The 127,018-nt window shown below is 40.8% G+C and overlaps 1 protein-coding gene across 2 annotated transcripts; it reads left to right on the forward strand.

The window, feature by feature from the left end:
• The first annotated feature begins 4,818 nt into the window (after positions 1–4,818).
• On the forward strand, positions 4,819–100,584 carry RDX (radixin). 2 transcript variants are annotated; one of them, XM_086679172.1, is made up of 16 exons: positions 4,819–4,955; positions 21,113–21,182; positions 29,411–29,494; positions 35,548–35,643; positions 36,065–36,339; positions 41,129–41,212; positions 41,415–41,561; positions 45,275–45,371; positions 45,841–46,004; positions 51,963–52,093; positions 63,008–63,168; positions 64,076–64,168; positions 68,583–68,825; positions 69,815–69,975; positions 97,418–97,511; positions 99,955–100,584. In XM_086679172.1, the coding sequence occupies exons 2-15, from the start codon at positions 21,171–21,173 to the stop codon at positions 97,482–97,484; spliced, it is 1,815 nt and encodes a 604-aa protein (XP_086535298.1). In that variant the 5' UTR covers positions 4,819–4,955; positions 21,113–21,170; the 3' UTR covers positions 97,485–97,511; positions 99,955–100,584. The 2 variants fall into 2 exon arrangements, with proteins under 2 accessions (XP_086535298.1, XP_086535299.1); XM_086679173.1 differs by lacking the exons at positions 97,418–97,511; positions 99,955–100,584 and adding an exon at positions 78,026–78,050.
• The last annotated feature ends 26,434 nt before the right edge of the window (positions 100,585–127,018 follow it).

Raw genomic sequence — 127,018 nt, forward strand, 5'->3', positions numbered from 1 at the left:
TTGTTTGTAGGAATTGGGAATAAAGCCAAGGTTATGGATTCCCTCATTAGACTCTTTCCACCCTGTTACTTCTGAAACTTTATTGTTTATCACATACTAAACTGGCTTTTTTATTATACAAGGAGAGAGGATTAAGTAATAACTTTTACCTTGCCTTTGTTGAAGATTAATACACTCATATCTCTGAACACATGAATTATGTACTTATGTAATTTGATCTTAGATAGGGAGAGAATAAAGGCAGGAACAGGCCTGTGGTTTCTTGAATCTTCCTTTAGATTCATTAGCCATCAAACCTCTGTTGACTGTACTGGAATTTTATAGCTTATATCAGCAATTAAGTTTGTATGGCTTACTAGGCACACAAAGCAGATGATAAGATAGTTTTATTTACTTTGTTTTTACTGAAGGCTATCATATTGCTGAACACATTGTGAATATGTACTTAAATATGCAAGGTAGTGGGAATAGTATGAAATATCACAGTTTATAATAGAAAATTCCCTTTTGTATCTCTATGTATAGGTATTTAAAGTAGCTGTGATTTTACATCTGTATAGCTTCTTTTTAATTAAAAATAATTTTTTTAATGTTTATTTATTTTTTGAGGGAGAGAGAGGGAAAGCATGAGCAGCAAAAGGGCAGAGAGAGAGGGAGACATAGGCTCCAGGCTCCGAGCTGTCAGCACAGAGCCCAACGTGGGGCTTGAACTCATGAACCACGAGTTCATGACCTGAGCCAAAGTTGGATGCTCAACCAACTGAGCCACCCAGGCGCCCCACATTTGTATAGCTTTTTAAAAATGGTAAATAAAAAATAAAAAGAGTGTATAAAGTTTTTTCATGGAAAAACATTTCAGTATACAATGATGGTTTACATTATCATCTAATATTTCATATTCAAATCCTTGAGTTGAACAAAACCACATTTTCCAAAGACATAGTTGGAAATCAAAGGCCTGTTTCAGCATGTTACTGATGTTCATCTATTTAATAAGTATTTATTGGATGTCTCATTCACCATAGTTCTTATTTCCAGTTACTGAATATATACTTGTTCTTAGAGTACCCATAGACACTGAAAATCAGCATCTCTGTAAGTTGCCTAATTATCTTTATCTCTGAGTTCTACATCTTTTATACTCCCTGTTTATTTTAGTGGCACCCATTGGGTACTCATTTTCACATCTCCTTTCCTCTTACTCCTCGAAGTCTATCCCCCCTCTTTTTTTTTTTTTTTTTTTTTTTAAGATTCTATTTCCTCTTCTTCATCTTCAAAACCTCCTAGGGTCAGTCCATCATTCTCTAGTGCCTGGGCCTTTATAGCAAAACTGTCTGAGGTGTCCCTGATCTTACGGATCACTCTGTCACTGAACTGCTCTCCTATGTAATCCACATGGCCGCCAGTTACTTTACTGTAACACAGAGAGGATCTCATTATTCCTTTTCTTAATGCCTCGTATGGCTTCCTAGCTCCTTAAGGATGAAGGGCAAATTCTGATCTTCCCAAATGGATCTCAACTTACCTTTCTAAACCTCTAGTTATAAACATCCTTATCTCAACATCAACCCCGTCTTGGTACTCAGTCTTCAAAGTTGATTGCCTTTCCCCACTTCTCTTAGGGAACCTCTACTCACCCCTTCAACCTTCCCTCCTCTGAGAGGCTTTCTCCTTTCTATGCAAAGTTAACTGCCCAGTGTTTCACCTGACACTCTGTGTCTATCCTTATTATAGCTCATATTGCACAACTGTTTGTTTGCCTTTCCCATTACTGAATCTAGAGGGCAGGAGCCTAGACTTAATCAAACTAGCAAGGGGGCTGGAGCTCAGTGTTTGTTCTAGATGGAGAAGAGGTTCCATTTACAAACCATACTTGCAAAAATGGGTTTTCTTCAAGAAGGACTTTTATCTGTGCTACTGAGACAAATGCTTTGTAACTATCATTGGAATCCTAGAATTGAGAATTAGTCAATATGGTGGAGTACAGTAGGATTGTAGCATACAAGAGTTAGTAATAGATTGTAGTAGATTGGTTTTGGTCTTTCTTTTTTATGCATAGTAGGTGCTATATAAAATTTTTTTGTAACTACTGGTAATATCAGAATGGTTTTCTGAAAAAAAAATCTAGTTTCAACAACCGTTTGTGAATTTTCCCCTTGACAGTATAAATGTGGGAATAAAAAAATTTTTTTCCAGTTAAATCTCTCATATTTCATTAAAGATGCCTATATTTGATATAAGGAACAAGGTACAACAATGGTGTGTATAGATGACATTTACAATGAAAATACCTGACGCCTAACTATCTGTCAGCTCAGTTCATTACGGTTTTCCACAGTATAGTCTCACACTTGGGAAGCAGTGGCTTTGCTGCTTTTGTGTAATTGATGACCCACATTGTAGTAGATCTCAATTTAAATAATTATTTTTACACTGTAAAAATAAGACAGAAAATACTGAAGAATAGAATAAAGAAAAATGCCCATAGAAAACCACCCAGCCAACCCTGGATTTCAAACTTTCTCTTTTTTCCTGACCCCTTGTACTTGTGTGTGTGTGTGTGTGTGTGTGTGTGTGTGTGTGTGTGTGTGTGTTTAAACATACATGTAATCATACTGCTTGGATAGTTTCACAACTTGTTCCCTCCCCCTAATACTACCAAAAATTTTTCATGGTGTTAGACACATTATATAAACATTTCAAGTTGTTACCCAAAATGTCACAGAGTATATATAGTTACTTTCAGGATATTTAGTTTCCATGTTTAATTTTTGCATCTTTTAATACTATTGTGATGTAGAGTTTATGAATAAAGGTTTTGCTCTATTCCAGATGATTTCATTCAGAAAGAATCCCAGATATGGGATTACGGGTACAAGAGGATGAACATTTTTATAGGTTGAATCACGGTGCCAAATTGCTTTCTAAATAGGCTGTTTAAATTTACACTCCCACTCACAATGTCTGAGAGTACCCTTTTTATCTCACCAGCCTTGAATGTTATCTTTTACCTAAATATTTACTAATACTATAGCCAACTGAAATGTTACATTTTCTGGTCTGTTTGCTGTTGCCAGAGTTTAGGATAAAATCACAGCTTTGGAGTCCAACATAACTAAGGTTTGGTCATTGCTCTGTCATTTCCTGGCTGTGTTACACTGAACAAATTACTTAACTCCTTTGAGTCTCTTCAGTCACTGATTAAAAAAAAAAAAAAAAAAAAGTCAATGTTAATATTGACCCCAAACACAGGGTTGTTGTAATTGTTAAAAGAGATGCTCATGTAAATGCGTGTTACCCCAGTGCCTGGCACATGACAGACAATAGCGTATTATCCGTTTTCCAGTGCAAAAGTGTGTTACATACTTTTTTTTGATTAGTGTACTATCCAGGAATTTACATAATACTTGGACTATCTTTATGCATGCAACTTGATGTGGGACGCTGAGCAATTACCTGGCTAAACCTTGCACCCGAGGGATAAAGTCAGGGAGTCATCTTCTGGTTAAGTAAAAGCACACACCTGGTTCCCATCCTCGAGGAATTTGCAATCTGAAGATCTTTGAGTTTAACTCTAGGGGCTTGTAATTGTTCAGAAAGGTCGCAGAGGGCAATGGAAGAAACTCACTGAAGCTGGGAGCTTAGTGAACTGAAGCGTGAGCTTAGTGAAAGTGATCTGGGGACAGAGTTCCTGGAAAAAGCTACCGTCTCAGGGAAGGCAAATGCTAAGGCAGGAAGCATATGAAGTATTTGTTCCATAAAAGTTAAGTACACTCTTGAGGTTTTATTATTTGAATGTAAAGTTTGTTCATAAAGGGAAAACTATATAAAGATGGCATGCACGGCAAGCTGGACTGATCTGGTTTTGTGCACTACGGTTCAAGTATACTCAGAGCAAGCGTTACTCTTTGAATCCCAGCAGAAGACGGACAAGGATGGGAGCGTGGACACTGACCACAAGTCTGTCTAGTCCCAGCCACTAATGAAAGTGAGTGGCCTGGAGTCAGACTAGGACCACTTGTCCAACCATCTCTAATTCCAGGATGATTTAGGTTTGGCTACTCTTCGGGGGCCCCACGTCCAACTTTTTTATTCTGGACCGCCTCCTTCCCAGAAATGTCGGTGGTAGTAAACATCGTCGACATCCTTGCGTGGATAAAACTCTGCACTCGCGCCTGGGGCCATATCCATCGAGGTTTTGTTGGAGTTATCCGAAATAGCACGTTTTTCGAGTTGGGTAAAAACTGCCAGAGCAATTTCAACGTTCTCGGTGGCACACATAAATCCCTCTAAGATAGGCCCCTTTCTATCTCCTGGTGGATCCTCCAGCTGAGCAGCCAAGTAACCCGCGCCCGACTCCGTGCTGGCTCCCCCCTCCGGGAAGAAGACTCCCTCCTCAGGAGGGCGATGGAAACGCCCTCGGCGAGTTTTCCGGCACCCGCGGGAGTTTCAAGTTTCCGCTCCCGGGGGTGCGCGGAGCGGGTGGCGGCGGGGGCGCCGCGAGCTTCGGCTCCAACGGCCCGCGTCCCTCCAGCTCAGTCCCGCCGGCAGGGGCTTCCCGCGGGCCTCCGCGGCCGACGCTGGCCCTGGCGCGTCCCCACCCCGCGCCGCGACCCCCGGCGACGCCGCGTGCGGCGGGCGGCGGCGAGCGCGGGGGGCGGGGCGCGGGCGGCCCTCACGGCGGCGGCGGCGGCGGCGTTGGCGCTCGGGCCGCGGCGCGAGGCCGGCCGGCCGGCAGGGGGAGGCGGGGGGCGCGGGGCAGCCCCGCCTTCCCCCCGAGGAGCCGCCGGGCGGCCATATTGCGGAGCTGTCTGCGGTGGTGGCGGCGCCTCTCGTCCCCGGCGGCCCAGCGCTCCCACCGCCGGCTTTCCCTTCCGGCCGCAGCCGCGACGCCCGCCGCCGCCGCGCAGCGCCCCGGCCACGCTCGGGGCGGGAAGGAGCCGCTCGCTCTCGGGGTAAGCCGCTGGCGCCCTCCCTTCCCCCCCCCACCAATCGCTGCTCCCGGGCGGCTCCGGAGACGCTGAGGTGGCGAGAAGTTGCGGGGGCCCGCGCTGCCCGGCGGCCGCTTCGCGAGGGCCTCGCGCGCCTCTGTGTCCGCGCCCCGCGGGCCGCGGCGCCGCCGAGCTCCCGGCCCGGCCCGCCAGGCCGCTCCCGGGGTCGGCGGCAGGCGCTGGGCGCGGTCCGAAGCCCGAGGCGGCCGCCGGGCGTTTCTGGTCGGCGCGGGCGCGCGGTCCGCCCCCGGGGTGGGCCCCGGACCCCCAGACCCCGGGCAGCGGCGGGTTCCCGCCGCCTGGGCGCGGCCCCGGCGCGGCCTGGCTCGTCCCTTCGGGGCGCCCAGAAAATACCGTGAGCCTGGGTAGGATTCTATGTTGCAGTGCGGGATGGGGGGAATTTATTAGAACTTCTCCCCCTCCTTTCTGCCCCTCCCCCCCACCCCCACCGACCTCCAGTTTGAAAGTAAGGGTGTTGAATTACTAGAGAGAGTGCGTTGGCCCTGGCGGCAAAGGGATGTTGTGTCCTGTACGGGGTTCGGGGCGCCGCGCCGCTCCCGGCCCCGGCCCCCGCGAGGCCAGGCCCGCCGTCCCCGGCCGCCGCGCTCTGTGTACCTGCCGCCGCGGCCGCGGGCGGCCTCGGAGCCTCGCAACTTTGTCCGGCCGCGGAGGCGGCAGCCCGGCTTGCGGTCTCGGCCCCGGTGCCCGCTTCCCGTGAACGCGCCTCCGCCTGATTTCCGGGCGAAGTCTGAAAGAGGGGCTCTGCGTTACTGCGGCTTCGGTGAAGCGCATCCCTTCCTATACAGAGAGGTCAGGATTCCTGCACCGTGCCCGCTACTGGGTTCTTTTCTTTTTTCCCCTAACGACATTGAGTGAAGTCCCGTTTCATCAGAGATCAGTTTAAAAATACGGTTGAGGGTTTGTACCAGACTTTTTAATGAGTCCTGTGGCCCTAAGGCTGGCATGGTGCAAATGTAAAAGGGTGAGATAATCAGGGTTTATTTGATGAAGGGGTACGGACATCGACATTGCAATCTATTGTTTACGGAGCGTACAGTGTTTAGAACACTAAATACTCTTTTATATGTCGGACGGAGCTCTGAATGAACAATTGCCCCGTTCATGTGGCAGGGTAAATAAATAATGGCTTAATCCATTTGCCAAAACAGCATTATTAGATTTGAGAGGAGATTAATATTCAGGGCTGCATTGTTTTGTGTGTGTGTGTGTGTGTTTTAATTTTCAGAATCCCATTGCTTACACTAGTGTGCTTTATCTTTCAAACTAATATGACAAAAATGGCAAAAGGTAGAACACCCCTTTTGGAGTTAGTAGTATGTTGTAAAAAGGATCGTCACGGACTTTGGTTCTTTGCTTAATCACTTTTTTTGTGTAGGGAGGAATTTAATAAACAGGTAACATTATTAAAGAATGAATACACATGTATTGGAAATTGTAGCTTTATTTAAATGAGGCAAAATTTAATTGTGGCGTTTAGGAATGTTAAATTCTTGCTCTTGCGGACTTGACGTTGTTTTGTTCACTTCTGTGTCCCTACGCATGGAAGAGAGTGGGTAGGAGAGACTCAGAAATATTTGTAGAATAAATGCAATTAATTTCAGTGTGGGTAAAGTATGTGGGGTCTGTCCTTTTAGACATTGTCATGACTTAAATTGATGATTTTTCCTGTGGTGGTAAGAAATGACAGACTTTGCTTTTCCCTCTCTTGGTGTCAGTAGTCTCAGGGAGGGGAGCAAGGGTTGTTTCTTGTTGATTGCTTCACCATTGCCAACAGCACAATTGGATTTTATTACTCATTTATGTGTTTGGCAGGTTGTTGAAATGAAAGTCTTGGTACGTTTTTATTTTAACTTCTGTTGTCGTTTAATATCCTCTCCATATAGTTTCATAGAGCCTGAAATGTGGAACGATGGTGGGAATCTTTTCATCCATTTTTAACTTAATGCATTTTAACTTAGGCTGCTTAAAAAATGGCAGGTTTTAACCAATATTTCCCAAAGACTAAAGCCAAAAGAAATGTGTTCTGTGAGGATTGTGAAGACTGAGCTGTGCTGGTGGAGCATGCCTGGCAGGGTAGAGCCAGTATGAGTTTATGCGCCTTCTCTCAATCTGGGAACTCAAGGAAGGAACCCTTTCTTGGATAGCTTGGGCCTCCAGCTGACCAAAGGCTAGTGTATACTTCTTAACTACCCTGATGTTACCCTTTTGCTACTGAATTCAGCGGAACTGGGTTGGATTGCTCTCGACTCCACCCTTAGAAGGTTATTTTTAAGCCTCCTAGTGTTGTTACTGATGGCTAAAGTGCTTCTGGGACCTTCACTCAGTCCTGTGGCCAGTGCGTACTCACCTCTTGGGTGATGCAAGTGGCCAGTCTGACCCCGGTGAAGTCCTCAGTTTGTAGCCTCTTTCACAGAATCTTGTCTTTCCTATTCATTTATTTCTCAATATTATTTTCTATTAAACATGTATTTTAAACTTTTATTTTTTAGAGGGCGTGAGTGTGAGTGAGTGGGGGAGGGGGCAGAGGGAGAGAGAGAATCTAAAGCAGGCTCCACACTCAGCTCCAAGCCCTTGACCATCATGACCTGAGCCAAAACCAGGAGTTGGACCCTCAACTGACTGAGCCACCCAGGCGCCCCTTAAACCATTTTTAAAGATGATGAAAGTAATACAGTTTATGACAAACTTAAAAAATTTACATCTTAAAAGATGTAAAAGTAAAGCTCCAAGTTCTCTTCACTCCCCAGAACTACCCAACGTCTTTCCTGTGTTCCTACTCCTGTGTTTCATAGGTATTGCTGTTAGCACTTCCTTCCTTGGATACAGAAAATGCCAAAACTTAGGCAAAGATAAACATAAAAATCCTTTATTTGTGATTTTAAAGTCTATAAAAATAAGGTTATTTTGTAACAAACATTGAAATGGTATTTATTACTGTGTTGAAAAGATTAATGTTTCTCAGACGTTTAAAAAAATTTTTTTAATGTTTATTTTTGAGAGAGACAGAGTGTAAGCAGGGAAGGGGCAGAGAGAGAGAGAGACAGAATTTGGAACCGGCTCCAGGCCCTGAGCTGTCAGCACAGAGCCCCGGGACTGGAACTCAGGACCCATGAGATCATGAGCTAGGCTGAAGTTGGACGCTTAACCGACTGAGCCACCCAGGCGCCCCTAAAATTTTTTTAATGTTTATTTTTGAGAGAGAAGATTTGAAGCAGGCTCCGAGCTGAGAGTGGAGAGCGATGTGTGCTTTTGTGCTTGTGCAAATTTTCTTGCTTAATGATTGAAGATGAAGTTCACTTTTTGTTTTCTCCCTATAGTATGGCATATAATAGTGAAAAATGGTGTCCTTTAAAAAATGTGTGTCTTTGGGGATACCTAGGTGGTGCAGTTGGGTAGGCGTCCGACTCTTGACTTTAACTCAGATCATGGTCTCAAACTTGGTGAGTTTGAGCCCCACACTGGGCTCTGCTCTGACAACGCTGAGCCTACTTGGGATTCTCCCTCTTTCTCTGCTGTTTTCCCCTGCGCACACACACACACTCTCTCTCTCAAAATAATAAGCTTTAAAAAAAATGTGTCTTTGTATTGGGAGCTGTTTGGAAAGGAAATATAGTCCATACGATTTACTTTCCTCATTCCATTTAATACTGAAGTCTAGCTTCAGCTTCGTAGAAGAGAGGGGCTCAGTCAGGTTAGGAGTTGGATAGGGTTTTTTGGGTATTTTTTTCCCCTTTGAGTAGACAGTATGTATAGAGATCCTTGCAAATTTCCTAATTTAAAATAACTTTTATTTAAAAGGTAGATGTTAAAAATTTGTATATGCATAAGTTTTGTATTGTTTTTTCCTACTGTAACATCAGTTACTGTTTAATAGAATTCTAAATTGGATTTTGCAGAAGTTTTATATGTATAAATAAGGTAGCGATTTTTTTTTTAATTTTTTTATTTAGTGTTTTGTTTCAAGCAGTCCAATGCAGATGAATAGAGTGTCCATCCAGTCATGCTGGTTACTTTTCTACGTAGTTTATATACATTTGAAATAAACTGTTTTGACAGGCCAGATCTCTCCTGCTGGCCTGATTTTGTAAAGGAAGTTTTATTGGAACACAGAAATATAATTAGTTTACATAGTGTTTCTGGATACTTTTGAGCTATAATGTCTGAGGCCATATATTTTGCACATCCTGAAGTATTTACTCTCTGGTCATTTACAGAAAAAGTTTCCAACCCCTGATTTAGAGAAAAAAATATCTTGTTGAAAGAATGTCTTAGGTACCGTATGGAAGGAGGTAGCACATTGTTTTGTTTTTTTGCCCCATGATTATAGAATCTATAAAGTTATAGATCTTAGTAATTGGAACAGATCGTTTTTTCCAAGTTGTAGGTAGTCTGTGGGCTTTCAGAACTTTAAATGTTTCTTTCATTTGTGAAAAGTTGTTAACTAAAACTGGCTGCAGTGAAATTGTGAGGTGAACAACCTTCTTTTTCAAGGACTTCTATCACTTAAGATGCTTTGGCCACAATAACAGGAAATTCTCAAACTGGCTTAACTAATGAAGAAAATTAAGAGACTTAAGAATAGCTCACTAATGATATCAAGGACTCACTCTCTTTACAACTTTGTGCCCTGTGGCCTTCCCCCATTGGCTTCGTCCTGAGACTGCGCTCTCCAGCGTTACAGTTTGGCTGCAGCCACCTGCCATCCACACACAGCAGTTCCCAAAGACCTGGGAAGGAACGCCTCTTCCAGCAGCCCCCCAGCAGATGTCTTCTTAGTGTCACTGACCAGGCTTGGGATACATTCCTTATCCAACCCAGTTACTGGCAGGGGGAATGGGATTGCCCCTCATCTATCTAACTCTGCTCCCACTAGATTGTTTTAGTGTCTTGGGTTCTTTCTTAATCCCACCCGCCTGAACTCACACCCAAGATTGATTTAGCATGAATATGTGAGTTCATATCTTCTTGGTTACCAAATTTATTTAAATTATGAAATGAAAAGTGTTGATTCCTGCTAAAACACTTTTGAGGCAGGGTTGACAAAATGTGGTCCATGAGCCAAATCCAGCCTATGGCCTGATTTTGTAAATAAGGTTTCATTTGAACACATCATTTGTGCACATATTATCTATGGCTGCTTTCATGCTGCAAGAGCAGAATAGTTGTAACTATTCTGAGACCATATGGCCTTGCAGAATCTAAGAAGTTTATTTACCTGGCCATGTAGGGAAAAAGTTGGCCAACTTTAAGATAGCATACATACATTTATACTTCTCTGCCAAATACTGTTTGTATCTGGTAAGTAACATACTGACAAAGTCACATTCTAATGGGAATACAAATGTGCTGTATAAAGTGTGTTAAATGTTTAAATGCCCTTGTGTTAATAATATTAACAGGAGTTAATTTTCAGTGCACCAGTGTTCTAAGCAGAGTTTTCTGTGATGTGAGTTGAGTATTTCTTGTTTCCTACTTTATTTTTTTTAATCTTCCTATTGTTTCTGTAATTTAATAACCTTTCAATAAGTTAACAGAGTAGGTATTGTTTGCAACTAAAAGTCCTGGCTAGTACACAGAATGATGTGGGCACATGAGTGCAACAGAGGGACCCTTAGTAAAACGGAGAGAGAATGGGGATACAGGAAATCTCAGCCATGATTAATTGGATCTGGAACCCTTTGGCTTTTACTGACTGTATGGAATGGACTAAACTTTGTTAGCCGTCATCAGGACTTCTGATAATTAAGCCATTTGTAGATCCTAGACTTAGAAAAACTATAAAGTTTTAGTTTGGTTATTAGCAAGGTTGGTGTGTATACTTGAACTCATTACTATCATCTAACCAACAATCAGAATAATTATAGTTACCATTAGAAGTGTCAGACTGTCTGGCCTTTAACTCTGATTTGATCATCAGATTAAACGAGATTGTTAAAAATAATCTCTTGAGTAATGTCTCGACTAGAGACAATAGAGACAACAGAGGTCTAAATTTGGGAGACCTAGTTGGGAGGAGTTTTGTTCTCCCATATTCATGTTTGTTGTCTCTCTTTTATTTTTTTAAATCTTTTTTTTTTTAGGTTTGTTTACTTATTTGAGAGAGAGAGAGAGAGAGAGAGAGAGAGAGAGAGTGGGAGAGAGAATCCCGAGCAGGCTCTTCACTGTCAGCACGGAGCCCGATGCGAGGCTTGAACTCACAAACTGAGATCATGGCCTGAGCCAAAATCGAGAGTCAGACGCTTAACCAACTGAGCCACCCTGGCACCCCTTGCTGTCTCTTGTAGTGTGTTGGCTTATTCGTGTGTTACTTAGCTATTTGATAATGTAAATTAGAGGAAAATATTGCCCTTGACAATAATCAACAGAAAAAGTCAAGTATTACATGTAAACTTAATATGCCAACAAAATCGACAACAAACTTCTGAGGCCCTACTGTGAGCCAGGCACCATTCCAGTTTAAAACAAAAAAAATTTTTTTACATTTATTTATTTTTGAGAGAGAGACAGACAGAGTGTGAGCAGGGGAGGGGCAGAGAGAGAGGGAGACAGAATCCAGAGCAGGCTCCAGGCTCTGAGCTGTCAGTAGAGTCCGATGTGGGGTTCGAAGCCACAAACTTTGAGAGCATGACCTGAGCCAAAGTTGGATGCTCAACTGACTGAGCCACCCGGGCGCTCCCTCCCTTCCAGTGTTTAAAAGGGAGTTTTGAATATTTTGAAATTAGAAGCTTAATGAAAGAACTTCCAGAGAGCCTTAGTGATTGCATGAGAGAATATTGTCCAATTTAAGGAACATAATTATTTTATATTCTGTTTTGAAAATAAGCTACTATAGTGTCCAGTGGTTCAAAACCTGTAAAGCCTAGAATGGTTTGTGAGAAGTCAGGTCATTTTGAGACTTGATTTTTCCTGCTGCATAGGTGACTTAAATGAATCTGTTTGTTTTAACATTTTTAAACATGCATTATGTTACCTTTTGATGTTTTCATAAGTGTAAAATGAAACTGAATTGCATTGAGCTTTCTTAGCTTTTAGCATTTAAAATTAATCATTGCAAATGATACTGTTTTTCTACCCACCTTGGGAACAATATAGATACGGTGTTTCCTTTAAATTTATAGGTTTATTTTTTTAAGCTTATTTTTATTATTTTGAGAGAGAGCAAGTGGTGGGGGGAGAGAGAGAGAAAGGAAGGAAGGAAGGAAGGAAGGAAGGAAGGAAGGAAGGAAGGAAAAGAATGAATGAATGAATGAATGAATGAGTGAGTGAATGAATATCTCAAGGAGGCTCCACACTGTCAGCACAGAGCCCATCTCCAGGCTCAAACCCATGAGTTCATGACCTGAGCTGAAACCAAGAGTTGGATGCTTCACCTGAGCCACCCAGGTGCCCCCAGATTTCTTTTAGAAGAGAATCTAAATTCAGTGTAAAAGTTTGTTTTTAGTATTGTAGTTCTGCTTTATATTTGTTTTAGGTTCTAGAAATTTGGTTTGCATTTATAGTAACATGTAAAAATTGCTCAAAAATGTTGAAGATTTCATTTCCTTGAAAATATCCTTGAACAAAAATCAGTTTCTACCTAAGCAAGTACTTATAAATACCGTATTTGGAACTGTATATCACCCTTATAGGAAATACATTTTCAAGGTGATTATAGCAGTACTAATGTAACTTGTAACATCTTTAGAGATAGTCTTTTGATCTGAAAACAACGGAAGAAAGAGCTTTAGCTTCTTCTAGAAAAGCTCTGCTAATTATTTGAGATGAGCTTCTCTGGCATGATGTCAGAAAAAAGAATAGGAAAACCAGGAGAGCCCAGGACTCGAGTTTAAAAGGACCTCTGACTTGTTGACTAGCCGTATTACTTAGGGCAAGTCACTTATCTGAATCTAAATTCCTTATTAAAAGAATGAGGGATTGTGATACCTTTCTTGGGCAGAGGGAAGAAGGGTAGTTATTATGAAGGTTAGGTGATACAGGTGAAGTGGCTGAAAAGTATTCTACAGGTAATTCCTTCATTCACTCCCCTTGTGCTTGTTTTGTGCCTTATTTCTTTATTTACAAAATGGAGCTGAAATTTTTTTGTCCTCTTTGCTTCACTTGAGGAATGACATGGCATTATATAGCTAAAGGTGAATTAATACTGCCATTAAATTGAGTATTAACATTGAGCTAAAAACATAATAAACATAGTTCTGTGTATATTAGAGCTTTTAAGCTTATGGGTCTGTGAACTTGGATAGGGAAAAAAAAGTTGCATGTTTTTTACACGTTTTCTTGCCATTATTAATGTGGGCACCTAGTAGTATTAGCATTAATACAGACTGTTTCCATTAGAAATTGTAGATATTTTCATAATCCGTCGCTGTTGCAGAGATGTCGAAGTGACATTACTTGGAAGTTTAATCATTAGATCCGCTGGTAGACACTGTTACTTAATTTAAAAACACATGTTACTATATCATAAATTCGTGATTTTTATATTTTGGTGATTGTAGTCCAGTATAGTTGGTCTTTTATGCAATGTTAATGTATCTTATTCAAATACATTTAAAAGTACTTCTATACATTGAAAGCATTTAAAAATGCTTTTCTAGGAAGGGCTTTATAGGCTTCACCAGAGGGGGACCATGCAGGGGAAAAAGAACTTTTTTTTTTTTTTCCAACGTTTATTTATTTTTGGGACAGAGAGAGAGCATGAACCGGGGAGAAGCAGAGAGAGAGGGAGACACAGAATCGGAAACAGAAAAAGAACTTTTTTATTGTAGATGTTGTTATTGTGTTCATCTGACTGCCAGAGTTACCTTATTAATTCAGTTTATACTTTCCTTTGTTATACTGCTTCCTAATCCCCCAGTAAATTGGCAGAGGAATTCTTTTGTAACTTTTTGGTCTGTGGAGAGAAACGGTTGGTTCAGAGATTGCTTCTGTGTTTCAAAAGGCAGGGGAAAAAAATTACAATCAGGCGTGAGGAAAAGGATATCTTAAGAGTAAAATTAGGCAGTGTGACATAAATTATTGAAGGTTTGGTAATAGGCCCAGGATGGACGAGAGTGAACACCTGTTTTACCACCTGACAGGTGGGAAAGAGTCTGTTGTGCCACTGACTTCCTAGAGCTCAAGGTGTTAGGCATGAGGCTGTTTTTCCATTGTGTGAGGTAGAGAGGAGGCTGTTTTAAGGTCCCCCTCAGAGTTAAAGGATAAAGAAGAAAATGCTTTATATGAATGCGTTCTGTAAACATCGTACTTAGAGTTTATAGCCGTACAGTTACTTTTCTGCAGATGGGAAATGTGTATGCTGGCAGCATCTCTTAAAAACTTCTTGTTGAGCATGTCTGTGCCATGATTGTGCAAAGAAGTAGGGTAAGACCTCTTGAAGAAATTTACCAAGGAGGGAGTAACTTTCTTCTCAGTAATTAGATATTTGAGGGTGGATGGGAGAAGAGTTTATTTTTACTATATATCTCTAATGTACAATGGTTTAGGTGATTATGTAATATATATGTATATGTGTGTGTGTATATATATATGTTTTTTTTTTTTTTTTTTTGACAAGAAAGAAAGGAAGACACTGAAAGACAGTAATTTCAAGATGAGTCAGTTAGAGATGGAAACCCAGGACATGTATCTTGGTATCTTAGCTTTTCTTTTCTTTTTTCTTTTCAAAAAAATTTATTTTAATTGTTTATTTTTGAGAGCGAGAGAGACAGTATGAGCCGGGGAGGGGCAGGAAGAGAGGGAGATACAGAATCCAAAGCAGGCTCCAGGCTCTGAGCTGACAGCACAGAGCCCGATAGGGGGCTTCAATTCATGAACCATGAGACCATGACCTGAGCCGAAGTCAGACGCTTAACCAGTTGAGCCACTCAGGTGCCTCAGTATCTTAGCTTTTCATGTGACATTTTATTAAATTGGCCATTCTGGTACTAAGATGTTAGTTTCAGGAGAAAACACACTGATGAAATCATAGAAGAACTAGAAATGTATTACTGAGGTTAAATAGTATTACTGTGATATAAATACTTTTCAGTAATAACTAAATTGGCTAAAAACTTGAGTTTTAGTTATATCTGTACACAGCTTCATCGTAAAAAAATTTAAGGTGGAATTCTTACTTAAGTCACATAAGCTGGTAAACTGATATATGAACGGTTTACTGGAGTACATTTTTTAGGTTCTCCTCTGATTTTTAAAATTAGGAACTTAACAGAAATAAGATCTTGATTATTATTATGTGTTCAGTTCTTTATATCCAGATACCATTTGTAAGGACACCTGTGTTTTTACATGGTTAAAGCAAGTGGCTACATAATCTGCTTTTTCACTTACCCTTATGTAAATGTTGACAGTTTGTCATAATACACAAACACCCCCGTAATAGTCTATCATGTTATCACGTAACATTGTGACTTTAATTAGTGGCTTTTATGACGTGTACTGCTGTGGATGTCTTGCTAGAGGTTACTTTGTTTTGCATTTCTTTACTTCTTTGGCGTATATTCCAAAAGCAGAATTTCCTGTTCGGAAAAGATTTGAGCTTTTGTTATACATTGACAACTTACTTTCCAGAAATATGGAGCCAATTTATGGTGCTACCAGCAATGTTTATCTACCTGTTTAGCAGTACTGCTCATCGGTATTGCCATGTATAATAATTATTTTGCTAGTTTAACGACTATATAATCAAAATGGCCTTTAAGGCCATTTGATTTGTGGTTTTAGTCAGCAGAGTTGTGCATTTGTTTTGTGAAGAGTTTGTAGAGAGTTTGTCATTTAACCATTTACTGAGTGGAGTCTGAGTGATATCTTTATATATTTAATTATTTCTTTCCATAGTAACTTTTTGTTCTGGATATTGCATATTTTTATTCTATTAGCATTTTGCTATTTAGATGTAGGGATTTTAAAGAAAATAATCTGTTTTCATCATAATGTATATATTTTTCTTAGTCATATTTCTCCTCCAAAATTAGAATTTTTTCTAAAGTCTCTTTTTGAGAAAAAATTCACCTACTTAGATTTTATTAAATGTTATGGTGAAGTTAATAGGCCCGACCTAGGTTTATTTACTTAGAGTAATTTTGTTCTTTTGTTTTAAAGAATTTGTTTTTCTTATTATGAAAGCTCTACATTATCTTAGAAGCCTACAGATTTACGTTAATTCACAGGAACTCGCTATTTTGGAGTATGATCATATTGGTCTTTTCATATGATACTGTATGTATGGCTTTATAACCTGCCTTTTTAGTAGTTTGTGGATATTTTGCCATATCATTCAATATTTTTCTGTATCTTTTTTTAAATTAATTAATTTTTTTAATGTTTTTATTTATTTTTGAGACAGAGCATGAGCAGGGGAGGGGCAAAGAGAGAGGGAGACACAGAATCTGAAGCAGGCTCCAGGCTCTGAGCTGTCAGCACAGAGCCCGAGACGGGACTTGAACTCACAGACTGCGAGATCATGACCTGAGCTGAAGTCAGTCGCTCAACTGACTGAGCCACCCAGGCGCCCCTCTGTAACTTTTTTTTAATGTTTATTTATTTTTGAGAGAGAGAGAGAGTGGGGAAGGGGTAGTGAGAGAGGGAGACACAGAATATGAAGAAGGCTCCAGGCTCTGAGCTGTCAGCATGGAGCCCGACGTGGGGCCCAGACTCGTAAATGGTGAGATTACGACGGGAGCTGAAGGTGGACGCTTAACCGACTGAGCCACGCAGGCGCCTCTTTCTGTACCGTTTTGATTGGTTGCAATTGAGGTCTGGCAGAGCCTACAGACGTACATGGTTTGCTTAACTAAGGTCTGAGTATTACATACGCTTTTCTAAATAACACTGTAACTAGAATCTTTGTAGCTCTGCTGTTGTACGTAGTTGTTATTATTTTCTTTGGGTAAATTTCCACAAGTGAAATTATTTAGCACTTTTTTAATATCAAAAAGTGGAAGTCAGGTGGGTATATGGTAGAGCTCTGGACTCTAGGGTAGATGTCAGAAGGCCATTTGACCATTGATTACTTGTGCGACTAAGAGCAAGATATTTTCGTTCAATTGACCTTGTTTATTCAACTAAGGAACCATAATGTGACCTGTCTTGTCTCCTCAGCTTTTTGTTGGTAGAAAATTAATGTATAAGAACATACAACTATGGAGTATTCTTTAAATATTTTTTTTAATGTTTTATTTATTTATTGGGGGCTGGTGGAGAGAGAGAGAGAGAGACAGAGTTTGAGCTGGGGAGGGGCAGAGAGAGAGGGAGACACAGAATGGGAAACAGGTTCTAGGCTTTGAGCTGTCAACACATCCCCTGATGTGGGGATGGAACTCATGAACCACGAGATCATGACCTGAACCAAAGTGGGACATTTAACCGATTGAGCCACCTAGGTGCCCCTATGTAGTATTCTTTAAATACAAGGCGTTGTTGAGTAATCGTTCTATGTTCAGTTGGTAAATAAAGAGGTAGAACCTTATTACTTTTCTTAGATGATTTATAATTTCACTGAAATAAAACAAGGTGGAGACTAACTTGATTTTTAAGAGAGAAACACTGGTCTGAAAACACCCATTTTTAGAAGCTTCCTTTAAAATTCAACTATATCCTTATTTGTGGATGCTTTTGTGAGGCTCCCCCCCCCCCAATTCTCACAGTTCATTCATGTAGATGAATTAGGTTTGTTGCAGATTTTAAAAACTTAGTTAGCTTGTGTAAAAACCTGTTTTTTGTGTGTGTATGTTGGTCTATGATACATTTATTCTTTCATGTCAGTAGAGCTCCTTATTAAACCTAAAACTTTAATGCAGATTTTCTTCTTGAAAGATCCTTTTTATAGAGTATAACTGGAAGTAACTCTAGTATTGAAAACTTGGATTCATTATTTTTTATAGGAAAAGGAAATAAACCTACCTTTATTTTGTTCAAGTATTAGGTTCATGTGTAACTTCAGAGTATCAGCAAACCTACATGCTTGGTGTTTATTTACCTGCCCACCTGGCCCTGTGTTTGTGGACTACTTTTTCTGTAATTTAGGTGCTTTAACTTAGTTTATACAGCCTGGCATATAATTAATGCTCAGTTTCTTTCCCTGGTTTTTCCTTGCTGATGAGAGATTGAACAGAAGGGGCACCACAGCTGTATGGTTTAGTAAATAACATGAGCAGTACGTGTGGAAGCTCTCCTGAGTGTCTCCTGAGTTCTCCAGCATGTGGCTTTGGGGATCTGATATGAATACAATGTCAAGAAGTTAATGTAAAAATTAGTCTAAAACAATTAAAATTCCTAACACTCTGCTAGGAGCAAGCCTGAAATACCTCTGTAGTGATACATACACACAACTCAGGGCTTGCAGGACTCCCGCACTGGGGACTGGGTTAGGGACACGACCTTTCTACACTTGATCCTAGGCAAAAGGCTGAGAACCGATAGGGACATGAGCTTTCTGTCCAAAATTAAAATTGTAAAGAAATAAGCCATAATGAATTGAAAATAGAGTAATTTTATAGTGAGAGAAAATAAACATAGGGATGAACGGAAGATTCAAAATGTTGTAAAATAGCATGGCATTATTAAGATTTTTTTTACAAAGCTGAAAAAGAATTTCTAGGAATAAGAATGTATAATTACTGAAATGCCAAACTATCAAAGACATAAAACATAAAAACAATGGAAGAGAATTAATGATTCGAGGAATGTTGCACACAGAGAGAGAGATGGAAACCACTGAAGTGATGCTTAGAGAAATGATATGGTTTTAAATATAAGGCAAGACGTTTTAAAAATATTCCCCAGAAAAGGAGATTTATATTTATGTTTTTAGGAACTCTGTCACTGCTCTGTTCTTTTTCTTGGGCGTGGAAATATTTTTGAAGACAGGCACATTGACCTGAAATGCCTTTAGTACATGGGAGTTTGGAAAGTTCACAGAGCCCATTTACTAAGTGGTTTAAACATTAAAAAAGAGGTAAATCTAGAATAGATCTGGTTTTTAAAAAAATAATATAGTGGTTACACTGTAGATACTAAAATATTCCAACAGTACAAACAAGAAAATTTCCTAGTCTTTTATATAAATGGATAGTGTAGCTTGGGGTAAAAACTTTAATGGTGGTATTATATACTGATTCAAAAAGTGCCTGTATAATCTGGAAACCTTGCTGTGATGCAAGAAGTTCTGATATAGACTTTCAGGTCTCATTTGTGTGTGGAGTTTAAAGTTGTTCTATGTTCTCTGAAGAGATGAAGTAAACTTTTTCAGTATTTTATAGATCATGTGTTTTTAATATCTATACCAATGTACATACTTGATCATTTTACATATTCAGGTGATAAAAATTGTTTTTAAATATTCTCATTGACAAAAAAGGGGATACTTTATATTTGGAGTTGCCTTATACTTGGGCATATTTAGTTTATGTCCTTAATGTACATACTAGAAAAGAAAAAATACTGGGAGTTACTTAAAGGTTTAATTTTAGGAATTAGAAAATGAGCCACAGAGTAAAGCCAGCTAATGAGAAGAAAAATGATGACGAAAGAGACAGAAATTAACAACAAAAAAAGAGCAATAAGAGAAACAGAAGATTAGCCAAACTGAAAGCTGACCTTCAGACAGCTAAACTGAAGCAAACTTCTGGCAAGAGTAATCAAGCAAAAGGGAAGGTAAAATTTAACAGTATTAAGAATGAAAAGAGGGTCATAACCGCCAATGTAGTACATATAAAGAAGTCCTGAAAGAATACTATAACTTTCTAGAAATGTGTCACCAAGACTTGGAGAAAATCAGATTTTGCTATGGGGTAGAGATTTAAATGTTTTGGTCATGTTATATTTGAGGTAATCTTTAGACTTTGAGCAAGCAAGTTAGGCAAGTTCTAGAGAGACAGATTTGGCAGTTACTAACTTAGAAATGATGTGAAGGGCAGGTCAGTTTTGAGGAGGTTTGAGGACCTGAGATGGTAAGGATCTGAACTCAGACAATAAATAATAGAAGGAAGAAAAGGGGATAGAGAATGAGATAGGTCTGAGGAACATTGAAGATTCATCAAAGTAGGTGACTGTAGGAAGGGAGTGTAAACATTTCCCTAGCTAAGAGTTAAGGAAATGAATTCCATGGTTCAACTGTTAGATAAAAAATATCTCAGGAGGAGGTCCCTTTTAAAGAGAGATTTATTGGCACATGATTGAATAAAATTTAGGGAAATGACTTCAGTGTTTCATTTTTTTCCAATTTGGACAGTTTTCTGCTTCATTAATTATAGCATCTTAAAAAGCTGTAATATAGTTTTAAAACAAAATTATATATTGATGCTAGTATAGTGGATAAATTTTCACAGCAGAGAGATTACCAGCGGAAGCTGATATTTAAGTGATTTATCTAATGTACCTCACTGTTCGTCTTCAAACTGGAATAATCATTTTTTCTGGACTAATGGTTAAGAATGTTAGATCTTCTGGTTGGTTTGTTAGATGTTTTTAAGAACGTTTACCCTAAGACAGTATAGCATGATGGGTTTCTTGGATTAGGATTCACTTTTGCTTTACACGGAGAAGATAGAATTTAACATTGGTCTTAGGGACAACTCTAAACTTCAGTGAAGGCCACCAGCTTACTTGTGAGTAGCATGCAGATTGCTAGTGTGTGGTCTATGACTGTTGAATACACCTTGGGTGAATAAACTACTTGATACAATTTTTTCTACCTGGGTTTTTTAAATTCCAAGAGAAAATAATTTCCTTTAAAAGTTACCTTTTTAGAATTTATATTAATCAGAATTTCCTTTTGTCTTTGGTGTACAGAAAAAAGGTCAGAAAGTGTTTTTGAGTTCATCTCTTTAGAATTTGAATCTGTGTCTCCCCTTGACTATATTCCTTCCTCTACCAGGCTGAGTGTAGAGGTGAACCTGACTCAGACAGAGACAGTATTTGGATCCGTAGCAGTCTTGCTTCCTTGCTTTGTGTTGTCTCTGACTGAATTAAAACTTTGAGTTGGTGATTGGTGTGCTTTATATGATGTTGTTTGAGATGTGTGCTATTTTAAATCACAGTATAAATATTTTTAGAGAATTAGAAAGTAATAGATCTCTTTTGCTTTCTTTTTTCTTTAACTGAAGGTGACAACAGAATTCATAAACGTGAATTTTTAAAGAAGGTGACAAAAAGAGAAGGAAAATGCCGAAACCAGTAAGTGTATTTTTACCGCTGCTGTTACCACTACTTACTTAATAAAATGTCAGTAGCATTCAGTTCCTCTTGGAACAAGGCAAAATATTATGGTAGAGTCATTGGGGAAGAAAAAGCTGCATCATCCAGCTGCTGGTGGTGTCCATCCATCCTGCTGCTGGTGTCTTGTTTTAGATTAATGTGGCTAGAATGAAGTATTATATGAACTAATGAAAAAGAGGTACAGGTAGCACTGTAGTTGAGATTCGTGGGTTCTGGAGCCAGACTTCTTCATTTGTATCCTGGCTCTGCTGCTTACCCTCTGTGACCTTTGTTAGATTACTTCAGACTCCAATTCTTAATATCCTCATATAAAAAATGGAGATGTAATTAGTTACTTAAGAGAACTTGGTGAGAATTATGAGAACTTGGAGCATTCAGTGCTCAGTAAATAGTAACTTCTTATTAAGCAGGAGGAAGTAATGAGAGGTTGGAAGGATCCATGCATTAATTTTCTCATAGTTCTAGCTTTGATGCTAGTGACACCGATGCTGATATTGTATAGTCTTAGATTTTTTAGTTTAAGGGTGTATGTATGATTTTACTTAGTTGTATAATTAATATAGTTTTTGACTAAGATTTATTCCTTTTTTCTTGGGATAAATGTTTTTGCTTCATCTAACAAAATTGAGGTGTTGTCTTTCAATGTTTCTTTTGGCCACCTATCTTTTTAAGAAAGTCATTGGTTATAGCTATTTGAGTTTCCTGGCATGAATCTCTCTTTGGAATTACTTTAAAGACTCAGCAGGTAGGTAACAAAGAGTACATTCGCATTGTTGCAGATGCAGATGACACAGTTGTTTATGTGGAAAATCTTCAGGAATCTAAAAACCAACTACTAGAACTAATAACTTTAGCAAGATTGTTGGACACAGGCTTATATTTTTAAAAATCACTAGCCTTTCTTAATATCCTGGTATAAAATTTGAAAAATGAAATAAAAAAATGTATTTGTAACTCCATCAAAGATAGGAAATACTTTGGAATAAATTTACAGAAACTGTACGAGATCTCTACAGTGAAAACTTGTGGGAAGTTAACGACTTAAATTTGCAGGATAATATTCTGTAATGTTCGTAGATATGTCTAGAAAATACTATTAAGGTGTCATCTGTACCCAATGTAATGGTAGAATGAATGCAATTCCGTCACTTCAATCCAAGGAGGCTTCTTCGGCTGACATTGATTAGCTGATTGTAAAACGTCTGTAGAACTGCCAACATTTATATGGAAGAGCTAAAGCAATTTTTAAAAAGAAAAAAGTTGGAAAACTTACACTTCTGTATCTTAAGACCTAGTCACAAACTACAAAGATAAGATAATATGGTGTTGGTAGATAATGGAATCAATGAAACAAAAATGCAACTACCCATATGCATTCATTAGATTTTTTACAAGACTTTCACACAATTCAATGGGGGAAATAAAATTCTTTCCAACAAATGGTTTGGAACAAAGGGTTATCCATATAGAAGAATATGAATATTGGCCCTTATCTCACAATTTACACACCGAATTAACCCTAAGTGGATCATAGACCTAAATACAAAAGCTCAAACTGTAAAACTGCTAGAAGAAAACATTTTTGTGACCCTGGGGTAGGTAAAGTTTCTTAGATAATATACAGGAAGTTTTAACCATTTATTTTGTATTTTTACTTCTTTTGAAAGTTTGAACCGTTTAAAAAACACATTGGATTTCATCATAATTAAAAACTTTTGTCCTTTGAAAGAGAGCAATGAGAAAATGAGAAGACGAAACAGAACAGGAGAAAGTAATTGAATATACAATTCCTCTAGAACTCCATAAGATAACCCAGTTTTTAAAAAATGAGCAAAAACTTTGAACAGATGCTTTACAAAAGAACACATATTGATAGCTAGCAGACACATGAAAAGATGCTCAATGTCTTTAGTTACAGGGAAACACAAAACTACAGTGAGATAGCACTTTATAGTCACTATAAGGGCTAAAATTAGAGCTTGATAATATCAAGTGTTGGTAAGAATGGGAATCAACTGGAGCTCTAATATTTCTGATAGCAATATGAAAGTTTATAGTTACTTTAGAAAACTGTTACTATAATTGAGTGGAAACATTGATGTATTATTCCTTAGAGTAAGGATTCAAAATTATATGTTCAGGTAGATATAAATTGTATATTAATTTGATTTCTGTGTTTTCCACTGATCTCTTGGCTTACTTTTATACTTAGTAGATACGTAAACTTGGTCAAGTCACACTTCGCAGACCTGTGTTTATACTTTTAAATGTTTGTTTTGAGGGAGAGAGAGAGCTCGCACGTACACAGGTGGGGGAGGGGCAGAGAGAGGGGATCCCAATCTGACCCCTGATTTATATAAACATGGAAATTTACAGCTCTTTTATAACAATTAGCAGGGAAACCCCTGATAAAATGATCAGTATAGAAATGAGTTGCATTTCTACAAAAGCAAAAGCAGAAACAATTATGTTATGGAAAAATATTTCATCAAATCTACGATCTTTTGTTTGAGACTCTTTAAGCTACATGAGTTTCAGTATTTGGAATCTTTTGGATTTTATAAAGGTGAATATATACTTTATTATGTGCCTCTGTCATGTCATGAAGCTTCCCTCAAGACCTGGTGTATCACCTCAAAAACATTAATGTTTTTCTATGTCAGTGTGTGAGTATTCATTTGAAATGGTATAATTAAACTCACCAGCTAGTCACCCATCACTTATGTTAATAAGGTTTTGCTAGAAATTAGCTAATAAACTTGTTTTCAACGCCTTTGGGATTATCAACGGATAGTGGACCTGTATTTATAATAGTGACAAAATCATAGCGATTTATGGGAACGATATCTAACAAATGATTAATATGATTTTTTTTAAGATTTTATTTTTTTAAGTAATCTCTACACCCAGTAGGGGGGAGCTTGAACTTACAACCTTGAGATCAAGAGTCACACATTGTACTGACTGAGCCAGCCAGGTACCCAAATTAATAGAATTTTTAGGGAGAAAATTAGAAACACTTTTTGGAAGATTTTAAAGAAGACTTAAATTAATGCACAGAGAGAACCACAGTCATGGATAGGAAGAGTCAGTATTGAAAAGACGTTATTTCTCACCTCAGGAGACTAATGAATTTAGTGTTGTTCCATTTTAAATCATAGGTATTTTGAAAATTTACGATTTTATGTGAAGTCAGGAACAAGAAAAAAGAACCAAGAATAGCCAAGAAGTCTTGAAGATAATGAGGAGAGACTTTTCCTACCAGATAGCAAGACTTTTGAAAGATGTAGTAATTAAAACAGTGTGGTTTTGACAGAGTAGTACGTCAACCAGTGCAACAGAATAGCGCAAATTCAGACCCCAGACCTGTAGATATTTGATATGTTTCAGTTGTCTTCAGGAAGCAAATTAACTAATCAATATACATCACTTAGATATTTTAAATCCCCATGTCATTATCCTCATGGAGGTTAAAAAATGAAATTGGATCTCTGCCTCAAATCATAAGCAAAAATCATTGAAGACAAGTTATGAAAAACAACTTTAGTATGAAATAGAAGAGTATCTTCAAGACTCCAGAGTAGAGAAAGATTTCTTAAATATGGCCCAAAATAGTGACACCCATAAATACAACATATCTTCAACATTAAAGTTAATATGTTTATTATAAAGGACACTTCAAAATAGAATGACAGACTACAAACTGGGAGAAGATTTTTTTTTTTTTTTTTTGTGATACAAATAATTATCAAGGTATTAGTATTATGTAGGATATGTAAAGATTGGCTACATAGTAGTGAAAAAAAAAAAAAAAAAGACAACCCAGTAGAAAAATAAGCAATAGATGTTAACAGACATCCAAAGATGAGGAGACTGAGTGGTCAGTAAACATAATATATTAGTTTTGTTATTCTTTAACAAATTACCACAAATTTAGTAGCTTAAAGCAGTACCCATTTATTATCTCATATTTGTGTAGGTTAGATATAAGGGATGATAAGATTGGGTAGGTTCTCTGTTCAGGGTCTCCCTAGCCTGAAGTCAAGGTCTATCCCAGCTGCATTCTCCTCTGGAACTCAGGGTCTTCTTTCAAGTGTATTCCTATTGGCAGAATTCATTTCTTGCAAAAATGATCCATCTTTAATTACTGGAGGCTGAAGTTCCCATTTTCCTACTAGCTGTTGGCCAGGGACCACTCTTAGCTCCTAGAGGCTGGTGTCAGGTCCTTGCCCCATGGCCCCTTTAATTCAGCAGTGGAGAACCTCTTTTATGTCAAATTCCTGTCACACTTTGAATTTTTGTGACCTTTGCAACCAGTCAGAAAAAAACACTTTGCTTTTAAAGGACTCCTGTGAATAGCTTAGCTCCACTCACACACAATCCTTCAATTTTGAGGTCAACTACATCTGTAGGTGAGGTCAAGTACATCTAAAAAAATGCCTTCTGCCGTGTAATGTAACATAATCATGAGGGTGACATCAGGGGATGAAGATCATGGGGGCTACCTTAGATTTCTGCACACTATACCTATGAAAATGTTCTCCACCTCTTTTGGAATCAGATCTGCACAGTAAGACCGTATAGAGATACCATTTTATACCCACTGGATTGTCAGATATTTTAAAAATCCAGTAATACCCGTTGTTAGTGAAAATACAGATCAGCAGGACTTCTGTTGTTGGAAGACAGTTCACTTTTTCATGGTAAATTTGACTTCATACTTTATTACCCAGGAGTTCATCGGAGTATTTACTTCTAGAGACACTCAGATATATACATATTAGGAGACACATACAGGAGTGTTCATAACCGTATTCTTGATAACCAAAAAATTAGAAACCATGTCCATTGACGAGAAAGTGGGTAAATTATTTTCTAACAATAATTGTATAGCAATAGAAATGAATGAATTATAACTACTCACAAAAAAAATCAATGAATTTTAGAAATACAAAGGTGAAAAAACATTTGTTTAGACTTTTTTCTTTAATGTTATTTTGAGAGCAAGCGAGAGATCACGGGTTGAAAGGCAAAGAGAGGGAGAGAGCATCCCAAGCAGGCTCTGTGCTGTCAGTATAGAACCTGACAGGAGGCTTGATCTCACAAACCATGAGATCATGACCTGAGCCAAAATTGAGAGTCAGATGCTTAGTTGACCAAGCCATCCAGGTGCCCATAAACTTTTTATTGAAATAGAATATACATAGTGAGAAGAACATAATTGTGTTTAGTTGATGAATTTTCATAAAGTAAAATATACTTCTGTAGCCATTGCCCATATCAAGAAAGAAGACTTTCTTATTCAGTACTGTACAACTTTAACACAGCTAAAAATCAAGAAAAACTGAATATTTTACATAGAGATACCCACATTTGTGGTGAAGCTATTTTGTTTTTAATTTTCTTTTACCTTTATTTAGTTTTGAGAGTGCGTGACTGTGCATGCAGGGGACGGGCAGAGAGAGGGAGACAAGGATCCAAAGCAGGCTCTCCACTGTGAGCCTGGAGCCTGATACAGGGCTCAGATTCATGAACCAACTGTGAGATCATGACCTGAGCTGAAATCAAGAGGCAGCCACTTAACTGAGCCACCCAGGTGCCCCAAAACTATTCTTTTTTTTTTTTTTTAATGTTTGTTTATGTATTTATTTATGAGGGAGAGAGAGCAGGAGCAGGGAAGGGTAGAGAGAGAGAGGGAGATACAGAATCCAAAGCAGGCTCCAGGTTCTGAGCTGTCAGCACAGAGCCCGACGTGGGGCTCTGACCCACAAACCACGAGGTCATGACCTCAGCTGAAGTCAGGTGCTTAACTGACTGGGCTACCCAGGCGCCACCTCAAAAGTATTATTTGAAAAAAAAGAATGACAAGCAAAAAATTCAGTGTATTGCTCACCTGTGGGGGATTGAGGACAGGAAAATTCAGAAGAAATAGATTTGTATCCACAGCATAATATGCCATTTCTTGTTATTAAATTGAGTGGTAGATTTATGGGTAAAGAAAAACTTTTTCATTACTCGGTTTCTGGTGATAGTTGTATAGGTTTTCCACATCAAGCAATTCTGTAGTTCTGTGTACTCATCAGTTGTGGGTTCTGCAGTTGAATTCATTCTGACACCGCCTACCCAGATTAGCACAGACAGTCCAGGTTAAGGGCTCAGTCCCACTAGACTGCTGTCGCTTCCAGACACCAATCCCAAATAGTGGATCTCCATGTTACCCACATTTCTAACTTGGCTACACATTGGAGATTCCCACGGTTCCCTCCTCAGGTACTGTAATTCACTGGAACAGCTTACCGAACTCAGAGAAACACTTACTACTTATTACTGGTTAATACAAAGGATATTATAAGGATACAAATGAAAGATACAGAGGAAGAGGAGGCACTTAGGGCAAAGTCCAGGAAGGTCCAGAGCACGGGAGCTTCTGTTCTTTTAGAGTTGGCAGTCCACCTTTCACTTTGTACGTGGATGCATTCATCAACTTGGAAGCTCTCTGTGAACCCCTCTGTTTAAGGTTTTTTATGAGGTGTCCTTTATGTAGGTACAATTGATCAAATCACGTACAGCCAGTGACGATTAACCCAACTTCCCAGCCTGCTCTCTTTGGAGATTAGGGTAGTGGCTGTAATCACATGCTTGGTTCTTGTGGTTACCAGCCCCCATCATGAAGTGTGTATGGGCCCATCTGGAGTCACTTCATTAGCCTAAACTCAGGTGTGGTTGAAAGGGGCTTGTGAGTAACAAAAAATGCTCCACTCACTTCTGTCATTCAGGAAATTCCAGGGGCTTTAGGAACTCTCTGCCAAGAAACAGAATGAAGACCAAATACATATTCTGTGACAATAGGTTTTATGTTGTTATGCCTCATTGTTTATGTATGCTACATGTATATGTGTATGCATATTTCCTAATAGGCATTATTTTAAAGAAAGGTAGATTGGTAAGGTTTATTTGATTAGAGAACGTATTTCAGATAAAAGCTACATGTGCAGGGGGAATGTAAATGTAAAGGGGAAATAAGTCACATTTAGAGTTCTAATAGTATGAGTTAAAAAGGTACATTTGTACCACATGATGGTAAACTCTAAATGAAGATGATACTCTGGAATTAAAATTCTTTTCTTTTTAAAAAAAATTTTTTTTAACGTTTATTTTTTTTTAATTTGTTTATGTTTGTTTAGTTTTGAGAGCAAGAGAGACAGAGCATGAGTGGGAGAGGGGCAGACAGAGAGGGAGTCACAGAATCCAAAGCAGGCTCCAGGCTCTAGCTGTCAGCACAGAGCCTGATGCGGGGCTCGAACTCACAGACCGCAAGATCATGACCTGAGCCAAAGTCGGCCACCTAACTGACTGAACCACCAGGTGCCCCAACGTTTATTCATTTTTGAGAGGCAGAGAGCATGAGTGGGGAAGGGGCAGGGAGAGAGGGAGGCACAGAATCTGAAGCAGGCTCCAGGCTCTGAGCTGTCAGCACAGAGCCCGACGCGAGGCTCAAACTCACGAATTGCGAGATCATGACCTGAGCTGAAGTCGGACGCTCGACTGACTGAGCCACCCAGGTGCCCCTTAAAATTATTTTCATTAAGGCATATTAAGATTTTGGTGAGATACCCAGTTAGAAAGGTATTTATACAAAAGAGAATTTAGGATAGAGTCTAACAAAGGTCAATCAAAGAATGCTTTTTATAAAGTCAGTATATTTGCAATATGAATAAAACTATCTGAATTTTGTGTTGAAAGAAATACAGGATAGTGAATGACATTCAGAGAATTTGGAGTTATGGCTCAGTTGAAATACCTACTCTGCTGTTTGATATCCCTGTGGGCAAATAATGGGAACTCTTTTAGTTTCTATAGAAATGACTATATTTCCTAGTATTGTTGCAGGGGCTAAATGAGAAGATGGAAAGGTCATGGCCTAGTGCCTACTATATGCCAAGAAGTCAATAAATGTTTTTAAAAGAGGACTTTATAAGTTCTTTTTCAAACAGATTTTAGATTTCCTGTGATTAAAATCAAAGTTGGTTACTTTAATAAAGAAAATACTAGGTACAATTATGGAGTAGCTCTTTATTGCCTGCACATTATGCTTTATTTTATAAATCAGATAGTATTTTCTCATGTTTAATACTTAATAAATATATTCTGTATCCTAGTGATTTTCCCTTCTGTTTTTACTGCAGATCAACGTAAGAGTGACCACCATGGATGCTGAGCTGGAGTTTGCCATTCAGCCTAATACAACTGGCAAGCAGCTTTTTGACCAGGTATCGTTTAACCACATGAAGTATGCAGCTTTTGACAATGTAGAGTGGAATACGTTGCAACTTCTTTGTATGTTTTTCTGTGATTTTACTGGTATTGCAGCAATGTGGCACTTGAAATTTTTCACGGTACCTATTCAAGATATCTGGCACAGTGGTACAGACACTGTTGTTTCTCATTCCTGCATTTGAGAGATAGGACTTTTTAAAATTAATTATTAGGTTGTTTTGTTTTCTTTTTTCTGTTTGTATCTTTTTGTTTGTTTAAATCCAAGTTAGTTAACATACAGTGTAGTAATGGTTTCAGGAGTAGAATTTAGTGATTCATCACTTATATATAACGCCCAGTGCTCATCACAAGTGCCCTCCTGAATACCCATCATCCATTTTACCCATCCCCCACCTCCCTCCCACCATCTACCCTCAGTTTGGTCTCTATGGTTAAGAGTCTCATGCTTTACTTCCCTCTTACTTTCCCCTTCCCCTGTGTTCATCTATTTTGTTTCTTAAATTCCACATGAGTGAAATCATATGGTACTGGTCTTTCTCTGACTGACTTATTTCAGTTAGCACATTACACTCTAGTTCCATCCACTTTGTTGCACATGACAAGATTTTATTCTTTTTGATCGTTGAGTAATATTCCATTATATATATATATATATATGTATATATATATACACACATATATATGTATATATACACACATATATATATATGTATATATATATATATATATATATATATATATATATATACACACATACCCCACATCTTCTATATCCCACATACCCCACATCTTCTATATCCATTCATCAGTCAGTGGACATTGGGCTCTTTCCATACTTTGGCTCTTGTTGATAATGCTGCTATAAACATTGGAGTGCATGTTCCCCTTCAAATCAGTATTTTTGTATCCCTTGGGTAAATACCTAAACATGAAATTGTTGGATCATAGGGTAGTTCTATTTTTAGTTTTTTGAGGAGCCTCTGTACTGTTTTCTAGAGTGGCTGCACCAGTTTGCATTCCCACCAGCAGTGCAAAAGAAATCCTCTTTCTCTGCATCCTCGCCAGCTTTTGTTGTTGCCTGAGTTGTTCATGTCAGCCATTCTGACAGGTGGGAGGTGGTATCTCATTGTGGTTTTGATTTGTATTTCCCTGATGATGAGTATCTTCATCTCTGGATGTTTTCTTTGGAAAAGTGTCTGTTCATATCTTCTGCCCATTTCTTCACAGGATTATTTGTTTTTTGGGTGTTGAGTTTGTAGTTCTTGAACCCTTTATCAGATACGTCATTTGCAAATATCTTCTATTTCGTAGGCTGCCTTTTAGATTTGTTGATTGTTTCCTTCGCTGTGCAGAAGATTTTATCTTGATGAGGTCCCAGTAGTTCATTTTTGCTTTTGTTTCCCTTGCCTCGGGAGACACGTCAGTTAAGAAGTTGCTGTGGCCAAGGTCGGAGAGGTTGCTGCCTGTTTTCTTCTCAAGATTTTGATGGTTTCCTGTCTCACATTTAGGTCTTACATCTACTTTGAGTTTGTTTTTGTGTGTGGTGTAAGAAAGTGGTCCAGATTCATTCTTCTGCATGTTGCTGTCCAGTTTTCCCAACACCATTTAGCAGGTATTTCTTTAACATCTGCTGTCTAAAGCATTGTAATGAGGACAAAAAAAGGATTCAAAGATACTGTGCACAGTGGGGTGGGTGGAGATCCTAGACAGAGGGGATGGCAGGAGCAGAGGCACAGGGAACTATAGGCTATAAGGAGGTACCTAACATCTGTTTGGTGTTGTAACCTCATGATAAGTGAACATGGGTGTCATATTAAGGAATTTGGACTATGGGTCTTCTCTTTGTTTTCTCACTCTTGAGTGCACATTTGAGTCACCAGTGGAGCTTTAAAAAAACAAAAAGCAATGCTTGGAAACCTCCTCCAGAGCTTCTGATGTAATTGTCTGGGGCCTACTGTAAATCATTAGTTAGTTTTTTTGTTTTTTTTTTCTTTAAGCTCTCCAGGTGTGCCCCGCTAGCTCAGTGGGTAGAGCATGAAACTCTTAAGTTCCCCAGGTTTTGCAGTATGATGATGTAACTGATGTTTTATTGAGAAGGGGAGGAAAGAGATTGGTACCCAGAGGCCAAGTGGTTAGGAAGGTGACTTGATTGCAAAAGGGAGAAAGGTGATAACATTTTGCAAGGCATGAGACTCCGGGGTGGATGTTTACGTCAACTTTTACATCTGAGCTGAGCCAGAGAGCAGTAGTCTGTGGTTAGACTTCCTTGAACTTAGAGAACAGAACAGGAGACAGAATTTCTAGTGTACAGCAGTAAGTAACCATGTAGATATTTTGGTTTTATTTTGTAGCATTCTATCACATACCGATCCAAAATATGATATAAAATTCAAAAATTCATGGAAAGTTATTTCTTTTCTTAACAAAGTATACTTAATCTTCCTGATTAGGTAATTGATGATCTTGAAAGCCCTGATAAGGTCTTTCTGTAAGATGAAAGGTTTTTTTGTGAGTGAGCAAATTCTTAAAGCAAAATCATAAGCAGCTACATGCACCATACCTTATACACATTTTACCTTGTGAACTAATATGATATCCTCTTCTCTTGATTCTTCTCGGCTTCCTGTTTGTGAATATATAGCTTATCTTACTTTACTTTAATGAATATGTGAATGGAGAGGTGCCTGGATGGTTCAGTTGGTTAAGCATTCAACTCTTGATTTCAGCTCAGGTCGTGACTCACAGTTTGTGGGATTGAGCCCTGTGTTGTCAGCCCAGAGTCTTTTGGGGATTCTCTCTTTGCCTCTGTCTCTGCTCCTCCCCCATAAAGTAAATAAACAGTTGAAAAATTTTAATGGAGTCGGTATTCATTGTACTTACTTTGTAGCAAGTTGAAATGTCATAGTGCAGTGTTTGTGTTAGTCAAAAACTAATGAGCAAGTGGGCCTTTTTGGTATTGCATATGAGAAATAAAACACTTGTTTTTTATGAAGCAGAGTTGCTTTCATTTGGATAGCAGGGGGAAAGGACACCTCCTTTATTATAGTGCAATACTGTGTAGTATAAGAGTGTGGGCTCTGGAGCCACACTGCCTGCGGTAGAGTCCCAGCTCTAGCTGTTTGATTTGCACAAATTACTTGTTTTGCCTCATTTGTTTCATTTGTACAATGAGGATGGTGATTGCACTCTTCCCTGAGGAGGTCGTTGTGAGTTAAGTGAGAATCCATCCATGGAAAGTACATAGGACAGCATTTGATACACACCCAGTTCATAGTATAAGTGAAGTTCTAGATAAGGAGTATGGTTATCTGTAATGTGCTCCCTAAGCAGTTATTTCTTGGAGTCACTGTTGTTTCCTGACAACTTTTCTTGAGTCCAAATGTTAGGATCTAAAACCAGGCTTTACCTTGAGTATAGTGAGCATATGGAGTGGGTTGGCAGGTAGGTAGGTTTAGGGTCTGACCAGGAGCAGACTAGAGATAGGGGTCCTCTCAAGCAAGGGTCCATAGCAGCCTAAATCCATCTGTAGCAAGGCCTTACTTCTGATCATGATGAGCTTGAGGTCAGCTGCTGTGCATAGGGGGCTCTAATTGAGTGCTTGGGGTCCTTTGGTTTACTGCCTGATTCTTCCCACATTATCCTTCACTTACAGCTTCCGCCTGTGGGATTAGAGTATTCGCACCCCTAAGAAGTGTTCAATATGATCTGTTAGGATGCAAGAAAAAAAAACTAAAATATTTATATTTTTGTCCTTTTTCAAGTTACTTTAAAAATACATGTTTTATAATGTATTACTGTGATTTTTGCCTGTGTATAATTTATAGATAAGTATACATATATTGTAGTTAAGTACCCAAGTATTTTTTTTTTTAAGTTTATGTATTTATTGAGAGTGTGAGGAAGAGCATGCTCAAGAGAGCCAGAGTTGGGGAGGGCAGAGAGGGAGACAGAGAGAATCCCAAGCAGGCTCCTCAGGACTTGAACCCACAAACCATGAGATCATGACCTGAATCGAAGTCGAGAGTCAGACGTTTGACTAAGCCACTCAGACACCACCTTCCTCAAGTATGTTTTTACGTACAAAAGTATGTGTCTGAAAGTTTCTGAGAACCCTTTGAGAAGTACTAGGAAAAGCACTGAAGAGATAGGGCCTCTTAAAGAATTTCACAGCTGAGCCTTCTTGTTCTTCCTGGTGTTTGTTGTGATGGTCTCCAGTTAGTTAAGGTACTGCCCTTTGTGCCCACTGTGGCAGATCCCGCCTTTCCTTAGCAAGCTCATGAATCTGGCAAAGCCTAAAGGCAACAGTTGAGGCAACTACTTTGATACATTGCTCTCCCTTGCTTTTGACCTAAGTAACTTTTCTTACTCTGCTGCTCTGAGCTGGAATATTTTCTTTGGCTCTGATGGGACAACCTGTCTTTTGCCAAAGTTAAATTACTTGGGATCTCCTTTGTGTAGGAGTTTGTTTTGGTTGTTTGGCATTGATCAGTTTTTGCATCAGTGTGAGTCTTTATATCCCATATCATGTAGAAATTTGTTTTTGTTTTTTTGATGATAACTTTTCCTAGCAGAGCTAAATGTTTTTTTCTGATTTTTAATTTTTTTGGTGTGTGTAATTTCAGTGAATTTTTCAAGAGAAGGAAAGTCAACTGAAGGGTTCAGTATGCTATCTTGAAATCCAAAAGCCTGACACATTTTTAGATATGTTTAAAAAAGAATTTTTTTAACATTTACTTACTTTTGAGACAGCGACAGGGTGTGAACAGGGGGGCGGCAGAGAGAGAGAGAGAGGGAGACACAATCTGAAGCAGGATCCAGGCTCTGAGCTGTCAGTACAGAGCCTGACACGGCGCACAAACTCACAAACTGTGAGTGAGATCATGACCTGGACCGAAGTTGGAGTTTAACCGACTGAGCCACCCAGGCACCCCTGTTGTTAGCTATTTTTAAAAAATAAGCCAAGAATATCACTTAAAACTAATGTTGAATATTTCTCTCAAGCTTTTAAAATACTAATAAACTCTCACCTCTCCTAGCTCATTTCCCTCACTTTCATCTTAAAATAGATTTTTTTTAAAAATAAGCTTTTTCCAAGTGTTGGTACATTCTTGGGTGGGTCCTAGCTCACCACTCTATTTACTCTAATACTTTTGAGTACCTTCCATGGGCTACTAATTCTTTATAGGATGACATAATTAAGATGAATAAGACAGTAATCTCTGTCCTTAGTTTTAAAGAATGAAGGAGGGTAAATAGACACACTGCTTCTCATACAGTTACTTATGATTAGATAGAATCAATGTCCCAGTAGCTATAGATACTAGATAAAGTGCTGTGGGAACATTAAGGAACAAGTGATTAATTTTATCTGTATAATAGGACAGCTTCATTCACAGAAGGTGTGTTAGTTGAGCTGGGCCTTGAGGAATAAATTATTCAAAAGGGGGCGAAAGTACAGAAGAAACATTCTAGGCAGAAGAAGAAGCATGAGCAGAGGTGCAGAAGGGTAAAATTTGGGCATGTTCCAAGAATGGTTTCTTGCTCAGTGAAGGAAGAACATAGAATATTTATATTGATGGTGGGTGAAGGGTATAGTAGAAGGGGGCATGAAATCACCAGCTGGATCATCAGGAGGTATGGCTTTTACATGTCCTCAGGGACTCTTATCACCAAAATGATACTATTTGCCTTGCCTACCCAGTTATGTAGTTGTGGAGATAAATTGAAATAGGCAAGTGGGATTATGACAGCTTTGTATCTATTTCCTAGACTTCTTGTGATCTCTTGGGGTCATGATGGGAGATGAGAAAGAAGAAGAGGTATAAAAAAATGGATCACATAAAATGGAAATGACATTATAAACTGTATAAAACCTGAATTTAAATTTTCAGAAATGTTCCTTTAATTAATACATGAAATTTAAGAAAGATCTTTATAACAAAGGAATATACCTATAATACCTCTGTGGTTTTGTTTTTCTTTTGAAATACAGGACCATTTCCTTATACTATGAATGTTGAACTGAAATTGAACTTTTTTTTTTAAGGTGGTGAAAACAGTTGGTTTGCGTGAGGTCTGGTTTTTTGGGCTGCAGTATGTGGACAGCAAAGGTTATTCTACATGGCTTAAACTAAATAAAAAGGTAAAAATATGTATAAAATTCAGCTAGTAATTAAGTTATTTTGAAGTTATGATCATGAATTTGTACTAGGAAAGCGCAGGGTCTGACTGACCTCAGACCTCCTTTTACAATTATCTCTGAGTCGTTAAAGGTGTCATGTCTTTTAATTCAATAAGTTACCATGAGGTTATCATCTTAGAAAAAGGAATGTTCACTTTTCCTGTTTGAAAACTTAACGTGTAGTAAATATTAGGTGTAACTGACTCAGTTTGACTTAAACATAAAGAATAAGCTTCTTATAAGTTTGGAATCTTACTTACACACTAGAGTCTTACTTATGGATTTAGAATCTTATTTATATTTCATATCCTACTTTCTTCTAAAAAAGAATTTGATATGAACTTACCATTTTTGTTGATGATGTTTGAAATTATTGTTCCAGGTGACACAGCAAGATGTTAAAAAAGAGAATCCTTTACAGTTCAAATTTAGAGCTAAATTCTTTCCTGAAGATGTTTCTGAGGAATTAATTCAAGAAATAACCCAGAGACTTTTCTTCCTTCAAGTTAAGGAAGCTATCTTAAATGATGAGATATATTGTCCTCCAGAAACAGCAGTTCTTTTGGCTTCCTATGCTGTTCAGGCCAAGTATGGAGATTATAATAAAGAGATTCATAAACCGGGCTACCTGGCTAATGATAGACTCCTACCCCAGCGGTAAGTGAAACATGTATTTTTAATTTTTTCATTTTTCAGAGAGCAAGTGCATGCGAGCAGGGGTGGGGGGAGGGGTAGAGGGAGAGTGAGAGAATCTTAAGTAGACTCCGTGCTGAGCGGAGCCCTAGACTAGGCATCTGAAAACTGAGTTTCAGACACCTTTTCGGGGTGCCTGGCTGGCTTAATTGGAAGAGCATGTAACTCTTGATCTCGGGGTTGAGTTCGAGCCCCATGTTGGGCATAGAGATTACTTAAATAAATAAACTTAAAGAAACAAAACAGTATTTAAAAAAGTTAAAAACTGGGGTGTCTGGATGGCTCAGTAGGTTAAGTATCTGACTTTGGCTCGGGTTATGATCTCACAGTTCTTGAGATCAAGCCCCACATCAGGATCTCTGCTCTCAGCACAGAGCCCGTTTCAAGATCCTCTGTCTCCCTTTCTCTCTGCCTCTGCCCCACTTGCACTCTCTCTCTCTGAAAATAAACAAACTTTAAAAACAATAGTGAAAAAAATAAAAAGTTAAAAACTTAATTTTAATTCTATAGAGGAAGTAATAGTTTCCTAAGAAGATAAAATAATACATGCTGTTCACCAAAGACTCAGGAATACGAGACACCTCATAATCTGTGGTTATTTAGCTTCAATTATTATTCCAACCCCAGTTCTTGTCTCAAGATTTTTTTTCAAGCATTGAATTAAATAGTTGATTACTAGCACAGTAGAATTTTGTTTCAGATAAGGATTAGTTTTTATTTTTAATTGAGATTGAAGTAATTTTATTTTTGTTGATGTATATTTGGCACACAGTGTTACATTACTTTCAAGTATACAACATAGTGATTCCACAACTCTGTGCCATAATTGAGGTATAATTTGTACTTCGTAAAATGCACAGGAGGTTAAGTTTTAAATCAGGGCCTAAGGTAAATATTATGTATAATCAACATTACCCTTACAGTTTCTTAATTTTTGGTAGAATAGGCATGCTTTATCTCAGGTATTACATAGATCTTTTTTTTCCCCAAGTTTTTTTTAAAGTTTATTTATTTATTTTGAGAGAGAAAGAGAGAGCAAGGGAGGGGCAGAGAGAGAGCATTCCAAGCAAGCTTCGCCTTGTCAGTGCAGAGCCCAGTGTGGGGCTCGAACCCACAAACTGTGAGATTTATGACCTGAGCCGAAGAGTTGGATGCTTAACTAATTGTGCCAACACAGGTGCCCCGATGGTTGTTCTTTTGTTAGATTAGATTGCTGTTTAGTTGAGCGCAAGATGAAGTAATTGGCTTCCATTTAATAGGTGATGTTTTATAATATTTTACACACGGGAATCATATTTAAGCAAAATTTAATTTTTTTATTTTAAATGTATGTGTGCTGTAACCCACTTTGTTTAAAAGGGAGGATGATAGCACGTGCCCTTCAAGATCTGGTCCATAATTTTGAAGGTACAGATAGGTGTTCTTCAGGTTGGTAATGTTTGGAGAACTATTTTAAGCTATCTGAGCTTAAAAGAGTCTTACTCATAAATGAAAATACTGGGCACCTGGGTGGCTCAGTCATTAAACATCTGACTTCTGCTCAGGTAATGATCTCATGTTTCTTGAGTTCGAGTCCCACTTTGGGTGATCTTGAGCCCTGCTTTAGGTGAACATGAGCCCCACTTTGGGTAATACATAAGCCCCGTTGTGGGTGAGCCCCACTTCTCTCTTCTCTAACCTTCCCCCTACCCACCCCTCCTGGGATTCTCTGTCTCTCTGCCCCTGATTCACTGGCACCCCTACCCCAAATAAATAAATAAGTAAATACATACATACATACAGTAAGTTTCCTTTAAAAAAATAAAATCAGAATACTAATTTTTGTATTTAAAATGGAGAAAATACTTTCATAGTGATGAACTTATTTTATGTATGGTATAGTACACTTTTTCTCACTAAGTACCCGAGGGGGGGAATTAGTAATCAGATTATTTGGTAGTCATAAATCAAACACAATTTGATGCCTTTGATGGATGCTATTCTTGTATAGAAAAACCTGGGTAAGCAATCTGTTCTCCCACAGTACAGTTTAGCTCTCTCGTGATGTGGATGATCAGATCCACCAGATAATATCTCTCTCCTTTGAAAAGAACTAGATATACATAAATTTTTATGTGCCACTTTTCTGACTTGGGCATCTAGGTAGTGGGTAATACGGTTTTGCCAAGATATGGGGAGAAGGAATATGTTTTTGGGGAGGAAGATTTCAGTTCTGAATCTACTGAGTTTGAAACATAACCAGTATAACCAAGGGAGACAGTATTCGTTTGTAGGTGTGAATCAGAACAAAGTCTGATACAGTTTTGGGAATAATCAGCAAATAGGTAATTATCCCATGGAATGAAAGAGATGAACTTGACAGTACATCTAGAATGAACAAAAAGCCTAAGACAGATCTTGTTGGAAGTTAATTTTTAAGTATAGGGGAAGTGGCTCCTGTAAGGCATAATTGAGAAAAAAATGCCAGAGTCCAGAATAATAGCAGAGGAATGTTAATCATGGAAGCCAAGGTATAAGGAAGGACTGGTTAGCAGTGTCAAATAGTACTAACAGGTCAAGTATGAGGGAGAACTAATGTGTCTGTTGGTTTAGCAGTAAGGAGATTGGTAGTGACCTTAGTAGAAGCAGCTTCCGTATGGTGTTGGTGATTGCAGCCCGATTGTGGTGGACTAGAGGCAGTAGATGCGAGGTATGCAAACGAAAGGTAGTGAATATGGATAGTTCTTAGAAGTTCGGCTGTGAAAAAGAAAATAAAAAACTAGGAAAGCATGAGTTTATAGACATGTTCTTTAAAAGATGGGAAAGAGCTGATTTACTGTAATTCCTTTATTCTCTCTACAAAGTTTTGAGTACCTGTTCAGTGCTGGTACCGGGCATATAGTGGTGAGCAATATGGATGTGGTGGTCCTTTGCCATCTAAGTATATATGTGTGAGTGTGTGCGCGTGCGCACATGTGGGGGACAATAAATCTGTCCCGTCATAAATGATGAAGTATAGATCCTGGGAAAGTGAAGAGAGAAGTCCCTTAAAAGCCCAGATAGACAGATTTAAAGCCAAGTCAGACAGATTAGCCAGGAAGAAAGACTCCTTTTTCTGGACAGAAGAAAGAGAGGGCGGGAATTTTTGAATACCTGCAGACTCCTACAGATTAATAGCACAAGTGTATTATGCAAAATGCAAACAAATGCTATTTGAAATGCAGGGTATAAAAAACTAGAACATAAATCTTACTGGCATCCAAGTTAACCCATACCTTCAGATTTATTTAATAGCATGATCCCAGCACTTTGCTGCACTGATTAGGCCCTCAAGGCTGATTACATTCCTCTTGGTGAGCAGTGGAGGCAAGGCAGCAAGAGAAAGTATAAAGACAAGAAAAATGTAGAAACTTAATTGCTCTAAGGGAGAAGACAAAACTTCTCTCCCAAAAAGCCAAGGGCTTAAAAGAGGATACATACACAGAGAAAGGAGCAGTGCATTGTAAGAACATAATGGTTTATTTGGGACCTCATTAAGGAATCCATTCTAAATAGTGAGTAACTTGTGCAAAGGATGACGACATTCTGAGATTCCTTTATACCGCCAAGACATTCCTAGGATTCACATAAATTTTTTATGCAGTTGAACGATAATATTTTAACACCACAGCTTTTGCTATTAATAAAGTAGGATCTGAGGATTCACCAATAAAGAAAGATGTATAATTATCATTATCTGACCCAAAGAGAATAGAAGTAAATAATCTGTAGTGTGTAGAGCAGATATATGCATGTAGAATTTGCTGGTTTGGTGTTAAGATATTAGTAGTAGAAAATAGGTTTGCTTATATTAACATAAGGAACACTGGGAGGATTAAAAAGAAACTAATAAAGTTATTTGGAGAGTGTGGGATGGTAAAAAGTATAACTTTTCACTTGTATAATTTTATGTAAAGTATTATCTAAAGAAAATAACAATTAAATTTAGCACCAAGGAAAGTAAATACATAGAGTAAAGGAAGAAATTAAGGCTGGAGAATTCTGATTTTCACTCTGTTCTCTTATTTTTCTGTTAGTAATGAGAAAGTCATTTTCCTTTTTTTTCTTTTGTCCAATAGTGTATTCATTGGAAACATTTCAATTCCCATAAAGTATCTGTGTAACTGTTTTTTAAAAATGTATTATTTAAAATAATTTCAGGATTCTAGAAACTTTTTATCTTGAGATAATTCCAGATTCACAAGCAGTTGTAAAAACTAGAGAGATTCTTTGTATCCTTCTCCCAACGTTTTGGTAACGTCTTGCATATTGGGTACGATATCAACTAAGATACTGATACAGTTCGCCAACCTGATCCAGATTTTATCAGTTTTACCTGCAGTCAGGCATTTGTGTGTGTGTGTGTTCTGTGCAATTTGATCATGTACATAGGTCTTTATGACAGCCACCATCACAGTTAAGGTACTGAATGAGTCTACATTTTTTTTAACTTTTTTTTTTTTATGTTTATTCATTTTTGAGAGATGGAGAGAGCGAGCATGAGTAGGGGAGGGGCACAGAGCGAGGGAGACACAGAATCTGAAGCAGGCTCCAGGCTCAGAGCTGTTAGCACAGAGCCTGATGTGGGCTCAAATCCACAAACCACGATATGACTTGAGCCAAAGTCAGACATTTAACCGACTGAGCCACCCAGGTGCCCTAAGTCTAGACTTTTAAATGAATGTTGATTTTTGAATCGTAGAGGCATTCTCATAGATTTTTTTTTCCCTTACAGTGTTTTGGAACAACACAAGCTGACAAAAGAACAGTGGGAAGAAAGAATACAGAACTGGCATGAAGAACACAGAGGAATGCTGAGGTATTTGGGTGGCTATTTTCTTAGTGTTTTTCCTCAAAGTATTTTTATTTCATAGCATGTATTAATATATCAGATTATCCCCCAAAGATCATTCAACTTATATGAATAAATATAAAGCACTACATTGTAATCCAAAGTATTTTTGTAATTTTTTTGGTATTACCTTTATTTAAGTGTATTACAATAAACTTTATTTTAACAGGGAAGATTCTATGATGGAATACCTCAAGATTGCACAAGATCTAGAAATGTATGGAGTCAACTATTTTGAAATAAAAAATAAAAAGGGAACCGAATTGTGGCTAGGCGTTGATGCTCTGGGTCTGAATATTTATGAGCATGATGACAAGTGAGTAAATTAGTTGCATGGCAAAAACTAGTCATTAATGATCTGTATGGCTTTAATTTTATGCTGTGTCTGTAAAAGTTCTTTTTTGGCTTGATTACTCTTACTGCCTTTTTTTTTTTTTTGCTTGCTTAAATGATTAGTTAGGGCCCCATAGACTTTTGGATATCATGTCTCCATCTTTGCAACATCTTATAGCTTCAGAGTTCTGCTTCTCAGTGTATTTATCAGATGGAGTGATTCACTTCTTTTGCTCTCTAATGAGTTCTGTCCAGTAAATTAATTAAATTTGTTCCCTGTATAGGTGAAGAATAATTCCTTAAATATTATGCTGGGCATATAGGTTGAAATTGAAATTAACATATATAAGATATCAAGAGCAATGAGAATGAAATTAATAGATACATGATTTATTGTATTTTGTAACACCTTTTTTTAGACATTTATAGGAATTGTTTTGAATTTTTTGAACATCAATAAAGTAGAATATCACTATATCAAGTAAGCATAGTAGATAGTGTTGTTATTATTATTATTATTATTTTTTTTTTTTTTTTTTTTGAAATTGACCAGGTAGTAATTTTTATATTGGTATAAAATACATCAGACTCTTAAAATACTTTTAGGAATGATAGCTACAATTGCTTTATATTTTCTTTAATTTATTTGCTGTACCACATAAACATTTAAGTCCATGCCAGTAATGTCTTCCTCTAAGGCATTTCTCTTTATTCTGTCTAGAATTTTAGTTTCATTATTACAAATATCTGATAAAATAAACATTTCTAACAATAAGTCTAAAAGAGAGCATTTTACTAATTTTACTCTAATAATATAGTTTTTACTTATATTACCAAGCAAGTTAAAAGGCTGTATCATTCAGAATAGAATATCTTGAAAGTTTTGAAAAGCAAAATGGATTTACAGACCCAATTTTGTGGCCCAAATCTTTTTTCCCTTTTCTTTCTTTTAAAAATCATTGAATTAGTTTCTACTAGACTACCCATTATAAATATGCTTACAGGTAAAAATGGGGAATATGAAAGAGAAGGGGTTAGCTCAGGATGGGAAGGACTAAGATTTGAGATTGTGGACTAAAGGGATTTTGTTCTTATCTATACTGGTTCACTTTTTTTAATTTTTTTTTAATTTTTTTAATGTTTGTTTATTTCTGAGACACAGAGAGAGCATGAGTTGGGGAGGGGCAGAGAGAGAGAGGGAGACACAGAATCAGAAGCAGGCTCCAGGCTCTCAGCTGTCAGCACAGAGCCTGACGCGGGGCTCAAACTCAAAAACTGTGAGTTCATGACCTAAGCCGAAGTCAGTCGCTCAACTGACTGAGCCACTCAGGCGCCCCATCACTTTTTTTTAAATAGCTAAAATCTGTTGTATTTCCAAAATATTTTTAGAAGTCAAAATAGTGGACAACTTTAAAAGCCTGGTTAGGTTCGTTTAACAGTTCTGCTACTAATTGCCTTTGTGACCCTGGTCAGGTTATTAACTCTTTGAAATTCATGTAACTGCCAGGCTCACCTCACAGGATTGTTGTGAGAATTACATGAGGAAGTTGCTTTAGAATTTTTCAAAATAATGTGTAAACATAGTACAGCCTTACCTAAAAAATACTGTGTTCCTTGTGGTGCCTGGGTGGCTCAGTCACTTAAGCATCTGACTTCAGCTCAGGTTGTAATCTTGCTGTTGGTGGGTTCAAGCCCTGCATCTTGCTCTGTGCTGATAGCTCAGAGCCTGGAGCCTGCTTCTGATTGTCTCTCTCCCTCTCCCTCTCTCCCCCTCTCTCCCCCTCTCTCCCCCTCTCTCCCCCTCTCTCCCCCTCTCTCCCCCTCTCTCCCCCTCTCTCCCCCTCTCTCCCCCTCTCCCCCCCCTCCCCCCCTCTCCCCCCCCCCCACTCCACGCTTGTGTACGTGCGTGTGCTTGCTCTCTCTTTCTCCCTCTCTCTCTCTCTCTCAAAATAAATAATAAATATTAAAAAAATAAGTGTGGGGGCGCCTGGGTGGCTCGGTCAGTTAAGCGTCTGACTTCAGCTCAGGTCATGATCTCGCGGTTTGTGGGTTCAAGGCCCTCATCAGGCTCTGTGCTAACAGGTCAGAGCTTGGAGCCTGCTTTGGATTCTATGTCTCACTCTCTCTCTGCCCCTCCCCTGCTCACGGTCTGTCTCTCTCTGTCTCAAAAATAAAACGTTAAAAAAAATAATAAAAAAAAAACAACTGTGTTCCAGCACCCCCCCCCCTTTTCAAGCAGGTAACTTTGACATTTGAATGACCATTAGAGGGCAGTATAAGTCGTGGATATTGATAAAGTTTTATGCAGAAAAAATTATTTGCTGTGCTTCAGTTCTTAATCTCCTTAAGAATTAAAAGAACTATCAATAGGTAGAAATTCATACTCAGTTCTCAGAAGACTGATTAAAAAGATGTCTTTTGGCCAGCATGGATGTCATAATCATTTTGCACACTTGTTATTGGATAACAGTGACAAATTTGATGGGTAGTTTGAACAGTAAAATATATGAAAAGCAAAAGAAAATTGTTATTCCAGTATGTGTGTGGTGTGGTAAAATGGAGGTAAGTGCTGCATAGGTTTAACGTTGGAATTCCAGCCCTGTCATTGACCCAAACATTGGTGTGTGTGAATGTCTTAACCTTTTTTCTTTGGAGGTAGAATTCACATACCATAAAATGAATCATTTTAAAGATACTGAAAATTAGGGGTGCCTGGTGGCTCAGTCAGTTAAGTGTCCAACTTCGGCTCAGGTCATGATCTCATGGTTTTTGGGTTCGAGCCCCTTGTCGGGCTCTGAGCTGGCAGCACAGAGCCTGGAGGCTGCTTGAGATTCCGTGTCTCCCTCTCTCTGCCCCTCCCCCATGCATCCTCCGTCTCTCTCTCTCTCTCTCTCTCTCTCTCTCTCACACACACACACACACACACACACACACACACACACACACAAATAAACATTAAAAAAATTTAGGGGCGTCTGTGTGGCTCATTCAGTTAAGTGTCCAAGTCTTGGTTTTGCCTCAGGTCATCATCTCACAGCTTGTGAGTTCGAACCTTACATTGGGCTCCGTGCTCACAGTGTGGAGCCTGCTTGGAATTCTCTCTGTCTCCCTCTGTCTCTGCCCCCCCCCCACCGACTTGTGTGTGCTTTCTTTCTCTCCCCCCCCCCTTAAAATAAACTTAAAAAAAAAATTAAAGATACTGAAAATTGTGTTTTTAATGTTATTCACAAATACTCATTTTTAAAGTAAAGAGAGGAAGGAATTAAAAAATTTTCATATTTAGTAACAGGTCTATAAATCACACGAAAAGTTATGAAGACTTCTTTTTTCCCTCTCCTTAAACATTTTTAATAGTTGTAGCAGCTTGATTCTAAATAGAGCTAATACAGAACCCCAGGAAGCTCAGTTCTGCACTCTGGGTTGCTAGTGTTTTCTAGGTAATTTTAAGAAAGCAAGTGTGATGCTTTCAAGGCTCATGACGCATTTATGAAATCCTTTGATAGTTATTCTTTGTTTTATGTGACTTAACTGATCAAGTTTCCCCTTAGAAGATAATGTCAGTAGTATAAGTAAGGTAATGCATTTGAAAGTCTGGCACTCTTAAGACTGGTCATTCAGCTAAATTGGCCCCAAAATGTTAATGAATTTTGCCTTTTGTTTCTTCTTTTAAGTAAAGGAATGCTTTCATTTTTTAAGGTTAACACCTAAAATTGGTTTTCCCTGGAGTGAAATCAGAAATATTTCATTTAATGACAAAAAATTTGTTATAAAGCCAATCGACAAAAAGGCACCTGTAAGTAAAATTCTTTATGTTCTGTATTAACTCTTTTTTAATTTCTGCCACTTTGCTGTGATAATCATTTGAAGAGTGGCATCGTTCATTTATTGACTTGCTCCTGACTCGCTCTTTCCATAGTTTAACTTTCCCAGTGAGAAAATAATGAATGCTAGTAAATATACAAAGTTTTAATCTTTTTTATGACATAAATATTAGGGTTTTATTTTAACTGAGATTCAGCTATAAGGTGGGTGATGTTTGTTAACAATCCTCATTCCTAAGAAGCAGTTAAAACACTTGTTCGCTGCTAGCCTTCCTAGTCCAGTGCAAACATGGCCTAGTCACTTGGAGGTAGGAAGTTTTATGATTTCTGAACTGTGTATAATACGACATTTGAATTCATACCACATATTAAAATTTAGTGCATGTTATTGTGAGAGACACTATCTTCATGAAAATTTTAATTCAGAAACTTTATGTTTAGGATTTTGTTTTTTATGCACCTCGTCTGAGAATCAATAAGCGGATTTTGGCTTTATGTATGGGAAACCATGAACTGTACATGCGGAGAAGGAAGCCTGATACTATTGAAGTGCAGCAGATGAAGGCTCAGGCAAGGGAGGAGAAACATCAGAAGCAGTTGGAAAGGTATGGAATTTAGGTCTGTGATGCGTAATTGAGTAGGTGAGCTAAAATTTAAGAATGCTCAGTTTTTTTAGCATTCTCTGAGCTTACATTTTTGCATTGTTTTCATTGTATTAAAATGGAATGAGTGCTCTCCTTATCCTCTTCCGAAATGAGTGTTTGTACTCTGCGAGTGACAAATCTTTGACACGTTTCTGAGAGGGTAGCTTCCCATGATTTCACAGATGTACTTTTTTTTTGAACATACTTGCTTTTCCCTGACTCACTGGTTTGGGTACCATAGTGGTTTGGAATTTTTCAAGTTTGTTTCCCTTCTGACTTGTATTTCCAAATTTTTCAGGATAAGAATTGCTGAATATTTTGCTTTAAAGCCATATCAGTGACACTGTTGAACTCAAGTGAAAAGTCATTATACAGAGCAACACCAGGACCCCCCGCCAGTGACACTGATGTTATCAACCACCGTTACATAGACTTTTGAAAAAGATACTGTTAAATATCCTAGAGAGTTCCTGAAAGGGATAGATAATGAAAGCCTGTGGACGCTGGAACCAGATGACCAGAGTCAGCAGCATTATTCCCAAATCTCATCCTAGATTGACTTGGATTTTAAAATTAACTTTCATTGAGGAGATCTTTGTAGTATAGAATAATACAGTCGTTTAAGAAATGAGTGGGTCCTAAACAAAACAAAACTGAGGAGCTCTAAACATATATAAACTTACATATTTCAAACATCTTGGAAATAACGCGATTTGAATATAAGAATTAAATAGGTCCTCTGCTAGATAAAATTTTACTAGTTACCGTTTTTAGTGTTTGTGTTTAATGATGTTTTTGTTTTGTTTTTTTCTTAAATGTTCTCTGTAATTTAGATAGCTTTCCTCAGGTTGTCTGCCTTAGAGAAGTCTACTGTGTTGCCAGACGTTTTTTTATGTAGGCATGAAACTTTCCAGTAATTCCTCACCCCATCATTAAAGATACTAACTTGGATTGACTGTGCTCTGTCCCTTTTCACTGCTCTCATGTAGCTTAGGATCACATTGTGGTTTTAGGTTTACATGCTTTTTAAAGTGGTTCTTATTGGGGTGCCTGGGTGGCTCAGTCAGTTAAGTGTCCGACTTCGGCTCAGGTCACGATCTCACGGTCCGTGAGTTTGAGCCCTGCGTCGGGCTCTGGGCTGATGGCTCAGAGCCTGGAGTCTGTTTCCGATTCTGTGTCTCCCTCTCTCTCTGCCCCTCCCCCGTTCATGCTCTGTCTCTCTCTGTCTCAAAAATAAATAAAACATTAAAAAAAAAATTTTTTTTAAAGTGGTTCTTATTGGGGCTTTACTTTCTATATATTCATAGCCATCATAGCCTCTCCATTTCCCTCACAAAGACTAATTTTTTTCCTTCTTCCCTTCCTTCCTTCCTCCCTTCCCTCCTTCTCTCCTTCCCTCCCTCCCTCCCTTCCTCCCTTCTTCCCTCCCTCCCTCCCTTCCTCCCTTCCTTCCTTCCTTCCTCCCTTCTTCCCTCCCTTCCCTCCTTCCCTCCTTCCCTCCCTCCCTCCCTTCCTCCCTTCCTTCCTCCCTTCTTCCCTCCCTCCCTCCCTTCCTCCCTCCCTCCCTTCCCTCCTTCCCTCCCTCCCTCCCTCCCTCCCTTCCTCCCTTCCTTCCTCCCTTCTTCCCTCCCTCCCTTCCCTCCTTCCCTCCCTCCCTCCCTCCCTCCCTTCCTCCCTTCCTCCCTTCCTCCCTTCCTTCCTCCCTTCTTCCCTCCCTCCCTCCCTTCCTCCCTTCCTTCCTCCCTCCCTCCCTCCCTTCCTCCCTTCCTTCCTCCCTTCTTCCCTCCCTCCCTCCCTTCCTCCCTTCCTTCCTCCCTTCTTCCCTCCCTCCCTCCCTTCCTCCCTTCCTTCCTCCCTTCTTCCCTCCCTCCCTCTCTCCTTCCCTTCTTCCCTCCCTCCCTTCCTTCCTTCCTCCCTTCCTCCCTTCTTCCCTCCCTCCCTCCCTCCCTTCCTCCCTCCCTCCCTTCCTTCCTTCCTTCCTTCTTCCCTCCCTCCCTCCCTTCCTCCCTTCCTTCCTTCCCTCCCTCCCTCCTTCCCTCCTTCCCTCCCTCCCTCCTTCCCTCCTTCCCTCCCTCCCTCCTTCCCTCCTTCCCTCCCTCCCTCCCTTCCTTCCTTCCTTCCTCCCTTCTTCCCTCCCTCCCTCCCTTCTTCCCTCCCTCCCTCCCTCCCTTCCCTCCTTCCCTCTTTCCCTCCTTCCCTCCCTCCCTCCCTCCCTCCCTTCCTCCCTTCCTTCCTTCCTTCCTTCCTCCCTTCTTCCCTCCCTCCCTCCCTTCCTCCCTTCCTTCCTTCCTTCTTCCCTTCTTCCCTCCCTCCCTCCCTTCCTCCCTTCCTTCCTTCCTTCCTCCCTTCTTCCCTCCCTCCCTCCCTTCCTTCCTTCCTTCTATGCATTCTCACCCTTACCCGTATCCTCTCTTTGTCACTTCCCATCCCTTCCCTTCCCTTCCAGGCCCATGTCTAAGATCTCCTGTCATGAGTTAAAAAAAAAAAATCACACCTCATACATATCACTCCATAAAATGCCCTCTTTTCTGCTTCCCTGCAATGTTGATACATGATTTCCATTCTTAAATATGTTTGCCTATTTGTCCTTTATTTCTCTCCCATAGAGGAGTGCTGGATGGCTTCTAGTGTATGTAGTGTGATTAATAAGTACCATTTGGTGATCGTACCGTATTTGAGTTACTCTGAAGCCCAGATGGAAGTGGAAGACTTGAAGTTTCCTTTCTCACGCAGTAACCATGCCGTGATTTCTGTCTCAGATAAATTTTACAACCTTTCACTGGCAAACATTTATTACCTCGTACCGTGTAGGAATTTAGTCACCGTTTAATTCATTCGAGTGCTCAGAGGAGGTTTTACGTTACTCTAGCACACAGGGATCTGACAGGTCGTTCAGAAATGGCGTGCCGAGCCTTCATCTAGTCCCTGCTTTCCAGATCAGAGAGAGAAAAATGACAGCCGTACGTGTGGAAGCAGTTGTGGTCAAGCCCTCTGGCAGAGTAGCCAGCAGTAGAGGGGGGAGGGGTCGCTTCGCTAGCGCTGCCTGTGCTGCCGGAGTGGGGAGGGGGCGGCAAGGCAGCCTCTCTCCCGGAAGTGCCATTGTGCGTGGCCGTGTTCTGTCACCTGAACTCCCATAACTGGATTTGTGGCAGTGAAGGCGATGTTCTGTACTGTGGGTTGTTGGGCTCTGCAGTCTGTGCTCAAAGTTCTTTACATCCAGGTTGAATGATAAGTCACTCTGTAATTCCTGAACATTTTTTTGGATGGCTAAAATCGTTACCAGATAAAAAATGGAGACAGTTTAGGGGCATCTGGGTGGCTCAGTCGGTTGAGCGTCTGACTTTTGATTTTGGCTCAGGTCGTGATCTCACAGTTCGTGGGATCGAGCCCCGTGTCGGGCTCCATGTAAACGGCGTGGAGTCTGCTTGGGAATCTCCGTCTCCCTCCCTCTCTGCCCCTCCCTGCTAGTTCTCTCTCTCTCTCTCTCTCTCCCCAAATAAATAAATGTATATATATATTTAAATGGACACAGTTTAGAATCAGATACCTACATACCAGTTGTAGCTTAGCCGTGCGGTATTCTGTGTCATGGCCGGCTGCTTGTGTCACTGTGACCCAGCTTCAGGGTTGCAGAGATTTTTGTGAGAAAGAACGACAGTGGCATACAGACATTTAGCTAAGTCCCTGGCGCTTAATAAGAAGTATAATAATGCTTAATATTATTAATGCATAGTCTGGATGGAAGCTGAATATAAGTTAGCTTTTACCCTTTAAACCTGTACTTGGGTTCATCTGATATTCTTTAAAAGGTAAGGTAGTCTAAAATACTTTATTTTCTGCATGTTAGTGGAGAATTGAGAGTTTATTAATATGTTATATATGCTCTTAAACTAGAACGACTTGGTCAAATTAGGGTTTCCAAACCTAAACTCCGAATAAAAACTTACATTTGTGGCTTTACTTAACCACAGGAGGCTTCATGGGAAAATGCACCTTTACTAAGGCTTGAAAGTTAGAAATAGGCTTAGAGTTAGTTAGAGAGGGGTGCCCTTGAACTTCAGGTTTTGGCCTGATGTACTAGGTCACCATTAGCTGTCTGTCTTACTTCTTGTTGACTTGTTATAACTCTACCCTTTTGCTCCAAAGCTGGAGCCTCTTTCTGTGGCGGGACAGTTAAATATCTAGGAGCTGCAGGAATTTTTAAGTTTAGGTTTATAGAGTAAGGGAAAAAAGCTTCGATGATAAAACTTTGCTAATGACTTTATCAGAGACTGGAAATTGAGATTTTGTGCCTGAAATTCAGAATTGACACCAGATGGCAGTGATGGGTTTTGGGGGGAAATTTAGATGTACTCAGATAAGAATCAGACGTGAAATCATCATTGATTTTTATTTTTATTTTTTTTAATTTTAGAGGGAGGGTGAGTGCTAGCAGGGAAGGGGGCAGATAGAGAGAGGGAGAGACAGGGAGGGAGAGAATCCTAAGCAGGGTCCATATTGAGCCTGGATGCTATCCGGGCTATCCCACAAACCTGAGATCATGACCTAAACTGAAATCAAGTCAGACGCCCAGCCAACCGAGTCACCCAGGTGCCCAAATAATTGATTTTTTTTAACTAAAAAAAGAAAATTATTCCCATTAAAGTAATGGGAATATTGAATATTGATTAAATTTATGAAATAGTATATTTCTGGCCCTCAACATAGAGTCTGACCCCTGGTAAGTTCTTGGTAGATGTTTGATGAGTGAATTTGGCTATATTTAGAAGAAACAGTCTCATTAGGCCCCTGGCAGATGCAGGAGATAAAACTGGCCATTTGGGGGCGCCTGGGTGGCGCAGTCGGTTAAGCGTCCGACTTCAGCCAGGTCACGATCTCGCGGTCCGTGAGTTCGAGCCCCGCGTCAGGCTCTGGGCTGATGGCTCAGAGCCTGGAGCCTGTTTCCGATTCTGTGTCTCCCTCTCTCTCTGCCCCTCCCCCGTTCATGCTCTGTCTCTCTCTGTCCCAAAAATAAATAAAAACGTTGAAAAAAAAATTAAAAAAAAAAAAGAAAAAAAAAACTGGCCATTTATATCAGCTTAAGTTGGTGCTACCTTAGGAATTAAAAATGTGTTAATTCATGTTAATGATTGAACATTCTTGCCTTCCCAGGTTATTTTACTTGAAACAGTTTAAGTAAAATAGCCTTGTGTACTCCTTTTAAGCCTTCTTATTTCTCTCAACAAAAGTGTGCAGTTAACTCCTTTTGTGCTGACCTGTAATGTGTTGTCAGAATTCACCAAGTATGTAAGTGATAATTCTCCTAGCTTCCCCCCACCCCCCATTCAAGTCCACATTAAAAATATGCTTTGTATACAGGGATATATCTGACAGTTTTACTTTCCTAGCACTTCTGTAAATTTTTACCTTGAAAATCTTTCCACAATGGCTAAGTTGTTAATATCTTTTTAAGCAGTCCTGGATGACATTTCCTGTGACCTCACAAAAAGAATGCCTTGTAATCCCGTGCATGTGCATATCACAGGGCAGTCTTGTATTTTCAACTGGATGGTTTTTTGAGATCAGCTGAATATAATGAAGACTCTTAAAATACTTATACTTAGGGGTGCCTGGGTGGGTAATTCCGTTGGGTGTCTGAGTTGGGCTCAGGTCATGATCTCGCAGTCCATGAGTTCAAGCCCTGCATCAGGCCCTGTGCTGACAGCTCAGAGCCTGGAGCCTGCTTCGGAGTCTGTGTCTCCCTCTCTCTCTGCCTCTCCCCCACTCAAGCTCTGTCTCTGTTTCTCTCAAAAATAAATATTAAGACAAAATTTTAAATACTTACACTTAGATTTTTCTTAGTTTACTCACAGTATTTGAGTTTCACTTCAAAATTTCTACATATTAGTATGTAACAAAGCAATTCTAATTCCTCTTAAGGGCACAATTAGAGAATGAGAAGAAGAAAAGGGAGATAGCAGAAAAGGAGAAGGAGAGGATAGAACGTGAGAAGGAGGAGCTAATGGAGCGTCTACGGCAAATAGAAGAACAGACGCTGAAAGCCCAGAAAGGTAGGAGCTTCTGTTCAATGTTGGATTCACAATCGTTCCTCTTTTGTCAGATGTAATATTTCCTTACTCTGTTAAATCTTATTTGTCTTGTAGAATAAGTCCACTTAGTTGTCAGATTAATACATACTGGAATCACATCCGAAACACATTTAACTGAGGCGCATAGAATGTTCCTGTGTTCGTGTGTTCTTTCTTTTTTATTTATTTAAACACGGAGCTGTTTTCATGTGTACCCTTATTAAATGTTGTAAATGAGTGCATATATTAACTTTTCCCCCTTACTGTTCAGGGTTCTGTAAACACACATTTTCACTACTTGCTAGCATTTCAACAAAAGCCATTTTATTCGTTGCTTTATGGATGGATATTTCAGTACTTTAAGGCAGCTAAGTAATTTAAAGTGTTTTAAGCTATTCTATTATAAACTCCTTTGGAACTCCATCTCTAAAGTTCATTTTAGCATATTAAAAAAGTACACAACACATAGAAGTGCTTGTTTTTGGTAACACATTGGGAAGAACTACTTCCTATGCAGAATGTAACCAGAATGCTACAGTGTATAGTAAGGAAAATTGGATTTAGAGAGTGGTTTATATTAAATAAGTCTAGGATATACTACTTAAAAAAATTTTTTTTTTAATGTGTACTTATTTTTGAAAGAGAGAGAAAAAGACACAGAGTATGAGTGGTGAAGGGGCAGAGAGAGAGAGAGAGAGGGAGGGAGACAGAATCTGAAGCAGGCTCCAGGTTCCGAGCTGTCAGCGCAGAGCCTGATGCGGGGCTCGAACCCATGAACTGTGAGATCATGACCTGAACTGAAGTCAGACTCTCACCCAGGTGCCCCTAGGATATACTACTTTCAAACAACAAATAGCAGGAAGAACAGAAGAAAAAGGGTGTTGAGCAAAATAAGATGTTTTTCTTCTCAACCAATAGTATTTAGTGAGGGTTGTAAACATTGGAAATATATACTAATTACTGGAATTAATAGCTGCTTTCCTGACAACTGGTAGAACCAGCTCTTAGTTCTATTTTTTCTAAATTAAATAAGAACATTAAAGTTTATTAAATAATAACCTATTTAAGGTTATTCTCATTCCTTACATCAGGGGAGATGCTCTGGAGCAGTGGGGCGGAGAATTTGCAAATGGGTAACAAAGTCCCAGAGATGGCTGTAAACCCACAAACCGGTTCATCATTCTGATTCCAAGAGGATTGGAAATAATAATTGTAAGAGAAGAAATGGAAAAACCGTAGTAGCCTTACTCTCACTCATTAGAAACCTTACTTCCAAGAGCTAGAAAATGCCTCAGTTCAAAGATCAGAGGTATTAAATATACTTGTTTGCAGGCCACAACGCAAGAGTAGAACCTGTTTTCTCACTTCCAACTTCATACTGTTTGTGCCACTCCAGGTGCCTTTTTTGTTGAATAAAGTGGACACTTAGGAAGTGCCTTTCGGGCTGCCTTCTAGGAATACAGAGAATTAGCCTGCGTGGCTCCAAGTCTTTGTGGTTGGCAGAAATAAGATGCATAGAAATACAGATAAAGGGAGGCCATTTGTGCCTGATGTTGTGGAAGACTGTAAGCAGTGCTTGGAGAGGAAGAATGCTGTCAGCTGGAATGTGTGTTTTTCAAGGAAAAGTTGAAAGAAATTTACCATACTGGCATGACTGTAAAGGAAAGATTGAACGATACCAGTTTTTAATTTACATATATCTCTTTCTGAGAGAATAGCTACTTATCTTTCAATTTCGTTTATTTAGGATGCGTAATAAAAATACTAATGATTTACACACAGAGAACTACTCAAGTCAAGAAACACTAAAGAATATAATAAGGAAGATAGAACCTAAGAAAGAATGTAGAGTGTCCCAATCAAGACAATTTCCAATCCGTCGTCTTAGGGCAAAGGACATCTAATTGTTTCTTGGTTTTGGTTTTTTCCTAATAATAAAGCTTTTCCAGGCTGTCCTAAAATCTTCATGATTGTCTTGTAATTTATGATGAATTCTCACTCAAATGCAGTAACTCTGGCCGTATCTAAGTAATAGTATTTAGTAGATAAACCTAAAATTTTTTTGTTTGAGAAGAAACTTTTTCTATACTTCATTATTACCATTTAATTAAAAAAATTTTTATTACAGTCATTACTTGAAATGTGTTATGAATCATTATACAGAACCATTCTACCATTTACATTTCCACAATTCATCACTGTTAAATTATTTATCTTTTTTTTTTAAGTTTACTTATTTATTTTGAGAGAGACAGAGACAGTGCGAGTGGGGGAGAGAGAGGGAATCCCAAGCAGGCTCTGAGCTGTTAGCACAGAGCCCGACATGGGGCATGAACTCAGAAAACCGTGAGATTATGACTTGAGCTTGAAACCAAGAGTTGGGTGCTTAACCGACTGATCCACCGAGGTGCACCTCGTTACTGTTTTTTATTTTTTTTTTTTTTAATTTTTTTTTCAATGTTTATTTATTTTTGGGACAGAGAGAGACAGAGCATGAACGGGGGAGGGGCAGAGAGAGAGGGAGACACAGAATTGGAAACAGGCTCCAGGCTCCGAGCCATCAGCCCAGAGCCCGACTCGGGGCTCGAACTCACGGACCGCGAGATCGTGACCTGGCTGAAGTCGGACGCTTAACCGACTGCGCCACCCAGGCGCCCCTCGTTACTGTTTTTTAAACCATCTCTGAAGGTACTGCAGACTGTATTTGAGATATAATAGAGCCATATTTGCATTCAGTTACTGCTTCAGCAAATATCAAAGTGAAATCCCACCTTGAAAAGATAAACCATAAAAAAAAAAGTAGAGTGATTTCATTCATTCTGAATATTTATCAAGCACTTAGTGTGTACTAGGCCCTATTGTAGGTGCTGTGGATAGAGTACTGAACAGATAAGGTCTCTGCTGTCATGGAGCTTACATTTTTTGAGGAAAGAAAATAATAAAATTAACATAATAAAGATCATTTTATTTTTTAAGTGTTTGGGAGGAGGTGAGCATGATAGTGTGATAAAAGCAGTTGGGAGCAGGGGCGTTTGTTTTATGTATACATTGTATACAAATAGGTGTCAAGCTTTAATTCTGTCATTGACTTAGAATGTGACCTTCAGAAAGTCATTTTAACTTCTCAATTTCCTTAGGTTTCTAATTTCTAGAATGGAAGGAAATAATCCCTAATTTAATTTTCTGAGACTTTTTTGGCAAGTTTTTTTTTTCATTTTAATTAAAGTGTAGTGTACATGTAGTAATGTGCATGTCTCTTAGATACAAAGCTTAATGAATTGTTACTAAGTGAATTTATTCCTGTGGTTACCCAGAGCAAGGTACAGAACATTACCTCCACTCAGGGAACCTCCCTTATGTCCCTTCCCAGTCTTTTTTTCACCCCAAATGTGACTCTGATGTGTATCTTCATTAGAGTTTAATCTTACTTTTTTGAGAGAGCCCGCATGTGGGTGTGCACACCAACGGGGGGGGGGGGGGGGGGGGGGGGGCGGGTGGAGCAAAGGAAGAGGTGGGGAGAGAATCTTAAGAATCTTAAGAATCTCCATGCTGGGCATGGAGCCTGATGCCGGGCTCAGTCTCATGACTGTGAGATTGTGACCTGAGCTGAAATCAGGAGTTGGACTCTTAACCACTTGAGCCACCCAGGCACCCCTAGTCTTTTAAATTTTTAACAGCTTTGTTGAGATATGATGTAGAATGCCACAAAATTAATGATTTAAAGTATATAGTTTAATGGTTTTTAGTGTATTCAGAGCTGTGCAGCTGACCCCATAATTCTAGAACAGTCACCCCGAAGAGACCCCGTACCCATTAGCAGTCCATCAGATTTCTTTCCCCAGCCTTCCCTCCCCCAGTGCTCATCTACTTTTTTGCTCTGTAGACTTGTGGGTTCTGGTCATTTCATCTGAATGGAAAAGTGCAGAATGTGGTCTTCGGTAACGGTCTTTCATGGAGCATAATGTTTTTGAGGTTCACCCATGTTGTAGCTTGTATCAGGCATTCATTCTTTTTTACAGCTGAATGATAATCATTGTATGGGTATCCTCCGTTTTACTTATTCATTAGTTGGTGAACATTTGGGTTGTTTCCACCATTTGGCTGTTGTGAATATGTTGCTGTGAACATCTGTTTACTGGTTATTGTGTATTCGTATGTTTTCATTTGAGTGTAAAGTTGGGAGTTAGAGTAATGGGTCATGTGTAAGTTCACGTTGAACTTTTTGATGAACTGCCGAACTGGTGTCTAAAACGACTATACCTGTCGCATTCCCGCTGGCAACGTGTGGTTTGTACGATCCATAGCCTCACCAACACTTGCTGATGTCAGTCTTTTGGATTATGGTCATCCTTGTGCACTTGAAGTGCTCCTGTGGTTTTGATTTGCATTTTCTGAATGGCTAATGAAGTTGAGCATCTTTGTATAGGTTTATTGGCCATTTATATATCTTTTTTGGAAAAAGGTATTTTCAAATTTCCCATTTTTCAACTGTGTTGTCTTTTTGTTGTTGAGGTGTTAGAGTTTTTTATATAGCTCAGTACAGATGTCTTATGACCTACCAGGTACAGGATTTGCAGATGATTTCTCCTGTTCTGTGGATTATCTTCATTTTGATGCAGGTGTTCTTTTAAGCCCAATGATTTTAAATTTGGATGAAGTCCAGCTTATATATTTTTCCTTTTTTGCTTGTGCTTTTGGTCTTAGGCTTAAGAATAGTGTTGCCCGTTTTGAATTTTATATAAATTCACGTAGTTGGCTTCTTTTTCTCAAATCTTATGCCTATAGGTGTGGTTTATTCTTTTACGCGGCTGCGTAATATTCTGTTGCATGTGTATCACACAATTTATCCATTCTCCTGGTGGTAGGAGACATTTGAGGCTTTTCCATTTTGGGGCTGTTGTGAAATAAGGCTGCTGTGAACATTCTTAAACATGGCATTTGTGTATGAATTTGGAGGAGGTGTGTGCCCCTGGGAGTGGAATTGCTGGATCAGGATCACTGCCACAGTTTATCAGAGATCCTGCCATCATTTCCCAAAGGGGCTGTATCCGTGTTCGTTCCTTCCAGTGGTGAATGGAAGTTCTTTGGCTCTGCATCTTCATTACTTTAATGACTTGTTATTGTCAGTGCTTCTTTTTGTGTTTTTTGTTTAGTCATGATGGTGAGCATAGTGAGTCCAGGACATTTTCTTGATGACTGATAATTTGATTTGGAGCACTTTTGCAAATGTTTATAGCTATCTGTGAAGTGTGTTTTCATGTCTTTTGCTTAAAAAATTGTTTTTAATTGATCTATACTTCTTTTCATGAATTTTTAAAAGAAAAATCTCTCCATTGTTTACCTTTTTTCTCTCTTAATAGTGTCTTTTTTTTTTTTTTAATTTTTTTTCAACTTTTATTTATTTTTGGGACAGAGAGAGACAGAGCATGAACGGGGGAAGGGCAGAGAGAGAGGGAGACACAGAATCGGAAACAGGCTCCAGGCTCTGAGCCATCAGCCCAGAGCCTGACGCGGGGCTCGAACTCACGGACCGCGAGATCGTGACCTGGCTGAAGTCGGACGCTTAACCGACTGCGCCACCCAGGCGCCCCTCTTAATAGTGTCTTTTAATGAAGAGAGGTTTTTCATTTTAAGTTCCATTTATCACTCTTTTACTTATAGCTGTGAATGTATTATTTTTCACGCTTTACTTTTTTTTTAATTAATTTTTTTAGTGTTCTTATTTATTTTTGAGAGACAGAGCATGAGCAGGGGAGGGGCAGAGAGGGAGACACAGAATCTGAGCAGGTCCAGGCTCCAAGCTGTCAGCACAGAGCCCGACGCGGGGCTTGACCTCACAGAACGCGAGATCATGACCTGAGCTGAAGTCGGACGCTTTATTGACTGAGCCACCCAGGTGCCCCGATACTGCTTTACTTTTCACACGTAGGTTCACATTCCATACATACGTAACCAGTTTTGTAGGAGTCAAGGTTTATTTTCTCCCCAAAGTATTTCCAGTTGACCCAGACCCATTTGCTACAAAGACTGTCCTTTTCCCCATTGGGCTACAGCCATCACCTTTGTCACCAGTCCAGAAGATGGTATGTGTATGGATCTGCTTCTGGACTGTGCTGTTCCACTTACCTGTTTCTCTATTGCCAGTGCCACACTGTTCAGTTACCGGTTGTATCTAGAAAAACTTGAAACTGACATGTCTCAGAGATGAGTAATAGGTGTACAGCCAAGTGCATGCTCATGTACAGTAGGAAGCACGTTGCAAAGACAAGGGCAGCTCCTGGGCTTCCAGATTACTTATATTTTAAACGATCTTTTATGACATTATTTGTTAACGTTAATTGTTAATGGCATTAATTGTTACACATTGCATACTTTTATAAATCATCCTGAAGTTGAGAAAAGGAGAATAATGACTTGGAAACAAGTTACCATAGGGAACCATTTAGTTTATAACAGGACAAACTACAGCTCCAGCAGTTTATTCTCTGCCAGGACTGGACTGCTCGGTGTGAGTTAGCAGTGCCGGTGTTCTGCGTATTTCACAGTGTAGACCCTCTCCTCCTGTGGTGGTGGTGGTGCCAGAGGCACCACTGGGATCCTTCCTCGGTTGGTAGTCTTCTCTCTCTGTTGTATTAACTGTACTTCTCCTTTTTTCCCATGTTCTTTGGCTTCCTTTTCTAGTTATTCATAACCCTCTTCTGAATAGAGCGCGTCTGGAAGGGCAGTTCTGGAGATGGGTAGTCCAAGACAGGAAGATCATGAGCTGTTGGGATGTTTTTGCTGCAGACTTCTGTGGGTTGAGGATGTGATTAACGGTGGCTCCCTAACTCTGATTTATCCTCCAAGCTGGCATTTATTTCTGGCTTTTCTGATGGGTCCTCCCCTGACGTCTACAAGTCTAGGCGTTTCAAATTTTCTTTCCTTAACCTTTACTCTGAGCCACACACAGGAGGAGCTTCACATGCTCTTTTGTAGCTTTACTGGTGGTTTGGTGGTCATAAATATTTTACCTTTTGGGGGGATGGCACTTAATGCATGATTCTGGTGTCTCAAGGTTTTGCCGAAGTAAAATTAGTAGTATATCTGGGTCCCTGTCAAAGATCTCCTGAATTTTAGTTTCTGTTTCTCTGTGGAGGGGCTGTGGATTGTGGACCTAAATGTTGAAGGGAGAATGAAATTTCTAGAAGATAGCAAAGGACAATATTTTCATAATCATAAAGAAAAGATTGATAACGAGCTTGCATAATTGTAGAAGGGACTCTGGCCTTCGCCGTCCCTGCGGAGGATCTGTAAGGTGCCCGCAGCTCTGCTTCTGCATTATTGTCAGTGCTCCTCTGAGCTCGGCATCTTTTTTCGTGCCTTGCGGCTGCTTCATCTCTCCTAAATAAGCAGTATTTATCATACTTATGTCAACATCTTTGTTTGCGGACTCCAATATCTGGATAATCTTTGGGCCTCTACAGTAGTCTGTTTTTCTTTTAGGGGTTTTACGGGCATTGGTGGGGGTCCTTTGGTCCCAGCTTCCTCATGTGCTTGGTAATTTTCGTTGCATGCCCAACACTGAGTATGAAACATTAGGGAGGCTTAGGATGAAGTTATTTTCTTTTAGAGAGGATTCGATTTTCTTTTGACAGGCACACTGTGTGCAGATTGCCTTGGTGGAGTTGAGCGGGATTTCAGACGTTGTTAAGGCTGGCCTTCTCCTGTTGTTGCCCTCACTGCCATATCTCGGGGGTATCTTCTGAAAGACTGCTTATTTTCTAGGGCCCTTGTATCTTAGAGGGCCCTGAACTCCAGCCTTTGACTCCTGGCTGCAAGAGAGTGTCGATCTTTTTGCTCCACTCTTCAGCCTACTACAGCTGGGTTGTTGTTTTTTTTTGCTTCTTTTCCTTGTTTTATACCCCATATGTGTATCTTTTAAGAGTTGGCAAACATCTTGAGGGGAAATAACATGATTATTTATTTCCTTATTTTTGAGAGAGACTGGGGGCTGGGGGGAGGGGAGAGGATGCCAAGTGGGACACCTACTGCCAGTACAGAGCCCAATGTGGTGTTTGAACCCACAAACTGTGAGATCATGACCTGAGCTGAAGCCAAGAGCAGGACATTTAACCAACTGAGCCACCCAGGTGCCCCAATAGCGTGCAGATTTTAGAGCTTACTCTTCTACTCAGGCTCTTGGCCTCTCAAACCTTGGATGCCTTCGTGGCCCCAAAGTTTAAATCTGTATCTGCTAAGTCTGGTTCATTACTACAGGCCTCAGGCTGCTGCATTCCACTCCACCTTTGTTCCACTCTACTGGGAGTATTAAATACCTATGTTTTGTTTGTTTCTTTGTTTTGTTTTTGTTTTTTTGCATACAAAATAAGCAAATACTTAAAACTATATTCTTGTTCCTTCTTTCTTACATAAAATGGAGTATACGGCATACGTCTTGGTGCACCTTGCCGTTTTCAATTAATATACTTTTATTTTTAAATTTTTTTCTCAGTATTTATTTTTAGATCAACAGAGCACAAGTGGGGGAGGGACAGAGAGAGAGGGAGACACAGAATCTGAAGCAGGCTCTAGGCTCTGAGTTGTCAGCACAGAGCCTGATGCAGGGCTCGAACTCATGAAGCCGTGAGATCATGACCTGAGCCAAAACTGAGAGTTGGACGTTTAACCGACTGAGCCACCCAGGCGCCCCTCATCTTCTAAAACAAGCCATATTCTTTGATACCCTCTTCCCATATGCCGGACCTCAAAAATTGTAGGTTTTAGATGTTTATGAACCAGAGAGGCAAAATATTGATACTGTTTACCTTTCTGAGCTAATCCTTCTCTAAAGGTATCCTAATGGGACCCACCGTTTTGGAGGCACGTCTCTTTTATAGAAATAGAAATAACCTAATTTTTGGGTTTGTAAACTTTTCTGTAAAGGGTCAGATAGTACTACCTCAGGCTTTCCACGTCACACAGTCTCTTTTGCGACCATCAGCCCTGCTCTTGCAGAATGAAAGCAGTCCTGTGCTGTATGTAAACATGTGAGGGTGTTGTATACCTTAGTGAATGAGGGTATGGTTCCAGTAAAACTTTATTTATAAAAATAAGAAATTGGGTTAGTGGGCCATAGTTTTCCAATCTCTGTTCTAACTCATTTAACTGGGGAGGGAAGAAAGAAAGCATTTCAAAACCTTCCTTTCTAGGGGTGTGCCTGGGTGGCTCAGTCGGTTGTGTCTGACTCTTGAGTTTGGCTCAGGTCGTGATCCCAAGGTCATGGGATAGAGATCCCCACATTGGCCTCCGAGCTGAGCATCAAGCCTGCTTAAGATTCTCTCTCCCCCACTGCCCCCCTGCCCTTCTTCCCTGTTCCTGCTCTTGCCCTTCCTAAAATTTATTAAAAAAAAAAAAAAAAACCTTCCTTTCTAAAAGAAAGTAGATTTGAAGCTTTCTACTTATTTTCAACATTTAAAATAATTTACACTTTTGTATAATTCTTAATAGATCACAAAACAACCATTGCCTTGTCTACCGTTCTTCAAAATCTTTATTGCAAAAAACTGATAGAAAATAATGAATATTGTAAGTTGTAATTATGAATAGAAAATAATGAATATTGTAATGAATATTGTAAAGTTTAAAATTTAACTTTACAACCTGCACTTAATTTTCTTTCTTCTTTCATAGTACAGAAGGAATTTTTCTGTAGTTATTTGTTTGCTTGTTTAGATGAAAAAGCCGTGAGTTTTGTGGGCTTTATTTTATATAAATATTAGTCAACTAGATGGAAAGAATGATTTTAAGAAAAGTTTGATAGGTTAGTTTGATGTCCCAGTTTTAAAAGGCAGATCCTAAAATGAATAATCCTAGAATTTAGTTGTGGTAACACCCAGTTTTGTATACATTTTATCTTTATAATAGCTGCATACAATTTTTACATTATTTTATTGAAAATTTAAACTTTGACCAGAGTTATTTTTCTTGTTGACCATCTCAAAACTTCCCAAGTCTTAACTGCGATTACCTAAATTAATTCCGACCAAGACCAAAAAAGTTAACAATGGTAAGGAGAAGTGTGTATGTAACAGTTAGCTTTCAGACCTCATGACCTAGATTTTTAGTTTTTCTTCCTTTCTAAAATACACAGAAAGGGAGACATTCTTTGTAGGACATTGCGGTCTCTTAATAGATGGCATTCATTTGTCTTCTGTCACAACATGTCCTTGTTATTAAACAAGAGTTGTTAGAATAATATTTAAAATTAGTACTTTTACACTTAAAAATTTTTGGATTTGTGCTGGTAGTATTTTCCTTTTTCATTCAACACATCAAATAAAAGAGAATTAACTTTATGGTCTGTACACTTAAAGATTAAAATTCATGTTATTTATCTCCAAATATTATTTTGTCTCATGCCCAAAAAATGGGTATGTACCAGTTACTGAGAATTTTTAGTAATTCATATAATTCACATCAGAATTCCTATTTTAAATCAGTAATTACTGTTTTCAGTCTTAATGTTTTGGGTTTACTTATCTGATACTTAGTTTAGATAAGCAGAAAGTTATGTAAGTTTGAAAGTGTATTGTTTTATAGAGTTCTGAAACAGATGGCAAAATATTTAGATCAAAACTTTGGAGATACTAGTTTTTTAAAAATAAAGATGTGCTTCTAGCTTTATGACATAACTTGAATTGCAAAAAGTTTTCATTTCTTCAGGTTTTTTAATTGTGAGTACTAAAGAAAATTACTAGGCTTTTGCCAAGTTAAAATCAAAGTACGTATGTTCATTTCCAGATGTGCTAATTTTTAGAAACTGTACAAATTAGATTCTTTGCCATCATTTCGGCTTCTTTTGATAATGCGAATAATTAGAATTAACCATTGTTTCGTGGGGGGTGTACAATTTGGCAGAACTAGAAGAACAGACTCGAAAAGCTCTAGAACTGGACCAGGAGCGAAAACGAGCGAAGGAAGAAGCAGAAAGGCTTGAAAAGGAGCGCCGAGCTGCTGAAGAGGCCAAGTCCGCTATAGCAAAACAAGCTGCCGACCAGATGAAGAATCAGGAGCAACTGGTCAGGAACCTCAGCTCTTTCTCAGAGAAAAAGGAAAATTTAGACAGAAGCATAGAGCAAACCTTGTACAACTAAGCACATTAGAGATCTTCTGGAAAGCACACCAAAGATATAAGTAGTGTCTAATAGCAAAGTTTGGAAATAAATCTAAACATTTAATTTCTGCCTTAAAACAAATAAACAAAAACTAAAAATAAGACCATAAAAGATAAATGGAGCCTGTTGCTAACAAAAGATTTCTGATTCACTTAAACTTTGCCTAAACCACTGGTGTGTTTTACTTTAGATAAATTGACAGTACGTTCTGATTCCTTCTTATAACCGTGGGCTGTACTTATTGGGGTCTTCATGTTGGTTTGTGTAGTGGACTTAGATATATTAAGTGGGCATGACATTTAAAAGATCCTGGAATTAAATATTGGTTCAGACATTCACTTGCTATGTGTCCTATGGGTCTTTCTGAGCCTCAGATTCTGCCCTTTGAAAACAGAAATAATGTCACCAGATAGGATTGTTGGGGAATCACATGACATTATTTGATAGCATGCTCTTCAAACTATAAAGCATTATATAAATTTTTTCTTTGTAGGCTTTAGCAAATACTTTATTGATCAAAGTTTACAAATAGCTCTGGAGTTACACATTCTGAGTTCCTGCTACTGGAAGACGAATAACTACTTGCCTATAATGAAACCATTTTTACTTTATCTCCTTACTAGTTCATTATACTACAAATAAGATATTTATGATCTTAAATATACCTTTTTAAAAAAAAATTTTTTTTAATGAAAGACCATCAAAGAGGAACATAATACAGCCCAAGCATGTACTTTAAAGCTTTGTTGACATAATATAAATTTTTGAAAATACATATTTTTAGTATTGGTAATTATATTGTGTATTTTAGGCAGCAGAACTTGCTGAATTCACTGCCAAGATTGCACTTCTAGAAGAAGCCAAGAAGAAAAAGGAAGAGGAAGCTACTGAGTGGCAGCACAAGGTGATCGTTGGTTTCTTCCCTCAGTATCATTTGTTGAATATCTACTTTGTACCCAGTAGTATGCTGAGTTTATAGAGATGAATACTGTCACGATTGAGAGGGAGAAAGATACCTGTGTGTATGAATGTGTTTGTATCGTACTAATTACTGATCTGTCGACGCAAGCTCAGTATTTGGGAGCACAGAAGAGGTGATTAATTTCTGTGGGCATGAGGCAGGCTTGGGGAAAACCCTTAGAAGTTTAAGTTGCATCGTGAACTTCAATTTTGGGAGTGGTTAGAGACTGTAGACAGAGGGGCTGAATGAGTACAGGAAGTTTGCAAGCACATGCTGGATTTGAGGGGCAACCAGTAAGCAAGCAGTGCTTTCGAGCATCGGTTCAGAAATCTTGTGAGATGTGGTTGGGACATTAGAGAGGAAATTAAGTTGTGAAGGGCTTTAATTTTAAATCAATGGCAAGATGATAAGGAGTGTCTGTAGACATTTGACTTTGAAGATCTCAAAACAGGATTATAACATGATTAAGTATGGTGTTATAAAAATAATGTGGCCGTCGGTGTGGAAGCTGGCTTGGTCCAAGAGGTGGGATTACTTGAGAGTCAAGAGGAGCAGAGGTTGCTGAGAGACATCTTGGGGTAGACTCAAAAGGGCATGGCAACCAAATCGTGGATATAAAGTGGAATTAGAAGGATGCAGCGACGATGATACATTCTGAGGTACCTAGTATAAGTTCCTAAGTAGATGAAGCCCCTGTTGAAATAGTGCACAAGTGAAAAATCAGAGCTTACTCCACACTTTAAATAAAGGTTAACTTTTAAATGCAACCATAATAATTTTTTTACCCAAAGGCCTTCTACAGTATGTGTGAATGTTTCACCCTTAAATTTTCTTGGTAGCAGTTTAAATTTCACAGGGAAATTTTGATACATTGAAAATTATGTGTATGTGTGTATATATAACTCTCAAATATGATAGAACTCTGTTAACCTGTTACACTCTTTTATTAGAATTTCACAGAGACACATAAACTTCTTTAAAAAAAGAAAGAAAAAACAATAAAAACAACAACAAAAAAAGGGGTGCCTCAGTGGCTCAGTCAGTGAAGTGTCTGACTTCAGCTCAGGTCATGATCTCATAGTTTGTGAGTTCGAGCTCCGCATTGGGCTGTGCGCTCCGCCAGTAAGGAGCTCACTTTGGATCCTCTGTCTCATTCACTCTCTGCCCCTCACCCGCTTGTGCACTCTCTCGCATGCGCACTCTGTGTGTGTGTGTGTGTGTGTGTGTGTGTGTGTGTGTGTGTGTGTCTTTGTCTCTCAGAAATAAACATTTAAAATAAATAAAGGAGCACGAGCACCTGGGTGACTCAGTCGGTTACGCCTCAGACTTCGGCTTAGGTTGTGATCTCAGTTTCATGAGTTTGAGCCCCAAATCGGCCTCTGTGCTGGCCGCTCAGAGCTTGCGTGGGATTCTCTCTCTCTGTCTACACCTTCCCAACTCACACTGTCTCTGTTTCTCTCAAAATAAATAAGCTTTAATAGTATATAAATAAAAATAAATAAAAACGTAAATAAATGAAAATGACACCACAGAGGTAAATCCTCTGAACTATAGATACGAGGAAATGACACAAAAGAAAAACTATATTCCCACAAACCAGGATCACTCTTTTAACACCTTAGTGCAGATCTTTCCACGACCTTTTCCTGTTTGCGTGTGTGCATACATACGCATTTATATGTTTAGAGTGAGGTCGTCCTGCACACACGCTTCCATTTTAGTCACTTTTCATCTCATCTGTATTAGACTGTATTCATAAAAATTTTTTAATTCAGATATAATAGACATATAACATTATATTAGTTTCAGGTGTAAACTTCATTATTTGATACTGTGTGTATGGTGAAATGAGCTAACACCTGTTGCCATACATAGTTAGAGTTTTTCTTCTTGTCCTGAAAACTTTTAAGGTTTACTCTTAGCAACTTTCAAATGTACAGTATTATTAACTGTAGTGTCCATGCTGTTTGTACGTTATATCCCCATGGCTTCTTTATCTTACAGCTGGGAGTTTGTACTTTTTAATCCTCTTCTCCCATTTGCTCACTCCCCACCGTCCCCATCACCCCCAATTTTTGGTAACCAGGAATTTGTTCTCGTTTTTTGTTGGTTTAATTTTTTTCTTTTTTATTTTTTTATTTTTTTATTTTTTTTAATTTTTTTTTCAACGTTTATTTATTTTTGGGACAGAGAGAGACAGAGCATGAATGGGGGAGGGGCAGAGAGAGAGGGAGACACAGAATCGGAAACAGGCTCCAGGCTCCGAGCCATCAGCCCAGAGCCTGACGCGGGGCTCGAACTCCCGGACCGCGAGATCGTGACCTGGCTGAAGTCGGACGCTTAACCGACTGCGCCACCCAGGCGCCCCTTTTTTTTAGATTCCACATATAAATGAGATCATATGGTATTTGTCTTTCTCTGACTTATTTCACTTAGTGTAGTGCCCTCAAGTTCCATCCATGTTGATACAGCAAGATTTTCTTCTTTTTTGTGGCTGAATAGTACTCGTATGTGTGTGTGTACACAACACTTTCCTTACCCATTCATTCATCCATTGATGGGTGTTTAGCTTGCTTCGTATCCTGGCTATTGTAAATAAGGCTGCACTGAACCTGGTGGTATATATATCTTTTTGAGTTAGTGTTTTCGTTTTTGGGGTATGAATACCTACAAGTGGAATTGCTGGATCATATGGTAGTTGTATTTTTAATTTTTTGAAGAAAAGCTTCTTCAAACTTGTGTACCGTTTTCCCTAATAGCTGCACCAACTTACATAGTCACCAATAGTGCACACAGTATCCCTTTTCTCCACATCCTTGACAACACTTGCAATTTCTTCCCTTTTCGATAATAGCCATTTTGAGTGGTGTGAGGTGATAGCTCGTTAGTTACGATTTGCATTTCTGTTACGATTAGTGACGTTGAGTACCGTTTCATGGACCTTGTTGGCCATCTGTATGTCTTCTCTGGAAAAAATGTCTATTCAGATCCTCTCCCCAGTTTGTAATCAGATTGTTTTATAACTACCGAGTTGTATGAATTCTTTATATATTTTGGATATAAGATTTGTCAGTATTTTCTCCCATTCAGTAGGTTGCCGTTTCATTTTTTTTTTGATGGTTTCTTTTGCTCTATAGAAGCTTTTTAATTTGATGTAGTGCCACTTGTTTATTTTTTGCTTTTGCTGTCAAATCCAAAAAATCATTGCCAAGACCATTGTCAAGGAGTTGCTCCCTGTGTTTTCTTCTGGGAGTTTGATGGTTTTAGGTCTTATTTTCAAGTTTGTGATCATTTTGAGTAGATACTGTGTATGCTATAAGATAGTGGCCTAGTTTCATTCTTTTGTGTGTATCTCTCCAGTTTTCCCAGTACCAGTTATTGAAGGGGACTGTCCTTTCCCCATTGGATGTTCTTGGCTGCTTTGCTCCAAATTAATTGATCATATTTGTATGGGTTTATTTCTGGGTTTATATATAGAATATATTTCTATATTCACAGTTGACCCAAAATCTTGTATAGCTGATTTGCCAGGCCAGTGTCCAAATTAGCACCTTGCATTACATAGGTTTGCTCTCAGTCTCTTTTAAAGTAGGACATTCCTTTGTTTGATACTGAATTATTGGAAGGACCTGCAGATTGTCCCTTCTCCTTTGTGTGTCCTTATGGTGCCATTCATTTGTCCTTTTATCATCAATATTTCCTGTATACTGGAAGATAGACCTGAAATCTTGAAGGATTCATCCTAAGAAGTTTTTGGCTACAGTGCCTCATAGGTGAGAGACCTCCATATAATTTATCACCCAAATTAGAACATTTTTTAGAGTGAAAGGTGTTCTTATTAGTAATTACACCAGGACAACAGTGTGAAGCAGGATTTTTCCAGGCACAGCAACACGGTTTACCACCCAAATAATTGCTGATGTTGGATACCTCCTGTTGTGTCATCTCAGAAGACACTTAATATCTAGTTAACCTACCATCAGTGATATTAACTGGTCACTAAACAAGCTGATTCCTCCTTTGACTGGGTTATGTGCTCCCTCTTGTGGCTAAAATGTGATCTCTTGGATGTGACATTCTTTGGCATTAGGCTGATGCCATTTCTCATCAAATATTTGCATAACAGATTTAGCAATATTTGATTATGCTTGCTAGAGTTAACAATTTTATTAGTTTTTACATAAAAACTAGGGCATTCTTGCCCCCTGGCATTCCTTTATAAAAGTAGAGCTTTCATCCGTAAGGCTTATTTTCGTTACCCTGAAAGATAGCTTCTGTTAGGAAAGAGAGATAACTTGATTCTCTTCATTACCAGTTTTCAAATGAAGTTGCTGATAAATTTATTGTTAACGTTCAGGCTTTTGCAGCCCAGGAAGACTTGGAAAAGACCAAAGAAGAGTTAAAAACTGTGATGTCTGCACCCCCTCCACCTCCACCACCGCCAGTCATTCCTCCAACAGAAAATGAACACGATGAGCATGATGAGAATAATGCAGAGGCTAGCGCAGAATTATCAAACGACGGGGTGCTGAACCACAGGAGTGAGGAGGAACGTATAACGGAAACACAAAAAAATGAGCGTGTTAAAAAACAACTCCAGGTATTTCAAATTGACAGTTGTGTGTACATGTATAGTACAGTGAGCATTTTCCCCATTTAATAAAATACAAACTTACTAAAAAGGAACATTCCAGTTTTTTTTAAGCTTTTGCCCTTAGCTGGCCTTGTGATTGGTTTGTGATTGCTTGGCCTGTAGTCACAGTGCTTGATTTCTTCCATTGTAGCAAATGTGTTAGTTTTGGGTAATTAGGCCTTAAGTGGTAAGTTATTTTTTAATTACAGCTTGACTCCACGCTAAAAGGTAGAAAGTGTTTTGATGTTATCTTTAAAAGACAGATGAATTTAGTTTTTCGCCAGTAAAGTATACATTAAAAGCCATATAATTTAATAGATTACCTTTATGACACTACATACTCTGAACTATTTGTTCAGGTTTCATAGTACCAAAAGGTAGGTTTATTAAAAGCCCATAATTAGATCAGAGTAGGAAATCTTAATTTGATTTGACCTTTTTTCCCCGATAAGTTCTCTGATTTTTTTAATTGGCGAAATCTTTAAATATTAATAAAGAAAAGAAAATGAAGTGATAATTGCAATAAATATATTAAGACTTTGGAGAAAGGTTCTCTAATGGCCTAGATTTTAGATCTTAAAATAACATCCTATACTGTCTTCATTGAACCTTTTGTAAGTGATTTCAAAATCTCTATTGTATAGAGAAAGTTAAGGGATTTTGGAATAATCTACAGAGGCGTTGTGGTTGTTGAGTGTAGAAGTGAAAGACAGTGGGTATTTCTCCCTAACTACTACCTCTACTATCACCAAAATAGAGCAAATTTACATACTTCATATTTTTTATTTTTATTTTTTAAATTTATACACTTTAAAGAAATTATGTGACAATGTAAATTCTAATATGCAAAAACGTCAAATTTGTTGTATGTGTATTTTTGTCTTTAAACCTTTTTTATAAGCTTTTTAAACTTTAAGAAGAATATAATAGTCATTGTTTTTATTTTTTAAACATAGGCGCTGAGTTCAGAATTAGCCCAGGCCAGAGATGAAACCAAGAAAACACAAAATGATGTTCTTCACGCTGAGAACGTGAAAGCAGGCCGTGATAAGTACAAGACTCTTCGGCAGATCCGACAGGGCAACACAAAGCAGCGCATCGATGAGTTTGAAGCAATGTGAGAGCTGTTATTTTGCATACATGTTCTTCATAAGCTGAACCACCAACAGAGAAAAGCAGGCCTTTGCAGATGTGATGGAATGCACCCCACCTTGCCAAAGCACTTACACCAGTTGACTGTGGTGGCTAAAAGACATGCTTGAGGGAGCCCTTCTGCATTAAGGCAGTGTGATGTCATGCTTGATTTTCTTTTCCTTTTGGGCCAGGGAATGGAGAACAGTGTTCCATCGCCTCCTTTCACATTTTCAGTTTCCATTTTTTTTTTCTGTTGAAGATTAACACTAATTATCATGTCTGACAAATGTGTATGTGTGATGTAAGCACTTTGTACATTTCAAAGGATGATGGTGACTTAATGAGTGTTTGGGTAGAGCACTCTGTTTTCTTTGGACCCTTCCATAGTTGACCTGTGTGTATTTCCACATTCTGTCTCAGATTTCCTCGGCGTGCCCTTATCATATCTTGCCATGCCGCTAGCCATAATTCTGCCATCGTATAGATCATTGGCAGTGGTCAAAATGAAGGTAGGCGACAGGGTGGACAGTCTTTGATAATTGTGTAGAAGACAGCTATGAATCATGAAAAGGATTAGAATATCTAATAGTGTAGTATGCAGCTGGTGGTTAATGTTTTTAAAATCCCAGTTTGCTTACATTATTGGATATTCAGTATTTGCTTAATTAGTCATCTTTGACAGCTGAATGGATTGGTGTTTCATCACCTGCCATTCTTTGGTTTTCTTTGCCTACCGTTGACAAAGGTGTAGACAGCAGGTGGTAGTACCCTAGGAGAGTTTATTGATGAAACACTACCTGCAAATACTAATTGTCTCCAAAAGATTTAAAAAGTCTGTTCTTTCAAAGATTGATTTAGACAAACAGATGTTTAATTAAAAAAATACGTTTTTTGATCATTGATTATACTCATTCAAAAAGCCGTGGACCTTTCTGGAAGAGCAGCGTATGAAAACATCAGTCCCAGAGAGGGGACAGTAATACTACCTCACTACTACACCTGTGATGACTGGTCGCTCCAACACAGCGGAGTATGTAAGTGTGTTCTCCAACACGCACCAGTACTTCCAGTCATGAAGGAGTATTTCTGAGATTTCCTTTTCCTTCAGAATATCTTAGAGTGCTACTTTTTTTTAACTGCCTTGTCATTGAGCTGAATTGTGGGACTCTGATTTATATGAAAATTGTAAGCTCTTGATGGTATACTATCTTCTTGGAGGGGTGTTCTGTGTCTGAGGGAGTGTGTGTGTGTGCGTGTGTGTGCGCGCGCGCGCAAGAGAGAGAGAGAGATTTTCCCTTGTAGCATATGAATGTCTGTACCTTCATTTCTTGATATAATTGTTACATAATCATTTTAGCAGATTTGGTTTCTAAATCATTGTGCTTATTTTTTTGTTCTCTAACTAAAAATACTTAAATTTGGTTTGTTAATCCTATTTTAGAAATTATAATTTTAGGTTATATTAAGTTCAATTATGTCTTAAGAAGAAGAAATCTTTCCAGTTTGAAAGATGTTCTAATATTCACATGTTCTAACATTTTCTTTATTGTGAAACATCTAGACTTGGAGATAAGGAAAGCCTTGTTTTCTCTGTGTGGTTCAGCTACTTTTCATGTGGTATTATGCACTCAAATTTACATTTATCTATTAAAATTGCCATTTTGTTAAGCATTTTTCATGCACAGTAGATTCAAGTTGTGTCTGAAAATATCTCTTGTGCTTTTTTTGATTTTGCTGACTTGAAAAGGATTAATCTGGGCAGACATATGAGAAGGAAAGGTTGCATTTAATATATTTTTGGACTTTGTAGGACAAGAGATAACTGGTTGATAACCTTGACGTGACTGTTGTGTGGTGGTTGTGCACATGCTTCAAAACACTGTGGAAGAGAGTGTTTCTGCTCGAGCACATTCGCGGGATAGGTGGTGAACTCGTCATGCTCCAAGGCGTGCGTGCTCGCTTTTCCAAAGTAGCAAAGCAGTTGCCATAATAGGTGAAAACTTGGATTTCCACTGGATTTTCATTAATTTTCTACATTTTGAATTGTGTGCACTATCACTGCTGCATCAGTTTGCTATCAGTGTTGAAAAATTACCAGTTATATTTGCTGTTTATAATCTATTTGTAGATTAGGATTAAAATGGATTTAATCCATTTTTAAAGCTGTGTGAATTTTTCTAAACAGGAAACAACTATTTGCAATATGAGTTTTCATAGTGATTAAGCCAGTTATGACTTTTATTATTAGCAGTTGAGAGCACATGCTCATATAGCAATGTAAAAATATATTAATGAGTATTTGGTAAATTCCAGCAGGTTTTACCATTAGCATAATTCTTTGTTGTACATTTAAGCTACAGTTACATCTATAATTTTGGATAACATTCATTGGTTAACAATAAAGTGACAAAAGCTCATGCCTTCAAGGTCCACTGTTGTTATTTAACATGGATTTTTTTGCATATTTCTCAGAATCATAATCTTTATTAGACCCACAAATCATCACATCTTAAAAATGAGAAGTGGATAGGGTAAATTTTCAAAGTCCTCACAGATTTATCTTTCCCCTGAATTGTACCTCTTTTGGTATGGAAGTAATAGTGATTGTTAATTCTCTGAAAAATCATTAAATCGACTCTCTCGATAACAAAATCATTTAGGATTTTTAATTATTGCTTTAATTGTATATTGATAATTTCTGTTTCCTAACGAAGATACAGTTTCATTGCCATTGATCTTGCTATAAAAATGCTAATGTTCTTTAAAGAACTATATATATTCTAAGTGCATTTATTTAAATATGTAATTTTAAAGTGACATTACAGAGCAGTTACCATAAATCTAGAAAGTTATTGTCTCTTAAAAGCTTACTAGTTTTTAACATAAAGATTATTCATCTTAAGTAAGTCATGTATTCCAAAAGGAAAAGCAAGATGACTTCTCAGTTTATAGTAATACTTAGCTGTCACCTTATTTTTGTCTTACCAGTAGGTAGTGATTTCTTTATTCTTATCCGGTCAGAAAAGAGAATTTTATAAGATTCCTTTATATCTAATTAGGGTTTTTCTTCAAGAACTAGAATTCCCACTTACCGAGTTGTCTTAGGCTCTTTTGGAACCCTCACTCCTGATGATCATTGGACAACAATTTCAGTATTAGTGTTAGGATTGAAAATGCCCACTACTTCCTGTCTGAAGTTCGATTACCTTGTTGATTAGTGATATTTTTAGAACTGAAGCAAAAAACTTTTTAGATCCCAAAGCATCCCATTATGTGTATGCACGAGGAAAACAATTTTTAAATTTTAACATCTTAATCTCTAAAGCTTAAAACTTTAAGTAGAAAGAATTAGTGCCTTTATCGTTAATTTACTGAGCTGGTAGCAAACCAAAGTTTAGGTATCCTTAATTAAGGGTAAGGGAAATCGTTCAAATATGGAGCTATACTGGTGGGCCTATTCCATACTCTTAGCATTTTCTTATTCTGTACTTCATTTTGTAATTAGAAGATAATCTCTCAGTTGCTCTTGCGGTTTATCATGTAAAAGGACAGCATTCTAGTACATTTCAAAAGTTCAGTGGATTCTGCAGATGTTTTGATAACTTTATGAAATGTCAAGGCAATCCTCACATTCTATGCTGACTGGTGGCGAGGAAGCCTTGGTTCACAATAGTGTTTCACATATCAGAGCTTATCACATTCCCATCCTTGACTTTTCCAATTAAGTAATCTAAAGTTCCATTTTTTTTCCTAGTGGGCCTACTTCTTAATACGTCCATCTTTCAAGATTTTAAGAGCTGCCATTTTCCTTCTGGAAAAATCATGACTCCTTGCTTTGTTGCCTTAGTATTGTGACTTCCCTGAAACACTGATATGAAGTTATCTGATTTCTGGTTACATATATTGCTTTAGGAGTTCAAGTATCTCTCATTCACTATGGAATTTTAAGGTTAAAAGATAATTGCCCAGTGGCACATCTTTTAAATTCGGGTTTACACCTGGCTCTGGAGTTTTCTAGCTACTAAATGGTTCCAGACTCTTTCTTTACAGAGCTTCATGGAGCCACTATATTAAAAAAAAATTTTTTTTAATGTTTTTATCTATTTTTTGAAGGAGAGAGAGAGAGAGCATGAGCGGGGAAGGAGCAGAGAGAGAGGGAGACCCAGAATTCGAAGCAGGCCCCAGGCTCTGAGCTGTCTGCACAGAGCCCGATGCGGGGCTCGAAGATGCGAGCCGTAAGATCATGACCTGAGCCGAAGTCGGACACCTAACCGACTGAGCCGCCCAGGTGCCCCAAAGCCACTATATTTTTATATGCTGTATTGTAGGATACAGAAGCAAAATGAGAATGACTGTGCCTTTCATTTTGGCCTGTCTTAAAATGTGGAACTTCAGATACTAATATATCGTAGCCCTTAGGTCATTCGCATTAATCTGTTAAAATACTAGATTTCTTTTAAGATGGCAGCTCCACTTGGTTGATTGCTGTAACTTGTATGCCCAGATTCCTCCCGGCTTCCATCACATCAGTTGCTTCCATCCTTGTAATTACTATTTTTGTTACTTTGTTCCAATTGTTCACTTTCATTTCATGATCATTTAAAAAATTAAGATTCACTTTTATATTTATGCATGTCATTTAGTTTGTTCCTAAACGTAGCAATGGTTTCTGTTAATGTCACAAAACCTAAATAGCCAATGTCCATCTTCCTGGTAATACGGCTTCAGAGTCTCGCAGGTTTACGTGATGATCCTTGGAAACATTCCTGTTGACGAAACATGGATTATATGAAATTCTTCTTTTGCTGTGTTTATAACGTATACTGTGATATCCCTTTTAATTTTTTGCAACTTAAAATGTCGTAATTTATGTGTCAGACCTAGAAATGCATGAATGTTTCAGACTTAGAAGACACTACCTCCTCCCTCCCTTTCCTTTGGTTTGTACTGAAAAGTCTGTGTAATTCAAGTCCAGCATTAGACTCCTACATGCCCTCATGCCATTTAGGTAATTGTTTACTTTGAAATTTTAGCTATTTTGGATAAAAGATACAGTTGTATGATGAAAGAAACTACAATGTACAGAAAATCAATAGAAGAAAAGTAGTGAATAAGGCCAAGAATAAGAGCACATGGTGTAGTTTCTCAAGTTTGCTTGTTCTCTGGTAAATTATTAATTTTTATTGCATACATCAAATTTTAAACACTGTATTTAAAGATAGCCTTAAACAAGTGCCTCATTGTGAAAGTTTTCTAACTTTATAGTAAGTAAGATTCATTTTAGACCCTACTGACAAACCGGTCACCTAGAGTCATTAGTAATCTCTGTATTAAACAAAGTTTCATGGAGTTAGCTTTCAGTTGAGTCTTTTTTTTTTTTAATTGTTAAAATACGTACAAAATTTTAACCATTTTCAAATGTACAGTTGAGTGACGTGAAGTAAATTCATGTTGTACAGTTGTCCATCTCCAGAACTTTTTCATCATCCCAAACAACCTGTGCCCTTACAATGCTGATGCCCCATTCTTCTCCCTTCCTGCTCCCTGGTTACCCCCATCCTACCTTTTGTCTCTCTGAATTTGACTACTTCAGGTGACTCTGAACATTTGTCCTTTTTTATTATCTCTTACTTCGCATAGCATGATGTTTTCAAGGCTCATCTGTATTATCATATATATCAGAATTTCACTCTTTTTAGATGTTGGATAATATTCCATTGTTTATATATGCCACATTTTTTTTAATCCATCAGTCAATGGATATTTGGATTATTTCCACATTTTGACTTGTGAACAGGCTGCTGTGTTCATTAGTGTACAAATATCTGTTCAAGTCCCTGTTTTCAGTTCTTTGGGGTGCATATCCAGAAGTAGAATTGCTGAATCATGTGATAATTTTTTGAGGACTCAGTGTACTATCTTGTGGAGCAATTGCACCATTTTACATTCCTACCAGCCGTGCCTAAGGGCCCCAGCTTCTTCATATCCTCACCAGCAATTGTTATTTTGGGGTGTTTTGGGTTTTTTTTTTTTTTTTTGAATAGCCATTCCAATGGGTGAAGTGGTATCTCATTGTGGTTTTGATTTGCATTTCCGTATGATGCATTTCTCTCTGATAATGAACATGTTTTCCATATGCTTATTCACCACATGTATATCTTCTTTGCAGAAGTGTTGATTCGTGTTTTGTCCACTTTTAAATTGAGTTGTTTACTTTTTGTTCTTGAGTTGTAGGAGTTCTTTATTCTGGATATGAATCCCTTATCAGATACCTGAGTTGTAAATAATCCCTTGCCAGATACAAAAGTTTTAACCCATCCTTTGGGTTGTCTTTTCATGCTATGGATAGTATCCTTTGTGGCACAAAAGCTTTTTAATGTTAATGAAGACCATTTGCTTTTTCTTTTGTTTCCTGTGCCTTTAGTCTTGATGTTTTTTAAAGAGAAAAATTTTTTTGATGAGGTGTTACTGTAAAGAGGCAGGGCAGAAGAATTATTATGTTCACTGATGAGGGTCTAGAAAGAGTAGGTTATCCTGACTGGAATAGAAAATGTGATTCATTGTGCGTCGGCTACAGGATAGTAAGCTAGGGTGGCTGGGCCAGAAATTTATGGAGCCCTGAATCCTCTGCTGAGGTAGTTTAGTTTGATTTGAAGACATTGGGTGCTTTGGGGGAAAGCAGTTACTAAGGGAACAATAACTAAACTTTGCTCCAACAGAGAATTTATGCTGCTGTGTCAGGTGTCCTAGGAAGTACAGAGGATAAGGAAAGCTAAGTAGAAGAACTTCACATACAGTAATTAGCCTGAAGAAAGGCTGTGGTCATGGTAAAGAATTCTATTACTATCTGCTGAGAATTTAAAGGAAACACCTAGGTGTAATTTGCTTTCCTATTTGCTATGTGTAGTTGATATTTTTTCTTCTGCTTATTTTCCAAATGACCTCTTTGGGGACAGTTAAGACCTCTGTTTGTTTTTCTTTTATCTGTGACCTTTTGGAGAGAGGTTCTTCATCAGCACAAAAAGAGAACCAGAAATGAAAGACATTCAAGAACAAATGGATTGGATTCTGAGTTCTAATTCCAGGTCGTAGACTCTCTTGGCCTCTGGTTTTTATAAGCCATTTCAGAGTTCTGAACCTGATGGTCTGTTTCAGAGTGTTTCTCTGCAATCTGGTTTAGACACTTAGATTCCAGATGCATTGTCTTCCCTCGAGTGTAATGCCTGACCCAGGGCTAACATCCATGTACTTTGAAACACTAATATTTGTTCATAGTTGAAAACTATTAATGCAGAACGTGCTTATAACCATTGTGTCAATGTCGTTTCTGTCCCTGGTTGGTCCTAATAATGTAAGTGATTGCGAGAAACTTACAGGGTTTTATTTTTTTGTAGTAGGTTTTAAGGGGTTAGAAAAATGGTTCTTTCATATTATGAAGGGGTTCTATTATTTACCCAGACACAACTCCGTGAAGATGATCTCAGAATATACACATGCAGCTATTCATTTGCTGTGACAGCTTCAAACAACTTACTTGGGAGATTTCTGTAGGTTTTTCCAAGTTGAGGTTTGATTATGCTTCATCAGTGTAGCTTTTGCCAAACGTATGACTTGATTCATCTCTTTATGCTCAGATGGTATGTTAGGGGTTTCTTCCTTCTTGTTTTTCTTGTTTTGTCCAATTTTTAGGCCATAAAAGTTTTTGAATGTAGATAAATACAATTTCTTGGTCATTGAAGTTGCAAGTAGGTGGGTCGTTTTCCTAACTTTAAAATCTAATGGCTTACCATTGGTATGTAGGTTAAATGTAGAATTTGCACCTTCTTAATTTGTATGTTTTAAAAGTACTTACAAAAGACATAAAATCTCTTAATGTATGCAAAAGGAAATCGTAATTCAGTGGTCTGTTTACTTTTTAAATAGTATTTGCAAATGTGGTACCATATAGTGTAAACCCTAGAATTAGAACCCAGAACCTAATCATCTGTATGCTTTATATATAGTTTAATATGCTGAGCCATATTACATTCCAGGATATGCTGATGCTTTAAGGATGTTTATAATGAATTCGGGGGACATAGGCTGTATCGAAGACTCTGCATCAAAATGTGTAGAAAATGTATTCACTGGAAAAGTAGTTTTCCATCTTTAGGGGAGATTATCGGCATTCACGTTTTTGGGGTGTTCTCAAGCATTTTGAAGACTGGAAGCAAGTATATCTTCTAAATTACTGGTCTGATGTCTACAGGTAAGAAAATGTTCTCTACCACCTTTATTTGTGAGCCATGATGCTTCAGTTCTTAGACGTTAGGAATTTACAAGGTCTTCAGTTCAAGGGTGTCATGAAAGACATGCCGAATGGGAGACGAGGAGGCGTGGCTTTTTCCACAAAGTGGTAAGACTAATACGGACAGACAGACCTACACATTCACACCCAGGGGTTTGCAGAGGAATTGCTGTTTGCTGTTTGTGCAGAGCGCTGTTAGACTTCAGGGCATGGATGATAACCCTTTGACTCTGTTGTGGAAATTGTAGTTAAGTCACGGAGTTGAGACATAGACCCAAATTAAGATGTATAAAGTAAAGTAAATACCAGAAGAAAAAGTGTGATAAAATGTGCAGGGGTTAGTTAGGATTTAAGTTAGAGGTCACCTAATTAGCTAATTAGGTGCTAATTAGCAAACAAGAAGCATGGCATGGATTTGAGTGATCTGGTCGGGAAGTGTTCTCGTCTTTTGTACAATGACAGCAGCCAGGGAGCATTGAAAGTTAGCAATTCATCACTAGGCAGGCTGGCTAATATTTTACGTTTGTTAGCTTACTTCTCTGCCACTGAGGAGTTGCATATTCCTTAAAGTCAAATGTAAATGGGTCTGATTTTCTTAAAGTTTATTGAGCATAAGCAACCTTAATAATGGTTTACATTAGAATAGCCAGTATTGATACATAATTTAACATTAAAGTTTTCATATAGCTGTTAACTACTGTATTTAACTTGCCATTAAACCTAGTATATTTTTAACTTATAAATTAAATTTTATTTTCAGTTTGTGTCATCTATCAAAAGTCAGTTCCTTCTTTACAAGTTATGCTAAACTGAACGTTAAGTAAAATCACTCATTCTTAACTCTGCTGTTTATATGAAAAAATATTTGCTCATGTAGTGAAGAAATACTTGAGCTTTATGGCGACTAGGAGAGTACAGTGAGGTGATTTGGTCTTTTTCAGCCATTTAGCAGAAGTGTTTTGGCTTATATGAAAAAAAAAAACCAAAAAAACAACCCTCAACTACTGAATCACAAATGTCATCAAGAATAAATAAGAATAAAAAATAGGTATGTAAATGAAAGCTTAAATAAGTAGAGATCAGAAGTATCTCTAAAGGATAGGATTGAAATAAATTTATAGTGGTATGATCAAAGCCCATCATATACAATATTTAAAAAAAATTTTTTTTTAATGTTTATTTCTGAGAGACAGAGCGTGAGCAGGGAAGGGGCAGAGACAGAGACAGAGACACAGAATTCCAAGCAGGCTCCAGGCTCTGAGCTGTCAGCACAGAGGCTGACGCAGGGCTTGAACTCATGAGCCGTGAGATCATGACCTGAGCTGAAGTCAGATGCTTACCCGACTGAGCCCCCCAGGTGCCCCATCATACACAATATTTAAAATCACTCCAATTAAAATAAATATACAGTATAATCAGAGTAGGGAATTTTCAAACTATAGTAAACAAATACAGCAAGGAATATGTTGGACAATATTCTAGTAATAAAGCACTCAAAAAAGATTTATGGTGAGGAATTAAAGCCTAAAGCAAAAAAAAAAAATTGGTATTGAATTTTTTTTTAAATTTATATCCAAGTAAGCATATAGTAGTGCAATGATTTCAGGAGTAGAATCCAGTGATTCATCCCCTACATATAACACCCAGTGCTCATCCCAACAAGTATCCCCCTCAATGCCCCTTGCCAATGTGGGCATCCCTCCACCCACAACCCCTCCAGCAACCCTCAGTTTGTATGTGTGTGTGTGTGTGTGTGTGTGTGTGTGTATATATATACACACACACACACATACACACTTTTGATATAAACAAAAGTGACACACTTTTGAAAAGTGTCATATCTGTGTGTGTGTGTGTGTGTATCTTATGTTTTGTCACCTCCCTGTTTTTATATTATTTTTGCTTCCTTTCCCTTCTGTTCATCTGTTTTGTATCTTAAATTCCACATATGAGTGAAGCCATATGATATTTGTCTAATTTCGCTTAGGATAATACACTCTCGGTCCGTTTACAAAGTTGCAAATGACAAGATTTCATTCTTTTTGATAGCTGAGTAATACTCCATTGTGTGTGTGTGTGTGTGTGTGTGTGTGTGTGTGTGTGTGCGCGCGCGCGCGCACATACATACATACATACATACACACACACATCTTTATCCATCAGTCAATACATTTGGGCTCTTTCTATACTTTGGCTACTGTCAGTAGTGCTGCTATAAGCATGGGGGTGCATGTGCCCCTTGGAAAGAGCACTCCTGAATCCTTTGAATAAATTAGGTATTAGTGCAATTGCTGGATGGTAGGGTAGTTCTATTTTTTTGAGGAACCTCCATGCTGATTTCCATAGTAGCTGCACCAGTTTGCATTCCCACCAGCAGTGCAAAAGTGTTCCTCTTTCTCCACATCCTCGCCAACATCTGTTGTTGCCTGAGTTGTTGATGTTAGCCATTTTGACAGGTGTGAGGTGGTATCTCATTGTGGTTTTGATTTGTATTTCCCTGATGATGAGTGATGTGGAGCATTTTTTCATGTGTCTGTTACCATCTGGATGTCTTCTTTTGAAAAGTGTCTATTTTTGTCTTTTGCTCATTTCTTCATTTATTTTTTGGGTGTGGAGTTTGATAAGTTCTTTATAGATTTGTGCTACTAGCCCTTTATCTCATATGTCATTTGCGAATATCTTCTTCCATTCCATCAGTTGCCTTTTAGTTTTGCTGATTGTTTCCTTCACCATGAAGAAGCTTTTTATCTTGGTAAGGTCCCAGTAGTTCATTTTTGCTTTTGTTTCCCTTGCCTCTGGAGATGTGTTGACTAAGAAGTTGCTGTGGCCAAGGTCAAAGAGGTTTTTGCCTGCTTTCTCCTCTAGGATTTTCATGGCTTCCTGTCTGATGTGTGAGTCTTTTATCCACTTTGAGTTTATTTTTGTGTATGGTGTAAGAAAGTGGTCCAGGTTCATTCTTCTGCATGTCGCTGTTCAGTTTTCCCAGCACCACTTGCTGAAGAGACTGTCTTTATTCCATTGAATATTCCTTCCTGCTTTGTCAAAGATTAGTTGGTCATACGTGTGCGGGTCCATTTGTGGGTTCTCTCTTCTGTTCCATTGATCTGAGTGTCTGTTCTTGTGCCAGTAGCATACTGTCTTGATGATTACAGCTTTGTAATACAGCTTGAAGTCCGGGATTGTCCTGCCTCCTGCTTTGGTTTTCTTTTTCAAGATTGCTGTGGCTATTCAGGGTCTTTTCTTGTTCCATACAAATTTTAGGATTGTTTATTCTAGCTCTGTGAAGAATGCTGGTGTTATTTTGATAAGTATTGCACGGAATATGTAGGTTGTTTTGGGTAATATCAACATTTTAACCATATTCTTCTAATCCATTAGCATGGAATATTATTCCCTTTTTTGTGTGTGTCTTCAATTTCTTTCATAAGCTTTCCATAGTTTTCGGTGTATAGGTTTTTCACCCCTTCGGTTGGGTTTATTCCTAGGTATTTTATGGGTTTTGGTACAATTATAAATGGGATAGATTCCTTGATTTCCCTTTCTGCTGCTGCTTTATTGGTGTGGAGAAATACAACCAATTTCTGTGCATTGATTTCATATCCTGTGACTTTGCTGAATTCATCAATCAGTTCTAGCAGTTTGTTGGTGGACTCTTTTGGGTTTTCGACATAGAGTATCGTGTCATCTGCGCAGAGTGAAAGTTTGACTATGTCCTTGCTGATTTGGATGCCTTTTATTTCTTTGTGTCGTCTGATTGGTGAGGCTAGGACTCCCAGTACTATGTTGAATAACAGTGGTGAGAGTGGACATCCCTGTCATGAAACTTAGCATTGTTTAGTACAAAAAGTTTTTTTTAGCTTAAGTAAATTTTAGGAGATATATTACCTCAAGCATTACAGGTAGCATTTCCTTGTGAAACACTGATTAATTGTGGGTTTTTGTGGTTTTTTTTTTTTTTTTTGAGTTTATATGGTAATAGCTTATGTCATAGCAAAGCATCAGAAAACGGGTTAAGGATTTTTTGGTTATTTTTCTTTGGAGATTCCTTTTTAAGCATTAAAATGATCAAGTTATTGCCAAATTTCCTCCTTTGTAATTAAAAAATAACTTTTCATCTATGCTTAAAGAAAATTGTTTTTATTTATTTTTATTTATGTATTTTTTTAAGTTTATTTATTTTTGACAGAGAGAGTTAGGGAAGGGCAGAGAGAGGGGAGAGAGAGAATCCCAAGTAGGCTCTACACTGTCAGCGCAGAGCCCGACACGGGGCTCAAACTCAAGAATCACGAGATCATGACTTAAGCTGATATCAAGAGTCAGACACTTAACTGATTGAGTCACCCAGCTGCCCCAGAAAATTGTTTTTTTAAAAATCTAGAAAACTAGGTATGAAATTGCAAATTTTTTTTAGGAAAAGTGTGCTTTTCTTTGGCTTCAAATAGTATCAGATGATGTGCTGAAGTTGTGAAATTCTGCAAGTACTTGTAGGCTTTACTTGGCTACTCTGTGGCTAAAGCCTCATTAAAAAAAATAACTCCAGGGGCGCCTGGGTGGCGCAGTCGGTTAAGCGTCCGACTTCAGCCAGGTCACGATCTCGCGGTCCGTGAGTTCGAGCCCCGCATCGGGCTCTGGGCTGATGGCTCAGAGCCTGGAGCCTGTTTCCGATTCTGTGTCTCCCTCTTTCTCTGCCCCTCCCCCGTTCATGCTGTGTCTCTCTCTGTCCCAAAAATAAATAAACGTTGAAAAAAAAAAATTAAAAAAAAAAAAATAACTCCGTTAAATCATCAAAATTCTAAAAGATAAGTGGTACATGAAACATGAAACAAAAGCCAATAGATACAATAGAATAACACTAAAAAATACAAGCCTTCTTTCCCTGTCCTCTGGTCTTCCACTACCCCCAGAGGTGGCTGTGCACCTGTGCCTCCTGCTGGAGAACACCTGTGCACGTACCCACATGCGTATATTATGGGCTTTCTGTTGTCCGTACACATGATTTTGCACTTCTTTCACTGAACGTTGTATTTTGGAAATCCTCACACAGCAGTACAAAAATACCATTGCATTTAATTTATGGATGTTCCTTAACTTCTGATGAATTTTTATGTCTTTACCAATCCTTTGCTGTTACAAACAATACGCCATAGTCTTGTAGAAACACTGCTTGTGTGTGTGTGTGTGTGTGTTTTAAGAGGAGAGGGAAACCACAAGAGGCTTTTTTTTTTCTTTTTGAGAGAGAGAGAGATCAAACAAGTGGGGGAGGGATAGAGAGTGGGACAGAGAGGATCCGAAGCGGGCTTTGCGCTGACAGCAAACAGCCTGATGCAGGGCTCGAGTTCACAGACCGGGAGGTCATGACCTTAGCCGAAGTTGGATGCTCGGCTGACTGAGCCCCCCAGGTGCCACTTTGCTTGTTTTTTCCTAAGAAATTGTGTTACAATCTAGGGGATGAGGTAAGTCTACATATGATTTTTTTTATATTTTAGGTATTCCAAAAATACAGGAAATTTTTTACTTAAATGTTGTGTGTTTTTTACATTTAACAAATTTAAATAGTAACATATGCTTATGGAAGCACCTTTAATAGAAAAACAGACACGTCTCCATCAGTTGGATTTCTGCATATCAAGTTTACTTAAAAGGTGACGTAGTGATAATGTCACTTTTGAGGGCCCAAGTGACAAAGATCTGTCAGTAATTAAAACTTATCTGACTTCTTCAAATTCTGTAATCAGAAAATGTTACTATTGAAGAATCAGTAGGGTGGGGTTTCCTAAATGTACGTTGGTAGTCTTTTGGTTCTTAATTTCTTTCGGTTGCCACCGTTTCTTCAGTGGTTCAAATTTTCGTTTGCCGCTTTGTATTAAAACAGCAACAGTTGGTTGAGTGCCAAACTCTGGGTTTCAGCTTAGGTTATGATCCCAGGGTTGTAGGTCGAGCTCCATGTCAGGCTCCGTCCGTGCTGAGCATGCAGCCTGCTTAAGATTCTCTCTCCCTTCTTCTCCCCTCTCCCCTGCTCACGCTCTCTCTACACAATAAAAAAAAAAAAAAAAAAAAAAAAAAAAAAAAAACAGGAAATGACAAGCTCAGGTCATTGTGAAACAATAATAAGTGCTTTATTTACCACATCACCCCACAAAAATAGCAAAAATATTAACGAAGAAATTTGATTCTGCAAGGGTTTTTGTTTTTGTTTTTGTTTTTAATTTTAAGGGGGTAGATCAACTTAGTGTTTTTCGAACATAACCTCTTTGAAGCTACAACGTAAGTGTAGTCTTTCCTTATTTCAGTGCTACTAATGTGATCTTTCTGAAGTTAAAATGTCCTTTGACTTCACAGCTTTCTCTTTCGATCACATACTGCTCTTATGCCTCTAAATTTGACCTAGTTCTGAAATGATTTTCTTGGGCCACAAATAATTGTGGGGGAGGGCAGGTATAGAGCCTAAATGTGTTTCAAAAGGGTTAATGCTGTTTCATGTTAATCAGAAGAAACATTGATCGTAGTGGTTTGTGGTCTCCCTCTCTCCCCCTTTTCCCTAGATTCACACTAAATTCTAGGCTGATTTCTCAGAAAGGCTCAGAGGTCTACAGTGGTCACCAGTTTCCGTTGCTCTGTATGCTGCCCGTGCCGCGGAGTCCCGGCCCTGCCATCCGATTGTGCGGAGTCCTAGGTGTTCTCCGAGACTGTCAGTAGTCCGATGACCCTGTAGCCCCCTGTTCCTCTTGGTCTTGGGGCACACGGACCCTTTCCCACATTTTCTGGCTTCTTCAGCAGATGTTTTCCTTTTTATGGAAGAAATACTTTCTCTTACAAAGTATTTGGAGAATACTCCTAGAAAGAATTTGGAGAAATACTTTCTCTTAGAAAGTATTGCTCGGGCCTTGTGCTCAGTATGCGGAGATAAAAAGAAACGTGGTCCGTCCTAAGTAAGAGATAGTTACTGTTCACTGCCAGTAGACAAAATCAATAATTAATGTGTGCTTATGCCTGATGGATAACCCCTTCTCAGCCTCCCAGTGTTGGGGTGTCCCCAGGCCCAGCCCTTCCCTGGGTACACCTGGATCTCATAAGGACTCCATCCACTGTTCCTGCCTTAAATACCATCAGTATGCTGAAAACTTAAGTCTTCAGCCAGAACCTCTTCTGAACTTTGGATGCGTGTATCCAACCGTCTACCTGGTGTTTCCACTTTGATACCTAATGAACATCCCAAACTCCCTATGTCACACCAGACTCAGGGTCCCCCTGGACCCTGTACTCGCCCCTGCCTGGCTCCTTCTCTTAATGAAGAGCGAGCCCATTCTTTCAGTGAGTCGGGGCCAAACCTCGACCACGTATCACTCCTTGTTGGCTCATGCCCACATCCAACCCAACCACAAAGTTGTTGGCCCAACATTCAAAATACACCATATACCCAGAACATGACCCCTTTGTGCCTCCTCCACAGCTGTCCCCCGCCTCCACACACCGGGTTTGCCTGGATTATTGCTAGAGCTTTCTAGTGGGGTTTCTTGATTCCTCTCTTGCTATTCTACAGTCTGTTAAGACAGAGGTCTTAAAAAGGTAAGTCGGATCCTCTCACTTCTGCTCAAGATCCTCAAGGCTTTCCATCTCAGGGTAAAAGCCGTAATCTCAGTGGCATCCGGAGCCCAAGCTCTGGTCACTTGTTCTTGGACCTCATCCGCTAATTTCCCCTTCTCTCACTGAATCGAAGTCAGCTGGCTTCCCTCTCATTCTCTAAACCAGCCGGGGCCCAGCTATGCCTTTTCCCCCAGATATTTTTATAATTTACTTCCTGGCCACCTCCAGGGTTTTGCTTAAATGTCCCCTCAGTGTGGCCTTCCATCTACCACTTTAAGTGGGACTTTCCCAGTATTCCCTACCCATTTCTTTCCACCATCTTCCTCTAAGCACTTGCCATCTAACATCTGTAGTTTCTTTGTATGCAGCTCTTCCTCGACCTATGATGGAGTCGCATTCGATAAACCTGTTAGAAGATGAAAATATCCCAAGTGGAAAATGCATTTAATATGCCTGACCTCCCAGCTTCGCCTAGCTGACCTTAGACGGCATGCCCAGAACACTTACATTAGCCCACGGTTGGGCAGCACTAACACAGAGCCTATTTTGTAATTCAGTGTGGACTTTCTCAGTTGTTGACTGAATGCTGCGCCGTCGCGTGGGTACAGAACGGTTGTCAGCCTATTGGTGTTGACCCTCGGGGTCACGTGGCTGACCGGGCACTCTGCCGCCGCCCGGCTTCACCAGAGAGGATCGTACTGCGTGGTGCTGGCCTGCGAAGTACAAATTTCGAAGTGTGGTTTCTACTGAGTGTGTATCACCCTCACGTCCTTGTGAAGTTGTAAGTCAGGGGCCGTCTGTCTTCCGCTGCAGTATAAGCTCCATGAAGGCAGGAGCTTTGGGCAAGGCCATGTGCTCAGTGCCTGGAGTGGTGATTGGCACCTGGGATGCTCCTGTTGTCTGTTAAGCGAATCGGATGGATGGCGTCTGGGAGCTCAGAACGAAGGCTCCTCATCTTGCCGGAGGGTCTCGGGGAAGGCTTCCGGAGGGAGACCACCCCTCAGCCAATCTTTAAGACTTGGTTTTTTTTTATTATTATTCTTTTTTTTTTCAAGTTTAAAAGTTAAAAGTTTTAAGTTTATTTATTTTGAGAGAGAGAGAGGAGTGTGCATGCGTGCATGCAGCGCAGGGCGGAGGTCGGGGCAGGGGGTGGGGGTGGGGTGGGGGAGAGAGAGAAGGAGAATCCCAAGTAGGCTCCATGCTGTCAGCACAGAGCTTGACGTGGGGCTTGAACTCACGAACCATGAGATCATGACCTGAGCCAAAATCAAGAGTCAGATGCTCAACCAACTGAGCCACCCCGGCGCCCCAAGAATGAGTTATTCTCAGGGGGGACAGAGGTAGGAAGACTGTCTGGATAGAAGGGACCACATAGACCAGCACGGGGAGGCTCAGAAGGCCCGGCTGTGGTGGGATTGCCAGTTTATATCTTAAACGCATGAAATGCGAGATTCAGAAGTTGGTGTCATGAAACAGTAGAAAATCGTGAGGGGAATAGTTGCGTCTGTGCCTGTGACGTGTCATTTTGGACAATTTAGGTCTGGAATGCCGACGGGATGTCAGAAGATACCTCCCAAGGGGGAAAGGGTAGGGAGAGACACTGGGTTTGGTCGAGGACCTTGGTGAGGGTCCTGCAGCCCAGGTGCTGCCAGAGCAGAAGAGACAGGATGTCAGGTGCAACCTGGAGAGAGGGCTGCACGTACACCACAGGGCACGGATTTCAGGGATTTGGGCGGCGTGAGTGACCACCAGCGTGGTGGCCTGTCACAGCACTTAAAGCGCACACTGGTTCCGGCAACAAGCAAATAATTGAAAAGAGCCGTTTCTGTGGAATTAGAATAGTTTTTTGTCCCCACTTAACTGTACAGTGTCTTTTGGAAAGTATTCCCACAAACCTGTGCATACAACAGGTATGACAGCCAAAAACAGAAAACAGAGCATTTTCCTCTCCCCCGCCGTGTCCTCTGTCAAGTGCAGGTGTCTGAGGCAGACGCTGGTGTGCACCCTAGCCCCGCACCCCTTCCTGAGCCCATGAGATGAGAGCCAGCCAATGAGCATCTGTGTCCATGTTGACCCTCCAGGGACACCCCGTGTGGCACCTGAATGACCGAAGCTACTGGAATAATTTCATTCGCTCTTAAACATCTGTTCAGCCCTTGGAGTTAGATCTTGAGGGTTCACAGATAATTTTTAAAAACTCATAGTCTAGAGAAGGAAACAGAAGAGTTAAGGGATGGCATGACTATGAGACAAGGACACATACCAGGGTCCAGGGAGCGGCCAGCCTCTTGCTGGCACCTCCAGGCACACAGAGGTCATTGTGATTGTCAGCACTTAGCTCAGGGACAAGTGTCATCCTCCCCCCACCCCCACCGCCCCCCGGCTTCCTCCACTTCCTCATAAGGCTGAGGGAACGCCTCAGTAGACCTCCAGCAGTGGTCTCGTGCTGTTTGTACAGGGGTTCTAGGAAAAATCACAGCTTCGGAGTAATTTCTAACGCTGGAACTGGGGGCATTGGCGGGGTGGGCAGAGGCGGAAGTCTGGGACTAAAGCCAGCTCTGGAGCTGAGTAGGTTAGGAAAGTCTACTTCTAACTGGGGCTGACTCTGGAGACCTCAGGATGGGTGAAAACGGATCTTGTGTATGTGCCAGAGCTGCTAAGGAACTTCCGTTGGGAGGAGTTGTTGCATTTTATTTATTCATCCAAATATTTTAGTACCTAGTACCCACCAGGTACTGTGTACATAGTTGTCACTGAGGATATAATAATAAGACTAGGTCCTTACCCCATTGGTGTTATTTTCTACAGAAGGACATGAAGCACAGAGTAATTGCAAGGTTGTGAATTGCATTCAATTAAATTGTGTGAAATTGCCGGTATCCAAGCATCTTTGACCTATAAAAGCAGCACATTTGTATCAACTTAATGTGATGAAAGGAACACAGGACTGAGTTGGGGAAAATATGGGGGTGGTAATGGGGGCTTGGAAGGTCAGAAAGTCTCCGTACAAGGTGGCACGTAAGTTGCCTCCTGAAACAAGAGAAGCCTGGTTCCCCCTCTTCCTTATTTAAATCTGGATGTGAATGCAAGCGCCAGAGGGACCCCTGAGTGCCCTGGCCCCAAGGCGACTGTGCATAAACAGGAGTCTTGTGCTCTGATGAGCATAGCGGCTTTTCAGATGCAACAGGCCCTCTATTGCTGTACCTTCTGGCTTTCCAAGAAAAGCCAGAAAACAGCTTTTTTAAAAAGGACATTCAAAGAGTAATGCTTGAGACGCTTCAGTTGAAATGTCAAGTTTATGTGAAAAGCTCCTAAAGTCTACATGCCAGCTATTTCAAACATTTTAGGAAATGCTTTGTAAACCCAACGACGTTATCTGCTTGTCCAAAGTGGCCTGCTGGGCATCGATTTACAGACTTCGCTTGAAAGCATTCCAGGTAGAGGGAACAGCATATGCAAAATTAGGAGGCAAGAAAGGGCTTAATTTGTTCAAGAAACAGAAAGGAGGGCCGTACATCTCCAGAGCTGAGCGTCCCCAGAGGACAGAGGTGTGTGAGATGAAGGTGGGAAGGAGCCAGATCACAAGGAGCTCACCAAAGTCCAGGGCCAGAAGCGTGGGGACAGAAGTGTAAATTCAGGGTGAACACAACTCAACAAGCACACGCCCCTGGGGCCACACAGGGTGGCATCCGCTTGGAGGAGAAGGTACTTTTCCTTATCCACACAAGGATGTCCTAAATGCCACAGGTGTCCCTGAAGGTAGGTGCCTTATTCCATTTTACAGTTGAGTAACCTACCCCAAGGCACAGGGGTGGCATAGTTTGCATCTGGGTTTGGTTTTCTTTGAACTGGAAGCCCACCCAGATCCTTTTTACTACAAAACACTAACTACTTTTCCAACCGAGATATGTTTATAGGACAGTGCCCTTTGGCGGATTTTCCTGTCTTGACTAACTCAAAGTGAATGTATCCACTAATTTAAAGGCCAAAGAAGAATGCTTTCTATGTTAAAAAAAAAAGTTTAATGTTTATTTGTTTTTGAGAGAGACAGAACATGAGCAGCGGGAGGGCAGAGACAGAGGCAGACACAGAATCTGAAGCAGGCTGCAGGCTCTGAGCTGTCAGCACAGAGCCCGACTCGGGGCTTGAACTCACAAACCATGAGATCATGACCTGAGACAAAGTCGGATGCTTCACCGACAGGCACCCCAGAATGCTTTCCATATTAAGGTGAATATGGAGTAACAGTAACCTGAAGATCAGACCCCACAAAATTGAAGACCAGACTTCTTTGTTCACCTGTTTTGCACAGGCTGGTTCCACCAGACCGCCGAGAGCTTAGTGCTTCTTTTTCAAAATTAGGTGAATATCACTTAAAGTTGAAATACATGATTTACTTTTGTGGGGGTGAGCAAGCAACCTTTTCCTTTTATTGAGTGTCAAAGCCTTAGAAATCAAAGGGAGGGTTTATGCTCGAGGGATCTCAGACACCCAGAGGAAAATGAATTCGAGAAGTGAAAATGAATATGGATAGAAATAGGCTTTCTCAGCCATGCAGTAGACATTGAATAAAATATTTCAGGAACTCTGCGAGCAGGTCTTTGGTGAAAGGAAGTAAACTCAGTCTGGAAGACAACTCAAGAGCTTGGGCATCAGAGGGAAGAAGGCTCTTGCCTGGAGAGCTGCAGACCCGAGAAGAGAGGAAGGCTGCCACAGTGTGAGGCCTGAGGAAGGACGTCTGCATAGCATTCAAGACGGGCTTACATTGAGGTTAACCACCTGAGTCAGTGTCTGGAGGAGGAGGTTGCTAAATTAGTTTTCAGAACTCAGTGTGATAGAGTGTTTCATTAAAATTCATCAGTCACTTCTTTGTCACTTATTAGAATATTTGAAGAGAGAGAGGAGCATAATTAGTAACATTTTCCAGATGCTCTTTGTGGGTTATTTGATCTACTTTGTAGCTAAAAATGGATCTGATTTAACCATTCTTATGATTCTTAAAGCTATTAGGTTTTTTGCCTGAAGTATTAAGATGAAAATTGTATTAAATTTTTTTTCAATTTATTCATTTTGAGAGAGAGAGGGAGAGAGAGAGGGAGAGAGAGCATGAGTAGGGTAGGGGCAGAGAGAGGGAGAGAGAATTCCAAGCAGGCTGTTAGTGCAGAGCCTGATGTGGGGCTTGAACTCACCAGCTGCATCATGACCCGAAGTGATACCAAGAGTCAGATGCTTAACTAACTGAGCCACCCAGGCACCCTGAACATTGAATTTTTAAAAGCTATCACTATGATTGCCTATAGTTTGCTTTTATGTTGGTAGATTCTAATCATTGGACAGAAGCAGAAGTGGAAAATTCTCTGTCCAGGTCCACGTATTAAATATTTTTGCCTTTGTAGGCCAGATAATGTCTATCACAACTACACAATTCTGCTATTGTAGCACAAAAGGAGCTATAGGTGTGTATAAATGAATGAGCAAGGATGTCTTCCAGTAAAACTTTATGTATGGACCCTGTAATCTGAATTTCATTTAATTTTTTTTATATTATGAAATATTCTTCTTGAAAAAAATTTACATTAAATCATGGCCTCTACAAAAACAGGTGGGGAGCTGGGTTTGGATTTGGTCCATGAGCCATGGTTTGCTGACCCCTGAATTAAAGGGCTGGAAAAACCCGCAGGCCAGTGGTGTGGTTTTCCTGACTGTCTAGAATTTTTTTTTGATCATGGAGGGGTCTCATTTTGCTGAAATGAAAGGTATTGTTTTGTTTTGTTCTATACACGGGAAGCACTTTGAGCAGTGGTTCTCAAACTAGCATCAGAATCACCTGGAGAGTTTGTTTTAAATGCAGATTACAGGGCCTCCTCCCCAGGTTGTTGATTCAATGAGTATATACAGGTTCCATGAACTTGCCTTCTTAACAGAGGAGGCTGAAGTGTTCGGACAGCCCTCGTGAGAAGCCCTGACTTTTCGGTGAGAGTGTCTGTCACCATGGCAATAATGTGAATGCTTCTCTTCACTGTCCTCAGAGTAACTATTGACTTTTCTCCCTAGATGCTTTCTTTGAGACCTTCCAAATTCTAGTGGTTCAAAGACCAAAGATAACTGGAACCAAAATCTATAGCTTTTCTCTCTGTTGTAGTGTGTTTCCTCCATTAATTTCTGATGGTTTTAAACACATAACAACTAGAGAATGTTTTACGACAGTGTTAGGGAAAGAAATGTGCCTAGGGGAAATAAAAAGGAATGTATACATTCTTGTTATCTATATTATTAAATTATTACTAAAACATGTTATGTATTATTATACACTTGACCCTTATACAACATGAGGGCCTGGGATGCCAGCCACCTGCTCAAAAATCTGCATGTAACTTCTTAACTACTCATAGCCTACTGTTAAGTGGAAGCCTTACCAATAACATAAACAGTTGATTAGCACATATTTTGTCTTATATGTATACCTACTGTGTTCTTACAATAAAATTAGCCAGAGAGAAGAAACTGTTAAGAAAACCATAAGCAAGAGAAATACATTCATAGTACTGTACTGTGAATACGTTCACAAAAATCCACATGTAAGTGGATTTATGCGCTTGGGTTCAAACCTGTGTTGTTAAAGGATCTGTGTGTGTGTGTGTGTGTGTATATATATATATATATATATATATATATATATATATATATAATATATATATAAAATAGATACTCATGTATTAGTTTAAAAAATAGTACATCGACGGTAACTTTGACATTCCGAGGCCTTCCCCTATTACATCATACTTCCCTGTGGGTTTTACTGTGTTTGTGTCCACAAGCAATATGATACCTAGTTTATATGATGTCTAGCGTTGCATGCATATGGACTTTAGATAGTTTTCACACACACACACACACACACACACATTTTGACTAATATAGTAGTGGTTCATTCATTCTTGCTGCTGTGAGTACATTCACTTGAATACTCTACCATTTATCCATTCCCCTGATGGTGGACATTTGTCTTCTAATATTTTTTATTTTACAGACAACATAGCCATAGATCTTGTTGGACATGTCTCTAGTGAATGTAAGCAGTAGTATCTCGGTGGCGGAGACCTAGTTGGGAGGCAATTATTCAGTTTATGTAGCCATTAAATTATTTTTCAAAGTAAAGATACATTCACATCTTTACCACGTGATATTACCAGAATTTTTAAACTTCTGCCTGTTTGATAGGTATCTTACTGTGTTTTTAATTTGCATGTTCTTGATTACTAATATAATTGAGAATCTTTTTAAAAAATTTTTTAATGTTTTATTTATTTCTGAGAGACAGTACAAGCGGGGGAGGGGCAGACACACACACACACACATGCGCACACACACACACGCGCACACACACACACGCGCACACACACACACGGACTCGGGAGCAGGCTCCAGCCTCCGAGCTGTCAGCCCAGAGCCTGATGTGGGGCTCAAAATTACAAAGCATGAGATCATGACCTGAGCCGAAGTCGGATGCTTAACCCACTGAGCCACCCAGGTGCCCCTATAATTGAGAATCTTTCTTATATTTATGCGCCTTTCATGTTTCCTCTTCCTTGAAGTGAATTTTTTTTTTTGCTTGTTTTCTATTAGCTTCTTTATCTTGATGTAATTGCTTCACAGAATTTCTTTGTATTTTGGCCCTTAATCTTTTGATACTTAACTGTTTTACAGTTATCTCCTTCCAAATTTTACCTCATCTTTTCACATTTTTATGAGTTTTTGATGGGTATGAATTTAAATTTTATTGTAGCTTAATTTATAAATCTTCCTCCTTGTGGTCTGTGGCAATTTTTGTGCACGCGTCTTGTTTAAGAAATTCTTCTTTTCCTTGAGGTCATGAAGGTATTCCCCTGTATCTTCTCTAAAAGTTTTGAGTTTTTAAATTTTCTTCTAAGCGTTTGGTTATTTTTACACTCGAGTCTTTAATGCAGCTAGAAGTAACTTTGGGTATGGGATGAAGTATGGATCCATTTTTTTTTTTCTATCCGGATGACCGGTATGTTAATACTCCATCCCTCTCCCATTGAGGCATTGCCACTTCTTACCTATATTAAGGATTCACATGTACAGTCTCTGTTCTCTTCCATTGGTCAGTCTGTCTCCCTGTGTCAATAGCATTCTGTGTTAATTATAGTCTTAGTTTTATAATGAGTCTTAATTTCTGATAGAGCTTTCTTTCTTTTTTCTCCACCTTGCTTTAATAATAAACTCCTGACTAGGTTTGGCCCTTTGTTTTTTGGGTTTTTTTTTTTTTGCCTTTTCTACATAATTTTACATAAATTTTACATAAATTCTACATAAATTTTATTATTTTTTTTTTAAGTAATCTCTACCCCCAACATGAGCTTGAACTGAGGACCCTGAGATCAAGAGTCACATATTCAACCGAGCCAGCCAGATATCCTTTCTACTACATAAATATTAGAATTCATTTAAATTGGGGGCATCTAGGTGGCTCCGTTGTTAAGCATCCGACTTTGGCTCATGTCATGATCTCAAAGTTCACGAGTTCAAGCCCTGCATTGGGCTCTGTGCTGTCAGCTCAGAGCCTGGAGCCTGCTTCTGATTCTGTGTCTCCCTCTCTCTCTGCCCCTCCCCATCTCACATTATTTCTCTCTCTCTCAAATAACATAAACATTAGAAAAATTAAAAAAATTCATTTAAATTGTATGCGAGGGGCAGGGGCTCAGTCTGTTGAGCATCTGACTCTTGATTTCCACTCAGGTCATGATTCCAGGGTCATGGGATCGATCCATGGTCAGCGTGAAGCCTGCTTAAGATTCTCTCTCTGTCCCGCCATCTGCCTTCTCCTCTGCTTACACTTTATCTCTCTCTTAAATAAGTAAATAAATAAGGATAAAAGCATTTGTTTGGAAATGTATTAATAATAATTAATTAGATTAATTTGGGAAGAAATTATATCTGTACAATATTAAGCATCCCTAGTCATGAATATATTTCTCCATTTATTGGTATCATCCTTAATTCCTTCCACCAAAATTAAAATTTTTGCTTTCAGGTCCTGTGTATCTTTTGCTGGATTTATTACTAAGCAACTTAATTTTCACTAACTTCTAAAAGTTACATTTTAAAACTCTTTGTGGCTGGTATATAGAAATGAAATTGATTTTTGTTTGCTGACCCTATGTGCAGGGACCTTGCTTATTCTTGTTGTTTCTAATAATCTGTGAAATCTTTTAGGCTTTCTACATAGTCACCTGCAAATAATGGCAGTTCTCAGTCTGTCTTCTCAATCTGTATAACATTTACTTTTCTTACGTTACTGTGTTGACTTAACTGAAAATTTCAGTACCACGTTGGACATCACTGGAATTTCTGATTTAAGAGGAATGCTTCCAACAGCTCTAACATTTGCCACTACATGTTGGCCCTAGGTTTTGGTTCATGCCCTTTATTGAGTTAATGAAACTTCCTTTTGTATACATACGTCTTTTTTGCTAGATTTTCTTTTTTAATAAAGATAAGGCTTAGAATTTATCAAATGCAAATGTACATGGCGATAATACGTTCGTGTACTTTTTTTTTTTTTTTTTTTTTTAACATACTGAATTAGGTAGATTTTCTACTGTAAAACCAAGTTTGCCGTCCGGAGGTAACTTGATCTGATCTATGTCCTAACCCATGACTCGGCGCTCCACAAATCCTGAACTCCCTGTACTGTGGATACCTGCCCCTCTATAGTAGACCCACCCACTTCAAGGGTTGGGTGTTCAACCAAGTTATTTTAATCTCATGGCGCCACCTGGTGGCAAATTTAGAAATTTCTGACTTGATCTCTTTCTTTTAATTTTTTAATTTTATTAAAGCAATTCTTTAAATGTTTATTCTTGAGAGAGAGAGAGAGCGAGCGAGAGAGAGAGAGCGCTTATGAGCGGGGGAGGGGCAGGGAGAGAGGAAGACACAGAATCCGAAGCAGGCTCCAGGCTCTGAGCTGTCAGCGCAGAGCCCCACGCCGGGCTCACACTAACAAACCAGCAGATCATGACCTGACCTGAAGTCAGATGCTTAACCGACTGAGCCACCCAGGTGCCGCTCTTTTGTTACTTTTTAGGGAAATGTATGGGTGGTTTCTTCTGTTATCACTGACACCTGTCATTTGATCTAATTCTGTTTCTTCCTTGTACCTTACATTTATCCCATTTACTCCCCTGTCATTCTTTCACTTCCAAATTTCCTCAATATACTCATGCAAATCATTCTTTTTTTCCTTCCTTTGTTTTCTTCTTTTCCTTCCTTCCAGTCTCTCCTTTCGTTCTTTTATGAGTATAAATCTACCTCAGTTGAGGTTAACCATGGTTAAAGTAGTGCTGGGAACTAAGGGAAAAAATACAGGACGTATCTTTTAATGAAATCTGAGACAATCAAGTACCAGCCCTGCTAACCTTCAGAGTCCTTGAAAACACTTCAAGTTCCCTTTGAAATGTTCTCAGGTTTCAGGTACTCCTTAATCACCTAATTAATCCTGCCCAGTTTAACCTCAAGCTCAAGTATTACAGAAAAATTTTAAGACTTTTAATAAGTTTCATGGTTTCTGTGTTCCTTTATTACTAGCTTTGACAAATAAGGGATTTCTACTGTATTTGACTACAAAGCCTCAGTTTTTCATTGTGGCTTAAACTGCCTGGAAACAACTACCACTGATATCGTGCTGTCCATGGGAAAGAGCTCACCACAGATGCCCTTCCGGTACATAACTGATGTATAAGATAGAGATTGCCAGTAACTACACTTCTACCTGCTTGAACCACAGCATAGAACATACTGTGAGCAGTGTTCTCCCCAGTCCGAGAACTCGGGCGTGGATAAGCTTGGCTGGTTTCGTGATTTCTCTGTAGAATTTACTGTGACTTCATTTTTGGTGTCTCTAAGGGCTATCCCTGAGAATGGAAGGTGAGTCAGCTGCAGGAGACAGACCAGAGGAAGTAGGGCTGGAATCGATCTCTTTAACCTCTGCAGTGCCAACATGGACACAGAAGAGGTTTTTATTTCTCGTTTGTCTTAATCCACCCCGGTCTTCTAGCAGGCAGGCACAGTCTGTTGAGAATTTGCTTCTTCAAAGACATATTGATTTCAAAGGAGGTCTGTGAGTCTGCTTCGTGGCCAAAGGACATTTTAATAGTGCCTAGATTAATCACTAGAGAACCTCAAATCAAATATAAAATCTGATCAGTGTTATTTTAACACTTTGGGATCCATTATTCTCGTGAAACCAATTTATTTGTGTGGAGTTGCTACAACCATTAGAATTCTAGCATCCATTTGAAAGGGAGATGTCACCTGATTCTTATTTCCACATTGTAACAGTGGAGATTCAAGACTGGATTGGAAAAAAGAAAAAAGTTAAAAATTAGGAAGAAGATTGCTTTGGCACTTTGGTTGCCCAGGAGGCCCTGCCCAATCCGGGGTGACAAGGGTGCTTTTGTCATTCGGTACTATTTGACTTCCTTCTGGGTTCTTTTGCTAAGTGCTTCCTAACCCCTGATGTCTCTTTTGAAAGGTGGGGACCCAAACTGTATGCACTGTTCCAGATGCGTTCTTCTCAAAGCAGTATAAAGCAGATGTAACAGGAAGAAGGCTCCCTCCCTCGCTAGGTAAGTACAAATAGCGGCCATGGCCAGGGCCAGCCCACCTTTCCATGACACCTGCCATGCCCGCCCCTTGGCTGGACCCCATAAGACCCAAATCTGTTCACCCACAGCCTGGAACCATTAATCTAGTGGAGTGAATCCCCAAAGGAGGTCACCTGGAGAAACCCCTACCATTATACCATCTAGTTCCACGCCCTGAAGGTTCTGTCTCCCTTGTTTGCATCTCTTGGGCTCTTTGCCAGTCAAGCACATCTTCCTCCAATAGTTTTGACGTTGGATAAGATGAGACTTTGTCCGTAATCTATGTGCGCTGATGGGACAGGCTGCTTTAGACTGTTCTCTTTTGTGATGTGGAGTGAGTATTGCAGCGCAAGCTCACGCAGATGATGCCGTGTGCTGCTGGGAATTCAGAAATACTGAGAAATGAAGGGCTGTCCATATATAATGAATAGAAGAGATCCAGAATCGGTTCATCAGCCAGGTTCGTGTTCTGCAATGATCTCAATTTGGAAACATTTAAAAGTCCTTGACCAACACGGTCACCTTGAAACAGGTTGTTTTAAAATTCTTTAATTTCTTTGGCGGAGACTGTTAAGACCCTTCCCATTTCTTTTTTTTTTTTCTTAATTTTTTTTAACATTTATTTATTTTTGAGAGTGAGAGAGACAGAGCACGAGCGGGGGAGGAGCAGAGAGAGAGGGAGACACAGAATCCGAAGCAGGCTCCAGGCTCCGAGCTGTCAGCACAGAGCCCGACGCGCGGCTCGAACTCACAAACCGTGAGATCATGACCTGGGCCGAAGTCGGACACTCAACCGACTGAGCCACTCAGGCGCCCCTAGATTTTTTTTTAAATGAGATTTTAAAAATGGTCATATAAGTTCGACCCAGGTCCAGAATTTTTAGAAATGATGTGCTTCCTTGGTCTAGGATTTTGGATTGCTTCAAAATGAGTTTAAGGTCGTCCAAGAAGCTCGGACGTTCTGTGATATCACCCAAATGTTTCCAGTGTTTCAACGTCCACTTGAAAGGCTTGTGGCACATGCATCATTGTTTTGAAAGTGGTGTAGGTACTTGTAAATTCATAGAGTCCCAGTTAGTCCTATTCCTGATTCCTGGGATTTGAGCTAAAATCCCAACTTCGCACATGCTCTTACGTCCTGGCGAAAGCCACAGACAGTTCTCTTCGTGGCTACTCCTCTTTAAACCGTTGCTTCCAATGCAGGGACTTACGTAAGTCTTTCCATCTTGTTTGCCGATGGGCAAAAGCCCCCCAAGTTAAGATGTACCTGATGATTTGCGACTGTCCCCTCACCGGTTGTCATCTGTTAACATTTTTGCTTTTTTGAGCAAATCCTTTGAGCGAGTTTAACTGTGTGCGCTTGTCATCAGAAGCAGGAAGAGAAGGTTTCTGCATGAGTCACCGGGAAAGTCAAGATCAAATGACAGAGTTCTGAATTATCCCGAGATGAATTTATTAAAGGATCAAAGGAGTTGGCAATCGCCACATCCTTCAGCTTGAAACGTCACAGAGTTGGCGGCCTTGGAAAAGTGCCGGGGCCTCTGTGGCTGATGTCGTGGACCCAGGAGAAGGGATAGGGACTCGCGAGTGGTCTTCTGGTCCTTCTGCTGCTGTCCTTAGGGCGTCCCAGCAGAAATCTCACGCGGTCTTTGTTTTTGGCCAGCCCATGGCGTTTCGGGGAGGAGGAATCAGAGGTTCACGTACAGTCACAGACAAGTGAGAACTGGCTGGTTTCTTCAGGGACAGAGGCCCCATGGACACAGGTGCCAGGGGGCCAAATTGCCCATCGCTCCCCAAAGCCTCTGGCGGTCTGGGGTGTCCGGACTCCCAGACTTCTTGCTCTCATCCTCCAGGCCTTGTCCTTTGTCTGAGGGGCTAGGTTGACTGTGGCCTGGGAGGCCGGGTGAGACCCTATCTGAAGACCCTCATGCCGGAGCCTCGAGGGGGAGGTGGCCTGAGGTGTGGAAGGCAGAGCTGGTGTAGGGAATGTGAGCTCACCCCTTGGGCACACCTGTCCCCCCCACCCCACCCCCAGCCTGCTCATCTTGCTCTCCTGTGATTCACGTCACGAAGGTGTTCGTACCTGTGACACGAGCGGTCTCAGACCCGCCCCTCGCAGTTCTGGGTCTGAACGTGGCGAGATCCACTCCGTTAGATTCCCTCTGAGATGGGAATAGTAGCGGGGCTGCGGTCGGAGCCACCTGCCTTCTGGTCGTCCCAGAACAGCCTGTATTCACCGCACGGCTTCAGGAGCGCTCCCCCCCCCCCATAATTCAGCAGCACACTCCACCGTGGTTAAGTGTCCCCTACGAAATGTGGGAGGAGGTCCAGGTCCGAGGCCTCACCAGCTCTGCGATGCCAATATGCAGGTGTAGCCCAGTCCTTTCTCTCCTGACTTTCCTGTTCCCTCCCTGTCTTCGTGCAGGTCCCTGGCATCTGACACACGGCGAGCTGTAGGATGAGGACATACCAAGCCGTGCCTGATGTTCTGAATGTGTCTGTCCCCCCCGAACCCTGAACCTCAGCTGGAACCGGATGGACAAGAATTCCCCCCACCAAGGGCTCTTTCGCCGATGGTTCTCTTCACGGCTCAGTTTACTGTTGGTTTTCCCTCGCTCGCTATCCTGTCTCTCTCCAAACCTCTCCTGGTTGCCTTTCCTAGGGACAGACCTTAGGAAGCTGGGCCGGGACTTGGGAATTTGTGCATTGCGCCCTGAGGCCCCAAGCATCCGCCTCGTCCTGTCTTCAAGGCACTGCCCCCCTCAAGAGATGCCTGAAGGCATCGGCTTCTGAGAACCCACTTTTTTTTTTTTTTCTGCATGTCTAGCTTGTAAGGAGGGATATATGGAGAGCATTTCCTAGAATTTTCCACTTTTTCACAAAACGTATGTGACTTATTTTTGGCTTCGAACTGAGAGCAAACGTCGTGGCATACCGCTCCGTTTTACTTGTGCACATCTGTGGAGTCTGGAGAAATCGATGCTACATTCCCTCTCCTGTCTGGGCTGTTTGTATAATTGTATATAAATGTAGCAATAAACATATTCTAACATCAGCCTGGGGCGCCTGATTCTGCGTCCTCGCGGTAGGCAGTGTATAAATAGCGTGTTCTCAAGGAATTGCCCTGCTGACCGACACGACCCGGCTGCCCCGTCCTCATCCTCCGCGATTTCACAGAGCGTCAGTTTGGAGTTGGCCAGTGTTGGGCGAAAGAAGCCTGAGGAGTGTGGGGGCAGAGCTGGGATGTGACGCGGCATTATTAATTCACCAAGGGGCACTATGTCTGACACTCTGGGGTGGCTCAAATGTCCCAGGGCTGAAGCTCAGAGGATTGGGTGACAGTGTGCCTTCTGAGCCATTTTAACAGTGGCTCTGAAGTCCTCCAAGAACAAAATGTGTTACAATCACCCGGCAGGCACCTGCAGCCACAGTTACCTCTTAAAGATTTCCAGAAAAAAAAAAAAAAAGGCAAAATACGCCAACATGATGCTGAATTTTCCACCTGTCCCCGATGTCCTTCAAGGGTAAGGAGTCGAGCCGTTTAAGCAAATGTCCTCCTAACGGGGACAGACCCCTAAGCAAATAACCTTTCGATTTGGCGGGGATCATGCCGTCGGTCTCATGCCAAGGAGGATTTGTTCCCAAACTGGTCTCATAGTTCGCTTGAAACTTTTGGTTATCAGGCATTTTTGCAACTGAAAAGAGAATCACATACTTTGTTGTGGTTTCTCATCAGGTTGCTGTCTCTCAGGCTCCTCCTCGATTGGAAGAGGAAGTTGGCGCACAAGTTTTCCGCCCCCGGGATGTAGTAGAGCTAGAAGTCGGGTGTCCCATGCCAGCGTTTGAAAGACGGCTCCGTAAAAAGTGTGTGTTTCTTCTGAGACGGAGAGAAAGAGAGTGCAAGCGAGCGGGGCAGGGGCAGAGACAGAGGGAGGGAGAGAGAATCCCAAGCAGGCTCCATGCTGTCAGCGCAGAGCTCCGTGCAGGGCTCCAACTCACCCACCGTGAGATCATGACCTGTGCCGAAATCCAGGGTCGGTCACTCAACCGACGGAGCCACCCAGGCGCCCCTCAAGACTGCTTTTTACGTATTAGAGCAGCGTAGACTGGAGGGCCCGAGGAAATCACGTGGTCGAGCCCTTCGAGCCACCGATTCATAACCAGGAAGGTGCCGGGTCTGTGAATTCACCTTCCGGCAACCTTCACCTCAAACTCCCCGCGGTCCTCCCACACAGACATTTTCCACCCACGGTCTAGCCATGGCTGGTGATATGGGGGGACGTTATCTAAAAAGATAGGTGACAAATTATCATTTGCTTCTGGCGACGGTGTCATAACAGATAAGCCCAATTATAGACACGGCCACGTAAGCTTGTTTATGGAGCTGTGGAGGATGGAGAAGTGGTCTTCACCTGTGGTCTTAAACCTGGGCACCGGTCCGTCTCTGCCTCCGACTGGGAGTCAGGGCCTGGATGTTTCTCCCCCACTCTGTGCCTCTGATGGGCCTGCTGGGAGATGAGGTGTCGGGACTGAATGATTTCCGGGATCCTTTCTGTTCTTTGAGTCTCTCCTCCTCTGGCCAAGGGAAGGGAGTAGCCAACCTTCAGTGCAGCCACGAAAGGTCACGAGAGGGCAAAAATGGGCAACGGAGAGGCAGGAGAGTTAGGAAGGTGGCTTACATCCAGAGAGGGACAACTGCATTAAGGCGACGGCAAGTCAAAGCACCGCCTCTCCCACGGGGAGGAAAGAGAGACTCAGCTCTCACTTACCACGTGCCATCGGCTGGGTCCCTTCTCGAGCTGTCTTTTTTTTTTTTTTTAATTTTTTTTTTTAACGTTTTATTTATTTTTGAGACAGGGAGAGACAGAGCATGAACGGGGGAGGGTCAGAGAGAGAGGGGGACACAGAACCAAAAGCGGGCTCCAGGCTCCGAGCTGTCAGCACGGAGCCCGATGCGGGGCTCGAACCCACGAACCGTGAGATCGTGACCTGAGCCGCAGTCACCGGCTTCATTCACTGAGCCACCCAGGCGCCCAGGCACGCCTCATTCTTAGGACCAGACTGTGTCCCCCTGTGCCCTGGGGCTCTCCTGTGCTCCCTTTCCTCGGCCTTCTCCTCCAGCGTTTATATTCGGTACAGCACTGCTTTCCACCGGGGTGATTTTGACCCCCCGCCGCTGCCGCCCCAGGGACTTTGACATGGTGGGGGCACATCTTCCAGTCTTAGGACCTGGGGTCTGTCGGGCACTGGTGTCTCGGGGGCAGGAACCAGATGCCAGCAATCATCCTGCAGGGCGCGGGGCACCTGGCGTCCCCTCCCCCACCCCCCCCCACCCCCGCCGTGTCCGTGTTGGCTGGACTGGGAACCCCACTGCCCACGGCGCCCCTCGTGCGCAGGGGTTGCGCTACTCCCCCCCCCCCCCCACGCCGCGTCTGCGTGGGGAGACGGCACTGAGCACCGTGGCCGCAGCCGGCCTGCGGCCCGAGCCCTGGCCCTCGAGGGGGCCGGCGACCTGCAGGAGCGGGCAGGCCGTGGGGGCGGCGGCCAGGAAGGAGGGGGGCCTGAGCGGCGAGCGCCGGCGCCCCAGCAGCCGCGGGGGAGTGGGGTTCTCGGGGTTCTTCCCCCGGCAGCTCCTCGCCCGCCCACGGGGGCGCCGGTACCCCCCGCGCCTCGCGTGCTTCTGCGGTGCCGTTCGTTCCGGGGCGGTGGCGAGACCGAAGGAGGGGCCGCCAACCTCAGCGGCTGTGAGCCCTTCCTCGCCCCTGGCCTCGCGGCAGGCTGGGCCGCTGGGGCCTGAAACGAGCTCCGCGCGAGGGCCGACTCGATCGCTTTGCGCTGGGTGGCTTCGGGCAACTTGGTTAACCTCCCCGGACGGAAATTTCTAGGAGGGGCCGAGAGTGCAGGGGCCGCGCTAAGACGGAGCACTTGGACCCACATGTGAAGAGCTGACTCTAGGGTGTGTGCTGAGCCCGAGGTGACTAAAAACCTCCGGGAGCAAGAGCCGCCTCTTTCTCTAGGCCGCGGCTGCTGTGGACGGTAAAGCTGACGACCATCCCGGTGCCCTGCTGAGCGCCACCTGAGTGTGTGGTCACCCGGCCCGGGACGTCTGCCTTTCCCTGCCCCGTCAGGATCCTGACTGTGCCTGTTGTCATCTCTGGGGACACCTCCTCATTCGTACATCAGAACACGAGGGCCCCGTCCTAGCCAAGGCCTGAGGTTCTTTGGCCCAGTCGCCTGCGGGCCGTGCGCGTCTTGTCCCCCGAGGATGAGGTGGTGGGGGCTCCAGGAGCGCGTGGCCTTCGACGAGAGTTAGGACCCAGCCCCCCAGTGTGTGCAGGTGTGTGTAGCCGGGACCTCGGCCACCTCTAGGCACGTTTTAAGGTGACGCCTGGAATGTGGCAACAGAGGGACTTGTTGGTTCGTCATGTATGCACTGAGCATCAAATAGATGAAGCCGCTGCCTCCGCGGAGCCTCTGTTCCAGGACAGGGAGACGGGCAATAAACAAGGCACATGTTAAGTCAGACGGTGATAATTGCTCTGGAGAATCGGGGCGCCCGGGGACTATTGACAACGCAATTGCTGGGACACTTATTACTGAAGTGGAGCTCACCTCCCATGTTGTACGTGCTTCTGGGGTGCAATGCAGTGACTCCGCGGTCCTAGACATGATGCGGGTGTAGTTACCATCTGTCAGTATGAAATGTTACAATGTGCCGAAGATGTTCCCTAGGGTGCTTTGCATCGCCCTTACTTTTACAACTGAAAGTATGAACCTCTTCATCCCCCTCACCTATTTGGTTAATCCCATCGTAACACCCCTGGCCTAGCAACTATGGTTTGTTTTCTGTGTTGAGAAGTCGATTTGCCTTGGTTTGTTTTGTTGTTTAGATTCCACACATACGTGTCCTCTTCTGGCATTTGTCTATTTCTGGGTGACCAATTTCACTTAGCCTAATACCCTCTAGGTCCGTGTGTGTTGTGGGAAAAGGCAAGAACATAACCTTCTTCGTGGCTGAGTACTATTCCACGATCCATCTATCACTGCTTTTTAACTATTTATCAGTGATCACAGACTGCTTCCCTAACTGAAATGTAAATAATGATACAGTAAACATAGAATGATACATATATAATTTTTAATTCGTATTTTTGTTATGTTTGGTAAATACACATTAGTAAAGTTACTGCATGATGTAGGATTTCAGTGTTTAATTTTTTGAGGAATCTCCATGCTATTTTCCCTGGTGACTCCACCAGTTGGTGTTCCCACCCCCAGGGCACTGTGGTTCTGGGCCAACACTCATTAATTCTTCCACTGTCGACACTAGCCATTCTGACACCTTGTACTTTTCTATTGCATTTCCCTGCTAATGAGTGATGTCGAGCATCTTTTCATGAGTCTTCTTTGGAAAACTGTGTGTTCAGGCCGTCTGCCCGATTTTCCATCAGACGTTTATTCATTGGTTGGTATTAGTCCTTGATAGAAATTTTGGATATTAGGTCCTCATGGGATGTGTCATTGGCAGACTTCTCCCATTCAGTAGGATGCCTTTTCATTTGATTGGTGACTTCCTTCACTGCGCAAAAGCTTTCTACCTTGGTGTAGTCCCAATTATTTACTTTTGCTTTAGTGTTTATTTTGCCTGAGGCAATATGTCTAGGAAAATGTTGCTGGGCCAGTGTCCAAGAGATCACTGCCTGTGTTTTCTTCTAGGAGTGTTAGGGTTTCAGGTCCGACATTTAGATCTTCAATCCATAGTAGGCTTATTACTGTGCATGATGTGAGAGAGTGGTCCTATTTCCTTTCTTTGCACATAACTGTCCAGTTTTCCAAGCACCATTTATTGAAGAGCCTCTTTCCCCATTGTATGTTCTTGCCCCCTTTATCATAGGGTAATTGACCCTGAGTGTGGGTTTATTTTGGGACTCTGGTTTCTGTTCCCTTGATGTACGTGTCCCTTTTTGCCCCAGTCACATCCTGTTTTGATTACTGTAGCTTTGCAGCAAACCTTGAAATCTGGGACTGTGACATCTCTAGCTTTGTTCTTCTTTCTCAAGGTTGCATTGGCTCTCTGGGGTCTCTTGTGGTTCCACAGGCATTTTAGGATCACTTGTTCTGTAACAAATATTACTGGTGTTTTGATAGGGATGGCTTGGATCTGTAGGTTGCTTTTGGTAGGAGGGATCTTGGAACAATATTCATCCATTCCGTAAGCATGGAATATCTTTGCGTTTGTGTCATCGTCAGTGTCCTTCATCTGTGTTTCCTAGATTGTGGAGTGTAGGTCTTGGACCATCTCGGCTGAGGTGATGCCTAGGTATTTTGTTCTCTTGGTTGCAGTGGACATGAAATTGTTTCATGTGTCTGTCACTTGGTGATTAGTGTATAGAAACGCAAGAGATTTCTGTCTGTGAGTGTTGCATGCTGCCACGTTCTTGAATGCACATCTTCTAATGGTCCTTTCGGAGGAGTCCTCAGGGTTTTCTAGGCAGAGTATCATGTCGTCTGCAAACAGTGGTGGTTTTGCTTCCTCGTCAACAATTTGGATGCCTCTCCTTTCTTCTCCTCGCGGGACTGCTGTGGCTGGGACTTGGAATACACCCCGGGTCAAAGTGGTGAAAACGAAGATTGCCTTCTTGTTCTCTGGTTTTCACCCTCGAGTATGATGTCAGCTGTGTGTTTATCACATGTTCATTTTATGACGCTGAGGTATGTTTGCTCAAAACCCACTTTTTGGAGAGTTTTCACGATCAACTTACATGAGTGTTACCGTTGGTTTTTTGCATCTATTGAGACATTCACCTGATTTTTATCCTTCGTTTTGTTAATGTGGTATATTGTTTAGTTTTTAATATCACCCTTGTGTTTCTCAGAGTAAATTCAAGTTGTTTGTCTTGAATGATGACTTTAATATATTTCTGAACATAGTTCACTGCTATTTTGTGGAGGTTTTTGCATATGTTTATCTGGTTTATTTGCCTATAGTTTCTTTCATTGTAAATGTCTTTGGTGTCGGTCTCCAGGTAATTTTTTTTTGAGAATGTGTTTGGAATCTTTTTTCCCCCTAATTTTGGGAATAGCTTGATAATAGAAAATAATGCTTCTTGAATCTCTCATTGGAATCACTTTTTAATCCATGTGTCTTGGGCTTTTATTTGTTGAGGTCTTTCATTACCTATTCAATTTCATTTTTTTTCTATTCAGATTTTCCTTTTTTTTTTTTTTTTTTTTTGAGAGAAAGAAAGAGAGCAAGTGAGTAGGGGAGGAGCAGAGAGAGAAGAAGGAGAGAGAGAATCCTAAGCAGGCTCTGAGCTGTCAGCGCGGAGCCCGATGTGGGGCTTAAACTCGCAAACTGTGACATCATGACCTGAGCCAAAGTTAAGAGTTGGATGCTTATCCAACTGAGATACCCAAGTGCCCCCCATTTTTTATTTTTTTGAAGATTTTATTTTTGTAATTTGTTTGCTTTTTGTTACTGAATATTTTAGCATACTTTTTTTTTTTTTTTAGTTCTAATGGTTTCTGTGGTGTCATGTATTACTTTTGCTATTTTATTTCTGATTTTACTGATTTTTTTTCCATGAGTCTGGCTTTAGGTTTATCGATTTATTTACCTTTTCAAATAATCAGCTTTGGTTTTATTGATTTTTTTTTTTTCTCAGTCTCTTCCTTCATTTATTTCAACTCTGAGGTTTGTTAGTTTTTCTACTAATGGGATTTCTTTCTTTTTTCTAATTCATTTAGTTGTAATACTAAAAACAATTTCGTGATTGTTTTTTTTTCTTGATGTCTACTTGTATCACTTTAATTTCCCTCTTAGAACTGCTTTTGGTGTGACTGAAATTTTGGGTCATTGTGTTTTCATTTTCATTTGTTTTCATGTGTTTTTTGATTTCTTGATGAATTTATCATTGTCCTTTGGGTTGTTGACTAGGTTGTCATTTGCCCATGATGGTTTTTATTTTTTTCCTTGTAACTGATTACTAGCTTTCATACTTGAGGTTTGAAAAGATGCATGCTAGGATATCTGTCTTGTTACATTTATTGAGACTTGCTTTATGATCTCACATGTGACCTGTATTGGAGAATGTTCCATGTATACTTGAAAACAATGTGTATTCTGTTGTGTTGTCATGGTTAATTCCATCTTATCTAATGGATCATTCAAAGATCCTGTTTTCTTTTTTAAAAAAATTTTAAATGTTTATTCACTTCTGAGAGAGAGAGAGAGAGAGAGAGAGAGAGAGAGAGAGAGGCAGAGTGCAAGCAGGGGAAGGGCAGAAAGGGGAGACACAGAATCCCAAGCAGGCTCTAGGCTGTGAACTGTTAGCACAGAGCCTGACCAAGGGCTCGAACTCACAAACCATGAGATCATGACCTGAGCCAAAGTCAGACATTTAACCAATTGAGCCACCCAGACGCCCCTTGTTTGTTCTTTCTTTCTTTTCTTTCTTCCTTTTCTCTCTTTTCTTTCTTTTCTCTTTCTTTTCTTTCTTTCTTTTTCTCTTTTCTTTTCTTTTCTTTCTTTTCTTTCTTTTCTTTCTTTCTTGTTCATTTAGACACAGGCAGACAGAGCATGAGTGGGGACAGGCAGAGAGCTAGGACACAGAATCTGAAGCAGGATCCAGACTCTGAGCTGTCAGCACAGAGCCCATGTGGGGCTCGAACCCATGAATGGGGAGGTCATGACCTGAGCCGAAGTCAGATGCCCCTACTGTTTTCTTCTTAAAATTTTAATATTTTATTTAATTCAGTGGCCCAAATATTATTTCATTGTATAATCAAGACAAATGTATCAATTAAAAATATTTCCCATGTTCTATTTGAGTCTATTTCTGAACTTTCAAACCCTATTCCATTAACCTATCTGCAGACCCTGTCAAAAGTACCACACTTGTGATACTGTAGATTTATATAGTATCTCCTGAGGTCGGGTAGTGATAATTCTTGCACTATTGGTGCAACCAGAAAACTTTATTAGAGAAGATTAATTACATCTATCCAAATATGCATTTTAATTTCTGCAACCAGAAAACTTTATTAGAGAAGATTAATTACATCTATCCAAATATGCCCTGTGCCAATGTCTCAAATTCACTTTATTTTTTATTTTCTATCTCTAGTTTCATCTAGTGGAATCGTCCAGAATAGCTCATTACAAGTTCTGTCATGAAGCTATAGGACACCATTTACATATTTCAGTAATGAAATTCAAAACATAAGTTGATAACGAATTGCAACAATGATGATAGGCACCAAATTTTAAAACCAATTACTTCTAATTATCAAATGTCCTAGGAAAGGTTAACATGAAACACCAAAGTTAAAGGAAACTCACAAACCACCGTATCTTTCCTCTTGGGAGTTAACTTTTAGAGACAGGCAATGTGGTCACATGTACCTTTAAACACCATTGTGATACTGTCAGTCCAGATTGAAATTGAGTATCATATATGTAAATCTTGAATTTTTAGTGTTTTAAAAAAATTCCAGTGTAGTCAAAAGTGTTTCATTGGTTGCAGGTGTACAATATAGCGATTGAACACCTCCATAACATCACCCCGTGCTCATCAGACAGGTGCACTCTTTAATCCCCATCACCTATTTGCCCAACCCCCCTTCCTCTGGTAACAGTCAGTCTATTCTCTGTAGTTAAGAACCTGTTTCTTGGTTTGTCTTTCTGTTTTTTTCACCTTTGCTCATTCATTTTGCTTTTTAATTTCCACATATGACTGAAATCACATGGTATTTATTCTCTGACTAATTTTGCTTAGCATTGTGCTCCCTAGCTCCATCCAAGATTTCATTCTTTATTATGGCTGAATAATGTTTCATTGTGTGTGTATGTGTGCCCTTTGTATACACACACACACACATACGCACACACATACACACACACACATCTTCCTTATCCATTTGTCTATCAGTGGACACTTGGGCTGCTTCCATAATTTGGCTATTGTAAATAATGCTGCAATAAATATAGAGATGCATAAACATAGGGGTGCATGTATCCCTTTGAATTAGTGTTTTTGTATTTTTTGGGTAAATACCCAGTAGTGTGATTACTGAATCATAGGGTAGTTCTGTTTCTTAAATTATTTTTTATTTATTAAAAACATTTTTTTAATGTTTATTCATTTTTGAGAGACAGAGACAGAGCATGAGCAGGAAAGGGGCAGAGAAAGAGGGAGACACAGCATCTGAAGCAAGCTCCAGGCTCTGAGCTGTCAGCACAGAGCCCGACGTGGGGCTAGAACTCACGAACTGCAAGGTCATGACCTGAGTCGAAGTCAGACGCTCAACTGACTGAGCCACCCAGGCGCCCCTTTAAATTATTTTTTAAGTTTATTTATTTTGAGAGAGAAAGAGTGTGTGAGCAGGGGAGGGGCAGAGAGGGGGGGGAGAGAGAATCTCAAGGAGGCTCCACACTGTCATCATGGAGCCCAGTGCAGGGCTCAGTCTCACCAACCATGAGATCATGATCTGAGCTGAAATCAAGAGTCAGATGCTTAACCACTTGAGCCATCCAGGCACCCCCTAACTTTTTGAGGAAACTCCATACTGTTTTCCAAAATTGCTGTATCAGTTTGCGTTCCCACCAACAGTGCAAGAGGGTTCCTTTTTCCCCACATCCTGCCAACACTTGTTTCTTGTGATTTTGATTTTAGTTGTTCTTCTGGTGTAAGGTGATGCCTCATTGTGGTTTTGATTTGCATTTCTCTGAGGATGAGTGACGTTGAACATCTTTTCATGTGTCTTTTGGCCACCTGGATGTATTCTTTGGAGAAATATTTGTTCATGTCTTCTGCCCATTACAAATTTTTTTCCAGTGTTTATTTATTTTGAGGGAGAGAGAGAGACAGAGCATGAGTGAGGAAGGGGCAGAGAGAGAGGGAGGATATTTGGAAGCAGGCTCCAGGCTCCAAGCTGTCAGCACAGAGCCCAATGCTGGGCTTGAACTCAGGAACAGTGAGATCGTGACCTGAGCCGAAGTTGGACGCTTAACTGACTGAGCCACCCAGGCACCCCTTCTGCCCATTTTAAAATTGGATTATTTGGGGGATTTTTTTTGGTGTTGACTTGTATAAGTTCTTTATATATTTTGGATATTAGCCCTTTATTAGGTAAGTCATTTACACATATCTTCTGCTGTTTCGTAGATTGCCTTTTAATTTTGTTGATTGTTTCCTTTGCAGTACAGAAGCTTTTTATTTTGATATAGTTAAAACAGTTTATTTTTGCTTTTATTTCTCTTGCCTCAGGAGAAATACCTAGAGAACTGTTGCTATGGCTGATGTCAGAGTTGACCGCTCGTGCTCTCTTCGAGGATTTTTATTGTTTCAGGCCTCACATTTAGGTCTGTATTTTGAGTTTATTTTTGTGTATGGTGTAAGAAAGTGGTCCAGTTTAACTCTTTGGCATGTAGTTGTCCAGGTTTCCCCAGCACCATTTATTGAAAAGACTGTCTTTTTCCCATCGGATATACTTTCCTGCTTTGTCAAAGATAAATTGAGCAAATAGTTGTGGGTTTATTTCTGGGTTTTCTATTCCATTCTATTGATCTTTGTGTCTATTTTTGTGCCAGTACCATACTGTTTAAATTCCTAAAGCTTTGTAATATAACAGTCTGGAACTGTGATGCCTCCAGCTTCGCTATTCTTTTTCAAAAGTGCTTTGATTATTCAGGGTCTTTTGTGGTTCCATATACGCTTTAGGATTGTTTGTTCTAGCTCTGTGAAAAATGCTGTCGGTATTTTGATAGGGATTGCATGAAATGTGTAGATTGCTTTGGCTAATACAGATTAACAAAATTTGTTCTTATAATCCATGAGCATGGAATATCTTGCTATTTTTTCTGTGTGTTTCCTTCACTTTCTTTCATCAATGTTTTATAGTTTTCAGAGTGCCAGTCTTTCGCCTCTTGGGTTAAGTTTATTCCTAAGTATGTTATTACTTGCGGTGGAATTGCAAATGGGTTTGTTTTTTAATTCCTCTTTCTGTTGTTTCATTATTACTGTATAGAAATGCAACATATTTCTGCACATTTGCTTTTATATCTTTGGAGCTTCCTAAATGCATTTGTCAGTTCAAGAAGTTCTTCGGTGGAGTCTTGTGGGTTTTCTCTATTTAGTATCATGTCGTCTGCAAAAAGTGGAAGTTTTACTTCTTCCTTACCAGCATGGATGCCCTTTGTTGTCTGACTGCCACGGCCAGGACTTCCAGTACTAGGTTGAATAAAATTGGTGAGAGGAGACATGTTTGTCTTCTTCCTGACCTTGGGGGAGAACTCTATTTCTCTCCCATTGAATAGAGTGTTCGCTGTGGGTTTTTCCTACATGGACTTGATTATCTTGAGGTGTATTCCCTCTAAACCTACTTTGTTGAGGGTTTTTATCAGGAATGGATGTTGTACTTGGTCAAATGCTTTTTCTTCATCTATTGAAATGATCATATGTTTTTTATCCATTTTCCGATTGATGTGATGTATCACATTGATCGCCTTGCAAATATTGAACCATTCTTGGATCCCAGAAATAAATCCCAGTTAATCTTAGTGAATGATTTTTTTAAATGCATTGTTGGATTCAGTTTTCTCGTATTTTTTTGAGGAGTTTTGCATGCATGTTCATCAGAGATCTTGGCCTATAGTTCTCTTTTTTTGTGGTGTCTTTATCTGGTTTTGGTATCAGGGTGATACTGGCCTCATAGAATGAGTTTAGAATTTTTCCTTATATGTAAAACAAATTTTTTTTAATGTTTTTATTTATTTTTGAGACAGAGAGAGACCGCATGAGCAGGGGAGGGGCAGAGAGAGAGGGAGACACAGAATCCGAAGCAGGCTCCAGGCTCTGAGCTGTCAGCACAGAGCCCGACACGGGGCTTGAACTCAGACTGTGAGATCATGACCTGAGCTGAAGTCGGACGCCTAACCAACTGAGCCACCCAGGCGCTCCAATTTCCCTGTATTTTTAAAAATTGAGAAGAACAGGTGTTAAGACTTCTTTGAATGTTTGGTAGAATTAGCCTGTGAAGCTGTCTGGTCCTGGACTGCTTGTTGGGAGCTTTTTGATTCCTGATTAATTCTCCTTGCTGGTAATAAACCTGTTCAAATTCTTTTTTTCCCTGATTCAGGGCTGAGCCACCTGAGTCATCCAGGTGCCCCAGTTTTATTGATTTCTTTCTTTCTTTTTTTTTTAACCGGCTCCTGATTTCAAGGATCTATTCTATCGCTATTTAAGTTTCTATGTTATTGATTTTTGCTCCAATCTTTATTATTTCCTCCTCCTCCTGCTTTTGGGTTTTGTTTGTTGTCCTTCCCCCCCGCCCCCAGTTCCTTTTCAGTGTAAGGTTAGGTTTTTAATTTTTTTTTTTAACGTTTATTTATTTTTTTGGGACAGAGAGAGACAGAGCATGAACGGGGGAGGGGCAGAGAGAGAGGGAGACACAGAATCAGAAACAGGCTCCAGGCTCTGAGCCATCAGCCCAGAGCCCAACGCGGGGCTTGAACTCACGGACCGCAAGATCGTGACCTGGCTGAAGTCGGACGCTTAACCGACTGCGCCACCCAGGCGCTCCAAGGTTAGGTTTTTAAAAAAATTTCTTGCTTCTTGTGTTAGGCTTATATTAACTATTTGCTTCCCTCTTAGAAACACTTTGGCTGCATCTTGAAGCTTTTAGACCATTGTGGTTTTCATTTTTGTTTCCACGTACTTTTTAATTTCTTCTTTGATTTCTTGGTTGACCCATTCATTGCTTAGTAGCATGTCATTTAACCTCCATATATTTGTGGTCTTTCCAGAGTTGTTCCGGTGGTTGCCTTCTAGTTTCATAGCCTTGTGGTAAGAAAAGATGCGGGGGTATGACTTTGATCTTCTTGAATTTGTTCAGGCTTGTTTTGTGGCCTAATACGTGATTTTTTCTGGGAATGTTGCAGAGAGTGCGTATTCTACTGGTTTAGGATGGACTATTCTGAATTTACCTGCTAAGCCCATCTGGTCCAGGGTTTCATTCAAAGCCACTGTTTCTGAGGAGTTGAGATGGCAGAGCTGCACGGAGACCCTGACCTTGTCTTGTCCCTGAAATGCCGATGGATCAGCACTAAACCACTTTGAAAACCTAGGAAACTGACCTGAGGATCAATGCAACAATCTGCATAACTTGAGCCACAAAACTCACCAGAAAGAGAAAAATTTATTTTTATTTTTTTACTTTATTTTTCATAAAAATTTGTTTATTTCATCTTATTCTATAAATTTCTTTTAATTTTTAAGTTCTTTTCTTTTCTCTCCTTTTTTTTCCCTCTGTATCAAATTTCTTTCAAGAAGCAGACTGAAACACACCTAGGATCTAGCTCCCTTTAGCTGATTTTTGTTTTTAATTTTTAATTATATTAATTTGTAAGAGAGAGCACGGGCAGGGCAGAGGCAGAGAGAGAGGGACACACAGATTTCGAAGAAGGCTCCAGGTTCTGAGCTGTCAACACAGAGACTGACGTGTGGGGCTCGAACTCGGGGACCGTGAGATCATGACCTGAGCTAAAACTGGATGCTTAACCGACTGAGCCATCCTTTTCTTCCTTCAAAAGGACAAAATGAAGGAATTCACCCCGAAGGAAAAAACAGGAAGAAATGACAGCAAGGGACTTAACACAGATATAAGCAGGATGTCTGAACTAGAATTTAGAACCACGATAATAAGAATACTAGCTAGGGTTGAAAAAAGCGTAGAAGACACCAGAGAATCCCTTTCTGTAGAGATAAAATAAATAAAATCTAGTCAGGCCAAAATTTAAAACTGCTGTAACCGAGATGCAGTCTTGAATGGATGCTACAATGGATGTAAAATTATGGAGAATAACGAAGTAGAAAAAAAAAAAAAGAGGGAAACAAAGGCAAAAGACCACGATAGAGGACTTGGAGAACTCAGTGACCTCTATTTGCATGATAAATGTTTCTTTATCCCCTTACTTAACATCTGCAAGTGTCTTTATGTCTGAAATGAGTTTGTTGTAGGCAGCGTATGGATGGATCTTAATTTTTTATTTACTCTTTTACCCTATGTCTTTTGATGGGAGCATGGAGTTGATTTACGCTCAAAGTAATTGTTGATACGTGTTCCTGTCCTTTGGTTACTTGTTTTGAGGTTGCCTTTGTAGTTTTTCTCTGATCCTTCTCATGCTCTCTTCCATAGTTGGCTGGCTTTCTTTAGCGATATCCTTGGATTCCTTTCTCTTTATTCTTTGCGTATCTATCAGTGGTCTTTGATTTATGGTGACCGTTAGGTTTGTATATAACATCTGCATATAGCAGTGTATATGAAGTTGATGGTTGCTTAAGTTTGAAGCCATTCTGTATACCACCTCTGGTTTGGGTTTTATATGGTGTCATATTTTATATCCTTTTGTTTTGAGAATTCCTTGACTGATTTTTTTTTTTTTTTAACAGAAATACTTACCTTGACTGCTTTTTTGTTTCTTACTTATCATACTCTCACTTATGGTCTTTCCTTTCTACTCAGCAAGTCCCCTTTAGTATTTCTTGTGGGGCTGGTTTATTGGTCATAAGCTCCGTTAGTTTTTGTTTGACAAACTCTTTTTCTCTCCCTCTATTCTGAATGACAGTCTTCATGGATAGAGGATTCTTGGTTGCAGATTGTTACCTTTCAGCACAAGGATACTGTTTACCACTTGGTTTTCTTCCTGAATGTTCTATCCATTGATGTGAGTGAGTTGTTAAAGTCCCCTACTTTTATCGGATTACTGTCGGTTTCACCTTTTTTGTATGATATTTTCTTAGGCGTTTAAATTTGCTTTAATATTGGGTGGATTTGTATTTATAATTGTTATATACTATTGTTGGATTGATTATCATTGTGTGATGTTCTTCATTGTCGCTCGTTACACACTACATTTGAAAATCGATTTTGTCTGATGTAAGTATTCCTACCCCAGTCTTTTTCCCCTTCCCATTTGCATGGAGTATCTTACTCCATCTGTTAACTTTCAGTCTGTGTGTTTCTGAACATACAGGTCTAAAGTGAATCTCTTATAAGCAGTGTATAGATGGGTCTTTATAATTTTGTAGAAATTTTTAATGTTTGTTTTGAGAGGAAGATCACATGCGCGTGAGCAGGGGAGTGGCAGAGAGAGAGGGAGAGAGAATCCCAAGCAGCCTCCATGCTCTGTGCAGAGACAGATGCAGAGCTTGCCCTCACGACTAATAGGTCATGATCTAAGCTGAAATCAAGAGTCAGCTGCTCAACCAACTAAACCACCTAGGTGCCCCTATTTAGGTCTTTTTTGAAAAATTCATTCTGTTACCATATGTCTTCTCATTGGAACATTGAAACCGCTTAAACTTATTGCTGGTAGGTATTTACTTATTGCCATTTTGTTAATTGCTTTCTGGTTGTTCTGTTTTTCTTGCTCCTAATTGATGAGTTTCTTTAGTGTTAATGCTTAAGTCTCTTTCTTTTTATATTTTGTATATCTTCTATAGATTTTTGTTTTGAGGTCACTGTGAGGTTCATATATAACATCCTAAGTATGTTGTAGTCTATATGAAATTGATAACTACTAAAGTTCAAAAACATTCTGGCAGAACTCCATTTTTATCCCCTCCACGTTATATATATATATATATATATATATATATATATATATATATATGTAAAGTCATATTTTACATCTTTTTATTTTGCAAGTCCTATAACCAGTTTTTTAGATATAATTGATTTGGTCTTTTAGCCTTCATACTTGCTTTATAAATAATTGACCTGCTATCTTTACTATCAGTTTGTTTTTCTTCATGAAATTTTTAAAAATAATTTTCTTCCAATTCTGACCTTTTCTTTCCACTTAACGAGGTTCCTTTAACGTTTTTTTTTTTTTTTTTTTTTCTGGTTTAATGGTGTTAAACTCCTTTTAACTTTTTGTCTGGGAAACTCTCCTTCAGTTTTTTTTTTTTTAACACTATATTATTAAGTACTCAATAAATTACACTAGTATTGGAGGATACTTTTGTTTATTTTTTTCTTTTATTATTTTTTAAAATTTACATCGAAATTAGTTAGCGTATAGTACTATAATGATTTCTGGAATAGATTCCAGTGATTCATTCCCTATGTCTAACACCCATTGTGCATCCCAACGAGTGTCCTCCCTGATGCCCCTTATCTACTTAGCCCATCCCCCCTCCCACAACCCTTCCAGCAACCCTCAGTTTGTTCTCTGTATTTAAGAGTCTCTTATGTTTTGTCCCTCTCCCTGTTGTTATATCAGTTTTGCTTCCTTTCCCTTCTGTTCATCTGTTTTGTCTCTTAAAGTTCTCATATAAGTCATAAGTTTTTGTCTTTCTCTGACTAATTTCACTTAGCATAATACCCTCCAGTTCCATCCACGTAGTTGCAAATGGCAAGATTTCCTTCTTTTTGATTGCCGAGTACTACTCCATTGTGTATATATATATACCACATCTTCTTTATCCATTCATCCATAGATGGACATTTGGGCTCTTTCCATACTTGGATTATTGCCAATAGTGCTGCTATAAATATTGGGGTGCATGTGCTCCTTTGAAACAGCACACCTGTCTCCCTTGGATAAATACCTAGTAGTGCAATTGCTGGGTCATAGGGTAATTCTATTTTTAACTTTTTTTTTACAAATAAAATTTATTGTCAAATTGGCTTCCATACAACATCCAGTGCTCATCCCAACAAGTGTTCTCCTCAATGCCCATCACCCACTTTCCCCTCTCCCCCACCCCCCATCAACCCTCAGTTTGTTCTCTGCATTTAAGAGTCTCTTATGGTTTGCCTCCCTTCCTCTCTGTTTGTAACTATTTTTTTCCCCTTCCCTTCCCCCATGGTCTTCTGTTAGGTTTCTCAAGATCCATATATGAGTGAAAACATAGGATATCTGTCTTTCTCTGATTTACTTCACTCAGCATAATACCTTCCAGTACCATCCATGTTACTGCAAATGGCAGGATTTCATTCTTTCTCAATGCCAAGTAGTATTCCATTGTATATATAAATAACATCTTCTTTTTTTTTTTTTTTTTTTTTTTTTTTTTTTTTTAAATTTTTTTTTTCAACGTTTATTTATTTTTGGGACAGAGAAAGACAGAGCATGAACGGGGGAGGGGCAGAGAGAGAGGGAGACACAGAATCGGAAACAGGCTCCAGGCTCTGAGCCATCAGCCCAGAGCCCGACGCGGGGCTCGAACCCACGGACCGCGAGATCGTGACCTGGCTGAAGTCGGACGCTTAACCGACTGCGCCACCCAGGCGCCCCTATAAATAACATCTTCTTGATCCATTCTTCAGTTGATGGACATTTAGTCTCTGTCCATAATTTGGCTATTGTTGAAAGTGCTGCTATAAACATTGGGGTACAAGTGCCTCAGTGCATAAGCACTCCTGTATCCCATGGGTTAATTCCTAGTGGTGCTATTGCTGGGTCGTAGGGTAGTTCTATTTTTAATTTTTTGAGTCGCCTCCACACTGTTTTCCAGAGTGGCTGCACCAGTTTGAATTCCCACCAGCAGTGCAAAAGAGTTCCTGTTTCTCCGCATCCTCACCAACATCTGTTGTTGCCTGAGTTGTTAATGTTAGCCACTCTGACTGGCGTGAGGTGGTATCTCTCAGTGTGGTTTTGATTTGTATTTCCCTGATGTTGAGTGGCATTGAGCATTGTGTCATGTGTCTGTTGGCCATCTGGATGTCTTCTTTAGAAAAGTGTCTATTCATGGTTTCTGCCCATTTCTTCCCTGGATTATTTGTTTTTTGGCTGTGGAGTTTGGTGAGTTCTTTATAGATTTTGGATACCAGCCCTTTATCCAATATGTCATTTGCAAATACTTTTCTCATTCCATCAGTTGCCTTTGAGTTTTGTTGATTGTTTCCTTTGCTGTGCAGAAGCTTTTATCTTGATGAGGTCCCAATAGTTCATTTTTGCTTTTAATTCCCTTGCCTTTGGAGATATGTCGAGTAAGAAATTGCTGTGGCCAAGACCAAAGAGGTTGTTGCCTGCTTTCTCCTCTAGGGTTGTGATGGTTTCCTCTCTCATGTTCAGGTCTTTCATCCATTTCGAGTTTATTTTTGTGAATGGTGTAGGAAAGTGGTCTAGTTTCATTCTTCTACATGTTGCTGTCCAGTTCTCCCAGCACCATTTGTTAAAGAGACTGTCTTTTTTCCATTGGATACTCTTTCTTACTTTGTCAAAGATAAGTTGGCCATATCTTTGTGGGCCCGTTTCTGGGTTCTCTGTTCTGTTCCATTGATATGAGTGTCTGTTTTTGTGCCAGTACCATACTGTCTTGATGATTACAGCTTTGTAATACAGCTTGAAGTCTGGGATTGTGATGTCTCCAGCTTTGGTTTTCTTTTTCAGGATTGCTTTGGCTATTCGGGGTCTTTTCTGGTTCCATACACATTTTAGGATTGTTTGTTCTAGCCCTGTGAAGAATGCTGGTGTTACTTTGATAGGTAATGCACTGAATATGTAGGTTGCTTTGTGTAGAATCGACTTGGATCATTGCTTTGAACTCTTTATTGGGCCTATTGCTTATGTCTGTTTTGTTTAGCTCTTTCTCTGAAGTTTTTGTCTTATTCTTTCATTTGGAGCATATTCCTTTGTGTCCTCACTCTGACTTTCTGTGTTTGTTGCTATGAATTAGGTGGAAGAGTTGGTTCTAGCCGTTCAGGAATGACCTTATATAGGGACGTCACCTGTGTAGACCATGTGTGCCTGTTGGGTTTGGCTGCCTGATGGAATAGCTCACAGGCATGGGCCAGGGGAGAGGTGGGGGTGTCCCAGTGTTGGCCCCACTGGGACCACTGTGATGGGAAAGCTGGAGCTTGGACAGGTGTGGGTATGGGGCCGGGGCTGGTGCAGGTTAGGGCCCCGGGGCTGGGCGTGGTGGCAGGCCAGCCAGGGCACTAGGACCTTGCCATCAAAGTGGAGGGGAACATCACCTGTTTTACCCACCAGCTCACCCCACGCTGGACCTAGTCCCAGCAGCCCCCTTGCCATTTGGCAGATGATCGACCCCTGGTTCCTTTTATAAACTGTAGCTTTTTTGGGGGGGGTGCCTGGGTGGCTCAGTTGGTTAAGTGTCTGACACTTGATGTCCGCTCAGGTCATGATCTCAGGTTTCATGAGATTGAACTCCTAGTTGGACTCTGTGCTGACAGTGCAGAGCCTGTTTGGGCTTCTCTCTCTCTCCTTCTCTCTTTGCCCCTTCCCAGCTCAGTCTCTCTCTCTCTCAAAAATAAATAAATAAATAGACATTTAAAAAAATTTTTAAATGAATGATTAGAAAAAATCAAGTGTTGTGATAGAGTCCCCTACCTAAGGAATGTGGTGAGAAAAAAAACCCCTCAAGATAAGGGAACGCAACCTGGCTCTCTGACTGAACATGACATTCTTCACGACGCTGTCTGTCTGTACGTGACATTCCTCAAGACCCTGTAACATGAGGCCACCCAATCAGACCTTATGTCTGTGTATTACCATGTATGCGAGACCAAGAAGTAGAAAATTTATAAAAGGCTACACCTCACCATGCTGGGGGCTCAGTTTTCGGGGTATGAACCCACTGAGCCGATGCTGGCATGAATAAAGCTGCTTCCTGGATAGAAAGACCTCAGTGTCCCGTCCCTCTGTGCGAGAATCCTGCCACACTGGAGGGTTTTTTCCTCTCTCGCCACAGAGCAGACAGATCTGCTCCAAGTTCCTTAGTCCTGCCGCAGTTGGCAACACCAGGGTGGGGTCCGTCTCTCCCACTTTTCTCTCTGTGGTCCCTTTGTCCTCTGTCGCACAGGAGCTATTCATTCGGCCCTCAGTGGTTCTTCAGGAGAGACTGCTCTGTATGCAGGTGTGGATTTGGGGAAGATGTGGTGTGTCCGTGAAGGAGGCACGTTCGGGGTCTCCTGAGTTGCCATCTTGGACCCTCCGTCTTCGGAATTCCAGTTTTACAACTGCTGGCCAAGAAGGCTTCTCTGAGAAAGTGACACTTGAGTAAAGACCTGAAGAAGTGAGGGAGGGGCCCAGGAGGGCTAAAAGCGCGTTGAGGGTAATGATGGACAGGAATGCCCTGGGAGGGGAGGAGGGCGCACAGTCCTTGGGAAGCTGTCAGAAGGCCGGGGTAAGGGGTTGGATTTCCACAGAGAAACACGGCCTCCCAAGGGTGACGATGGTGCTGTTTGTTGCTGTGGGGCACGGGGGGAGCCAGGTAACACTGTAAGTGGCAGAGGTGACGGAAGAGGTGACGTCCACAGGGGACACTCCTGGTGGGATCAGTCTCCGCAGGGGATTCCCCCTGCGCTGGGAGTGGGGGAAGATTCTCTGCAGCAGGGGCGGCGGCAGGAGCGAATAGGGGAGCCTTTGGCCGTGTTTGGGGAACGGGCTGTGGTCCAGCTTTCCTGGCACACAGAATAGAGAGAACTTGAGGGCCAGGCAGAGCCACGCATCTCGCCTCAAATTTTGCAGCTGGACGGCTTTCACGTGGAGCAGGGGAGTGAGGCCTGATGGGTAATGTGTCCTATCTGGATCTGCGAACCCACCGGAGGGTTTTCAGCATGGGACAGACCGGCCTTTGTCATGACTCTGAGAGAGTATTCTGGTTGCTGCTCTGTGGAGAGTGGGGCTGGCCGGGGCAAGAGGAGGATTGGGAAGAAGGGGCCTTAATGTCGTACAGGTTATTTACAGGCCAGGGCAGTGGCACTGGCTGGCCCTCGGTGACAGGTACAGGATGTTATGTGTCCTGGATGGCCATGTGGCGAAACCCTCGCCCAGCTTCCCCCCAGTTGAAAGTCGGGTTTCATTTGACCTCAGAGGCGTGTCCCTCACACGGGCCCCTCTTCTGCCCACTGAACTGGTCTTGTTTACGTGCCCACGGGGAGGGACAAGCAGGCAGGTGCCCCATTGCTGACCCTCTTCTAGATTCATCCACCTCCTCAAAATTGTGTTCTACCATTTAGATGTTGTTTAAAAATCTCCAGTATTTTCAGTGGCCCTTGTATTGCCTGTGTGCAGGGACCCCACGCCCAAATTCTCGAGGAGGCAGCCCCACGGTGGGGCCGCGTCCGAGAGAACACACCCCGGGCCACGGGTGTTCGGACAGCAGTGAAACAAGAACGCTGTGCTGGCCAAGGATGAAGTCTGTTGCTTGCTCAGGCTGCTGCAGCCCCTGTTTGTGATGCTTTAAAGGCCCCAATTCCGAGTTGCTCAATAGGGATGTCTGCAGTCTGGCCTCTTTGGGTCTCCCAGCTTGCCCCCCGCCCATGCACGCAGTAATTTAGCCATCTAAGGCCACTGTCCCCAGAAGGCTGTCACACCCCCTTGCCTCTGTGTGTGGTTTCTTCTGACTTTTATGTTTTCTGCCCCCATACAGCAATCACCCTCTGGGAGCTGAGTTCAAGGTCACTGTCTCTATGAAAATGTCCTGTCTTCCCAGAGCACTATCACAGGTTGCAAGCATTCCGCACTGTTTCCTCTGTTCTCTTTGGACTAGGACCTCCTCAAGGGCAGGAGCCAAGTAACCTGCTAGCTAACACGTAGCCTTGAACGTGAAGGAGGTGGTGGTCATCGTCAGTTCTCTCCGCGTAGTTTCTTCTTCAGCACCTCCTTCAGTAGCAGCTACTTGAGCGATTGATGAATGAATGAATGAGTCAGTCAAAGAGAAAAACGGAATCCAACATAGCCACTGCTCTTGTGGCACACATGCTTCGGACAGAGGGAGAAAGACGGTGAGCCGGTAGCTCCTCTAAAGCCAGCCCCAGGACCCCAACAGAGGGCTGCGCTCAAAGGGTAAGAGCCTCCCTCCTGTCAGAAAGGCTGGAGACAGCTGTAGGTAGAGGTTGGCCTTTATGTGGAGCCGGCTATTCTGTTTGTGCTGGTAAAGTGGAGCAGCAGGTGCTGGAACCTGGAGGGTTGAGAGCGCGGACCGTGCCCAGCGTGGGCGGGGTTGGAGGTCCAGGGTCTCTGATGGGTGCAGGGGCGGGTGGTGGATCCGGAGGTCACCGTGATCGGGGGGCTCCGCATGTTGTAATGAGGCATCTGTCTTCGTCATGCAGGCATTGTGTGTGTGTTGGGGCCGGGGGCGGGGGATGAGCTGGAGGTGGGCAGCCAAAGGCTTCTAGGAAGCATATTGTTAGGTTAACTCGAGCTACAGAGTGGAAGGGAGAGGGGTTTGATGGAGGCCGAGTAGGCGGTGGTTCCCAGAAGCCTGAGTCCAAGCAGGGTTTGGGCAGGCGGTGATGAACCTGACCTCTAGAAAGTGGGCTGAATGGAGAGCTTGGGAACGGCTGTGTGTGGTGTGAGGGAGGGAAGGAAAGGCAGGGGGCGAGGCGCCATTATGTCACAGGTTCTGGTGCTGGACGTTCTGCACGGCTATTTTATTACCCCGGTGCTCCTGGAAGCTGGGTAAAAATATTCCTTTTATTCAACAGAGGAAGTGGCTGAACTTCACCACGAAGGACTTGACTGCCCGAGGTCGTCCGTGTGGTGATAGGCTTTCAGATCAGGCTGCAAAGTTCGTGCATGTCCCATTGTACCCCAGTACCTCCCCTCCACCCGGTAGGAGTGAGCCCTGCTGCGCTCTAAGCCAGAGAGGAGCTGGACACTCACCAGATCAGATCGCCGGTCCCTGTTTGCAGGTGGGAAAAATGGAATTCACCCACAGGAGCTTCCGGTTCCCTCCACCCACCTCTCCTGCTATTACTTTGCTTCTTTGCCCACGTGTTGCTTTGAACTGCAATCTTCTCACAGCCAGAAAGAGCCAATGTCAGGATGCATGCTTTTCCTTGGGATGGTGAGCCTCAGGAACGCTGGGGCTCAGAGGGTCGTGTGGGCAGAGTCACCAGGCGGTGGCAAGGGTGGCTGTGGACCCCGACCACGCTGATGGCGGGAAGTCATGCTTGCCCCCCCAGATTAGCAGAGAAGGCTCCGAAGGCGTTCTGGCAATGCTGCTGCATGTTGAGATGGACAAACAGCCCTGAGAGATGGTCAGTTAGGACATACACCTGCCCCTGTCTCCTTAGGAGCTGAGGAAGCAAGCTGTGATGACCGTCCCCTAGCTTCTGCTGGGGCCTCTAGAGCCTCGCTGCTCAGTCCTTGAGGCACATAGATTTTTGCAACATCCCTAAAGCTTGTGGCCGGATTCAAATGTTCCCTTCTCCACCCCTTATGCACTTGGCGTTCCCTGCTACCCGTTTGGAAAGTGGTAGAGGAAGCCTGCGTCTTAAATTCCTGTTGCATGGGTCAGGGTCTTCCAAAGCCAGTTGCCGCCTTCCTCTTTCCCCTCCCCCATGACCACTGCCACCTGGTGAGCTCAGTGTCACCAGGCAACCTCTGGCTGGGGAGGGGGGCAGGGCAGAGCTGAGAATCTGGACCTTGATGGATGTCTGGGAACCGGGGAGAGATGGGGCAAGGGTGGGGGTGGGGAGGGTGTCCGTGAGGTCAAGGGCCCGATGAGGCAGGGAGGTTTTTTAAGACCCTGGAGCTGGTGGAGCCTGGCTAAACTGCCCCGGGGCCGCTGGTGGCCTCCAGTCGCACTCTGGCCCCCTCCCACGGCTGTCCACCTCCATGTGTGCAATACCGGCCGTGAATTGAGCTGAGACTGGAACGTGCATGTGCTCTGGTCCTCCCCTGACAGATTGAGAATTCATGGCATTTGAACGTTCACTGCATTCGCCACTTGCAGCGTGCTTTGTCGAGTCTTGTTAGTTGCGTAACAGAGCTAGCAAACCCATAAATCTCTGGACTGTACAGAATCGCTTTTCATGTAGTGAAAACTCTCCTTCCCTGAACCTTTTCGTTTGCACGTTTGAAACCGTTATTCAAGTGGAAGGATAAGTCCATCTTTGGAAAGTGAATTGGGGAGAGAGTTCTGAAGGCTGGGGACGGAAAAGCCTGTGCCCTGGGACTCCAGTGTTGCAGCGTTCGGAGCTGGCGGGTCCCGAGCAGTTAAAGGGTGGCTGGGACACGCTGATGCTCGCCAGCACAGGCTTCTGGAAAAGAGTGGGGAGGGCAGGGCGTTCGGCGAATGGGAAATGCACTTAATCCTTGTATTTCCTGTGAAGCTTTGAGTGTTGGGTCCCTCCCTGAGCTCTCCAGGGGAACGGAAGGGAATGTGTTGGACCACCTAATTAAACTTGTCTGGCTCTAATCTCATGCTGAATTTGTGCAAATACAAGGCCTGGGAACTGCAAATGGCAGCTGCTTCGCGTGCAAGGTGTTGTTTGCAGTGAACAGGATGAGAGTCCTAGAGCTCAGTGGGGGCTTTGCGCAGCACACCCGAGAAGGGCTCTGTGCATGACTGGAAACGTTAGCAGTGAAGGTACTGCCTCTTACTAAGACCACAAGGGGCGCTGCGGAGGGAGTCAGGAGTCCAGCCTCCAATCTTGGTGGCACAGAACCGGCCAGTCTTGCTTATCAGAGAGGCTGGGGGTCCGTGGGTTTCCCAAGGCCCTGAGTAGGGAGCTCTGCTCGCTCGGCTTGAGTCTTGAGCCAAGCACGGCTTCGGGCAATCAGCACGGGCTTCAGGACAGGCGGATCTCTGGGTGTTCTCTCCCTCCTATACGAGTGACGTCCTAGTTATGCCTAGTTGCGCCTAAAAGCAGAGTGGTGAATGTGTGTGGGTCTACTGGAGTACAAAAGCCAGAGTTCTAATTTCTGTTTTTCCTAGTCTTTCCCTGCCCCTGGTGAAGTCAGGGCACGGGGTTCATTCCTAAACGTTCAGACAGGAACCCACACTAAGGACAAACACGGGCACCTTTCTGAGCACTGTCTTGCAGCATAGTAAGCGGACACTAGCATTTTGGAAGCAGCAGCAGGACTTGCCTTTGAGCAAGTGCTTGAACCTTTCTGAGGCCTCATCCTCTCGTTTCTAAAAAGGGATAATGCCCGTTGCACAGGATTGCGGTTTAAGTACAGTCCCGAACCCTCAGATGTGAATGGTCTGCCGGTCAGCGCTCTGCGGATTTGAGAGTAGCAGGTATAAACAAGAAGGAAGTGCTCAAAGAGAAAAAAGCAATCACCCGATTTCATCTGGCATCTTTCCACAAATGCGCATGGTCTACCTGAGCACATGCTGCTGCGTCCAGACCGGCTCTGGAGTTTCCCGGCTCTGGAGTTTCCCGTTGCAGGGAAGTGACATCCCCTTTGACTCAGGCCCCGGGGCCAGGGTGTGGCCTGGTTTGCTGAGGGGCACCTCCAGGAGCGAAAGCGGAACTGGGGGTTGGGGGGGCAGTAACGCCATCCTTGACCTACTGAGCTGCGAGCTTCTGGAAGGTGTACCTGGTTTTTATCATTTTTGTTACTCCATTTACATCTCTATTCCGATATATAGGAAACTCTTGAGCCACGAAGGGCCTGAAAATGGGGTTGCATGGATATGGGGTGCCAAGACCTCTTGAAACAGGTTGAAAGGTCATTCCTGAAATAGACCCCGCCAGTCAAAACAGCACACCACAGGCGCTTATTGGAATCAAAACTCTGGAATATTTTTAGCTCTGTGAATCAGAAGGCTCTGGGGGGAACATCTGGAGAGGACTGTGTCTTTGTTTATTTATTTATTGTTAAAATTTTTTTTGTTTTTAAATGTTTGTTTATTCTTGGGGGGGTGGGGGCAGAGCACGAGCGTGGGAGGGGCAGAGAGAGAGGGCGACACAGAATCTGAGGCAGGCTCCAGGCTCTGAGCTGTCAGCACAGAGCCCGACATGGGGCTCGAACTCACTAGCTGTGAGATCATGACCTGAGCTGAAGTCAGACGCTTAACCCGCAGAGCCACCCAGGTGCCTAGGACTGTGTATTTAAATACCTTACATTTACATAGCAATGACAGGGTGGGCTGAGGCCTGGCGGTGCCTTGCAGAGGGTCTAACTCAGTCCTCACAACCCCAGCAGAAGAGGTGGGGACTCCCTCCGTTCAGTAACATGCGTCTCTGCCCACAGGGCGTTTGTGGGACTTGGCCGCCAGGGGCTGTCTTCTTAATGGCCAGAATGACAGTTGCACACAGAGAGGAATGGATTTTTAAAAAGGTTACTTAAAAAACCCCGAAAGCCTTGAAAATGTCAAAAGATTTTTTAAAAAGCTTTGAAAAATCTTTAAAATCACCAAAGGAACGTCACTGACTCGAAGCCAGCATCAGATGCTGATAAATACACGTTCAACTACTGAGAGACCCAGGGAGACTCATTTGTTCTGAGTAAACACGATTCTAGTTGCCGTTTCCAACTGCCCTTGACCTGACTTGATTCGGCAAGGTGTGTGAATCCTCTGTGGACCAAGGGACGCGGTGGGGGAGGAATAAACTAGCACTGGCCCACGGGGTAGGCTACTCGGATACCCCCCGAGATCCTGCCTGACCTCTCCTACTACCGACAGAACGTGTTGCGTTCTCCACCGACTGTAGCTGAGTGAAGTCTGCTGACAGAGATGAAATGAAGGACCTAAATCCACACCCCAGGTAGAGAG

The sequence above is a fragment of the Puma concolor genome, chromosome D1 (genome assembly GCF_028749965.1).
Source record: "Puma concolor isolate L17-30 chromosome D1, mPumCon1.1.hap2, whole genome shotgun sequence".
In the NCBI taxonomy this organism is placed as follows: domain Eukaryota; kingdom Metazoa; phylum Chordata; class Mammalia; order Carnivora; family Felidae; genus Puma; species Puma concolor.

Coding starts and splice junctions, on each gene's coding strand:
- RDX (XM_086679172.1), top strand. Junction 41,213..41,414: donor GAACACAGAGGAATGCTGAG/GTATTTGGGTGG, acceptor TTATTTTAACAG/GGAAGATTCTATGATGGAAT. Junction 45,372..45,840: donor CAATCGACAAAAAGGCACCT/GTAAGTAAAATT, acceptor CTTTATGTTTAG/GATTTTGTTTTTTATGCACC.